We start from the raw sequence: 135,991 nt of genomic DNA on the forward strand, positions 1-135,991 counted from the left end.
TGTTGGTAAAATGACTATCAATAGGTGTTGGCATAACCTGCCATTTTGTAATATCCTCATATCCCACCATTGATTTTGTGTGTATTTATGTGACTACATATTTTTGAGTATTGTAGTCTTCGTGGCTCCTTTTTTGGTGAGATTATTTTAATACTGTTAAGCCTCACACTATCATCTACCATCAGAGACTTCTGAAACCCAGAGAAATGCATCCGTGGACTATAAGAATATATGAGAGTCTCGAGCCTAGTCCAGCGCTGCCCGTGCCCGGCTTCTCCCTGCTGATGTACACATGGAAGACACCTATCAATCAACTAGAACGATGCCGGTGAAGACGGCCAATGGTGACACCGGATTAGTCTCATCTACTTCTATAGTCCTTACTATGTTTTCTCTGAAGTGCTGCAGAATATACCTGGTTGCAATGGTGCATTCTGGTTTTGATTACTGCTGCCCGTGGTATGGACAGCATGGATCGACTGACAGGTTTACGTAAATGCACAGGTAGTCATCACATAATGCTCCAGGACAGTCCCAGGGGCTACAGCAGCCGACCGGAGGGTCAGACCCACGGGTATGCGGTACAGAAATGCAAAGACAAAACGTGGTCAGACGGTCCAAGGTCGGAGCAGGCAATACAGGTTCAAAACATGTAGCCGAGGTCAGGAGCAGAGTGGTCACACAGGCCGGGTCATAGCAAATGTGGTGCCAATATTCAAAAAGGGCTCTAAAAGTGAACCTGGAAATTATAGGCCAGTAAGTCTAACCTCTATTGTTGGTAAAATATTTGAAGGGTTTCTGAGGGATGTTATTCTGGATTATCTCAATGAGAATAACTGTGTAACTCCATATCAGCATGGGTTTATGAGAAATCGCTCCTGTCAAACCAATCTAATCAGTTTTTATGAAGAGGTAAGCTATAGGCTGGACCACGGTGAGTCATTGGACGTGGTATATCTCGATTTTTCCAAAGCGTTTGATACCGTGCCGCACAAGAGGTTGGTACACAAAATGAGAATGCTGGGTCTGGGGGAAAATGTGTGTAAATGGGTTAGTAACTGGCTTAGTGATAGAAAGCAGAGGGTGGTTATAAATGGTATAGTCTCTAACTGGGTCGCTGTGACCAGTGGGGTACCGCAGGGGTCAGTATTGGGACCTGTTCTCTTCAACATATTCATTAATGATCTGGTAGAAGGTTTACACAGTAAAATATCGATATTTGCAGACGATACAAAACTATGTAAAGCAGTTAATACAAGAGAAGATAGTATTCTGCTACAGATGGATCTGGATAAGTTGGAAACTTGGGCTGAAAGGTGGCAGATGAGGTTTAACAATGATAAATGTAAGGTTATACACATGGGAAGAAGGAATCAATATCACCATTACACACTGAATGGGAAACCACTGGGTAAATCTGACAGAGAGAAGGACTTGGGGATCCTAGTTAATGATAAACTTACCTGGAGCAGCCAGTGCCAGGCAGCAGCTGCCAAGGCAAACAGGATCATGGGGTGCATTAAAAGAGGTCTGGATACACATGATGAGAGCATTATACTGCCTCTGTACAAATCCCTAGTTAGACCGCACATGGAGTACTGTGTCCAGTTTTGGGCACCGGTGCTCAGGAAGGATATAATGGAACTAGAGAGAGTACAAAGGAGGGCAACAAAATTAATAAAGGGGATGGGAGAACTACAATACCCAGATAGATTAGCAAAATTAGGATTATTTAGTCTAGAAAAAAGACGACTGAGGGGCGATCTAATAACCATGTATAAGTATATAAGGGGACAATACAAATATCTCGCTGAGGATCTGTTTATACCAAGGAAGGTGACGGGCACAAGGGGGCATTCTTTGCGTCTGGAGGAGAGAAGGTTTTTCCACCAACATAGAAGAGGATTCTTTACTGTTAGGGCAGTGAGAATCTGGAATTGCTTGCCTGAGGAGGTGGTGATTGCGAACTCTGTCGAGGGGTTCAAGAGAGGCCTGGATGTCTTCCTGGAGCAGAACAATATTGTATCATACAATTATTAGGTTCTGTAGAAGGTCGTAGATCTGGGTATTTATTATGATGGAATATAGGCTGAACTGGATGGACAAATGTCTTTTTTCGGCCTTACTAACTATGTTACTATGTTATGTTACTATTAACGAGATACAGACAATGGGAGAAGGCATGAACGAGTGCTATAGTAATAGGAACCAACATTCACGTGGGAAGTGGTAGGGTGGAGCTGCCTAATAAAGGCCCTGCCAGGATGGGATAGGCCAAGGAACCTAATCTCTGCAGGAAGTGGTGGGCTAAATTCCTGCAGAGAACGTGAGGTTCAAGACCACCAGCTTCAGGAGCGAAACATGGAAGGCGTTTGGAATCTGTAGATTCGCAGGTAGTTGAAGAAGGTAGGTCACTGGATTAAGTTGCTTGCGAACTTTGGATGGACCAAGGCAACAGGGAGCAAATATGTACAAGGACACCTTCAGGCAAATATTTATTTATTATGATTATTATTCCAGGATGATACAGAGGCGGCTAACCTTCTCTTCTTGTCCACATGAGACTTCATCTGAGACATTGCCTTTAGGAGAGAAGCCCCTGTCTGCTGCCAAATCTGGAAGAAGTCCCCGTACGAGGCATTAGCTGCTGGACCCCAGAAGAAGCAGACACAGGAGAGGGTACTTGAGGGTACTAGGAGTATACCACAAAGAATGAAGATGCTCTGGAAGATGCCCCAATGTGGTTATTGTACGAAATTTCCACCCAGGGGGGTTGTTATACCTGGTCATCTTGATGGACAGAGATGAAGTGACGAAGGTAGCTTTTGCGGATTTGGTTTATCCGTTCCATTTGCCCACTGGTCTGCGGATGGTACTCGTCGGAGAAGTCTAGCTAGACATTCAACAGATTGCACTGGGCTCTCCAAAATTTAGACGTGAACTGTACTCCATGATCAGAGACTATGTGGAGAGTGAAACCGTGGAGATGAAATACATGTTGGAAGAACTGGGTGGCGAGCTTCGGAGAGGAGGGAAGGCCTGCCAGAGGTGTGAAATGAGCCATCCTAGAAAATTGATACATCACACGACCCATAAGGTGTTGCAACCACTGAGAGAGGCAGGTTCATAATGAAATCCATAGCAATATGTTGCCAGGGACCAGAACGAATCAGCATAGGCTGGAAGAAACCAGCAGGCTTATCTCTGGAAGACTTGTTTCTGACGCATGGTAAGCCACCAAAAGCGGCGAGCAATCCACTCGGTGGATTTACTAATGCCCATATGACCAGCAAATTGGGACTCCTGTCCCTGGGACAAAATTTTCTTCTTTTTAGCAGAAGGGAAAAGGTTTTGCCCAGAGGAATGTACTTTAAAAGGGCAGGGGCTGCCTCAATAATCCTCAACGGATCGATGATGTGCTGAGGCTCTTCCAAGGAATCGGTCACATCAAAGGATCAATACAGGACATCTGCCTTAACATTCTTCTCCGTAGGACGGGATTGCGATTCGAAGTTAAAACGAGCGAAGAAGAATGCCATCCTGGCTTGGTGGGGATTCAATCTCTGGGTGGACTGCAGGAAGGTCAGAATTCTATGGTCCGTGTAAATTATTGTCAGAGACTTGGCACCCTCCAGTAGATGTCTCCACTCCTCAAGCACCATCTTAATAGCTAGAAATTTGCGATCCCCAATAGTATAATTTCGCTCAATTGGCGAAAACAGTTTGGAAAAAAGTTCTCTGCAGAAGCACTGCCCTGGAACTGACAGATGATGCATCTACCTCCAAGAGAAACTGCTTGTTGGGATCGGGTGATGCAGCACTGGAGCACTCGCAAAGGCCTCTTTCAAATGCTGGAATGCCAACACTGCTGACTCAGGCCAGTCTGTGGCATTGGCACCCTTCTTGGTTAAGGTGGAAATAGGTGCCATATGGGATGAAAAGTGCTGGATAAATTGCCTGTAGAAGATGACGAAACCCATGAAGCGCTGGATGGCACAGAGACCCTGAGGACGGGGCCAGGATAAAACAGCAAAAATCTTCTCAGGCTCCACTTCAAGACCTTGGTTTGGGACAATGTAATCAAGGAAGGGCAAGGAGGTATTTTCACGGTGAGTGGGGGGGTGGATGCTGAGCAGACATGCAATTTGCTGCCGTGACATCAATGTAGGGACCTGCCACCAGGGGCTGGGGGGAATGTGCTGGGTGCCAGGTGAGATGCCACTAAGCCACACTGCCTGCAGCACCATCTACAGAAAAATAAGATTTTTATTTCCTAGGATCGTTTAACGGAGCTTGATTCATCTGCACAAGGGACTGGGTCCTAAAAATACAAAGAGCCCAATTCATTATAATGTTGGCACCTTTTTTGTCTATTTCTTTGTGTGTCTCATTTTCCTTGCACCTTATTCTTCCTTTAATTTCCACCTTTTTTGAAGTCTATTTTATGTGTTTTCCTATTTTGTATCATGTCTACGATTTCCAGATGTTTTTGTCAGTTTCACCATTTTCAACTTTTCAAAAAGTCCAAGATTTATAGCAAATGTACTCCAGTATCCCACACCTTCCCCTGGAGAGATTTTATGTATGCCTGATATTACCCCTTTCCCATATTTTTTGCAACATTTTTCAAAATGTGTGACTTTTTGCGCTAAAAATTCACAAAAAAGTTAAGACAAAATTAAAAATGAGTTTTGACTTTCCACAAAATTCATGAACTGCGGGAGCCATTTTGAAGAATTTGGTGTAGTAAACGGCATAGAATATGTCATAAGACAAAAAACAAACAAACTCCGCAAATGATGACTTGGGGCCAAAGTCTATGAAACTAAAAGCAATTCATGCCAATACCAGTAGCTTTATATGTACCATGAGTAGTAAATTATTACTTTTAGAGCACCATTGATTCCATGGTGCTGTACATGAGAAGGGGTTACATAGAAGTTACAAATATAAAATACGGTGAATAAACTAACAATGACAGACTGGTACAGAAAGGGGAGGCTTATAGTCCTCAAACGGTCACACAATAGATACATGGCTCTAATACAATTATCTGGCGAACGGTGTTTATGGGGTAAAGACACGGACAGACCCTGTCAGTTTCAAGAACATGATGGAATCAGCCATTTATTGTTTGGCATCAACTACTGGAGGCGATCTGTCTGTGGCACAGCTGAGGTGTTATGGAAGCCCAGGTTGCTTTGATGGCAGCCTTCAGCTCATCTGCATTGTTGGGTCTGGTGTCTCATCTTCCTCTTTACAATACCCCATAGATTCTCTATGGGGTTAAGGTCAGGCAAGTGTCACGGCTCCAGGCTACTCACTGCAGTAAGGGAGCACAGAGCAGAACAGTGGAGAACTCACTGGGTAGCAAGCAGGACCTGAACCATGTGACCGAGCAGGAGTGGCCAGGGGCGAAGCCAGGCGCCGGGGTGCAAGGAGGCGAACGGCGCCGGAGAGTAGTCAAACGTGTCGAGGTCAATAACCAGGGAATAAGCGAGGTACCTGAGGGTGAGACAGAAGGATAGTCAGGTAGAAGCCAGAGGTCAGAAGCCGAGTTAGGCTACTTTCACACTTCCGTCGGAACGGGGCGGTCGCCATGCGTCGGCCCGACGTACCGACGGACGTTGTGAAAGAAATGAACAACAGGGGCATCGGATGCAGTTTTTCAATGCATCCGCTGCCCCATTGTAATGTCCGGGGAGGAAGGGGCGGAGTTCCGGCCACGCATGTGCGGTCGGAAATGGCGGACACGTCGCACAAAAAAAACGTTACATAGAACGTTTTTTCTGCTGACGGTCCGCCAAAAACACGACGCATCCATCGCATGACGGATGCGACGTGTGGCCATACGTCACAATGTGTCGCTAATGCAAGTCTATGGAGAAAAAACGCATCCTGCAGGCAACTTTGCAGGATGCATTTTTTCTCCAAAATGACGCATTGCGACGTAGGCACTTTGACGGAAGTGTGAAAGTAGCCTAAAGGTACCGTCACACTTAGCGACGCTGCAGCGATACCGACAACGATCCGGATCGCTGCAGCGTCGCTGTTTGGTCGCTGGAGAGCTGTCACACAGACCGCTCTCCAGCGACCAACGATGCCGGTAACCAGGGTAAACATCGGGTAACTAAGCGCAGGGCCGCGCTTAGTAACCCGATGTTTACCCTGGTTACCATCCTAAAAGTAAAAAAAAACAAACAGTACATACTTACCTACAGCCGTCTGTCCTCCAGCGCTGTGCTCTGCACTCCTCCTGTACTGTCTGTGTGAGCACAGCGGCCGGAAAGCAGAGCGGTGACGTCACCGCTCTGCTTTCCGGCTGACCGACGCTCACAGCCAGTACAGGAGGAGTGCAGAGCACAGCGCTGGAGGACAGACGGCTGTAGGTAAGTATGTAGTGTTTGTTTTTTTACTTTTAGGATGGTAACCAGGGTAAACATCGGGTTACTAAGCGCGGCCCTGCGCTTTGTTACCCGATGTTTACCCTGGTTACCAGTGAAGACATCGCTGAATCGGTGTCACACACGCCGATTCAGCGATGTCTACGGGGAGTCCAGCGACCAAATAAAGTTCTGGACTTTCTTCCCCGACCAGCGATCTCCCAGCAGGGGCCTGATCGCTGCTGCCTGTCACACTGGACGATATCGCTAGCGAGGACGCTGCAACGTCACGGATCGCTAGCGATATCGTCTAGTGTGACGGTACCTTAAGGGAATGGATAGAAACTCAAAGCAGGGAAGCCAAGAGGATTAAACAGATCAGATAAGGCATGAAGAGCAAACAAACAACACAGAATTGACACGCACACCAGGGGGTCAGACTCACAGCCAGAACAAAGGTATAACTGACAGAGAATCCGAGTCCAGCCTGGGTATAAATATCCCTCCCAGATCCAAAAGGAGGCCATAACAATTAACCCTGAGAGGGCAGGGCATTAACCATGTCCAAACCATGACAGCGAGTTTGCTGGCCAATCAAGCACAATGATACTGTTGTTTTTAAACCAGCCATCTATCATGAAATTTTAGAGCACTTCATGCTTCCCTCTGCAGACAAGCTTTTTGGAGATGGAAATTTCATTCTCCAGCAGGACTTGGCACCTGTCCACACTGCCAAAAGTTCCAATACCTGGTTTAAAAACAACAGTATCACTGTACTTGACTGGCCAGCAAACTCGTCTGACTTTAACCCCACAGAGAATCTATGGGGTATTGTCAAGAGGAAGATGAGACACCAGACCCAACAATGCAGATGAGCTGAAGGCTGCTATTAAAGCAACCTGGTCTTCCATAACACCTCAGCAATGCCACAGGCTGATCACCTCCATGCCATGCTGCATTGATAGAGTAATTGATGCAAAAGGAGCCCCGTCCAAATATTGAGTGCATTTACAACATACATTTCAGTAGGCCAACATTTCGGATGTTAATATAATTTTTCAAGCTGGTGTTATAAAGTATTCTAATTTACTGAGATAATGACTTTTGGGTTTTCATTGGCTGTAAGCCATAATCATCAACATTAACAGAAATAAACACTTGAACTAGATCACTCTGTTTGTAATGACTCTATCTAATATATGAGTTTCATTTTTTGTATTGAGGAACTGAAATAAATTAACTTTTTGATGATATTCTAATTTTGTGAGATGCACCTGTACATGACAGAACGTGCTGGGGGCAAACACACCACAGAACGTGCTGGGGGCATGCACAGCACAGGAGGAGCTGGGGGCTTACACATCACAGAAAACATGGGGGCATACACATCACAGGAGACATGGGGGCATACACTGCATCGGAGGGGCTGGGGGCATAGATATATATCACTGGAAGGGCTGGGGGCATAAACATCACAGGAGAAATGAGTTTAAAAAAAAAAGAGGTTTGGTACCGTGTTAGCCAGTTGAAAAAATAATGCTCTCGGTATGAAAAACAAGATAATATTGTAGTTATGATACCTTTTATTGGCTAAGAAAAATAAAATAAATGATGTTACAAAGCAAGCTTTCGGGACTTCTTAGGTCCCTTCCTCAGGCATGGTATAACATAGTTTCTGAAGAAACACAAATTTATATACACAAACAAACAGCAAAAAAAGAGAGGCATGGTATAATAAATGAACCTTTGAATAAACTGAGCTCAGAGAAAGAATCCTTATTAGGCTAGATTAGTGCTGTGAAAGTTTTATAGTCCCAATATCCAAGTAAGATCAAAGGCCTGGTGCCCTCAACGTCTTTGGGGCAGATTTTTCAGATTCTGTAGTGAGTCATAAATCCTCCTGACAGATTTAGGCTAGTTTCACACTAGCATTCCACAGGGCTGCGCATGAAAGCCTTCTTCCTCCGTGAAGCCCCGCCCACTGCTGCGCCTCTTCCTTCAGCTCCGCATGCGTCCTGCGTACTCTACCTTTAACATTGGGTACGCAGGCCATACGGATGCCTCCGCATGCGTCGTCTTGACGCTGAGCTGACCTGCGTCAAACACAACATGTTAGATTTTGTTGAGGTCGACGCAGCTTTAAAACGACACATGCTGAGACATCCACATACATCCGCATGGCCCGCGTACCCAATGTTAAAGATTGGGTACGCAGGACGCATGCCGACGTAGGCGGAGCTGAAGGAAGAGGTGTGGCAGTGGGCGGGGCTTCATGGAGAAAGAAGGATCGCTAGTGTGAAATTAGCCTTAGTCCTGTGTGGATGGAATCAAAGACTCTAATACGTTTGTATTCCCAAACCCTGAGATGTTCTTGTGATTTAAAATTGCCTTTTAATATGACAACTTTCATATTGTTTATCTTGTGCCCCAGACTACAGAAATGTTTGGCCACAGGTAAATGTTTTCTTTTTGTGTCTGTAATTGTATGGCGATGAGACCACATCCTTGCTCTCAGTTTCTGTCCTGTTTCTCCCACATAGAGGCCCCCAATAAGACAATATAGTGCACAGAATAAAGTACACCACCGTTGGAAGAAGGATATGTGAATGTCCCGGGAATCTTACAGTCCTGCTGTGTGTTGGGTCTGTGTCCTGTCTTTGGTCTCTACATGAGTGCAGGTTTTGCGGCTCGTCATATTGCAATGATAAGTTTCTCTTTGTGTATCTGAGAGCACTGAACTTGGGATCAGAGGTTTCTTAAATTTGGAGGTTGACTGTAGCATAGCGAGGGAGGGTCTTTGAATTTTGTCATCCTTGTGTAGGATATGGTGAAGGTTTTAGCAGTTTTTCTGAGTACCTCAAGCTGTGGGTTGTAGGTCACAACCAGAGGTTTGCGATTATCACACCTCCTAACCGTCCAGTATTCCGTGGGGCAGTCCCGATTTTGACAGTCTGCCTCGCGGTCACAGGCGGGACCGTACTTGGCCAGCACTGCAGAGCTACGGATACCTCCACCGCAGAGATCCACACACCACATTTATGGCTGCCGCTGCTCTAGGCGCACAGGACCTGTGATGAGGTCATAGGAGGGGAGGAGTCAGGGATCACATGATCGGGACCTCCGTGTATGCATGCAGGACTCTGCTGTGCTGTCATGGTGCTTACTGCTGGATGAGGGTAAGCTTATGTGTGGGGTCATTAGGGCTTTACAGTGTGGATGTAGCAGAGCCGTGTGTGTATGAGGTGTATGGGGCGGAGCTGTGTGTGTACGAGGTGTACGGAGCGGAGCCGGGTGTGTATGAGGTGTACGGAGCGGAGCTGTGTGTGTACGAGGTGTACAGAGCAGAGCCGCTTGTGTTTGAGGGTATGAGGTGTACAGAGCGGAGCGTGTGTGTATGAGGGTATGAGGACACGGATAGGAGCCGTGTGTGTGCAAGGTGTACAGAGCGGAGCCGTGTGTGTGCGAGCTGTATGGAGCAGAGCCGTGTGTGTGCGAGGTGTACGGAGCCGTGTGTGTGCGGGGTGTACGGAGCGGAGCCGGGTGTGTACGAGGTGTGCGGAGCGGAGCCACATGTGTATGAGGTGTACAGAGAGGAGCCGTGTGTGAACGGTGTGTAAGGAGCGGAGCCGTGTGTGTATGAGGTGTACGGAGCGTAGCCGTGTGTGTGTGATGTGTACGGAGCGGAGCCGTGTGTGTGCGAGATGTACGGAGCGGAGCCGTATGTGTGTGAGATGTACAGAGTGGAGCTGCGCATGTACGAGGTGTACCGAGTGGAGCCACGTGTGTGTGAGTTGTACGGAGCGAAGCCGAGTGTGTACGAGGTGTATAGAGCGGAGCCGAGCCGTATGTGCAAGGTGTACGGAGCACAGCCACTTGTGTAGCAGTAACTATCTGTGGCCATATACTGTACGCAGTATCATGTGTGGCCATTATACAGTATGGAGCACTATGTGTGGCCATTATACAGTATGGAGCATCATGTGTGGCCATTATACAGTATTGAGCATCATGTGTGGCCATTATACAGTATTGAGCATCATGTGTGGCCATTATACAGTATGGAGCACTATGTGTGGCCATTATACAGTAGGGAGCATCATGTGTTGCCATTATACAGTATGGAGCATCATGTGTGGCCATTATACAGTATGGATCATCATGTGTGGCCATTATACAGTATGGAGCATCATGTGTGGCCATAATACAGTATTGAGCATCATGTGTGGCCATTATACAGTATGGAGCACTATGTGTGGCCATTATACAGTAGGGAGCATCATGTGTTGCCATTATACAGTATGGAGCATCATGTGTGGCCATTATACAGTATGGAGCATCATGTGTAGCCATTATGTAGTATTGAGCATCATGTGGGCCCATTATACAGTATGGAACACTGTGTGGCAATTATGCAGTATGAAGTGGTTAAAACATGCAAGGCAGGGGAGTCAAATGTGTAACTTGCTGGACGATAGCTATTTCGCGCAAATGCGCTTCTATGGGTCCTGCAGTAGGGAGGAAGGTCATGTACCTGTAACACCCCAGGTTCCTGGTTGTTATAGTAGCATTTCTTTCCTCACAGGGAGAGTGATGTCATGCTTGGAAGCGAGGAAGAATCTCTTTTATCAGGCAATCACAAACATGCAACATGTTCATACTCCAGGCCGGAAGGAGGAGCTCTGATCCAGCTTGTGGGTGGCTCCCCTATATACAGTGGGGCAAAAAAGTATTTAGTCAGTCAGCAATAGTGCAAGTCCCACCACTTAAAAAGATGAGAGGCGTCTGTAATTTACATCATAGGTAGACCTCAACTATGGGAGACAAACTGAGAAAAAAAAATCCCGAATATCACATTGTCTGTTTTTTTAACATTTTATTTGCATATTATGGTGGAAAATAAGTATTTGGTCAGAAACAAAATTTCATCTCAATACTTTGTAATATATCCTTTGTTGGCAATGACAGAGGTCAAACGTTTTCTCTAAGTCTTCACAAGGTTGCCACACACTGTTGTTGGTATGTTGGCCCATTCCTCCATGCAGATCTCCTCTAGAGCAGTGATGTTTTTGGCTTTTCGCTTGTCAACACGGACTTTCAACTCCCTCCAAAGGTTTTCTATAGGGTTGAGATCTGGAGACTGGCTAGGCCACTCCAGGACCTTGAAATGCTTCTTACGAAGCCACTCCTTCGTTGCCCTGGCGGTGTGCTTTGGATCAATGTCATGTTGAAAGACCCAGCCACGTTTCATCTTCAATGCCCTTGCTGATGGAAGGAGGTTTGCACTCAAAATCTCACGATACATGGCCCCATTCATTCTTTCATGTACCCGGATCAGTCGTCCTGGCCCCTTTGCAGAGAAACAGCCCCAAAGCATGATGTTTCCACCACCATGCTTTACAGTAGGTATGGTGTTTGATGGATGCAACTCAGTATTCTTTTTCCTCCAAACACGACAAGTTGTGTTTCTACCAAACAGTTCCAGTTTGGTTTCATCAGACCATAGGACATTCTCCCAAAACTCCTCTGGATCATCCAAATGCTCTCTAGCAAACTTCAGACGGGCCCGGACATGTACTGGCTTAAGCAGTGGGACACGTCTGGCACTGCAGGATCTGAGCCCATGGTGGCGTAGTGTGTTACTTATGGTAGGCCTTGTTACATTGGTCCCAGCTCTCTGCAGTTCATTCACTAGGTCCCCCCGCATGGTTCTGTGATTTTTGCTCACTGTTCTTGTGATCATTCTGACCCCACGGGGTGGGATTTTGCGTGGAGCCCCAGATCAAGGGAGATTATCAGTGGTCTTGTATGTCTTCCATTTTCTAATTATTGCTCCCACTGTTGATTTCTTCACTCCAAGCTGGTTGTCTATTGCAGATTCAGTCTTCCCAGCCTGGTGCAGGGCTACAATTTTGTTTCTGGTGTCCTTTGACAGCTCTTTGGTCTTCACCATAGTGGAGTTTGGAGTCAGACTGTTTGAGGGTGTGCACAGGTGTCTTTTTATACTGATAACAAGTTTAAACAGGTGCCATTACAACAGGTAATGAGTGGAGGAAAGAGGAGACTCTTAAAGAAGAAGTTACAGGTCTGTGAGAGCCAGAAATCTTGATTGTTTGTTTCTGACCAAATACTTATTTTCCACCATAATATGCAAATAAAATGTTAAAAAAAACAGACAATGTGATTTTCTGGATTTTTTTTTCTCAGTTTGTCTTCCATAGTTGAGGTCTACCTATGATGTAAATTACAGACGCCTCTCATCTTTTTAAGTGGTGGAACTTGCACTATTGCTGACTGACTAAATACTTTTTTGCCCCACTGTATATTCTGGTCTGGAGGGTGCCAGACAGCAGACTGGAGCAGTCTGAGGAAGAGAGGGAAGAGAGGCGCCGTGCAGCCAAGAAAGGTGCTGCAGCACCTGGAAAGAGCAAAAAGGGGGAAGCAGAACAGATTGTAGTGAGCTTGAAGGGGAAGTGAAACGCATGACATTGGTATTGTCGATACCCAGGTAATAAGCACCCTCCCATGGGTCTCTGACCCTCTCCCCAAACCCAAAATAACGACATGACTCCCAAATTGGATACAATTGGCCACAGCGGCCTTTATTATAAACAAGCGAAACATATAACAGTAAATAAGCTGGGAAGAAGTCCTTGAAGCTAAAAATCTGGTGTTAACCATAGTATAAACTAGTGGATAGAAAACCAACCATAGTTTACTCTCAGCCGTTACCCCACTGGCTCGAGAGCACCAAAAAATACCCCGGAGGGTTACCATTGTCCACTTCCAACTTAGGAATCTGGCCCACCGTTGCCAAGATTCCCCCAAATCACCAGACCCGAAACCAAAACTTATACCAACTGAAGAATCCATATCCCGATTAATCCCCCAGGCCAATTTAGCACCAACCCCTAGCACCCCTCCCACCGCCTACGGCCAGTATGACCCAAAGCATTGAATAAACCCGACTTTAGAACAACAACAGAAAAAGAGGGCGGGTGGGCAGGACTGCTTGACTGCCTCCTGAGCGGGAAGTGACAGGCTCCACCCTCCACCATCACTATAGCCCCCTTCTTCCAGTAATTCCCTCCCCCCTGTTGAATTAACCTCACCTATTCCTGGCTCCAAACCCCCTGTCATGATGGCTTCCTCGTACGCTGCCCATGGGAGGGGGTGGGGCGGCTCGTTCCAGCCTGCTCTGGAGAGTAAAGAGCTGGGGGATAGCTGCGACTGAGCTATCTCCCTACTGAACCCAGATACCGGTAGCCAGAAGACCGGGGTTATGAAGTACTGTACGTCTCACAGCAGAAACCGGCAGAACAGCTGGATTACAAGTCACCTATCCACCATTGAAGCCTGAGGACACAGTACTGCATAGTGATATAGAAAATGCAAAGCACAGCCGAGGGGGGAGGTGCACAGTCGATAGGTGCCCAAACCTTGATGTATAGAAAACAAGTGACTAGCACACTCCTAGGGATTGTGATGCAAAATGGAGGGGTTTATTTACATACAAAGTCACAAACGTTTCGGTCAACTCTAGACCTTCATCAGTGTGCTAAGTACACCTGTATGTAAGGTAGAGCCCCAAATGGAATGTAAATAAATGGCATCAAAAAATATAACTGGTAAACTCGAACCAGGGCAAACAAATTTGGAGATGTCTAATGGAAAGGGTTAAGCCAAGGGGAGGGGAGAAAACCCTTTTAGCTAAAGAGCTATGACGCAAATCAGTGCACAGGAGAGACCAAACTCCGCGGTGTCCACCGTGTTGCCTTCTTTGTTGTTTGTTTTGTTTGTTTTCTCTTTTGTTATTGGCGCTATCATATTGCACTTGATGTAATTTACCAAAGGATTTAACTAAATGACTCTTATGAAAAATAGATTTAGCTAGCAAAATGTTTAGTGGGAATGTGTTACAGAACATACTTTATGTTTTGGGCATTGACCACTCTCTGGTTCTTGTTAACCAATGTGTTTGTGAGATGATTAAAAGGCATTAAGCATAGCCTATATTTCTATTTTCCATTCATATTTGGTACCAAAATTCAATAAAGTCTGCATACGTTCCTTATTATTATTATTTATATAGCACCATTAATTCTAATAATGGTGATGTACATGTGAAAAGGGGTTACATACAGGGTTATAGATATCGTTAACAGTGAACAAATTTGCAATGACAGACTGGTACAGAGGGGAGAGGACCCTGTCCTTGTGGACTTACATTCTTTGGGTTAATGGGGAAGAGATAGGAGGTTGGTGTGCTGCAGCACTGGTGGTGGTGAGGCGGCAACTCTGGTGGTGGTGAGGCGGCAGCTCGGGTGGTTGGTGAGGCGGCAGCTCTGGCGGTGGCGACGTGGCAGCTCGGGTGGTTGGTGACGTGACAGCGGCTCAGGTGATTGGTGGGGCAGCAGCTCGGGTGGTTGGTGAGGTGGCAACTCGGGTGGTTGGTGAGGCAGCAGCTCGGGTGGTTGGTGAGGCGGCAGAATGGTTATTGCAGGCTGTAGGCTTTCCTGAAGAGATGGGTTTTCAGGTTCCTTCTGAAGGATCTGAGGATGGTGGATAATCGGACGTGTTGTGGCTGATAGACACTCCGGGATTCTGGACAGAAGAAAGACGACATCTCAGCCAGAGAGGTAAATCTGAGTGTCATCTGCATATAGGTGGTACTGGAAGCCATGGGACTTTATGAATTCTCCTAGGAAAAGGGTATAGATGGAAAAAAGTAGAGGCCCTAGGACAGAGCTTTGAGGGACTCCAACAGAGAGGGGGCAGGGTGAGGAGGTAGTGTGGGAGTGGGAAGCGCTAAATGTGCGGTCGGAAAGTATAAGGCAATCCAGGACAGGGCAAGGCCTGCTAAGGGAAGAAAGAATCTGTAACAGTAGGCAGTGGTCGACTGTGTCGAAAGCAGAGGACAGGTCGAGAAGGAGGAGGATTGAGAACTGTCTGTTAGCTTTGGCTGTGAGTAAGTTATTAGTCATTTTGGTCAGAGCAGTTTCGGTGGAGTGTTGGGGGCGGAAGCCAGATTGGAGGTTGTCAAGAAGAGAGATAGATGAGAGGTGGGAGGAAAGTTGACCATGGACATGCTGCTCAAGGAGCAAACTGGAGCAGTGATATGAGGCGATAGCTGGGCATAGCAGTTAGCTTGTTTGAGGATAGGTGTGGTGGTGGCATTTTTGAAGGCAGAGGGGAAGGTACCAGAAAATAGCGATAGGTTGAAGAGATGGGTTAGGGCTGGAATGAGCATGTTACTGTAGTGAGGTTGGGGAACAGGTGGGAAGGCATCGGATCAAGTGCACAGGTGGTGAGTTGTGATTTGGAAAGGAGGCCAGTAAGTTCTCTTTCAGTGATGTTGGAGAGGGAAGTTACTGGGGAAGGCAGAGGTCTGCTATATGGAGTAGTTGGGGTGGTGGAACAGTAAAGGTTTGCCTTGTTTGGTCGATCTTGTTTTGAAGTAGGTGGCAAAGTCCTCAGAAGAGATGAGGGGAGTTGGAGGTGGCAGTGGCAGGCGGAGGAGAGAGTTAAATGTGCTGAACAGTTGTTTTGGGTTGTAGGATAGTGAAGATACAAGGTTAGTGAAATAGGTCTGTTTAGCAGAAGTAAGGGCTAGTTTGAAGGCAAGTGTAGCTTGTTTGAAAGCGGTGAAGTCATCTGGCAGGTGTGATTTTTTTCCAACGCCACTCCGCGACCCTGGATGCTTGTTGTAGTTTTTTGGTGAGGTTGTTATGCCAGGGTTGCCTATTGGTTTATCACACTTTGCCATGCATGAGAGGGGCGACTGAGTCAATGGCTGATGTGAGGGTGGAGTTATAGAAAGCAGTGGCGCTATCCATGTTGTGGAGTGAAGATATGGAGGACAGGGGTAGAAGAGAGTCTGGGAGTCTGTGAATGTCTAGGTGGGCAAGGTTTCTGCGAGGATGTGGTACTGGCTGGACGTGGGGGGCGGGTGAGGAGGACAAGGAAGAGAAGGTGAGTAGATGGTGGTCAGATAGGGGGAAGGGAGAGGTGAGATTAGATAAGGAACAGAGGCGGGTGAAGATGAGGTCTAGTGTATGCCCGTCTGTGTGGGTGGCTGTGCAGGACCACTGAGTAAGTCCAAAGGATGAGGTAAGGGCCAGGAGCTTGGAGGCTGCTGGCTGGTGGGTGTCAGTAGGGATATTAAAGTCACTCATTATGATGGTGGGGATGTCAGCAGAGAGAAAGTGAAGAAGCCAGGTGGAGAATTGGTCAATGAAGGCAGTGGCTGAGCCCGGTGGTCAGTATATGACAGCCATTTGGAGATTAGAGGGAGAATAGATACGGACAGAGTGAACCTCAAAAGAAGGGAATATAAGGGAGGTTTGGGGTTGGATAGGGTTGAAGTAACAGTTTTTGGAAAGAAGGAAACCCACTCTCCCACCATGTACCGTATCATCTCAAACACATTCGTCAACAATAACCAAAAAATAGCCAATCCTTTTAACCCCTTTCTGACATTGATTGGGTGTAATAATACGCCCATGCCGGACTCCCCCTGTTTGGTGCGGGCTGATCTATATAGCAGACCTGTGCCCGCAACAATCTCTGACTCTCTGACAGTGGCATTTCACTCGTGCTTAATGGAAGAGCATTGCTAATCCCACCCATTGGTGACCCGACACATGATCGCAGATCACCGATGGGTCGGCATGACAACCAGAGGACTGCAGCAGACCTCTATGGTTGTCATTGCCAGAGTGATATGAGCGCCACTCCGTGGTTGACGCTCATAGAAAATAAGCATTTCTGCTACACACAGGCGATGATCATCGCCTATGTGTAGCAGAGGCGATCAAAGTACTGCATCTTCTAGTCTCCAATGCAGAGTATTGTAGCATGCAAAAACTTAATTAAAAATGTTTTTTTTTTTAATAAAAAAATATTAAAGTTCATATCACCCCCATTTTGCCTCATTCAAAATAAAACAATAAAAAAAATACACATAATTGGCATTGTCACGTTCAGAATCGCCTGATCTGTCAATATAGAAAAAACTTAACCCAATTGCTAAACTGCATAATGATAAAAAAATTAAAAACGTTAGAATTACGTTTTTTTTGTTGCCGCTACATTGCAATAAAATTCAATAACGGGCGATCAAAAGATCGTATCTACACCAAAATCCAAAATGGTATCAATAAAAACGTCAGCTTGGCGCACAAAAAATAAGCCCTCACCCAAACCAGATCACGAAAAATGGAGACGCTGTAGGTCTTGGGAAATGGCACTATTTTTTTAAGCTAACAAATTTTGGATTTTTTTTTGGCCACTTAAATAAAAAAATAACCTAGACATGTTTGGTGTCTATGAACTCGTAATGATCTGGAGAATCATGTTGGTCGGGTAGTTTTAGCATTCAGTGAGCATGGTAAAAAAATAAGCAAACAATTGTGGAATTGCAGTTTTTTTGCAATTTCATAGAATCATAGAATGATAGCGTTGGAAGAGACCTCCTGGGTATCTGGTCCAACCCCCTGCTCAAAGCAGGATTCACTAAATCATTCCAGACAGATGTCTGTCCAAAAACTTCCATGGAAGGAGAACTCACCACCTCTCGTGGCAGCCTGTTCCACTCATTGATCACTCTAACTGTCAAAAAGTTTTTTCTAATATCTAATCTGTGTCTCCTCCCATTCAGTTTCATCCCATTGCTTCTAGTCTTTCCTTGCTTCACTGCAGTTTAGCATTTTTTCCCAGTTTTTCAGTACATATGTTAAAACCAATGGCATCATTCAAAAGTACAACTTGTCCCACAAAAAATCAAGCTCTCACATGGCCATAGTGACAGAAAAATAAAAAAGTTATGGCTCCAGGAAAATGGGGAGCAAAAAACAGCAATTCAAAAACTGAAATACCCCTGGTCATTAAGAGGTTAATCATAGTTTAACGTTTTGGAAGAATTTACTTTAAAGATTGTGACACCCCTTATATCATAAAATCTATAATATAACGCTGGGAGCGTCACTCTGTCCGAAGCCTTTATAGACTGCGCAGGCGCAAGCGCCGGCGCAGTCTGGCCCCCACAGAGTGACGCTCCCAGGAGATCGCGGTATGCGTAAGCACTGAACGCATACCGCGATCTCCACCGGAGAGTCAGCGACCGTGGACGCGCCAGGAGGGAGGGTAAGTACATTCACCTGTCCTCCGTTCCAGCGCTGCGTGCGGCTCCGTCTTCCGGCTCCTCTGCTGTGACAGAGTCCAGTCACAGGCAGAGGAGCCGGAGTGTGTGTTCAAGAAAATGGCGCCGGAAAACGCGGACTGCGCAGGCGCTGATTCCTGCTGCCGGAATCGGCGCCTGTGCAGTCCGCGCTTTCTGGCGCCATTTTCTTGAACACACACTCCGGCTCCACTGCAGTTGTGTCTTCAAGAAAATGGCGCCGGAGAGAGCGGACTGCGCAGGCGCCGATTCCTGCTGCCGGAATCGGCGCCTGCGCAGTCCGCGCTTTCCGGCGCCATTTTCTTGAAGACACACCTGCAGTGGAGCCGGACGATAGGTGAGTATGGTATTTTTTTTTTTATATGGCAGCAGCATACGGGGGCATATAATACATTAGTGGTGCAGGATGGGAGCAGCACATGACAGAACGGGCGCAGGATGGCAGCAGCACATGACAGAACGGGCGCAGGATGGCAGCAACGCATGACAGAACGGGCGCAGGTTGGCAGCAGCACATGACAGAACGGGCGCAGGATGGCAGCAGCACATGACAGAACGGGTGCAGGATGGCAGCAGCACATGACAGAACGGGCGCAGGATGGCAGCAGCACATGACAGAACAGGCGCAGGATGGCAGCAGCGCATGACATAACGGGCGCAGGATGGCAGCAGGATGGGAGCAGCACATGACAGAACGGGCGCAGGATGGCAGCAGCACATGACAGAACGGGCGCAGGATGGCAGCAGCACATGACAGAACGGGCGCAGGATGGCAGCAGCACATGACAGAACGGGCGCAGGATGGCAGCAGCACATGACAGAACGGGCGCAGGATGGCAGCAGCGCATGACATAACGGGCGCAGGATGGCAGCAGGATGGGAGCAGCACATGACAGAACGGGCGCAGGATGGCAGCAGGATGGGAGCAGCACATGACAGAACGGGCGCAGGATGGCAGCAGCACATGACAGAACGGGCGCAGGATGCCAGCAGCACATGACAGAACGGGCGCAGGATGGCAGCAGCGCATGACATAACAGGCGCAGGATGGCAGCAGGATGGGAGCAGCACATGACAGAACGGGCGCAGGATGGGAGCAGCACATGACAGAACGGGCGCAGAATGGCAGCAACGCATGACAGAACGGGCGCAGGATGGCAGCAGCACATGACAGAACGGGCGCAGGATGGCAGCAGCACATGACAGAACGGGCGCAGGATGGCAGCAGCACATGACAGAACGGGCGCAGGATGGCACCAGCGCATGACATAACGGGCGCAGGATGGGAGCAGCACATGACAGAACGGGCGCAGGATGGCAGCAGCGCATGACAGAACGGGGGCGCAGGATGGCAGCAGCGCATGACAGAACGGGCGCAGGATGGCAGCAGCGCATGACAGAACGGGCGCAGGATGGCAGCAACGCATGACAGAACGGGCGCAGGATAGCAGCAGCACATGACAGAACGGGCGCAGGATGGCAGCAGCACATGACAGAACGGGCGCAGGATGGCAGCAGCACATGACAGAACAGGCGCAGGATGGCAGCAGCGCATGACATAACGGGCGCAGGATGGCTGCAGGATGGGAGCAGCACATGACAGAACGAGCGCAGGATGGCAGCAGGATGGGATCAGCACATGACAGAACGGGTGCAGGATGGCAGCAGCGCAAGACAGAACGGGCGCAGGATGGCAGCAGCACATGACAGAACGGGCGCAGGATGGCAGCAGCACATGACAGAACGGGCGCAGGATGGCAGCCGCACATGACAGAACGGGCGCAGGATGGCAGCAGCACATGACAGAACGGGCGCAGGATGGCAGCAGCGCATGACATAACGGGCGCAGGATGGCAGCAGGATGGGAGCAGCACATGACAGAACGGGCGCAGGATGGGAGCAGCACATGACAGAACGGGCGCAGGATGGCAGCAGCGCATGACAGAACGAGCGCAGGATGGCAGCAGCGCATGACAGAACGGGCGCAGGATGGCAGCAGCACATGACAGAACGGGCGCAGGATGGCAGCAGCACATGACAGAACAGGCGCAGGATGGCAGCAGCACATGGCAGAACGGGCGCAGGATGGCAGCAGCACATGATGGAGACCATATACCAATATAAATGCTCGCCACCCGGGCGTAGAACGGGTTCAATAGCTAGTCTACTTTATAATTGTCTAAGGGTCACTTCCGTCTGATTGGTCTCACCAGCTGCCTGTCATGGCTGCCGCGACCAATTAGCGACGGGCACAGTCCGGAAGAAAATGGCCGCTCCTTACTCCCTGCAGTCAGTGCCTGTCGCCCGCATACTCCCCTCTGGTCACCGCTAACACAGGCTTAATGCCGGCCGTAACGGACCGCGTTATGCCGCGGGTAACGCACTCCATTACCGCTGCTATTAACCCTGTGTGTTTCCAACTTTTTACTATTGACGCTGTCTATGCGGCATCAATAGTAAAAAATGTAATGCTAAAAATAATTTAAAAAAAAAAACCTGCTATACTCACCCTCCGTTGCAGCTCGCGCCGGCCGCCATCTTCCGTTGCAGGTTCCAGTGGCAGAAGGACCTGCCATGACGTCACGGTCATGTGACCACGACGTCATCACAGGTCCTGCGCTAATACCAACCCTGGGACCGGAAGCTGCCGTGGACTACAAGGGGCCCTCGGAAAGGTTAGTATATGTTTATTTTTTATTTTTTCACCTGTGACAAACCTGGCAGGGCAATATACTACGTGACTGGCCAATATACTACGTGGCTCTGTGCTGTATATTACTTCGCTGGGCAATATACTACGTGGCTCTGTGCTGTATACTACGTCACTGGGCAATATACTACGTGGCTGCGCAATATACTACGTCACTGGGCAATATACTATGTGGCTGTGCAATATACTACGTCACTGGGCAATATACTACGTGGCTGCGCAATATACTACGTTACTGGGCAATATACTACGTGGCTGTGCAATATACTACGTCACTGGGCAATATACTACGTGTCTCTGTGCTGTATACTACATCACTGGGCAATATACTACGTGGCTGCACAATATACTACGTGGCTGTGCAATATACTACGTCACTGGGCAATATACTACATGGCTGTGCAATATACTACGTGGCTCTGTGCTGTATACTACGTCACTGGGCAATATACTACGTGGCTGTGCAATATACTACGTCACTGGGCAATATACTACGTGGCTGCACAATTTACTACGTGACTGGCCAATATACTACGTGGCTGGGCAATATACTACGTAACTGCGCAATATGCTACGTGGCTGTGCAATATGCTACGTCACTTGGCAATATACTACGTGGCTGCGCAATATACTACGTAACTGGGCAATTTACTACGTGGCTGTGAAATATCGTACGTCACTGGGCAATATACTACGTAGCTGCGCAATATACTACGTAACTGGGCAATATACTACGTGACTGCGCAATATACTACGTGACTGGTCAATATACTACGCGGCTGCGCAATATACTACGTCACTAGGCAATATACTACTTAACTGGGCAATATACTACGTAGCTGAGCAATATACTACGTGGCTGCGCAATATACTACGTCACTAGGCAATATACTAAGTAACTGGGCAATATACTATGTGGCTGCGCAATATACTACGTCACTAGGCAATATACTACGTCACTAGGCAATATACTACGTGGCTGGGCAATATACTACGTCACTAGGCAATATACTACGTGGCTGGGCAATATACTACGTAGCTCGGCAATATACTACGTAACTGGGAAATATACTATGTGGCTGAGCAATATACTACGTGGCTGGGCAATACACTACGTCACTGGGCAATATACTATGTGGCTGGGCAATATACTACATTGCTGGGCAATATACTACGTGGCTGGGCAATATACTACGTGGCTGGGAAACATACTATGTGGCTGAGCAATATACTACGTGGCTGCGCAATATACTACGTCACTGGGCAATATACTACGTGGCTGGGCAATATACTACGTCACTGGGCAATATACTACGTGGCTGGGCAATATACTACGTGGCTGGGCAATATACTACGTGGCTGGGCAATATACTACATAACTGAGCAATATACTACGTGGCTGGGCAATATACTACGTCACTGGGCAATATACTACGTGGCTGGGCAATATACTACGTGGCTTGGCAATATACTACGTGGCTGGGCAATATACTACGTGGCTGGGCAATATACTACGTGGCTGGGCATTATACTACATGGCTGGGCAATATACTGGGTAGTACACAGCACAGAGCCACGTAGTATATTGCCCAGCCACGTAGTATATTGCCCATCCACGTAGTATATTGGCCAGCCATGTAGTATATTGCCCAGCCACGTAGTATATTGCCCAGTCACCTAGTATATTGCCCAGCTACGTAGTATATTGGCCAATCATGTAGTATATTACCCAGTCAAGTAGTATATTGCACAGCGACGTAGTATACAGCACAGACACGTAGTATATTGCACAGCCCACATAGTATATTGCCCAGCCACATAGTACAAACAAGAGAGCAGCTTCCATAAATGTCCAGAAAGCAGAATATATATATATATATATATATATATATATACAGTGGGGCAAAAAAGTATTTAGTCAGTCAGCAATAGTGCAAGTTCCACCACTTAAAAAGATGAGAGGCGTCTGTAATTTACATCATAGGTAGACCTCAACTATGGGAGACAAACTGAGAAAAAAAATCCAGAAAATCACATTGTCTGTTTTTTTAACATTATATTTGCATATTATGGTGGAAAATAAGTATTTGGTCAGAAACAAAATTTCATCTCAATACTTTGTAATATATCCTTTGTTGGCAATGACAGAGGTCAAACGTTCAGAGCTGTGAAAATAAAAAATCCTTTTTCCACAAAAATGATTTTTAGCCCCCAGTTTTGTATTTTCCCATTGGTAACAGGAGAAATTGGACCCCAAAAGTTGTTGTCCAATTTGTCCTGAGTATGCTGATACCCCATATTTGGGGATAAACCACTGTTTGGGCGCACGGCAGATCTCGGAAGGGAAGAAGCACCATTTTACTTTTTCAACGCAGAATTGTATGGATTGAGATAGGACATCATGTTGCATTTGCAGAGCCCCTGGTGTGCCTAAACATTGGAAACCTCCCAATTCTAACTCCAACCCTAACCCCAACACACTCCTAAGCTTAATGCCAACCCTAACCACACCCCTAACCCCAACACACCCCTAACCCCCAACACACCCCTAACCCTAATCCCAACCTTAACCATACTCCTAACCCTGACACCCCCCTAACCCAACCATAAACATAATCCAAACCCCAACTCTAACCCCAACCCTAACTTTAGCCCCAATCCTAACTTTAGCCCCAACCCTAACCCTAACTTTAGCCCCAACCCTAACTTTAGCCACAACACTAACCCTAACCTTAGCCCCAAACTTAACCCTAACCCTAATGGGAACATGGAAATACATTTTTTTAATTTACTATTTTTCCCTAGCTAAGGCGGTGATAATGGGGGGTTTTATTTACTATTTATAGCGGGTTTTTATAGCAGGTTTTTGTTTGGCAGCTGTCACACACTAAAAGACACTTTTTATTACAAAAAAATATTTTTGCGTCACCACGTTGTGAGAGCTATAATTTTTCCATAGTTTGGTCCACAGAGTCATGTGAGGTCTTGTTTTTCGCGGGACATGTTGAAGTTTTTATTGATATCATTTTTGGGCACATGACATTTTTTGATTGCTTTTTATTCTGAATTTTGTTAGGCAGAATGAACAAAAACCAGCAATTCGTGAAATTCTTTTTTTTTGGGGGGGGTTTATACCGTTCCGCGTTCGGTAAAATTGATAAAGCAGTTTTATTCTTTGGGTCAGTACGATTACTGCGATACCTCATTTATATCTTTTTTTATATTTTGGCACTTTTATACAATAAAAACTATTTTATAGAAAAAATAATTATTTTTGCATCGCTTTATTCTGAGGGCTATAACTTTTTTATTTTTTTGCTGATGATGCTGTATGGGGGTTCTTTTCTTGCGGGACAAGATGATGTTTTCGGCGATACAATGTTCATTTATATCTGTCTTTTTGATCGCGCATCATTCCACTTTTTGTTCGGCGGTATGATGATAAAGCATTTTTTTTTGCCTAGTTTTTTTCTTTTTACGATGTTCACTGAAGGGGTTAACTAGTGGGACAGTTTTATAGGTCGGGTCGTTACGAATGAAGCAATACTAAATATGTGTACTTTTATTGTTTTTTTTATTATTTACATAAAGAAATGCATTTATTGGAACAATTTTTTTTAATTAGTTTATTTGTTTAGGTTTTTTTTTTTTACACATGTAAATATTTTTTTTTAAACTTTTTTACTTTGTCCCAGTGTGGGACATCATGGTAAAGTGTCAGATCGCTGTTCCCGACACTTTGTAATGCACTGTGTTAGATCAGCGATCTGACAGGCACTGCAGGAGGCTTTCCGGCGCCTTCTCCAAGCTGGCGCTTGCAAGCCACCTCCCTGCAGGACCCGGAAGGAGCCCCACGGCCATCTTGGATCTGGGGCCTGCAGGGAGGAGGACGGAGGAGACGCTTGGATCACATCGCGTTGCTCAGAGGGTCTCAGGGAAGCACGCAGGGAGCCCTGTTATGATCTGGTGATTAAGGAGCGACATGCGACTAGCTCTGAGCAGGTGGTAACTATACTGACCGCAGTCCCTAAGCTCGACACAACACTAGAAGTAGCCGTGGAATGCTCCTAACTCTGCCTAGGCATCTCGTCACAGCCTAAGAGCTAACTACCCCTAAAGATAGAAGCAGGAAAACTATCTTGCCTCAGAGAAAATCCCCAAAGGATAGATTAGCCCCCCACAAGTAATGACTGTGAGAGGAGAAGGAAATGACATACGTAGTATGAAACAAGATTAAGCACATGAGGCCACTTCTAGCTAGATAGAAATAGTACAGGACAGAACGCTGTGCGGTCAGTAATAAAAACTAGAAAAAGTCCACCGCAGAGGAATGCAAAAATCTCCACACCTGACTAAAGGTGTGGAGGGCAAACTCTGCTGCCCAGAGCTTCCAGCCTAGCTGAATAGATCCATACTGATAAGCTGGACAAATGAACAAAACATAGAAAGTGCTGAACAACAAAGTCCACAACAAGTGAACTGCAAAAGGACAAGCAAGGACTTAGCTTTTGCTGAACTGGTCAGAGTGTCAGGAAAATCCTAAGAGCAATGACTCCAGGCAGGAAAAATTGACAACTGGCATTGAATGAGGGATAAGGCCAGACTAATATAGCTGAGCCAGAAAGACGATCAGTGAAAACAGCTGCTGAAGCTAAACCCAAGAAGCAGCCATACCACTCAAAACCACAGGAGGGAGCCCAAGAGCAGAACTCACAAAAATGCTACTTACAACCACCGGAGGGAGCCCAAGAGCGGAATTCACAACAGAGCCCCCTCCCTACGCGATGCTTCCCTATGCCGCCGGAACGCTGCGATCATGTTAATGTTCCCGGAGCCACATAATGCCGGATGTCAGCTGTGATAGTCAGCTGACATCTGGCCGCGATCGGCCACGCTCCCCCTGTGAGCACGGCTGATCGCGTTAGACGTACTATCCCGTCGGTGGTCATATGGGCCCATACCACCTCAACAGAATACTACGTCTAATGTCAAAAAGGGGATAAAAGGGTAACTTTAGTGGTTTTGTGTCTCAGCACATCCAAATCCATTACAGCATCGCCATTACAGCATTCCACACAGTTTGCATCCTTCACTTTCCCTGTGGTCTCCCTCATGTCCTTCAGCACGTTCCTGGATCATACCATCTTTTCCGGTACCACAGTGTCCTCCTGTGGCACCCCAGGAGTGCTGCCTTCCTCTCGGGGAGGAATTTTGAGCTTAGCAAAGATCTGTTGCACAGTCCTTTAATCCACATCTGGCAAGGATTTTACCTCTCTTAGGGCCGCACCAATCAGTTGACCAGTCAAAATGTTATTTTTTTGATGCGCTGTCAAAGGATAAGCTTCAAACAGGCTGCAGAGCCTTTCTTTAAAGTCATTTTACGTATGTGACTCTCCGGAATACTGTGGGAGCCATGCTGCTCCAGGTATATACGGCATGGAGCGGGGCATGATGGGCGTCGTAGCTATGGCGGTGTCTGGCCGGCTTACTGGAGTTGCTGGCTCTGCGGGGCTTGGTAGCGGTACGGGCCCTGCGGCTGCTTCCACCGCGGGGCCTGGGGGCATCACTGGGCCTGCGGGTGCATCCGCTGAGGGGCCTGGGGGTGCTATGGGGCCTGCAGCTGCGTCTGCCGCCAATGGGTGACAGGCCACAGTCCAGGGCACCGGCAACAGGTGGTTTGAAGACCAGGTAGTCCCCCTATTGACAGAACTCCACAGGTGGCATCACGAGTAACTTTGAATATTTAACCCCCTTTAACGTTAATGCCCAGGGCCGCGTACCGAGTACCCCACTGCCCTGTGGGCGCGTCACTCCCTGTCCAGCTTCACTACTTTTAGGTGTTCCCCTGTCCGTTTGACCCGAGACAAAAGGGCATCTGCCCACGTAGTATGCTGCCACATAATGGAGCCACCTGCAATTCCTAGCTTCCTGGCCTTGGATGACTGGCTTCTCACTTTCAACGTTACGAGGCCCACTATGTTGCCTGGGCTCTAAGGCCCTGCTGAGCTGTGTGGGTTCTCTGGCCCTACTGACTACTTTCAGAAAATGCTCCTGTCTTACCCACATATGGCTCCTCCGAATTTAACTATTTACTGTACTACCACTATCTGGTCCTAATGTGCCCCATCTAGTGGGCTAACTTTAATACTGCACTTTCCCTACATGAATATAATATAGGTACATACAATAGTACATTTAGCAGCATAAAGAAACATACAGTGAAATACAGTCAACATTTACCAACGTTCGAACGGGACGTGCTTGGAGCATACGACATTCTCTGCGACCTCTTACATGGCCTGCCTTCCTTTTGAGTTGGGCATTATTGATGTGGTCTCTCTTGGCTATGTGTCCACTAGTTGGGCTCATTCCGTCTCAGCCCTTATCTACATGCATGTCACTTGTCAAACGGTAATGTTTTTAATATTAGAGTTAGGACTGTCCCAGATATGTTCACTGTGACAAGGCGGGATGGTAGCCCTGTATACATCACAGGAGGGGCTGGGGTCATACACATCACTGTAAACACAGGGGCATAGACATCACAGGAGGAAGTGGCAACATACGCGTCACAGTGACAACATACGCGTCATGGGAGGGGTTGGGGGCATACACATCACAGGATACATGGGGGCATATACATGCCAGGAGGGGCTGGGGGCATATACAGTACATTACAGGAGACAGGGGGGCATCATAGGAAGGGCTGGGGGCAAACAAGTCACAGGAGGTGCTGGGTGCATAGACATCACAGGTGGGGCTGGGGCTGGGGCTGGTCATGAGCCATACGCATTACAGGAGACGTCAGTACAGAACGCGATGACTCCGCCCACAAATTAATCATTATTGTATGTGCCGTATAAACTCGCGCGAGTCTCTCGCATCAATACCCTGCACTGTCGCCGGCATAGAAATACATGCAGCTGCATATTCCGGTCCCGAGTGCTGGCGGCAGTGCCGGGTATTGATGCCTGAGAACAAGAAACGCAAGGAAAACAAAAAACGCACTGTGTGATTGAGATTTTAGAAATACTGTACTTTCCATCCCCAAAAAACAAGAAAGAAAGAATGTATAAAAACTTAAAACTGTAACATGTGAGCAAGCCTTTAACCCCTTCACGACCTTGGGATTTTCTGTTTTTGCTCCCCTTCTTCCCAGAGCCATAACTTTTTTATTTTTCCGTCAATATGGCCATGTGAGGGCTTTTTTTTTGCGGAACGAGTTGTACTTTTGTATATCTTTATTTAGCTTACAAAACACATACAAATCCGCATGAAAAAAACCGCATCAAAAAAATGCAGGTGACCTGCCAGTGACCTCAGATTTTACCTGCGTCAAATCCTGAGCAAATGCTGAGCCATTCCTGACCGTGGAAGCATAATCTTACAAGTCTTCCCCTTGACTGCTAGTATGAGGTATGGAGCGTTTTCAGAATAGATAACACCTAAAAATTGCCAAGCTCAATTCTTTTAACCACTTAGTGTCTTTACAAACCTGAAGCAGTGAAAATACCCAAAACATGCGGGCAGCAAGTCGTTTTAAGGTTAAGTTCCTATGATCATTTTTTGACAAACCGAAGCAAGATGAATAGGAAAACAAAACGCAAATATAGCCGTGCAAAAACACTACATCATTACCACCATGGTACAATGAGCTAAAGGCTTCGCCTGCAGCACAGGTGAGTCTTTGGTGTGCTCACTAGAGACTGGATGGTCTGCAATATTGGCACTAGGGGGCAGCAGGTGCAGACTACAGCTAGGAACTCAGGGAGGCACACAGGGAGTCAAATGGGAACTGACAGGCGGAGGGCTGGGTGTGCTCGCTTTCCTCTGCAGTCTGCTTTTATCATTACTTTTCTTTTTCTTTGCCAGACTGGTGCCTTTCCCTCAGATTCTCTATATACTTTCCACTTATGCTCTTTAATTTTTGTCAGCAGTTTTGAGTCTATATAGGGTCCAAAATATGGGAGAAGCTCCAGGCTTATCCAATGTCCCAGCTGACATTCTCCTCTGTGACACCTTCACCCAGGTGCCCGAAGATGGCAATGCCCTGTCTTTGCTTTTGACCAGAACTCAGCTATGCATCCAGAGCCTGTCCGCTGCTTCCGCCGGGTCCATGCAGACCACCTTTCTTCTTTCTGACTGCATTAGTTGTCGTGCTTTTAGGGGTAAAGACCCCAAAGACATAGGAGGCTACTGTAAAGTCATATTTTATCCTCTTCGAGGGATGTTGGGGGCCACCACCTACCGGCAGCGAATATCCAGGACATTCCGGACAGAGGCATCAAGGGATAGAGAACAGAACCTGAACCTGGCAAAGACCTGGGCACAGAAGATATGCCAGCTGTCTTATGAGCATGGTAAGTCTAACTTACATAGGGCGCCAGGTATGTAGCAAACGAGTCACCTGTTTTTGGAGTTGACTCATTAGCCAAATGTACTAAATAGCAAGAAAATATAAGGGACCAATGGTCTATACCGTAATTAAAATGCCTCTCGGAGGAAATGGACAGATCTGAAATTTAAGATAATGATTTTTTTTAATAATTGTCATTTATGAACAGTATGGTAATGGAAAAGTGATGGAGTCGCCGAAAGCAACCAATAAGATTCTATCTCTAAATTCTCCGATGCCTTTTTGGAAAATTTAGACTGAAATCTTATTGGTTGTTAGAAGCAACCACTCCACTTTTTATTTTCCCCAGTTTTGATACATCTGTCACATGCTGCCAGCTATATCACGATGCCACTATGTCTCCTGTAAATACATGGAATGGTAACCAAAGTACCTTCAAGTCTAAATCATTTATCTGCTAATACCAATGTATATCGTCACAAATGTAATATTGACTGAGAAGTAGAGCTGTCCTTATTACATTATTGGTCTGTTTTCATTAATAATCCATGTTATATCATATTCCAGTGTAAAAATAAGGAAAGTTGTAAAGTGTTTGGTTGCTATGACTCCTGTATGGGAGTAGGCCGCCTTATCAGAGGCCACCTCATGGCCCCATGTGTAGATTAGGATTGTGAAAAAGTGTCACCAAACACTTCTTCTGTGCCAAAAGTTGCATAAACACAAGTGAAATAGTGGAGTTTAAAGGGGTTGTCCGGTGAAACGAAGCTATCGCTTATGCACAGGAGAGGTGATAACTTGTTGATTGGGGGGGGAAGTGAATTCTGGAAGCTGCACAAATCTGCCGAAAGGGGGACTTTTATCCCAATTATAATGGTAGAATGGAGCAGTAATGTGTGAATGACACTCTATTCATTCTCTATTGTGCTTCCTAGATTGCAATCGTTTGTTTAGAATGAATGGAGAATGAATGGAGCAGCGTTCTTGTCCTGAACTGCCAACCTAATGATGAGGATAAAAAATATACCTCCATTATGCCGATCAATGTGGATCTCAGCAGTGGGACACACACCGATCAGCAGGTTATCACCTATCCTGCAGATTGAAGGACGCGTCTAAGAATTCTGATGTATTTATATATGGCTTATTTTAACCAGAATTTCCATTAAAGTGAGAAAATTAAAATAAATCTGAATCGATGAGCTTTTATAGAGTTAAATATTTGGGGTCCGATATTTTTTACTAGATGTTTATACGAGAACTCATAGACAAACTCGTGTTTTTATTTTTTAATGTATTATAATGTGCAGCTTCCAATCAAAAGCCGCCTGAAGAATGGATGTTATATAAACAGTACAGACCAAAAGTTTGGACACACCTTGTCATTTAAAGATTTTTCTGTATTTTCATGACTATGAAAATTGTAAATTCACACTGAAGCCATCAAAACTATATATTAACACATGTGGAATTATATACTTAACAAAAAGGTGTGAAACAACTGAAATTATGTCTTATTTTCTAGGTTCTTCAAAGTAGCCACCTTTTGCTTTGATGACTGCTTTGCACACTGTTGGCATTCTCTTGATGAGCTTCAAGAGGAAGTCACCGGAAATGGTCTTCCAACAATCTTGAAGGAGTTCCCAGAGATGCTTAGCACTTGTTGGCCCTTTTGCCTTCACTCTGCGGTCCAGCTCACCCCAAACCATCTCGATTGGGTTCAGTTCTGGCGACTGTGGAGGCCAGGTCATCTGGCGTAGCACCCCATCACTCTCCTTCTTGGTCAAATAGCCCTTACACAGACTGGAGGTGTGTTTGGGGTCATTGTCCTGTTGAAAAATAAATGATGGTCCAACTAAACGCAAACCGGATGGAATAGCATGCTGCTGCAAGATGCTGTGGTAGCCATGCTGGTTCAGTATGCCTTCAATTTTGAATAAATCCCCAACAGTGTCACCAGCAAAGCACCATCACACTTCCTCCTTCATGCTTCACGGTGGGAACCAGACATTTAGAGTCCATTTGTTCACCTTTTCTGCGTCGCATAAAGACACGGTGGTTGGAACCAAAGATGTCAAATGACCAAAGCACAGATTTCCACTGGTCTAATGTCCATTCCTTGTGTTCTTTAGCCCAAACAAGTCTCTTCTGCTTGTTGCCTGTCCTTAGCAGTAATTTCCTAGCAGCTATTTTACCATGAAGGCCTGCTGCACAAAGTCTCCTCTTAACAGTTGATGTAGAGATGTGTCTGCTGCTAGAACTCTGTGTGGCATTTACCTGTTCTCTAATCTGAGCTGCTGTTAACCTGCGATTTCTGAGGCTGGTGACTCGGATAAACTTATCCTCAGAAGCAGAGGTGACTCTTGGTCTAACTTTCCGGGGGCGGTCGTCATGTGAGCCAGTTTCTTTGTAGCGTTTGATGGTTTTTGCAACTGCACTTGGGGACACTTTCAAAGTTTTCCCAATTTTTCGGACTGACTGACCTTCATTTCCTAAAGTAATGATGGTCACTTAGCTGCTTTTTTCTTGCCATAATACAAATTCTAACAGTCTATTCAGTAGGACGATCAGCTGTGTATCCACCAGACTTCTGCACAACACAACTGATGGTCCCAACCCCATTTATAAGGCAAGAAATCCCACTTATTAAACCTGACATGGCACACCTGTGAAGTGAAAACCATTCCCGGTGACTACCTCTTGAAGCTCATCAAGAGAATACCAAGAGTGTGCAAAGCAGTCATCAAAGCAAAAGGTGGCTGGTCTGAAGAACCTAGAATATAAGACATAATTTCAGTTGTTTCACACTTTTTTGTTAAGTATATAATTCCACATGTGTTAATTCATAGTTTTGATGCCTTCAGTGTGAATGTACAATTTTCATAGTCATGAAAATACAGAAAAATCTTTAACTGAGAAGGTGTTTCCAAACTTTTGGTCTGTACTGTATATCTTTTTTTTAAATGCTTCATGGTTCTCTAAGTCTGAAGTTAAAGGAAGGTCGAACAAGTCGTTTTCACATTGCAGTGTATAAGTTCATTATTTTTAGCAGTTCCTATATGCTTTTTTAGGCGTTTTTTGGAGCGGATACATCTCTAAAGAAACATCGTAAGCACATGCCCTAAAGGGCTGCACCATAAATGGAAGCTAGAAGGAATACTTTAAAGCAGGGGTGGGGAATCTTTTTTTCTGCCAAGGACCATTTGGATATGTATACCATCCTTCGGGGGCCGTACAAACTCCACCCACAAAGTACATCCTGGCTCTGGCACTGGTTTCAGGACGTAATCTTTCATTGCATGCCCTTCAGTGTTCAGTAGTGAACACTGCATGTGTGTGCTCACAGGGCAAGAAGAAATTAATGAGCTGGTGGCAATCAAAATACACCTCCCTGCCCAAGAATGCGGTCCCTGAGAATCTGCTCGAGGGCCTGATAAAAGGTCATCGAGGGCCGTAAATGGCCCTGGGGCCTGAAGTTCCCCACCCCTGCTTTAAGAGAACAATATCTCCATTATTGGATCACATGGATAATGATTTGATTTATTTTTTCCATTATATGGCGGGATTCGCTTATGTAATGCAAAAAAAGAGGTAGACAGGCACATTCAATAATAAAAAGTCTTCAAGCTTTATGCCAAATACATATCTTTAAAAATCCATACAAGGATGATGTGGTGCAGGAACCACTCGGACGCCTACTGTGCCCTTAGTCATAGAGCTCTATGTATTTATGTATGTCTATGGATTTGGAATAAAGCTTGAAGATTTCTTATTATTGGATGTGCCTGTCCATCACTTTTTTGCATTGGATATTTCTGGTCGGTCATCAGCTTTGGAATGGCACTCTGGAAAATAAAGACAGGTGTTTCCTAAAATGTGAATACGATGGGATTTTTTTCTTATGGAATACGCTTATGTGCACAAGGTCTCTTATTGACTTTTCCTGGGTATATTATCTATCATTTGGATGCATTTTTGCAATGCTGAACTGTTGTTTTCCACGTAATATTAAACAATGACGCATCTGCACTAGCTTGTCATATGTTGTGTCCCACCGCCACAGAGAGCTTTGTTTGCACACCGATGTCTCAGTGACCTGCTTCCAGATCATTGCCCTGTGCGCTGCTAACAAACACCAGGTGGACAACAGTCAGACAGGTGTGACAGGTTCGCACACATTCCAAGCACAACGAAATTTCATTGTACAGTCGGACCCTTAGGATTCGCACACACTGCAGAGACGTTATGGCACCTGTAAAACAAAGATATCTAGCCTTTATGCACTGCCATGAGGTCTCTGATGGACTGTGTACAAAGATCATCTCCCCTAGGGGCAATGCTTCCTACTTGCACACACTGAGTCTGATAGAACATGCCATGTTTTTTTTCTGTTCAGAATTGTACAGAAATCAGTCAGAACCTCCATGTGTCTCTTTCTGAAATCTGAGACCTTTGAAGGCACAGTGGGATTAGAAAGGTGGGTTATGCACCTGTATGGCAGCACAATTGTGGCCTTGCATAAAACAAAAACCATAATACAGCCTAAACTGATAAGTTCTTCGGTATACACATGCATAGGGAGAGACTGGTTAATCATTAGAAGCGGACTGGGAGCAATCGCCAGCGACAAGCCACTTGGATTTGACATCCCAGACACACGGTCCCTGACATTTTTTTTAAAGGACCTCTGTCGGCAAAGAATGACTGTTAAACCAAGTACAGATGCTCAGTGCACCCACGGTGGGGCCAAACATTTAACTACACCTTCTCACATGCTTGGTATCCCTCTGTCTCCACCCACCATTCTTTAATTGCCAGCTCTGGTTTCATGGAGCCTGAGAAGTATGGAGATAGAAGGAAGGTTTATTTAAAAGATTGGCCATGCCATGATGCAACAAGTGGCAGGACTTGGTTTGCACAGTCATTCTATGCTGACAGTCCCTTTAATAGCATTATCTGATGTGACACGTGACCAGTTCCCTTTAAAGAAAGATAAACTCCTCTATGTATTCTACGGGACCTGTTTTGCTATTCAGTAAAATCAGCCAATAAATTACTACGTTAAGCATTCCTCCAAACTTTTGAGGAAGGGAAAGAGAGACAAAGGTAGGGGCGCGCAAAGCGCGCCGGGGTGAATTTTAGGTCACGCCTCTGACCACACCCATTTCACAACTAGTCACGCCCCAACCACACCCATTTAGCACTGTTGATCACAATGTTTCATAAACAATAATTATAAACAAAAAAAAATATGGTAACAGTGCTCCATATATGTATAATGACCACACATGATGCTCCATACTCTATAATGGCCCCACATGATGCTGCATACTGTATAATGGTGACACATGATGCTCCATACTGTATAATGGCCACACATGATGCTCCATACTGTATAATGGCCACACATAGTGCTCCATACTGTATAATGGCCCCAAATGATGCTCCATACTGTATAATGACCCCACATGATGCTGCATACTGTATAATGGCCACACATGATGCTCCATACTGTATAATGGCCACACATAGTGCTCCATACTGTATAATGGCCACACATAGTGCTCCATACTGTATAATGGCCCCAAATGATGCTCCATACTGTATAATGGCTCCACATGATGCTCCATACTGTATAATGGCCACACATGATGTTCCATACTGTATAATGGCCACACATGATGCTCCATACTTTATAGTGGCCACACATGACGCTCCATACTGTATAATGGCTCCACATGATGCTCCATACTGCATAATGGCCACATTATGCTCCATATTGTATAATGGCCCCCATGATGCTGCGTACAGTATACTGGCCCCACGTGATGGTCCATACAGTATAATGGGCTCACATCATGCTTTGTACAGTATAATGGCCCCACACGATGTTGGGTACAGTATAATGGCCACACATGGTTACCCCACCCCAATCATTGCCTTCTCCATCACTACACACACACACCTTTCACCACACTCCCTCGCAGCAGCTGGCAGCTTCCACCCCGTGGCGCTGAATGATGTCATCCAGCTGCGCCGCTGACTGCTCACGTCACTGCAGCTGTGATACGCCACTGATAAAGACCTCTCCGTGTCTCCTGTGCCAGTCAGTGTCAGAGCGAGGAGCAATATCTGCTCCGATCCGACACAGCTAGCGTCCACTCCGTACACCTCGTATACACATGGCTCTGCTCCATACACCTCGTACACACACACGACTCCACTCCGTACACCTCGTACACACATGGCTCCACTCCGTACACACTAACGACTCCGCTCCATACATATTGCACACTCTGCTCCACTCTGTATACCTTGTGCACACACGGCTCCGCTCCATACACGTGGCTCTGCTCCATACACACGCAGCTTTGCTCTGTACACCTCTTACACACACAGCTCCGCTCAGTACAGCTCATACACACACGGCTCCGCTCCATACACCTTTCACACACTGCTCTGATCCGTAGACCTCGTACACATGCAGCTGCACTCCATACATCTCATACACACAGCTCCGTACACCTCTTACACACACGACTCCGCTCCATACACCTTTCACACGCTGCTCTGATCCATACACCTCGTACACATGGCTCTGCTACATCCACGCTGTAAACACCTCCTGACTTCACACATACGCTTACCCTCGTCCAACGCCATGATCACCAGCAGAGTCCTGTACACGGAGGTCCTCCCGATCATGTGACCCCTGACTCCTCCAATCCTGTGACCTCATCACAGGTCCTGTGCGCACAGAGCAGCCAATATTTGGTGTGCTGCTCTGCGGGTGCAGGGACTCAGGGAGCTGACCGGGTGATATTACACACCTCCCAACCAGTGGGGTTGACTGTCAAAATCGGGACAGTCCCGCTGGATCCAGGACGGTTGGAAGGTGTGCGTTAAGGTTTAAGTAAAGTGTATTGTACGTATGAGTGATGTCCTTGTTAGAATCAGATGGCACGTAGACGGCACAGGCCAATGTTGTTTAATTGGGCTGTTCAGATGGCAGGTTTTTTTTTCCACCCAGATCTAGTGTCTGTGTGAAAAAAAAAATAAATAATAATCAGAGCATGCACTAGTCTTTTCTGTATTATGGATGAGACTAACCTATTCAAGTCTATCAGTTCACAAAGAAAACCTGTATTCCATATGTATCATCCATATAGCATCTGATTTTTCCGGGTACATTGGAATTATTAACATAGGAAACAGTATGTGATATTTTTTTTAAAAAATATATATATACAGTACAGAACAAAAGTTTGGACACACCTTCTCATTTAACCCCTTTCTGACCTCGGACGGGATAGTACGTCTGAGGTCAGAAGCCCCGCTTTGATGCGGGCTCCGGCGGTGAGCCCGCATCAAAGCTGGGACATGTCAGCTATTTTGAACAGCTGACATGTGCCCGTAATAGGCGCGGGCAGAATCGCGATCTGCCTGCGCCTATTAACTAGTTAAATGCCGCTGTCAAACGCAGACAGTGGCATTTAAGTACCGCATCCGGCCGGGCGGCCGGAAATGACGGCATCGCCGACCCCCGTCACATGATCGGAGGTCGGCGATGCTTCAGTATTGTAACCATAGAAGTCCTTGAGACCTCTATGGTTACAGATCCACGGTAGGTATGAGCGCCACCCTGTGGTCGGCGCTCACAGCACATCTGATTTTCTGCTACATAGCAGCGAACAGCAGATCGCTGCTATGTAGCAGAGCCAATCATGCTGTGCCTGCTTCTAGCCTCCCATGGAAGCATGGCAAAAGTTAAAAAAAAGTTAAAAAAAAGTTAAAAAAATAAAAAAAATATAAAAGTTTAAATCACCCCCCTTTCGCCCCAATCAAAATAAATCAATTAAAAAAAAATCAAATCTACACATATTTGGTATCGCCGTGTTCAGAATCGCCCAATCTATCAATTAAAAAAAAGCATTAACCTGATCGCTAAACGGCGTAGTGAGAAAAAATTCGAAACGCCAGAATTACGTTTTTTTGGTCGCCGCGACATTGCATTAAAATGCAATAATGGGCGATCAAAAGAACATATCTGCACCAAAATGCTATAATTAAAAACATCATCTCGGCACACAAAAAATAAGCCCTCAACCGACCCCAGATCATGAAAAATGGAGACGCTACGAGTAAATGGCGCCATTTTTTTTTTTTTTTTTTTTTTTTTTTTTTTAGCAAAGTTTGGAATTTTTTTTCACCACTTAGGTAAAAAATAACCTAGTCATGTTAGGTGTCTATGAACTCGTACTGACCTGGAGAATCATAATGTCAGGTCAGTTTTAGCATTTAGTGAACCTAGCAAAAAAGCCAAACAAAAAACAAGTGTGGGACTGCACTTTTTTTGCAATTTCACCGCACTTGGAATTTTTTTCCCGTTTTCTAGTACACGACATGCTAAAACCAATGATGTCGTTCAAAAGCACAACTTGTCCCGCAAAAAATAAGCCCTCACATGGCCAAATTGACCGAAAAATAAAAAAGTTATGGCTCTGGGAAGGAGGGAAGTGAAAAACGAACACGGAAAAACGAAAAATCCCAAGGTCATGAAGGTATTAAAGATTTTTCTGTATTTTCATGACTATGAAAATTGTACATTCACACTGAAGGAATCAAAACTATGAATTAACACGTGGAATTGTATACTTAACAAAAAAGTGTGAAACAGCTGAAATTATGTCTTATATTCTAGGTTCTTCAAAGTAGCCACCTTTTGCTTTGATGACTGCTTTGCACATTCTTGGCATTCTCTTGATGATCTTCAAGATTTAGTCACCGGGAATGGGCTTCCAACAATCTTGAAGGAGTTCCCAGAGATGCTTAGCACTTGTTGGCCCTTTGGCCTTCACTCTGCGGTCCAGCTCACCCCAAACCATCTCGATTGGGTTCAGGTCTGGTGACTGTGGATGCTGGGTCATCTGGCGTAGCACCCCATCACTCTCCTTCTTGGTCAAATAGCCCTTACACAGCCTGGAGGTGTGTTTGGGGTCATTGTCCTGTTGAAAAATAAATGATGGTCCAACTAAACGCAAACCGGATGGAATAGCATGCTGCTGCAAGATGCTGTGGTAGCCATGCTGGTTCAGTATGCCTTCAATTTTGAATAAATTCCCAACAGTGTCACCAGCAAAGCACCCCCACACCATTACACCTGCTCCTCCAAGCTTTACGGTGGGAACCTGGCATGTAGAGTCCATCCGTTCACCTTTTCTGCATCGCACAAAAACACGGTGGTTGGAACCAAAGATCTCAAATTTGGACTCATCAGACCAAAGTAAAGATTTCCACTGGCTAATGTCCATTCCTTGTGTTCTTTAGGCCAAAACAAGTCTGTTCTGCTTGTTGCCTGTCCTTAGCAGTGGTTTCCTAGCAGCTATTTTACCATGAAGGCCTGCTGCACAAAGTCTCCTCTTAACAGTTGTTGTAGAGATGTGTCTGCTGCTAGAACTCTGTGTGGCATTGACCTGGTCTCTAATCTGAGCTACTGTTAACCTGCGATTTCTGAGGCTGGTGACTCGGATAAACTTATCCTCAGAAGCAGAGGTGACTCTTGATCTTCCTTTTCTGGGGCGGTCCTCATGTGAGACAGTTTCTTTGTAGCGTTTGATGGTTTTTGCCACTGCACTTGGGGACACTTTCAAAGTTTTCCCAATTTTTCAAACTGACTGACCTTCATTTCTTAAAGTTATGATGGCCACTCGTTTTTCTTTACTTAGCTGCTTTTTTCTTGCCATAATACAAATTCTAACAGTCTATTCAGTAGGACTATCAGCTGTGTATCCACCAGACTTCTGCACAACACAACTGATGGTCCCAACCCCACTTATAAGGCAAGAAATACCACTTATTAAACCTGACAGGGCACACCTGTGAATTGAAAACCATTCCCGGTGACTACCTCTTGAAGCTCATCAAGAGAATGACAAGAGTGTGCAAAGCAGTCATCAAAGCAAAAGGTGGCTACTTTGAAGAACCTAGAATATAAGACATATTTTCAGTTGTTTCACACTTTTTTCTTAAGTATACAATTCCACATATGTTAATTCATAGTTTTGATGCCTTCAGTGTGAATGTACAATTTTCATAGTCATGAAAGTACAGAAAAATCTTTAAATGAGATGGTGTGTTTCCTTTTTTGTCTGTACTGTATATACATTATAATAATAATAATATATAACATGTAACATGTATACATTCTAAAAATGAATGCTATATGGATGAAAAAGACAGGCACATGGATGGCAATAAGATAATCTTTCATACACTTGTCTAATCCTGGGATAAACCTGATCATACAGTTTTTGTGTTGTTTCTCTCAGTATAGGCACTTTGTTCTAAGCATCTGCCTCTTCTCAGCAACATAATGCTGCCTAATAGTACAGGCATTGCTTTTCCGCAACACTGCTCCTCATTGTTGACATTTTAATTAGTTTTAGGAAGTAGTCCAATTCTGTACCTCGATGAAGAATTCGCCCATTTAGATATTTTGGTCATGTCCTTATATCTTCAATGCAAAAGGAAATTGGGAGCTGGGGCTGTTGTGCAGATCTAGATGATGGTTTACAACGGTGGGAGAAAACTTCTAAGCAGGACAGGACACCCTGTGGAAACGTGTATGTAAAGATAACTTGGGTTGAAGTGCTCTTTCTGAGGGAATAGAAAGGGCTTTAGGTTTGCAGGGGCTGTTTTGATAATGGCAAGAACCAAGCTGTGCACAGCTGATGAGGAAAAGTAGAATTTGGAGATCCCCCAAACCTTACTTAAGATTTTCAATGCATAATATTTGTGTACCTTAGAAATATTTGTATCCACCAGCTTGTGGACACCAACACATTGGTATTATTTACTGCACATGTTTAGAACATGACGAGATATAAATTTCACATGTCCAGTAATCATCCGCAGCAATCATTGAGCAGCAATGGAGTATCTTAGGACAAAGAAGTTGTGCAGATGTAAAGTCCCCGAGGGTGATAGTCGTGGCCGAGTTGCTTTTCTATAACGCCCAGGTACTTTACAGGAAAATCATGTCCCAGTCCCAATGTGCTACCAGATGTGGGGTGCATCACACTCATTTGAAGGCCGCAGGCCTCCATCTTCAGGAACCGCCGCAGAAAATTCAGGGCCACACAGTTTGTTTTAGCAAGCAAACTTTTGTTGGACACTTCAAGTTCATCAGATTGTATCACGCAGTATTTGGGCACAATGCTTCTTTTTCCTTGTTTCCTTAATATAGCGTACCTCCAGCATTACTAACCGTTCCTCCTGGACTATACCTATATTTACTGTTCCTGTCAGCCCCAGGGATTTCCTGTCTAATCCTGCAATGCACTCGTGATCCGTTACTTCACATGGGTCCACATCTATCGTACCTTGTACGTCAGAGGATCAGGCACTCTTCGTAGTACCTGTACATAGACTTGAGCTCTGGATGTTGCAGAGCACACAGGCTGAAACGTGCGTAGGGCTGTGGCACCGCAGGTCTGAGGTAACATTCTACTATTAACATTTTCTTTCTACTCCTTCATCCTATTCACCCTTTTTAGTGCTGTTTACCTATGGTACTATTTGATTCTTACATTGATATAGTGCCCACTCTTGATATATTTATACTAGATGGTGGCCCGATTCTAACGCATCGGGTATTCTAGAATATGCATGTCCACGTAGTATATTGCCCAGCCCACGTAGTATATTGGCCAGTCACGTAGTATATTGCCCAGTCACGTAGTATATTGCCCAGTCACGTAGTATATTGCCCAGTCACGTAGTATATTGCCCAGCCACATAGTATATTGCCCAGTCACGTAGTATATTGCCCAGTCACGTAGTATATTGCCCAGTCACGTAGTATATTGCCCAGTCACGTAGTATATTGCTCAGCCACGTAGTATATTGCCCAGCCACGTAGTATATTGCCCAGCCACATAGTATATTGCCCAGTCACGTAGTATATTGCCCAGTCACGTAGTATATTGCCCAGTCACGTAGTATATTGCCCAGTCACGTAGTATATTGCCCAGTCACGTAGTATATTGCCCAGTCACATAGTATATTGCCCAGTGACGTAGTATACAGCACAGAGCCACGTAGTATACAGCACAGAGCCACGTAGTATACAGCACAGAGCCACGTAGTATACAGCACAGAGCCACGTAGTATACAGCACAGAGCCATGTAGTATATTGCCCAGCTACGTAGTATATTGCCCAGCAACTTAGTGTACAGCACAGAGCCACATAGTATACAGCACAGAGCCACATAGTATATAGCACAGAGCCACATAGTATACAGCACAGAGCCACGTAGTATACAGCACAGAGCCACATAGTATACAGCATAGACACGTAGTATATTGCCTAGCTACGTAGTATACAGCACAGAGCCACATAGTATACAGCACAGAGCCACGTAGTATATTGCCCTGCCACGTAGTATATTGCCCAGTCACGTAGTATACAGCACAGAGACACGTAGTATATTGCCCAGTCACGTAGTATATAGCACAGCCCACGCAGTATTTAACAGTGGCCACGTAATATATAGCACAGACCACGGAGTATATAACACTGCCTATGTAGTATATAGCACAGCCCATGGAGTATATAACACAGCCCACGTAGTATACAGCAGTGTGGGCACCATATTCCTGTTAAAAAAATAAGTAAAATAAAAAAAAGTTATATACTCACCTCGTGGGGTCCAGCAGAGCTCCGGCGATAGGCGCGCGGCTGCCGCCATCTTCCGTTCCCAGGATGCATTGCGAAATTACCCAGATGACTTAGCGGTCTCGCGAGACCGCTAAGTCTTCTGGGTAATTTCGCAATGCATCACCGGGAACGGAAGATGGCGGCCGGCTCTGCTGACAACGGAGGGTGAGTATTATTTTTAACATTATATTTTTTACTATTGATGCCGCATAGGCAGCTTCAATAGTAAAAAGTTGGGGACACACAGGGTTAATAGCGGCGGTAACGGAGTGCGTTACCTGCGGCATAACACGATCCGTTACCGCCGGCATTAACCCTGTGTTAGTGCTTAGCGGTGACCGGAGGGGAGTATGCGGGCGCCGGGCAGTGACTGCGGGGAGTAAGAGGCGGCCATTTTCTTCCGGACTGTGCCCGTCGCTGATTGGTCGTGGCTGTTTTGTGGCGACCAATCAGCGACTTGGATTTCCATGATAGACAGAGGCCGCGACCAATGAATATCCGTGACAGACAGAAGAACAGACGGAAGTGACCCTTAGACAATTATATAGTAGAAGATTGATATTTGGAGTAGTCATATGGCATTTTTATGTACTTAATTGCCTCTCACCTGTGGTTCCACTATTGGTAGTTTTCACTATCAGAATATCCATTATTGCTATAGTTGTTTTTATCAGTTACATAATAAAGTACACCTTTTAATGTTACCATGTTCTTTTTTGTCCAATCTATATGGGCTACTTTTGTTTACATGCAGAGGCTGAAAAACACCGAGGCCCATTTTGACACGTTTTGAATTTGATTAGGCTTTAGGCACAGATTATCCTCATCAAATCTTAAACTCTCCTCAAATCCGCTTATGTTCTGTATCCAATGCAAGCAATTAAATAGGGGAATTCTTTACCCCATTCACATGCTCGGGAGAAAGAAATCTGTATAGATTTTTGTGTGTGCCGTGTGAAAAAAATCATCTAGGAGAATAAAATTCATATTAAATATTGTTGCAAAAACTGCCCAGAAAAGCCCCTGATTTAGCTCCAATGGATCACAATGGGGCAAATTGTCTTACAGAATCGGATGCATTTGCTGCATATTTTTTTACATCTGAACCTTCTGTAAATACATGTAAGATTTGGCATAGGAATATACTTTCCTCATTGACCTAGTCCTGCTCTTATCAGAGAAGTGGATCGAGTTATACCCAGTCTAGGTGGTCTGTGATCAAAACAGCCCCGAATGCAAAGCGGTGAGGAATTGAAATATAAAGTATATTAGAACGTTTGAACAGGAAATGTTAGGCTTTAAAGTCCAAAAACTGCAATCCTATTGTAGCTACAGGATAATGTTAAATATTAATAACTGATCATGTCCTTATTTCCTATCACAGATCACCCACCCCTATTACCCTCCCCAGCTCGCTTTTTAGTGCTGCTCAATCCCCATGGAGGAACTGGAAAAGCATTCAATCTCTTTGAGACCCACGTGATGCCAATGTTAACAGAAGCCAATGCCCACTTCACTCTGTTGGTGACAGGTAAGGTCTTTACAAGGCTGTGGTGGGTGACTCACACGTTAAATTATTGCACTTTTGGACATTGACCCCAAACAGGGTGAAAGACCTTGAGGTTAGTTTGTTACTCCTGTGCTGGGGGGTGTAGGTACCTTTTGTACAGACCTTGATGGTAAGGTCATCATGAAGATCGCTAATGTTACATTTCCACTTGTTATCAGTATCAAGCATGCTGCTCATTTGGGCATTTATCTTGGCCACATGCTGATGTGTGTGACAGCGGGATGTTTATAACTTGATCAGGAGAAATTGCACAGGAATGTCAAATTTGAACAAGCATTCTATGGTCTCCAAGCTAAGCATCCTAGTAGAAATATGCAGATTCCCTCATAAGTGGTGAAAAGTACCAATGCCTTCTAGATGCCCATCCACCTAACATAGCTTTTGATTGATAGCTGTTTCTCTCCTATACACATGCATGCTAAATTTGGCTGAGCATGCACGTGTTGTCAATTTGGAAACGTGGAGAAAGCAGTTGCCATACACCTCTGTAGGTATCTTGTGAGAGGCAAAAATGAAATCCTCCCCCCCCCCCCAATAGGCTGTTAAATACTTTAAAATATATACAGGTGCTTCTCACAAAATTAGAATATCATCAAATAGCTAATTTATTTCAGTTCTTCAATATAAAAAGTGAAACTCATATATATAGTCATTACAAGCAGAGTGATCTATTTCAAGTGTTTATTTCTGTTAATATTGATGATTGTGGCTTACAGCCAATGAAAACCCAAAAGTCATTATCTCAGTAAATTAGAACATGGTAGTTCACAACATCCGCTTGAAAAATTATTTTAAAATACAAAATGTTAGCCTACTGAAATGTATGTTCAGTAAATTACTGCATCAATGCGGCATGGCATGAAGGCGATCAGCCTGTGGCACTGCTGAGGTGTTATGGAAGCCCAGGTTACTTTAATGGCAGCCTTCAGCTCGTCTGCATTGTTGGGTCTGGTGTCTCATCTTCCTCTTGACAATAGCCCATAGATTCTCTATGGGGTTAAGGTCAGGCGAGTTTGCTGGCCAATAAAGCACAGTGATACATTTGTTTTTAAACCAGGAATTGGTACTTTTTGCAGTGTGGAAAGATGCCAAGTACTCATGGAGAATTAAATTTCCATCTTCAAAAATCTTGTCAGCAGAGGGAAGCATGAAAAAGTGCTCTAAAATTTCCTGGTAGATGGCTGCGCTGACTTTGGTCTTGATAAAACACAGTGGACCTACACCAGCAGATGACATGGCTCCCCAAACCATCACTGATTGTGGAAACTTCACACTAGACCTCAAACAGCTTGGATTGTGTGCCTCTCCACGCTTTCCTCTAGATTCTGGGACCTTGATTTCCAAATGAAATGCAAAATTTACTTTCATATGAAAACACTTTGGACCACTGAGCAACAGTCCAGTACTTTTTCTCCTTGGCCCAGGTAAAACGCTTTTGGCGTTGTCTATTGGTCATGAGTGGCTTGACCAGTGGCGTAACTACCGCAGTCGCAGGTTTTAGAGGGCCCCGGGCAAAAGAGTCTCAGTGGGCCCCCCCTTTAACACATAGCACGATTCATGATGCACAGATACAGCAGAGAAATATAGCATAGCCACATAGCATATAACACAGCCCACGTAGCATATAACACAGCCCACGTAGCATATAGCACAGCCACGTAGTGTATAACACAGCCCACGCAGTATATAATACAGCTCACGTAGCGTATAACACAGCCATGTAGTATATAACACAGCCACGTAGTATATAACACAGCCATGTAGTATGTTGCACAGCCCAAGTAGTATATTGGCCAGCCACGTAGTATATTGGCCAGCCACGTAGTATATTGCCCAGCTATGTAGTATATTGCCCAGTCACGTAGTACAGGGTGGATCGCGGTAATTCGCTTTTTTGCACTGCATGCTGTGGCGGCACTGTCGGTCGAAGAGAGGGGAGAGTGGGTGTGGCTTACAGTGGCTGATGGGAGATTTGTATTCCTCTGCCTTTCAGTTGCCATCATGCAGTGGACACGTGAGGAGAGGTCATTTTGTGTTGAAGCGTATTTTTCAAATGCCCACTTGATCATTGCAGTGCAGCGTGCTTTTCGTTTACAATTCGCTGTTCCTCCACGCGGACGTGTTCCTGGACGGCAATCAATTGTAAATTGGGTGAATGCATTCAGAACAGCAGGGAATGTGTCATGTGTACGAAGGGGACCTGAGAGAAGGATTACAACACCACAAAACATCAAGAGAGTTAGAGCAGCAGTACTGCAATCTCCGAAACGCTCTGCTCGGAAGCAATCATTTGCTCTTGGCATTTCAAGACGTTCTCTCCACCGGATTCTTCATGATGAACTGAATTTTCACCCGTATAAAATGTGCGTGGTCCAACATTTGTCAGCATGGGACTATTTGACACGGCGGACCTCTTGTGAAGACATGTTAGCAACGATACCCCGTGACGCAATTGTGTTTTTTTCTGATGAGGCACATTTTCACCTCAGTGGGTGTGTAAACAAACAAAATATGCGTTACTGGAGTGAAACAAACCCCAGAGAAGTTCACGAGAGACCTCTGCATTCGGACCGCGTCACTGTGTGGTGCGCCATATCACGAGTAGGCATCATTGGTCCTTACTTTTTTCAGGATAATGGTCGTGCCATAACTGTGAACTCCGAACGGTACTTGTCTATGATACAGGATTATTTTCAGCCGGCTCTTGAGGCAATGGAACTAGAGGATACATGGTTCCAACAGGATGGTGCCACTGCACACACAGCGAGGGTTACCATGAATTGTTTGAGGCAAATGTTTCCTGGACGGCTTATCTCTTTGAGGGGAGATGTGAACTGGCCAGCACGCTCACCAGATTTAGCCCCATGCGATTTTTTCCTTTGGGGTTACCTGAAGTCTAAGGTGTATATCAACCGTCCCAACACCTTGGAAGACCTAAGGAACAATATTGAAGCTGAAATTGGCAGAATACCAGTGGACATGCTTGTTAGAGTTCATGAAAACTTCAGAAAACGTATGCAGCAGTGTGTGGATAGCGAAGGTCGACATTTGCCAGATACACTATTTAAAACCATGTAATTTAAAAATTCCATTACTGTTCAGTATAATTAAAATATAAAATAAATTTTTCTAATGATCATAATTTTTTTATTTCATTCCCAAATCAGCAAATTACCGCGCTCCACCCTGTATATTGCCCAGCCACGTGGTATATTGCCCAGCCACGTAGTATATTGCCCAGCCACGTAGTATATTGCCCAGTCACGTAGTATATTGCCCAGCAACATAGTATATTGCCCAGACACGTAGTATATTGCACTGCCAAGTAATATATTGCCCAGCCACGTAGTATATTGCCCAGTGATGGAGTATACAGCACAGAGTCACGTAGTATACAGACTTAAAATAAAAAATAAACATATACTCACCCTCCGTTGAAGTTCTGGCCCTGTACCGCACGCGGCAGCTTCCGGTCCCAGGGCTGGTATGAGTGCAGGACCTGTGATGACGTTGCGGTCACATGACCGTGACGTCATGGCAGGTGCTTCTCGCATACCATCCTTGACACCGGAACCTGCCGCTTGCATGGAGCGGTCACCGGAGCGTTGCGAGGAGTGGGAAAGGCGACGGATGGTGAGTATAGCAGGTTTTTTGTTTTTTTATTAGTTTTAACATGACATATTTTTACTATTGATGCTGCATAGGCAGCATCAATAGTAAATAGTTTGAGACACACAGGGTTAATAGCAGCGGTAACGGAGTGCGTTACACCGCGGGCCGTTACCGCTGCCATTAACCCTGTGTGAGCGGTGACTGGAGGGGATTATGGAGCGGGCACTGATTCTGGGGATTATGGAGCAGGCGCCGGGCACTGACTGCAGGGGAGGGACTAATCAGACTGTGCCCGTCGCTGATTGGTCACGGCAGCCATGACAGGCAGCTGCCGAGACCAATCAGCAACGACAGACAGAGGCCGCGACCAATGAATATCCGTGACAGAAAGACAGAAGGACAGACAGAAAGACGGAAGTGTGACCCTTGGACAATTATATAGTATATATATATATATATATATATATATATATATATATATATATATATATATATATATACACATATATATATATATATATATATATATATAACTTCTCACCTGTGTCTTGCCTCTCTGTTGTGTTTTCTGTCTCTCTTCTTACATCTTTTCTCTCTCCCGCTCTGATTTTTATATTTCCTTTCTGGCTCTTCTCCCTGCTTGTCTGCGGCTCCACCCCCAACATTTAGCCCCACCCCTCCATGGCTCTTCACAGTGTGAGAGCTGTGACGCTGCTGGAGGGGAGGGATCCGATGCTTCTGCTGCTGACTGCAGGTGCGGTGAGTAGTGTCACAGCGTGTGTGACTGTGTGCCCCTGCTACACTGCAGCCAGCAATTCTCTGCACGGCCGCGTGCACTGCCAGCGCTCTGCTCCAGTCCTCACTATGCAGAGAGGAAGGAGCAGAGAATGATTGCGCGCAGCCGTGCTGATACCCGGTGTTCCAGCACGCCGGCTGTACCAGGAGAGCAGAAGTGAGCCTCGGGGCCCCTCTCTGCTCACCGGGCGGGCACCATACGCCAGTGCAGCCCTGCAGGGAGGGATGAAGTCCGGCTTCGGGGCCCCCCAGGAGCGCATGATGCGCATTAGTGTCGGCAGCAGTGTCTTAGGCCGGCTTCACACTCAGCGTATGAAAATACGGTCCGTATATTACGGCCGTAATACGCTGAAATGTCCCGAAAATAGTGGTCCGTAGCTCCTCCGTAGGCAGGGTGTGTCAGCGTTTTTTGCGCATGGCATCCTCCGTATGTAATCCGTATGGCATCCGTACTGCGTGGTTTTCTCGCAGGCTTGCAAAACCAACATACAGCTATAGAAATGATCCATGTGTCCCAAAAAGAAAAAAATATATATATATACTGTCTATATATATATATATATATATATATATATATATATATATATATATATATATATATGTCATTAGACACATATATGTATATATATTAATATTTATTCCAGCGCTATACAGCTTGAAAGCCGGTAATTCAATTACCGGCTTTTTCTTTCTCCTTCCTAAAACCCGACATGATTTGAGACATGGTTTACATACAGTAAACCATGTCTTCTCTCCATTTTTTTTGCAGATTCCACACTACTAATGTCAGTAGAGTGTATCTGCAAAATTTGGCCGTTCTAGCTCTTAAAATAAAGGGTTAAATGGCGGAAAAAATTGGCGTGGGCTCCCGCGCAATTTTCTCCGCCAGAGTAGTAAAGCCAGTGACTGAGGGCAGATATTAATAGCCTGGAGAGGGTCCATGGTTATTGGCCCCCCCCCCTGGCTAAAAACATCTGCCCCCAGCCACCCCAGAAAAGGCACATCTGGAAGATGCGCCTATTCTGGCACTTGGCCACTCTCTTCCCATTCCCGTGTAGCTGTGGGATATGGGGTAATGAAGGGTTAATGCCACCTTGCTATTGTAAGGTGACATTAAGCCTAATTAATACTGGAGAGGCGTCAATTATGACACCTATCCATTATTAATCCAATTGTAGTAAAGGGTTAAATAAAACACAAACACATTATTTAAAATTATTTTAATGAAATAAAAACAATGGTTGTTGGAGTATTTTATTAAAGCCTGGGAGCTTTCTAGGAAATTTCCCACGATCTATGAACATCCAGCAGAGGGCGCCTCACCGCAAATGAAGCTAAATATAGCTCATTGATCTATATTTAGACTCATTCCCCAGGGTTTTGCAGCGAGGAGCAGCCTACATTAGCAAAGCTCCTTGCTGCAAAATGTTTTAACCCCTTCAGAAGGATTTACATCGTTGGACGTTACAGATCTGCGGAGGGTAAGTATATTGTTGGATTATTATGTTTTTTCTTTCACAGAACGAGGGTCTTCAGTGACTGGATTGGGCGTAGAATAAAATACTCCAACAACCATTGTTTTTATTTCATTAAAATAATTTTTAATAATGTGTTTGTGTTTTATTTAACCCTTTACTACAATTGGATTAATAATGGATAGGTGTCATAATTGACGCCTCTCCATTATTAATTAGGCTTAATGTCACCTTACAATAGCAAGGTGGCATTAACCCTTCATTACCCCATATCCCACCGCTACACGGGAATGGGAAGAGAGTGGCCAAGTGCCAGAATAGGCGCATCTTCCAGATGTGCCTTTTCTGGGGTGGCTGGGGGCAGATATTTGTAGCCAGGGGGGGGCCAATAACCATGGACCCTCTCCAGGCTATTAATATCTGCCCTCAGTCACTGGCTTTACTACTCTGCGGAGAAAATTGCGCGGGAGCCCACGCCAATTTTTTCCGCCATTTAACCCTTTATTTTAAGAGCTAGAATGGCCAAATTTTGCAGATACACACTACTGACATTAGTAGTGTGGAATCTGCAAAAAAAATGGAGAGAAGACATGGTTTACTGTATGTAAACCATGTCTCAAATCATGTCGGGTTTTAGGAAGGAGAAAGAAAAAGCCGGTAATTGAATTACCGGCTTTCAAGCTGTATAGCGCTGGAATAAATATTAATATATATACATATATGTGTCTCACTGACATATATATATATATATATATATATATATACCTATTCTATGTGTCCACATTTATTCTACCTATTCTACTGTAAGCTGTCAGTGTGATTTTACTGTACACCGCACTGAATTGCCGGCTTTTCTCTCTAACAGCGCTGCGTATTTCTCGCAAGTCACACTGCTTGTCCGTGTGTAATCCGTATTTTTCACGCTTCCATAGACTTTCATTGGCGTATTTCTTGCGCAGTACGGTGACAAACGCAGCATGCTGCGATTTTGTACGGCCGTAGAAAGCCGTATAATACTGATCAGTAAAATACGGCAGATAGGAGCAGGGGCATAGAGAATAATTGTGCCGTATTTTTTGCGAGTTTTACAGACGTAGTTTCTGCGCTCTTACGTCCGTAAAACTCGCAAGTGTGAAGCCGGCCTTACCATTATTGGCCCCCTCCGTCTCGTCAGGACCTCGGCACTTGCCCGGGTACGTCGGGTGCTGAAGCCGGCCCTGGTCGCAGCGGTCGCCACTGCGACGGGGCCCGGCAGGTCAGGGGCCTGCCGCCCAGCAGGTCAGAGGCACCCGACACCATGTTGAAGTGCAGGAGATCCCTCCTGCGCGGCAACAGTCCGAGGCGTATCTAGGGGGAGGGGGCAGCCAGGGTATGGGAGAGTTAGGAACTTGGAAGCAGCTCCAGTCAGCACTGTGAGACTGTGACAGCATCTCCTGCTCTGAGCCCCGGGACTGAAGGGGAGAGCGGGGGAGGTGCAGGACATGACAGCGGTGTGCAAGCAGGAGAAGCTGAGGAGCTGCAGGTTAATATCAGCCTCCCCTTTACCAGAGAGGAATGTAAGATGTGTGTATGAGCTGGTGTGTTTGTGTGTGATATCTATAGTGTGTGTGTGTGATATCTGTAGTGCGTGTGTTATATCTGTAGTGTGTGTGTGATATCTCTAGTGTGTGTGTGTGTGTGTGTGAAATCTGTAGTGTGTGTGTGATATCTGTAGTGTGTGTGTGTGATATCTGTAGTGTGTGTGTGTGATATCTGTAGTGTGTGTGTGTGTGTGATATCTGTAGTGTGTGTGTGTGATGTCTGTAGTGTGTGTGTGTGATATCTGTAGTGTGTGTGTGTGACATCTGTAGTGTGTGTGTGTGTGATATCTGTAGTGTGTGTGTGTGTGTGTGTGATATCTGTAGAGTGTGTGTGTGTGTGTGTGTGTGATATCTGTAGAGTGTGTGATATCTGTAGTGTGTATGTGATATCTGTAGTGTGTGTGATATCTGTAGAGTGTGTGTGTGTGATATCTGTAGAGTGTGTGTGTGTGTGATATCTGTAGAGTGTGTGTGTGATATCTGTAGAGTGTGTGTGTGTGATATCTGTAGAGTGTGTGTGTGATATCTGTAGAGTGTGTGAGTGATATCTGTAGAGTGTGTGTGTGATATCTGTAGAGTGTGTGTGATATCTGTAGTGTGTGATATCTGTAGTGTGTGTGTGTGTGTGATATCTGTAGTGTGTGTGTGATATCTGTAGTGTGTGTGTGTGATATCTGTTGTGTGTGTGTGTGATATCTGTAGAGTGTGTGTGTGTGATATCTGTAGAGTGTGTGTGATATCTGTAGTGTGTGATATCTGTAGTGTGTGTGTGTGTGTGATATCTGTAGTGTGTCTGTGATATCTGTTGTGTGTGTGTGTGTGATATCTGTAGTGTGTGTGTGTGTGTGTGTGTGTGATATCTGTAGTGTGTGTGTGTGTGTGTGATATCTGTAGTGTGTGTGAGGCAGGGGCGTAACTACCACAGTCTGGCAAGTCAGGGGCCCGACAGGTCAGAGGCACCCGACTCCCCCCATCGCAGCCGCCGCAGTGAATTATACTGGCATTTATGATGCCGGTACAGTTGAAAGCAATGATGGAGGAGAGAGCGTCAGCTGATGCTCCCTCTCCCATCATTCCCCTCTGCCTCTGACACTGCGGGTGCATGAAGACATCACTTCATCGCACTCCCACTGTGTGCGGGGCCCAGGCAGTGCAGCATCTGCACAGGTGATGGTGGCCGCCATATTGGCAAAGCCTGTGGCGGCTGCTGGGACCGAGAATAGGCGGTTCCAGAGCTATTGGGGGGCACATGGACCAAGCCGCCCAGGAGGGGGATGCCGCAGCGGCTCAGCCACATGGAGGATCCGGGGATGAACATGGAGGTGTACGGGACCAGCGGAAGTGAGGTGTGTCTGCTGCCTGTGTGTCGCCGTCTCGGCCCCCAGCGTCCCTGGCCCCCTGTGACACCAGCCCCGTTTCCTCCCTGCTGTCCCGTGCCCCATGTCCTAGTAGGTCCCCAGGTTCAGGTCATTTTGCTCCTCCGGGCCCCCCGTACACACCTTGTTCCTCCTCCCCTGGTCTCCCAATGCTCCCCATCTCCCATGCCCTGAGTCCTCCTGCACCCCCCATGCATTCCCTGCCCCTTGTCCCCGTATGACTCGTCTACCCTGCTCTCAAGTCTCCCCTGTCCCCTTTCTCACCGTGTGTTCTCCATCTACCCTGTCCTTGTAATCCCTGTGCCCCCTTGCGTCCCTATCTACTCTGCCCTCGGAGTCCCCTTGTGTCCCATTGTGCCTGTCTCCCTTGCACCCTAGTCCCCATGTGTCCCATTGTGCCCTTCTCCCCTTCCTCCTAGTCCCTATGAGTCCCCTTGTGCTTCTATCCCTTGTCCCCATGTGTAGCCTTGTGTCAGTGTCCCTTGCCCACTAGTCCCTGTGTGTCCCCTTGCACCTGTCTCCATTGTCCCCTTATGCTTGTGTCCCTTGTCCCCGTGTGCCAGTCTCCCTTGTCCATTAGTCCCTGTGTGTCCCCGTGTCAGTTTCCCTGGCCAACTAGTCCCCGTGTGCCCCTTGTGTCAGTCTGCCTTGTCCACTAGTCCCCGTGTGTCCCCTTGTCGGTCCCCCTGGCCAACTAGTCCCTGTGTGTCCCCTTGTGCCAGTCTCCCTTGTCCCCTTGTGTGAGTCTCCCTTGCCCACTAGTCCCCTTGTAACCTTCTCCCCTGCCTCCTAGCCCCCATGTGTCCCCTTGTGCCTGTCTTCCTTGCTCCCTAGCCCCCCTATGTTACCCTTGTGCCTGTCTCCCCTACCCCCCTTGTGTCCTTGTCCCCTGCCCCCTAGTCACCATTTGCTCATGTCTTTCTCACTGCCCCTGTATGGAGGGGCTGCATTACACTATGAGGGGGGCTGCATTATATTCTATGGGGGTTACATTGTATTATATGGCAGGGCTGCAGTATACTCTGTGGGGTGGCTGTATTATACTATATGTGGGCTGCATTATACTGAATCGAGGACTATGGGGAATGCATTATACTATATGAAGAACTATGGTGCATCATACTATGGGAAGTGAATTGTACAACATGGATGACGATGGCGGTACATTATACTATATGGGCCACTATGAGGAGTGTATTATACTATATGGAGGACTGAGCAGTGTATTTTAATATATGGAGGACTATGTGGAGTGTATAATACTAAATGGAGGACTGAGGAGTGTATTATACTATATGGAGGACTATGAGGGGTGTATTACCACTATATGGAGTACTGAGCAGTGTATTATACTATATGGAGCACTACGAAGAGTGTATTATGCTATATGGAGCACTATGAGGAGTGTATTTTAATATACGGAGGAGTGTATTATACTATATGGAGGACTGAGAAGCGTACAATACTATATGGGGGACTATGGGGAGTGTATTATACTATAAGGAGTACTATGAGGGGGCATTATACTTCTTATATGGATGACTTCTATGTTAGCCCCTGATGAGTATAATGGTTTATTTTCTTTTAAACATTACATAACAATGGCAGTACGTGGAACAAATATATGCCAGGATGGGGCACTGGATAGTTATGCAACTGAGGTCACACTATACAACTTTGCAATAAAGCTATAGTGTGCAAAATTAATAGGGAAAATGTGAATTTGGGTGGAAAATATTTTGGCATGGTGGGGGGTCCCCATTTGAAAGTTCGCACCGGGGCCCATAACTTTGTAGTTACGCCACTGGGCTTGACACAAGGAATACGACACTTGTAGCCCATGTCCTGAATACATCTGTGTGTGGTGGCTCTTGAAGCAATGACTCCAGCAGCAGTCCACTCCTTGTGAATCTCACCAAAATTTTTGAATGGCATTTTCTTAACAATCCTTTCAAGGCTGCGACTGTCCCAGTTGCTTGTGCAGCTTTTTCTACCACGCTTTTTCCTTCCACTCAACTTTCCATTAATATGCTTGGATACAGCACTCTGAACAGCCAGCTTCTTTAGCAATGACCATTTGTGGCTTACCCTCCTTGTGGAGTGTGTCAATGACTGCCCTCTGGACATCTGTCAAATCATCAGTCTTCCCCATGATTGTGAAGCCTACTAAAACAGACTAAGGCACCTTTCTAAACACTTAGGAAGCCTTTGCAGGTGCTTTATGTTAATCTAGTTTACTGAGATAATGACTTTTGGGTTTTCATTGGCTGTAAGTCATAATCCTCAATATTAACAGAGATAAACAATTGAAATAGATCACTCTGTTTGGCATGACTCCAGCTGCTGCGCTGGAAGTCAGCACCAGATGACGTCAGCAGGACTCGCAGGAACATGGTGGTACATTCCACTGTTGTCACGGGTGCAAGGCACACTGGGATTGGGTGTGCCCGAGTGATGATGAGGGAAGTGTACTCTGAATTCATGGCAGTGCGCTCCGCTGGCGCTGCGTAACAGAGCGCGCTGAGAGATGGCATGCCTGGTGTATTCTGGCAGAGGAGGATGCCAGAAGGGGTGTTGCAGGAGGAAGATGATGTGGTGGCCCCTCATTTAAAAATGAGGTCTGACCACAGGCAGGATGCTCCTGCTCCAGGCTCTCCTTCCTGACATATCATGTAAGATCAGCGGCCTCATCTGCGTGGACACAGTGGGGCAGCCGTATGAGCGGCAAGAGTGGTGGCCGTCCCAGTTTGAGGAGCAGAGTGACCCTGGACTTCTTGGGGTACAAAGAGGATATTTCATGCATCCCAGAACAGCGTCCGAATCAGGTACCCTTGATGTGACAGCGAGTGGTGAATAATCTTCATAAATTTCACCATTATAATAGGCCTCTTTCTTTGTTTTATCACCAGGGAAAAACTAGCGCCAAAAGGAACAACAAGGAAGGTGCGCTATGCAAAATCACGCTAACAGGTGACTGGCAGAAAAGACTCTGTTTATCCTGTATTCAGAGAATGATTAGTGAGGAGACCCCTGATTTTGCCTCTAAGCCTAAATCTATCATCCGAGCAGAGGTGGAGGGCTCCCTGAAGTCTCTAATAAAGAATGGGAAAATAAAAATAACTAAGAAAGTCTCTTCTGAATCTGATATTTCCCTGATATCAGAAGGAGAAAATAATTTTGAGTCTTCTTCATCTTCTTCCTCGGACAGTGACAAGGGGTAGATCATGTTTCCTGGTGGAGGACACAGACAAATTAGTTAAAGCCATTAGATCAATTATGGGCCTTAAAGAAGAGAAAATTGCTAAATCCCCAGATGTGATGTTTGGGGGGTTAGAGCAGAGGAAGAAACGTACCTTTCCTATTACCGTAATAATAAAATGTATACCCTTACTAACAAGGAATGGAAAATACCTGAAAAAAGGAGGCCTACTATCATCCTCCAAGAGGAGATATCCTTTCAAGGAGAAGGCTATAGAGATATGGGACAAGGTTCCCATAATAGATGTGGTGGTGTCAAAATCCTCAAAAAGGTCAGCTTTGCCATTTGAGGATTCTGGTGTTCTAAGAGACCTGCTGGACAAAAAAGCAGAAGGATACCTGAAGCACACGTGGAAAGCTGCAGCAGGGGGCTTAAAACCAGCAATTGCAGGGATCTGTACTGCTCATTCCGTAATGATTTGGCTGCAGCACTTAGAAGAACAGATGAAGGATAAGACCCCAAGGGACAGGATTCTGGCTAACCTGCCATTAATACAGGGAGTGGCAGCATTCTTAGCAGATGCTTCTGCATATTCTGTCCGGCTAGCAGCGAGGTCTTTGGGCTTGGTAAATGCCGCTAGGCCGGCCTTGTCACTTAAAACTGCCCAGGAGACTTTCAGTCAAAGAACAAGTTCTGCTGTATTTCGTGCGATGGCCAATTCTTATTTTGGAAGAGATTGGATGTAATTTTATAAAATGTTGGAGATAGAAAGAAGGGCTTTCCCAGTGTTTATTCGCAGCGGATCCAAAGAGAGGGTCTTTTCGGAGGAAGAAATATAATAGAGGATGTCGTCCAGGAGAACAAAGGAAATGGGAACAAAGAAACAGTAAGGATCCCGGTTTTCTGTTCACAGGACCTTCAGGGAGCAAAAAATCTTCCCAATGATACCAATCCACAGGTGGTGGGAAGGCTTTCCCTCTCCATCCTGACCTGGAAAAACATCTCTTCCATCAACTGGATTCTGAATATGATAGGCTTGAGAATAGATTTTTCTTGGATTCCTCGACAAACCTTCATACTGACACCCTCCCAGAAGGCCACCAGAAGAGCAATTAGCCTTAGAGATGGAGGTCTTGGGTCTGGTAAGGAAACAGGTTTGTGCAAAGCACAAGAAGAAGAAAAAGGAAGGGGATTTTATTCAGATGTTGCGTTCAGAACCATCATCAACTTGAAAAGCCTAAACAGATTCATAAAATACCAGGCCTTCAAGATGGAATCAATAAGCACGACCATAAATCTACTGTTTCAGGATTGCTACATGGTAGTCATAGATTTAAAAGATGCACACTATCATATCCCGATACATCCAGACAATCAAAAATAACTTAGTCGCTTTATTTATACAAGAGGAAATAAAGCATTCTCAATACTGAGCCCTTCTACTGTATTCTGTTTGTCTGGATCACCAAGAGTCTTCACCAAGGTATTAGCCGAGATTACAGCCTATGTCAGAATTCAGAATACTCTCATTATCCTATTACATAGAGTAGATGACTTCCTGATTGTGGGAAAATCAGAAAAGCACTGTGCAGAACAACTGAAAGAAGTAAAAGTCATCTTAAAATGGCTCGGCAGAACTATAAATTCACACAAGTCTAAACTAAAACCCATGAAAATACAGTCCTTTCTAGGTCTCATTTTATGTTCAATTTGTTTTTATTAATCAACAGTGACATTAAAAAAAAACACAACATTCAACCAAATATATTATGATCAAATAAGTCACCAGGACTTAACAAAGCTTGGAAAGATAACAGTATTCATGTGGAACTTTAAACTCATAATGACCAGCTGTACACTATAGCTGACAACTTGCTGCATCAGCCATAATCAGTGTTGGTGTGACACCCAAGGAATCCAGTTGTCACAGTGGTATTGCCTGCCTCTCGGGGAGGTTAATGCCATGCCTGGAAGCGATGAGGGATCCTCTTAACAGGTAACACTTAGATGCAACACTTTTCTGACTCCAGGCCAGAAGGGGGAGCTCTAGACCCGGTTTCAGGGTAGCTTCCCTATAAGTTCTGGTCTGGAGGAGGAGTTAGAGAGCAGTCTGTGTGAGACAGTAAAGGGAGAGGTAGCACATGAGGAGAGAGAACCTGGAGTGGAGCTGCGATTGGCTCACTCCTCCAGGTTTGAGTGCAAGAAACTGGGGTCCGAGGTTGTGTGGGAACTATATGGCCCACAGCAGAAACCGGAGGGCAGGAAAATTGCAGGTCCCCTGGCCACAACTACACTCAAAGGCGCAGCAGATTAGAGCCCGGAGTCACCACGAGAGAGGGACACCTGTAAAAAGGCTCGAGTTGCCTGCCATGCGGGTAGTGTTCCATCCAAGGGACAGATTGAGAGAGGGACTTGAGGAAAGCTAAAGCATAAAGTACCTAGAATTCAGTGCAGAAAGTAAGGCTTCCAACCCCACCTGGCTAGGGGGATTCTGAATCGCTTCCAGGCTGCCTGGCTTTCAAGATCACCTGTAACCTGTGCCTTGGACTTCAATGTCACCAGTAAAAGGTAAAGAGACTGCAAATTCCTGTGTCCTCCAATTATTTCCTGCACCCCACCATCTATCATCTCTTACCAAACCACCGGGAGCCCTGGGGACCAAGCTCTACCTGTGGGGAGGTTTACCAACTCTGCTGCAATACCAGCAGCCCCAGTGGATCCCATTAAGCAGTGTCAGCCAACTCTGGCTAAGTACCACAGGTGTCGTCACAAACATTAGACTTTATTTTCCCTTTTAATGGACTCCCAGGGCCACAGACCGGGTCACCGCTGCCGTGACACATCCCCTTTCATAACTGAGCCGTCCCGGTACCGAGTACCCCACAGCCCTATGGGGTGCTACATTAGCACCGTCCATATTTGTTTAGCCCTTTAGATGCTGTGTGAGATAGCAGGAACGTGGGATGCAGTGACGAGCATGAGGCAGAGCAAGTGTTAACAGTTTTTTTACAATGATTACTTCACACAGGGAGAGGAAGGGTTAACAGGGAAATAAACTCGGGTTTGTTATCAGGGTAGGAACAAATGGTTAGGAAACTGGTAAACTTATCAGTCCGATGGTTTCCAGACGGTGGAAGCTTGAAATCCCACAGTGGCGCCGTAGGCGACATGTTAAGTCTCGGGCCTGGTCCTGGAGGAAGGTGAAGCATTGTCTGCTGATGAAAGTGGCATATCCTGGCTCTCGCAGACGAGGTAGCGGGTTGCCGGGACAAAGTTCACTAAGTGTCGCAGGCTCTGCCTCCACTGGAACATGTTGATGAACAGCACTGGTGCCGGGGAAGTAGGTCCCAGGTTCTCAACGATCCACGTGGTCAGCTCCAGGCTGCACACTCACGGCCGGCAGTGGGTTGGTACGGGTCAAAACTCCGGTAGTCAGAGTGGACGGGCACACCACCTTAAGTCTCTCACGGTCAGTCTGGATAGGGTCTGAGGTAATGCAGCGCAGGCCTGATCATATTCTCGTAGATCTAACTTGGTTAAAATCATTTCTCCACCGACTCTGTTGGTTGAGAAATCAAATGCAAGGAGTGCTTGATCTTCTTCTTGTGATCTTGTTAAGACCCCAGTAGTCAATACAGGGATATAGAGAACATGCTTATGACAAAGAAGCCAGCATCGGCAGGAGAAGAGCACTTAAGGACGAATTTCTTGGCTGTTCTCTTGGATGTACACTTCTCTGGTAGATATTAGGGATACACTCAGCCCCAGGGTGGAGAGGTGCTAGACAGAAGATCAATGGGACAATCATAAGGTCAATTGGGTAACAAGAACAAGACCTTTGCTGCTGTGGCACCCCTGAAGGTCCAGTCGCTACAGAGGTACTGCACCTCAGCCAGATGTGTGGTACTCCGCTCTTGGGTAAGGAGACCCACACTTTAGCATCCAACACTACACTCCAGGCCAGGGGATTTGGCGGACCCTATTGAGGGAGGGCCCCATCTCAGGCTGGAGGGGGAACTAGGTAGAGGGTGTGGGAGGTGTTAGTGAGTCAGTTGTGAGGAGTTGGTGAGAAGTGGATGAGCACAGACGTGGAGAGAAGAGATCCTGAGAGAGGGAGAAGGGTTTCTAGGGGCCAGGGAAGTGAGGAATCCACCCTAGGTGCCCGAATCCATGCCGACCGTATCGGGTGGAAAGACCAGGTCGCAGTGGGGGAATAGGCCCCCAGATGTTGTGAATTCCGCTCTTGGGCTCCCTCCGGTGTTTGTAAGTGGCACTTTTGTGAGTTCTGCTCTTGGGCTCCCTCTTGTGGTTTCTAGTGGTATGGCTGCTCCTTGGAGTTAGCTGTCATCAGCTGCCTCCACTTATCATCTCTTCTGCTCTGCTATTTAGGCCTGGCTTTTCCTTCAGCCAGTGCCACTTGTAAATGGTTCCTGGTTGGATTCACATCTCTTTGGATTTCCCTGTTATCCTGACCAGTTCAGCAAAGCTAAGTTTTTGCTTGCTCTTTTCTGTCCATAGATTGTGGACTTATCCGTTCTGTGCTTTCTATGTTTGTCCAGCTTACCAGTATGAATTAATTCTGTCTTGCTGGAAGCTCTGGGAAGCAGATTTACCCTCCACACCTTTAGTCAGGTGTGGAGATTATTGTAAACTCTGCGTGGATTTTTTGTAGTGTTTTATACTGACCGCACAGTATTCCATCCTGTCCTATCTATTTAGCTAGACTGGCCTCCTGTGCTCATCCTGGTTTCATTCTGTGTATGTCTTCTCCCTCTCCACTCACAGTCATTATTTGTGGGGGGCTAATCTATCCTTTGGGGATTTTCTCTGAGGCAAGATAGCTTTCCTGCTTCTATCTTTAGGGGTAGTTAGCTCTTAGGCTGTGACGAGATGCCTAGGGAGAGTTAGGAGCATTCCACGGCTACTTCTAGTGTTGTGTTTAGCTTTGGGACTGCGGTCAGTACAGTTACCACGTCCTTTAGAGCTCGTTCCATGTTGCTCCTAAACCACCAGATCATAACACCCAGACTAGTGGAGAACTACAAGACTCAGCTAGCAAGCCAGAGGCTGTGGTAACTGTAGGTGCTACAGCCACATCCACACATATTCGGCAGCTACATAGGATCAAGGGGACCAGGAGGATGTCACCCAACAGGATCCGAGGCTGCTGGATCGGGACACTGTGTGTGAGGCACAGGACAGGAGGGTAAAGCCAGTGCAGAGAGATGGCCAAGGAAGGAACATAAGAAAGGGAGTCTCGGGAAAGTGAACCCCAAATTACCTGAGAGCTGGCTGGACCACAGACTCAGAGGACACAGCACCCGGCTGGGGATTGCATCTAAGAACTGTGAGTAAAGTGTGGAAACTGCACCCTGCTGTGTCCTCAGAATTATTTACTGCGTCACCTGCCCTGCACTACAACATTCACCATCATTGACTCTAACACTTTAACTGCCCTGGAGCCTAGCTCTACCCTTGAAGAGCTGTAACATCTCTGCTGCGTCACCAACTGCCTCAGTGGTCCTGAACCGCAGCGCCAGCCATTTTCCTTATTGCCGAACACCAAGGGTGGCGTCACGAACTAATCCCCTATAAACTTTATTCCCATTTAATTCACTTTTATTGGATGCCCAGGGCCACGGACCGGGTAACTGCTGCCGTGACAACCCCCGAAGAATCGTCGGACCCGGCCCGAGTATCCCATGGCTCTGGCTGGCGCTCCACCACCTTCTCACAAAAGGTCGATAATCGGTAGGCATAGAAGAAAGGTTCAAATGCATAGAAGTCGGAGACTTGGGCAAGACCTTGGCAGGGCAGTTGGCAGCACACAGGGGTCCCCACTGAAAGACTTTGCCAGTAGAATAGTAAACAACCAGCGCGTGTAGACGCAACCATGGAAGGCACAGAAGAACAGAGGTTTTGGATTTAGGTAGAACAAAATCTTTTTGGAATGCAGAACTCAAACCTACAATGTGACTGGCAGAGCCATACATCGCATAGGTTCCGCCAGGTGTTGTCCGTCAATGGAGGAAATGAGGGGGGGATGATCAAGCTGTTGGGTTAGAAGCTGGAGTTGCTGAATCAGACCCTGATGAATGAAGTTTGCAGCAGAACTGGAGTCTAAATGAGCTTCCACGGAGATGGACTTATCTCCCCAGACCAGTGTAACCTCGTTCAATAGTTTTGGAGTGCAATCTTTCTCACCTAGTGTCTCTCCGACCAACCCTAGGTGCTGGAGTTCTGGGACTCACTGGTTACTGATGCATAAAATGTTCTTTGCCACCACAGTACATGCATTTGTTATCTCGATACCTTTGCTGTTGCACTTGTATAGAGCTTGACCAGCTCAACCTGCATTGGCTCAATAGCAGAAGGTGTGGCTTGTAGCAGCAAGGGGTACTGAAAGGTTGGAGCCAGCCTGGGTGGTGTTCTGATGCAATTTAGGTACTTGAGCTTGTTCCAGAGCCTGCTCGTGGAAATGGAGATCAATCCTAGCAGCCAGGTCTATAAGTGCATCCAGGGAAGATGGTAGATTTCTGCCAGCCAATTCATCCTTAATAAAACCGGACAGACCCTGCCAGAAGGTCGCTACCTTCTTTATTCCATGTCAGCTCTGCAGCCAGGATACGGAAGTGCAAGCCATACTGAGGCAGCTGAGATGCGGCCTGGTACCTCGAACACTACTTGGAACATTGCCAAGAACTTTCCTAAATCACTGGCCTCAGGTCTTCCACTTCCCAAATAGCTTGCCCAATCCAAGTCTTGACCAGACAGCAGAGAGACCATAAATGCAATCTTGGTCTGGTCCAAAGTGGAAAGATGGGAGTGGAATGTGAAGTGGATTTGTCACCGGTTTATAAAGCCACGACTCTTCTTGGGGTCTCCATCGTAACGAGACTGGACCCAAGCAGCAGCTGGAGCTTGGCTGCGCAAACTGAAACTAGAGTCTTAGGGTACCGTCACACAGTGCAATTTTGATCGCTACGACAGCACGATTCGTGACGTTCGAGCGATATAGTTACGATATCGCAGTGTCTGACACGCTCCTGCGATCAGGGACCCCGCTGAGAATCGTACGTCATAGCAGATCGTTTGAAACTTTCTTTCGTCGTCTAGTGTCCCGCTGTGGCGGCATGATCGCATGGTATAACATATATCGTATACGATGTGCGCATAGTAACCAACGGCTTCTACATCGCACATACGTCATGAAATTATCGCTCCAGCGTCGTAGATTGCAAAGTGTGACAGCAGTCTTTGACGCTGGAGTGATATTGTTACGATGCTGGAGCGTCACGGATCGTACCGTTATAGCGATGAAAATTGCACTGTGTGACGGTACCCTTAGGCGGTTCCCTGGGAGAAACTGTCAGACCTTTAGAAAGGATGGCCAGACATGGTAGAGACGTGGGATAGGGTGGATACTGAGGTGGACAAATCCTGCTGCTGAGTGGCCACCACTCGCATTGCCAGTATCAACTGATCTTGATGCTCATGCTGCAATGCACTTCCTCATACAAGACTTGACCATTTAGACACAGGGTCTCGAGGTCCATAACCTGAAATAACTGTGACTGTGCCACTGGCCAGGTGCACTCCAGGGCAGTCATCGGACCTGCAGCAGTTGACCAATGGTTCAAGGCAGGAATACAAGGTACGGAAAGCACAGGCAGAGACGTCGGACAGTCCAAGGTTGGGGCAGGCAGCATAGAATCAGAATACGTAGTCAGGTCAATAAGAGTCAATACAAACTTGCACTTAGACGTACTGCCGCTAGGAACCACCTAAATTCTGACACGATGTGGAGAGCAGAGCTTCCAAATATAACCCCTGCTGGCAAAGGATGAGCTAAGGAGTTAAACTCTGCAGGAGACATGGATTAAAATCTTGTAGGCTGCCTCCCTATAGCCAGGTGAAGATTAACAGCAAGAGAAGAATGCAGCAAAGCTGGAATTGCTGCAAAACTCTGTTCAGCGTGATGGCCTGAGACTGAAAGGGGCAGAGCGGTGAATAGAATGGTGCTAAGATGTGAGTTACTGGCGTGACATATGATGCAGGATGGGTTTTAGAGAATGTCATTCATGAACAGACTATTGCCCTGTAAATTAGCAGCCCAGTCATAGCTGTGGTCCAGCCATGTCTCCGTTATCCCCACCATATCATATTTTTTCTAACAGTATGAATTCTAATTCCCCAATATTGCTGGTCAGGCTTCTGACATTAGTGTACATGCACTTTATGTATTTCTCTGACATCTATTCCTGCTTAGTGTATTACCTGTCCTATCCTTTCCCCCATGAAACACCAATTTAATTAGTTATGCACAGTGGAGCGCCCGCTAGGGCCGTGGGGTACTCCGTACCGGGTCCGGTGGTCGTTAAAGGGGTGGTCACAGTGGCAGCGACCCGTAACAAAGAAGAAGACAGCGCCACACCGGTCAGTGAAAAATGACTTACAGATTTAATCTGCCATCTGCGGCGACGTTTCGGTACAATGACCTTTATCAAGCACAGTGTGCTTGATAAAGGTCATTGTACCGAAACGTCGCCGCAGATGGCAGATTAAATCTGTAAGTCATTTTTCACTGACCGGTGTGGCGCTGTCTTCTTCTTTGTTATGGATTGGACTTTGTAGCTGGGCTGACCCCCTGGCAGTGACGTGCGCCACTAAGCCTATTAAGGCCGTATGGGTGTAAGGTGCGGTTTAACGCATTTTTTTTTATTTTTACGTGTAGTGGCAGCGACCCGGTCCATGGCCCTGGGCATCCAAGATAAAGGGAAGGTCTTTAAACGGGTTGTTGTGAATAAAGAATAAAGCTTGTTCGTGACCCCACCTGTGGTATTCGGTCAGGGATGACCGATGCTGCTTAAAAGGGTCCACTGGGGATGATATTGCAGCAGGGATGGTATGGCTTCCCACAGGTGAAGCCTAGTCCCCAGGGCTCCTGTTGTAGTAGGCAAAGATGATAGACGGTGTAGTGCCGCAAAGAATTGGAGGACTCAAGGTTGCAGTCTCTTTACCTTTTACTGGTAGTAGGCAGCCATAATCCAGATCACAGGTGATGGTGAGGTCCGGCCAGCCTGGAAGCGATTCGGAATTCCCCTAGCCAGTTGGGGTTGGAAGCCTTGTTGTAGTCCCTTGCTGCCTAAGACTTCACACAAGGTCTTCACTTTCTCTGTCTGTCCTATTAATAGGACAATATCCAAATGGCAGGTAACTCAAGCCTTTTTACAGGTGTCCCTACTTTTGGTGACTCCGGGCTCTATATGCTGCTGTGCCATCGAATGTAATGGTGGCCAGAATATATATAGGGAATCTCCCCTGAAACTGGGTCTAGAGCTCCCCCTTTTGGCCTGGAGTCAGAACAGTGTTGTGTGTACATGTTACCTGTTAAAGGGATCCTCGTCGCTTCCAAGCATGGCATCACCCTCCCCGTGAGGAAAGCAATACCACTGTGACAACCGAACTCCTGGGGTGTCACACCCAGTTCACTATCTCCTCTATCTTACCCAGCTGTATAGTAAGTGCCCCTCACCTAGTCCCTACACTCCTCCAACCTTTTAGTTGTTTTCCACCTCCCCATTGAGGTGCAGCCCATCCCTAGGGTACAGACTGTACCCAACAGAGAAGTCTGACCCATGCTCCAGGAACCCAGATCCCTTGTTCCTGAACCCCTTATTCACCTCCCCACTCTCCCACTGACTCTCTGGCGTGGTATCGTCAGTATTTCGGAAAATACAGGGTTCTAGGTCCTTGCTTTAAGCTTACAGTCTATTTCCTGGAAATCATCTTTAAGAACTTTCCGCCTACAATTAACATTTTGTTTGGTGCGAATGTGCACTATGACTGCTGGGTCCTCACCATCCCTTCCCAGTAATCTGTCAACTAAGTCAGTGATGTGGTGCTGAACTCCGTCTTTTGTGACAGATTGCCCTATTAATGCAGTCCCCCACTGATGTGTGCCAAATCAGGACTTGCCTCCCTGCCACTCTTCCCTGCCTTCTATCATCCAGATAGAAGGTGAGCAGCAAACTCCTTTCCTTATTTTCTATGAATGTGTGTTGCTAACTGTTTATTTAGATCCAGTACCTGGGCTTCAAAATGTACAATGCCACCCATGTCGCACAGCAGTATGCCCCTTCAAATATCATGGATTATCTACATGCAGCAATATGTACATTGAATAGCATTGTCAATAACTAAGAAATATTAATAAGCAAATAAACAAGTAAATACAAACCGTGATTCAGTACAAATTACTCCCTTCTGAACTCCCTGAATCCAAAGTCACTGAATGACAAGTTATATGCTCAAAGTGATTTTCCGTTCTAAAATGATAAGTCTGCAGTCACTCTGTGTGACTGCAGACTTTTGAATTTTCCCAGTGCACTTCACTGTGCGCTGCCTGGACTCGCCGGTTTCTGAGCCGGGAACAGCTATGATGTATGTGATGTGCATACTCCCAAGTAGGAGCCGTCTAGTGGGCCTGGCCTCTCTGGCCAGTAGTCAGCAGTTCAATAAGAATAAATGGACCAGCAGTTTGCATGATTGGCTGCTACTTTATTCACCAAGTTCCCAGGATCGATGGTGCTTCCAGTGGTCGGACCCCTAGCAATCAAGAAGTTATCTACTATTGAATGGAATGGGGCATAAATTTCAAACTTCAAAATATCCCTTTTGAGACTTCCCAAAGTTACTCAACTCAAACTTTCATTCAACCTAAACACTCTAGATTTTGTTCTCTGCATGTAGTGCAGGGTGTCTGTACCCTCCCAATCCTGCAGCTGTTGGAAACGGGTGACAAGTCTCAGTGCCAATGTACCTCTCCTTAGATGCCAATTTTGGAATTGGGTAGTGCGACCTGAGAGGCACATCCCAGAACTGTCCCTCTTACGCTATCCTGTAACTGTGGTCTAGGATCACCACTAAGATTGGTCCTGTAATGATCAATATAGCCATGGTCTTATAGTGATGACATTGCAGTAAATCTGATAAATGAGTAACACCGGTGATAAGGCAAATTGTTGTATGATTTCTATGCATCATCTCATAAACTTGTGTGTGTTCTGAGATAGGACAGTTAGTGATTTGCAGGATTCATAGAAGAATTTGATGATAATTGAAGGTGATGGAGACATACAAGTCTTAGGAGTTCTGGATGAATTGAGACCTCATGTTAAGTCAATGACTTCTCCTGAGATGTGACTATTCCTCCAACATGAAATGACTGTGCCCTAAGTATTTGATGTCCTACAAGGTTTCCATACATTCTAGCTTATTTGTTGCCGACACTTGCAGAGAGACCCAATCAAGCCCGTGAACTGGTGCAGGAGCAAGATCTGGCAACCTGGGATGCCATAGTGGTGATGTCAGGAGATGGACTTGTGTTTGAGGTAAGTGGCTGAAAACTAGCTTCACTACTGCTTATTACCATTGTGTCTTCAAATTTGTATGTCTAAATGCTTGTTATTGATTGCAGGTGATTAACGGGTTAATGGAGCGATCAGATTGGGTTAAAGCCATTAAAAAACCTCTCTCTATCCTGCCAGGTGGCTCAGGGAACGGTCTGGCGGCATCGATCAATCACTATTCCGGGTAAGGCTTGTAAGAAGAATTGTAAAGGAGTTTTCCGAATGCCCTTGTGTCCATTTGATTAAAGGGAACCTGTCACCTGAATTTGGCGGGACTGGTTTTGGGTCATATGGGTGGAGTTTTTGGTTGTTTGATTCACCCTTTCCTTACCCGCTGGCTGCATGCTGGCCGCAATATTGGATTGAAGTTCAGCCAGCGGGTAAGGAAAGGGTGAATCAAACACCCGAAAACTACACCAATATGACCCAAAACCAGTCCCGCCAAATTCAGGTGACAGGTTCCCTTTAAGTGGCGGTGGGATTTCTCATTGTTTGCATCCATTGTCAGAGTTTTCATTTGGTCCGTATAATGCATTATTGTTTTCAGCAACCTACGGGTAGGTTTGTGGATGTCTAGGAACATACCCTCCATGCAGGTACGGACTGGGGATGAAATTCAGCCCTGGCATTTGAAAATCACAAAGGCCCATGGTGTCCCGGTCCCCAATAACCAGATGGGATATATTACTAATATTACCCTGGATGGAAGAAAGGAAGATTTACTACAAGACCAATATTTCTAATTATACCCACGGCATGCTGGGGAAAGTGAGGGAGTGACCGGCTTTGTGCTCCATCACAACTGTTAACAGTATGGATGCAGGGCCGGCTCCAGGTTTTAGAGGGCCCCGGGCAAAAGAGTCTCAGTGGGCCCCCCCTTTAACACATAGCACGATTCATGATGCACAGATACGGCAGAGAAATATAGCATAGCCACATAGCATATAACACAGCCCACGTAGCATATAACACAGCCCACGTAGCATATAGCACAGCCACGTAGTGTATAACACAGCCCACGCAGTATATAATACAGCCCACGTAGCGCATAACACAGCCATGTAGTATATAACACAGCCATGTAGTATATAACACAGCCATGTAGTATATAACACAGCCATGTAGTATATAACACAGCCATGTAGTATATAACACAGCCACGTAGTATATAACACAGCCACGTAGTATGTTGCACATCCCACGTAGCATATTGCCCAGCCACGTAGTATATTGACCAGCCACGTAGTATATTGGCCAGCCACGTAGTATATTGACCAGCCACGTAGTATATTGGCCAGCCACGTAGTATATTGGCCAGCCACGTAGTATATTGCACAGCCACGTAGTATATTGCCCAATCATGTAGTATATTGCCCAGCCACGTGGTATATTGCCCAGCCACGTAGTATATTGCCCAGCCACGTAGTATATTGCCCAGCCACGTAGTATATTGCCCAGTCACGTAGTATATTGCCCAGTAACATAGTATAATGCCCAGCCACGTAGTATATTGCACTGCCACGTAATATATTGCCCAGCCACGTAGTATATTGCCCAGTGACGGAGTATACAGCACAGAGTCACGTAGTATACAGACTTAAAATAAAAAATAAACATATACTCACCCTCCGTTGAAGTACTGGCCCTGCACCGCACGTGGCAGCTTCCGGTCCCAGGGCTGGTATGAGTGCAGGACCTGTGATTACGTTGCGGTCACATGACCGTGACGTCATGGCAGGTCCTTCTCGCATACCATCCTTGGCACCGGAACCTGCCGCTTGCATGGAGTGGTCACCGGAGCGTTGCGAGGAGCGGGAAAGGCAACGGATGGTGAGTATAGCAGGTTTTTTGTTTTTTTTATTATTTTTAACATGACATAGGCAGCATCAATAGTAAATAGTTGGGGACACACAGGGTTAATAGCAGCGGTAACGGAGTGCATTACACCGCGGGCCATTACCGCTGCCATTAACCCTGTGTGAGCTGGAGGGGATTATGGAGGAGCGGGCGCCGGGCAGTGAGTTAAGGGAAGGGACTAATTGACTAATTGGACTGTGCCCGTTGCTTATTGGTCACGACAGCCATGACAGGCAGCTGCCGAGACCAATCAGCAACGACAGACAGAGGCCGCGACCAATGAATATCCGTGACAGAAAGACAGAAGGACAGACAGAAAGACGGAAGTGTGACCCTTAGACAATTATATATATATATATATATATATACTTCTCACCTGTGTCTTGCCTCTCTGTTGTGTTTTCTGTCTCTCTTCTTACATCTTTTCTCTCTCCCGCTCTGATTTTTATATTTCCTTCTGCCTCTTCTCCCTGCTTGTCTGTGGCTCCACCCCTGACATTTAGCCCCACCCCTCCATGGCTCTTCACAGTGTGAGAGCTGTGACGCTGCTGGAGGGGAGGGATCCGATGCTTCTGCTGCTGACTGCAGGTGCGGTGAGTAGTGTCACAGCGTGTGTGACTGTGTGCCCCTGCTACACTGCAGTCAGCAATTGTCTGCACGGCCGCGTGCACTGCCAGCGCTCTGCTCCAGTCCTCACTGCAGAGAGGAAGGAGCAGAGAATTAGTGCGCGCAGCCGCGCTGATACCCGGTGTTCCAGCACGCCAGCTATACCAGGAGAGCAGAAGTGAGCCTCGGGGCCCCTCTCTGCTCACCGGGCGGGCACCATACGCCAGTGCAGCCCTGCAGGGAGGGATGAAAGGGATGAAGTCCGGCTTCGGGGCCCCCCAGGAGCGCATGATGCGCATTAGTGTCGGCAGCAGTGTCTTACCGTTATGGGCCCCCTCCATCTCGTCAGGACCCCGGCACTTGCCCGGGTACGCCGGGTGCTGAAGCCGGCCCTGTATGGATGTCTTGAGAACATTGATTCTGTTAACAACGTAGCACACAAGGCAGCCCACAACCAGACTGGCCCTTCTGGCATTTGCCAGAATTGCCAAATGGCCAGTCCGGCCCTGCCTCCATGCTACACTGGAGATATGTCTGTACCTCTCACTGTAGAGCAGAAAGTCCAGGGACAAGAATTGCTATGCGCATAAGCACCTTAAAGGGGAAATGGGTGCTAATACCCAACACATTAGTGTACATTATTGGTCTCCAACCTGTTGTTGTCATACACGAGCTGAACTTGTAGTTTTGCAAGGAATGCTTAGAGTTGTAGTTTTCCAACAGCTGGAGACCAAATGTCTTGGAACCACTTTTTTTTAGCTTTTTTTTTCTGGATTATTGCTGTAAATATTGGCTCATATGATCGAAGTATTTTTATCATCTTCATCTCTGCTTGTCATGAATTTCTATGATCCTGTTAACTGCTCGAGCCACATATACACATTCCACTTCTTTGTTTTAATAAAGCAAGTAAAAAATGTTCAATGAAAATATCTATTTATTTCTGTTACATACCTGTTCTGGTGCCCCTTTTTTGGTGTTCAGACATATAACGGCAATATCGCGTCATCGCAGCATTTTTTTTTTATTTGTTCAATCGATAGTTGTATTCCAAAAAAAGAAGCGTAATATTTAATTGTACAAGCTCTGATAATGACCAATGAATGAGTAGTGATGAGCGAACGTGCTGGGATAAGGTGTTATCTGAGCATGCTAACCCAGTGTGTGTGTCGTGCTTGAATACTATGTTCGAATCTTGCGGCTGCATGTCTCACGGCTTTTCGACAGCTGCAACATATGGAGGGATTGCCTAACAAACTGAAGTCTCAAACACAATGTTTTTCTCATGAAGTTTTTTAAAATCCCATTCACGTTGTGCAATTATACCCTGTACCCATTAGAGGTTGCTTTTGTGATATTGCTTGCCCATACAGATATTTAGTTTGTGGACAAGATATGCTCAGTTTGTGTTGTATAAATTCGGCTTCCTGTATTATTAGGCTTCAGAGAAAAAGTGACTTTATACTACATAGGCCTTAATGTCCGTTTTTGTTTTCTAGTATGGTTTAGTAAATTAAACTTTAAAGTGGATGTCCCCTCTTGACCATCCCTTCTTGTTGGAAAGATATTCCTTTTGGACCCCAAGAAATTGGCTGTAATTTTAGGGTGGACTCTCCAGTTTGTACTCAATTTCACGGCGGCACAACATTAAAGGGGTTGTTCAGGCACAATATATTGATGACCAATACATAGGATAGATCATCAATATCAGATCGTTGGGGTCCGACACCTGGAACCCCCACTGAACAGCTGTTATTTGCTCCAGCAGCTGCTGGATGTAAACCCCTTGAGAGGAACTGCAAATTGCATCTCCATTCAATGTGTAGCTGCCATGGCCAGGTACTGGTATTTTTCGATAGAGCTGCTCTACATTACTCTGCAGTGGCTGCTACAGATTGGATGAAGCTGCTCTTTGCACTTCAATTCAAAGTGTTAATATCCGGTGGCGATATTGTCCATGGAAAAACCCCTTAAATCAACAAGCATCTCACTAAAATCTATGGCTTTACTTCACAATGTATGGACATGCTGGGTCCCAGGAAGTACGAGATGCTCTTCGGAGCCACTTTGTTTACTGACTTCTAGATGAGTTTTATTTTTACCTCACAATAGGGTATCTTTAAGTGGAATTTCTACATCGAACTGCTTAACTGTAATCAGTTGCTATTAGCAACAATAAAAATATTTCTTCAAAGCAGACAGTCTATGTAGGAGGTTTATTACTGCAATTAGAACTGTATTCTCTGAAAGGGGATATTTCTATGGATTTCCAGTTTCACAAAGTGAGACTATATGGGATGGTTTGGTGGTGATGTGACCCTAAAAATTGAAGACTGTAGTGTGACTTGGCAGCACCATGGTTCCACACTCAGGTGTAAACACGCAGTTCAACAATGTTACATATTATTATTATTATTTATTGTTATAGCGCCATTTATTCCATGGCGCTTTACATGTGAGGAAGGGTATACATAATAAAAACAAGTACAATAATCTTAAACAATACAAGTCATAACTGGTACAGGAGGAATGAGGACCCTGCCCGCGAAGGCTCACAATCTACAAGGGATAGGTGAGGATACAGTAGGTGAGGGTAGAGATGGTCATACAGCGGTTTGGTCGATCGGTGGTTACTGCAGGTTGTAGGCTTGTCTGAAGAGGTGGGTCTTCAGGTTCTTTTTGAAGGTTTCGATGGTAGGCGAGAGTCTGATGTGTTGTGGTAGAGGGTTCCAGAGTAGGGTTGATACGCGAGAGAAATCTTGTATACGATTGTGGGAAGAGGAGATAAGAGGGGAGTAGAGTAGGAGATCTTGTGAGGATCGGAGGTTGCGGGTAGGTAAGTACCGGGAGACAAGGTCACAGATGTATGGAGGAGACAGGTTGTGGATGGCTTTGTACGTCATGGTTAGGGCTTTGTAGTGGAGTCTCTGGGTAATGGGGAGCCAGTGAAGGGATTGACAGAGGGGAGAGGCCGGGAAATAGCGGGGTGACAGGTGGATTAGTCGGGCAGCAGAGTTTAGAATAGATTGGAGGGGTGCGAGAGTGTTAGAGGGGAGGCCACAGAGCAGGAGGTTGCAGTAGTCAAGGCGAGAGATGATGAGGGCATGGACTAGGGTTTTTGCAGATTCATGGTTGAGGAATGAACGGATTCGTGAAATATTTTTGAGTTGAAGTCGGCAGGAAGTGGAAAGGGCTTGGATATGTGGTTTGAAGGACAGATCAGCGTCAAGGATTACCCCGAGGCAGCGAGCTTGTGGGACTGGGGAGAGTGGGCAGCCATTTACTGTAATGGATAGGTTCGTTGGGGGGGTCGCGTGAGATGGGGGAAAGATGATGAATTCTGTTTTGTCCATGTTAAGTTTCAGAAATCTAGCGGCGAAGAAGGATGAAATAGTGGACAGACATTGAGGGATTCTGGTTAGAAGGGAGGTGATATCTGGTCCAGAGATGTAGATCTGTGTGTCGTCAGCATAGAGGTGATACTGAAAGCCATGAGATTCTATGAGCTGTCCCAGGCCAAATGTGTAAATGGAGAAGAGCAAGGGCCCAAGGACTGAACCTTGTGGGACTCCGACAGAAAGAGGGCGAGGTGAGGAGGTGGTGTGTGAGTGGGAGACGCTGAATGTCCGGTCTGTTAGGTATGATGAGATCCAGGATAGGGCCAAGTCTGCGATGCCAAGGGATGAGAGGGTCTGTAATAATAGGGAATGGTCCACTGTGTCAAAGGCAGCCGACAGGTCGAGGAGGAGGAGGACAGAGTAATGTCGCTTGCTCTTGGCGGTTAAGAGGTAATTGGTGACTTTAGTTAGGGCAGTTTCGGTGGAATGGTGTGATCGGAAGCCAGATTGTAGGCGGTCAAAGAGGGAGCAAGAAGAGAGATGGGAGGACAGTTCAAGGTAAACATGTTGTTCCAGTAGTTTGGAGGCATAGGGGAGAAGTGATATAGGGCGATAGCTAGATACAGAGGATGGGTCAAGAGAGGGCTTTTTGAGGATAGGTGTGATTGAGGCATGTTTAAAGCTTGAGGGGAAAACACCAGTTGTTAGTGATAGGTTGAAGAGATTGGTTAGGGTTGGGATGAAGATTGTGGTGAGGTTTGGGATGAGGTGGGATGGGAGCGGGTCAAGTGCACAGGTGGTGAGATGTGATCTTGAGAGTAGAGTGGAGAGTTGATCTTCTGTAATGGTGGAGAAGTTGGTTTTGGAGGTGGTTGGCTGGGAAATCGGGAAGAAGGCCTCTGGGAGTTGTTGACCAAAACTGTCTCTAATGCTATCAATCTTCTGCTTGAAAAATGAGGCACATAGTGACCGAATACAATACTGATATCAATACTGATCATCAGAATAAACCCACAATACTAATAACACCATAAATGCCATTATACACAGGAGCGCTGTATATAGTGTCTGTGTACAGGTAATACAGTGATCACCAGTGACATTACGCACAGGAGCTCTGTATACAGTGTCACTGTACATTTAATATAGTGATCACTGGTGACATTGTACACAGAAGCTCTGTATAGTGTCAATGTACAGGTAATACAGCGATCACCAGTGACATTATACACAAGCTGTGTATACAGTGCCAGTGTACAGGTAATACAGTGATCACTGGTGACATTGTACACAGGAGCTCTGTATATAATATACAGTATATATTGTGCATGTACATATAATACACTTACTTGCCAGTGACATCTCTAGGGGAAGTCCTTCATCTTTGCTTTTCATCTTCATCCAGCACAGACCGCCATCACTTCTTCCAGCCAGGACTTGACTCTGCAGGAAATAAGTTATCTAGAGCTTGCAGAGCACATTACTTAATTTTTTTCCTAACTTCTACACTACACCAGATGAAGAATAAAAAGTGACAGTGTTACGCTACACAATAACAGGAACCCCCTTCCCCATTGAAAACAGTATCCTCCAAAAATAAAATACATCACTGCAGTAATAATATTCCTTAATTTGCACCTACAGTAATAATATCCCCCATCCTGGCCCCGGTGTGTCTCATTCCTGGCTCCAACCATATGTTCTCCCATCCTGCCCTCAGGAGTATCCATTCTGCCCCCATGAGATATCCCATCGTGCCCCATATGATTTCCCCATTCTTCCCCATCTGTCCCCATCCTGCAACATCTGTCCTATGATCCTGCCCCACATGATCTTCCCATTCATTGTGGCATCCTCCATATAATATTCATTATCAAGCAATAAGGAAGAACATAGAGCCCCTTCAGATTTCTAGGGCCGTTCCCAGATGAAGGCTACACCTCCCTCCTCTAATTCCCCAGACAGATCTTCAAATGTCTGACAACAGATGGGACAACTGAATCTTGATCACTGAGCAGTTTGTGAACTCTTCACCTTACCACTGTGTTCATAATGGCTGGAACCAGACACATAGGAAGTCATTATACACACGGCATATAATCGTAAAGTACTGAGGTTCACATGTGTGTCCAGATGACAAGCCGGTCACATCTACAGCATGTTCTTCATCTATACATTATATATGGTCCGTCTTCTAACCTTATAACAGATTTTCAAAATAAACTAATTCAAACAATAGTTAATGCTGCATGTATATTATTTAGTGAGTTGGTTTGACGATGGGCGGGTCTGAGGTCACTTAAACACAGTGTAACTCCAAGGCAATCAAATTTCTGTGAAATCAACCTGTCCAGTTATGAAGCACCCCTGATTGTGAACCAATTTCTCCCGTTGTTGTGTAAATGGAACAGACAACCTGTAGAAATGATAGCTAATTAGCAAGAAAATCCCTATAAGACTGGTTTCACACATCAGTGTCTTCGATACGTGTGGTGACAGTTTTTTCACATACCGGATACACTGACACACGTAGACCCATTCAAATGAATGGGTCTATGGATATGTCGGCGTGTTTTCACGGACCGTGTGTCCATGTGCAAAACAAGCAGATATGTCTTTTCACCCAGATACACGGCCCACAAAACGTGCCACACATGTGCACACGGAGAACAGTGCACACTGTCCTCTGTGTGCACAGACATCCGCCGGGGAAGTAGCGCTACTGTATGCGCTGTTCCCCTGCGTGTGGTGCTGAACGCGGCTGTCATCATTCTCCCCTGCTCTGCCGGCGAGCAGGGGAGAATGAATGAATGGAGAACCTGACGTGGGGTCCCCCTATGTTTTTAAACCCGGCAAAACTCACAGGTGCAGGCTGCTATTCTCAGGCTGGTAAGGGGCCATGGATATGGGCCCCCCAGTCTAAAAACAGCAGACCGCAGCTGCCCAGAAAAGGTGCATCTATTAGATGCGCCAATTCTGGAGCATTGCACGGTTCTTCCAACTTGCCCTGTAGCGGTGGCAAGTGGGGTAATTGGGGGTCAATGTCACCTTCCTATTGTAAGGTGACATTAAGCACGGCTTAGTAATAGAGAGGTGTCAACAAGATACCTCTCCATTTCTAATCTTATAGTTGGTAAAGGATTAAATAAACACACATGCAGAATAAAGTATTTTAATGAAATCATACACCACACAGTTTTGCCATCTTTATTATACTGGTAATCCATGCGACGCCCTCTGTTAAGTGTTACGGAACCACTCAGCACCCAGAATATGTTGTGCAGTTATATGTATGTATTTTCCATGTGAGATGCATGTCCCTAATGCATCAGCCCACAGGCTGCGCCCCTGGGCAGAGGGGACATGATATTCCCCTTTTGTCCGCCCCCCACCTTTGTAATTCCCACAGTAAATATCGGCAGGCTCCGGCCACCTGCGGCTATTGTAATGTATGTCTGGCCTGCCGCTTTTCTATTGGCCTGCCCTGCCGCTTTTCTATTGGTCTGCCCTCTGTATCTGTGTGATATATTCTGTGTCCTGTGAGTAAAGTGTTGTCAGACTGGAAATACGTGGAGAAGCAGTGATCTTTTATATGCGCCCATGTAACCAAGCAATTCCAGCCAGCGTCCTTCATTCAGACTCCAGCCAAAGCAGAGTGGACCTCCTGAAACACGGGGTGGTACTGAAAGAGGTACCCCAGCTTGGTAGACCCCGTTACACTGGTGGCAGACAGCGGGATATAGTAACATAGTAACACAGTTACAGTTAGGTCCATATATATTTGGACAGAGACAACATTTTTCTAATTTTGGTTATAGACATTACCACAATGAATTTTAAACAAAACAATTCAGATGCAGTTGAAGTTCAGACGTTCAGCTTTCATTTGAGGGTATCCACATTAAAATTGGATGAAGGGTTTAGGAGTATCAGCTCCTTAACACGTGCCATCCTGTTTTTAAAGGGACCAAAAGTAATTGGACAATTGACTCCAAGGCTATTTCATGAACACGTGTGGGCAATCCCTTCGTTATTTCATTCTCAATTAAGCAGATAAAAGGTTTGGAGTTGATTTGAGGTGTGGTGCTTGCATTTGGAAGGTTTTGCTGTGAAGTAAACATGAGGTCAAAGGAGCTCTCCATGCAGGTGAAACAAGCCATCCTTAAGCTGCGAAAACAGAAAAAACCCATCCGAGAATTTGCTACAATATTAGGAATGGCAAAATCTACAGTTTGATACATACTGAGAAAGAAAGAAAGCACTGGGGAACTCATCAATGCAAAAAGACCTGGGCGCCCACGGAAGGCAACAGTGGTGGATGATCGCAGAATAATCTCCATGGTGAAGAGAAATCCCTTCACAACAGCCAACCAAGTGAACAACACTCTCCAGGGGGTCGGCGTATCAATATCCAAATCTACCATAAAGAGAAGACTGCATGAAAGTAAATACAGAGGGTTCACTGAACGGTGCAAGCCACTCATAAGCATCAAGAATAAAAAGGCTAGACTGGACTTTGCTAAAAAACATCTAAAAAAGCCAGCACAGTTCTGGAAGAACATTCTTTGGACAGATGAAACCAAGATCAACCTCTACCAGAATGATGGAAAGAGAAAAGTATGGTGAAGGCGTGGTACAGCTCATGATCCAAAGCATACCTCATCAACTGTAAAACACGGTGGAGGCAGTGTGATGGCTTGGGCATGCATGGCTGCTGGTGGCACTGGGTCACTAGTGTTTATTGATGGCGTGACACAGGACAGAAGCAGCCGAATGAATTCTGAGGTATTCAGAGACATACTGTGTGCTCAGATCCAGCCAAATGCAGCCAAACTGATTGGTCGTCGTTTCATACTACAGATGGACAAAAACATAAAGCCAAAGCAACCCAGGAGTTTATTAAAGCAAAGAAGTGCAATATTCTTGATTGGCCAAGTCAGTCACCTGATCTCCACCCAATTGAGCATGCATTTCACTTGTTAAAGACTAAACTTCAGACAGAAAGGCCCACAGACAAACAGCAACTGAAAACCACCGCAGTGAAGGCCTGGCAGAGCGTCAAAAATGAGGAAACACAGCGTCTGGTGATGTCCTTGTGTTCAAGATTTCAGGCAGTCATTGCCAACAAAGGGTTTTCAACCAAGTACTAGAAATGAACATTTTATTTAAAATTATTGAATCTGTCCAATTACTTTTGGTCCCTTTAAAAACAGGGTGGCACATGTTAAGGAGCTGAAACTCATAAACCCTTCATTCAATTTTAATGTGGATACCCTCAAATGAAAGCTGAAAGTCTGAACTTCAACTGCATCTGAATTGTTTTGTTTAAAATTCATTGTGGTGATGTCTATAACCAAAATTAGAAAAATGTTGTCTCTGTCCAAATATATATGGACCTAACTGTAGTAAGGCCGAAAAAAGACATTTGTCCATCCAGTTCAGCCTATATTCCATCATAATAAATCCCCAGATCTACGTCCTTCTACAGAACCTAATTGTATGATATAGTAACATGATACATGATACCCCTTCTACAGGAGGAAAGGAATGAATGGAAAGCAACTACCAGAAGTTAAAGAGGACTACATTAAAAGATCTGGTGGAAGCCCAAGGGTTGATCGCCAGCAACAAAACAAAAGCGGATTTGATAGCAGCCATCATGGAACACGACAGTGCAGCGCCCCCAATGTGAACGTGGAGGAGACTGAATTCCAGAGGGAGGTAAAGAACAGACTGGCATTCTATGGCCCAAATCCTGCAGTAGAGATCATGCGAGAGGTGATGGCTGATGTGCGTACTTATCTGAAGGAAAAGATGGCCGAGCGGACCAGGATAGAGCTAGCCAAGATGGAGATGGCAGAGCGGACCAAAGTGGAGCAGGCCAAGATGGAGATGGCAGAGCAGAGAGAGGAGAGTCAGCGAGCAGGGGGAGCTCGGGCCTTCGACCAGGTACCTTTAACAGTAAGCCACAAAAAGATCTAGTATAATGCCTTCCGACAGTTGGGGGAGGCAGAGGAAGACATTGATGGCTTTCTGCAGGACTTTGAGCAGCAGTGTGCCCTTCATCAAGTGAAGCCGGAGGAACGGGTTCAGATTCTGGCCAGCAAGCTGACAGGCCGGGCAGAGGACGCCTGTCGCACGGTACCTGATGAGGACTGTATGGACTATGAGCGGATCAAAGAAGTGATCTTGGCCTGGTATGCGGACCCCAGAGGCATAACGCCAAAAGTTTCGTGGACTTATAAAACGCATAACCGATACCCACGGTGAATGGGCCTGTAAATTATGGCGGTCACTGCTACAGTGGGTACAAGGGAGCCAAGCAACCACTAAGGAGGACGTCCTCCAGCTCTTCTTGTTAGAACGATTCTTTAATGAACAAACCCCTGAGACACAGGAATGGCTTCGGGACAGGCGGCCAACGACTCTTGAGGAAGCCACTCGTCTGGCCGATGAACATCATGATGCCAGGAGGCCTCAGTTGTCCGGATCAAAGATGGTCACTAGGGATCCGCCCATGAACCTAGAGGGCCCCAAACCACTGAAGATTGTAGGGGGACCAGCTAGAAACCCGGCCTACCACAGTGCCTCTGGGGTGTGATGCCACACCTGCCGTCAGCTGGGCCACGTGCAAAGACAATGTCCCAACCGGACTCAGCATACCCAGTGGCCAAAGGTGAGAACAGCTACCTTCAGCCGGGCTGCTGTACACTACTACCAAGGCAAAGCTGACCCGGCATTGGGGGCTACGACTAAGCAAGGGGTGGAAGAGATGGAGGAAGTGCTGTATGAAGTAGACCCCGTGCAGGCAGCCCGGGCAGATAATCGACAACAGCATCGACAGGCCGTGTGGGTTAATGGGAAACGTATGCAGGGACTAAGAGATTCCGGGGCAACTTTGACCCTTGTGAAGCATCATCTCGTCCGGGACCAAGAGAAGACGGACTGGACAGTGGCAGTCCATGTAGCAGGGGGAGCTATACATCGACTGCCCACTGCCAGGATTCACCTGAACTGGGGAGTCGGGGATGGCCTTGTTGAGGTCGGCTTGATGGAGGATTTGCCTGCAGACGTCTTGCTGGGACCCATGTTGTCTGCCTTCTCGGTTGCCCCTCTGGCTGAGACATATCCTGTGACCACCCGGAGACAAGCTCGAGCTGCGGAGGCGGAATCACACTCAGAGGAGGCCCAGGTAAGACATCCCAGCCCTACACGTATTCCCATAGCCAGACACATTTCTTGGGCCACCCCAGATGAATTTAAGAGGCAGTTACTTGAGGATCCTTCATTGGAGGGATATCGTGGGAAGGCACAGGAGGGGAGAGGGGTACTGGAAGGGGAACAGTTTGTATGGAAGCAGCTGCTCTGTGATCTACCGGATCACAGAGCAGCACCACACAGGGACGAGCCCCACTATAAAATGACAGCTGATAGTTACCAATAAGTATGGGCAGGAGTTTCTGCGAATCCCTCATGACATACCCTTGGCCGGGCACTTCGGCGTCAGTCGCACCAGGCATCGTCTGACACAAAACTTCTTTTGGCCGGGAGTAACCTATCATGTTCGTCAGTACTGCCAGACCTGTGACAGTTGCCAGCGCATTGGCAAGAGGGGAGATCGATGCAAGGCCAAATTACGCCCCCTCCCCATTGTGGAGGAACCATTTAGCCGAGTAGCGGTCGATCTGATAGGGCCGTTAGCCAAACCCAGTCCGTCAGGGAAAAGGTATATATTGACAGTGGTAGATTATGCCACACGTTATCCAGAGGCGGTTGCGTTACCTAACATACTGGCAGAGACGGTGGCGGCTGCCCTGCTCCAGGTTTTCTCACGGGTTGGATTTCCCCGGGAGCTTATCTCGGACCAGGGTAGCCAGTTTACAGCAGAGATGACCAACCAACTGTGGAAGCTGTGCGGCGTAAAGTCCATTAGAAGCGCTCCGTACCACCCGCAAAGCAATAGGTTGTGTGAACTCTTTAACGGGACGTTAAAACAACTCATTGGGACTTTTACCAGGACCTACAGTGACTGGGAGAAATTCTTGCCACACCTCCTGTTTGCCTATCGGGAGGTGCCCCAAGAATCGACGGGGTTCTCCCCGTTCGAGCTGGTATACGGGAGATGGGTAAGGGGACCCCTAGACTTAGTGCTAGAACACTGGGAAGGGGAGGGCCTCATAGAAGGGGTACCTATTGTACCCTATGTGCTGGAATTCCGGGACCACCTACAGGAGCTGACCCAGGCTGTACGTGAGAACATTTATAGAACCAGAAACACATGGGCTACTTGCACATTGAACAAGTCTGTAGGAACCTGTTCACACACCACCAAGAAACTTGAAGACACAAAAGAGCACAGTAAGGTCAAAAATACTGTTGTAAAAAAAAATCACAGTAATAAGCAAGTGCTAGTCAAAAGATGGAAAAAAACAGGGTATTTAGTTGATACGTTTTTTTTGCAAAAAAATTTATACTAAGCTGCTCCACCAATCGTCAAGGTATACCCATATAGAGCAGTCCTACCTAATGTAAATAATCCGTATCTGATGTATTTGAAAACCTGATCATCTGTATAGTACCTGTATAAGCAGGCTTCAGAGAGGGAATATCCGTGGTGACATGCTGGATGGAACAGCTTTGATGCAAATGACCCATTAGGAGTGGTGGACTCCCTAGTCTTGTTCAATGTGCAAGTAGCCCATGTGTTTCTGGTTCTATAATTGTTCTCTTGTTTCTACAAGACTAGGGAGTCCACCACTCCTTATGGGTCATTTGTATCAAAGCTGCTCCATCCAGCATGTCCACATGGATATTCCCTCTCTGAACCCTGCTTATACAGGTACTATACAGATTATCAAGTTTTTAAATACATCAGATAGGGATTATATACATTAGGTAGGACTGCTCTATATGGGTATACCTTGACGATTGGTGGAGCAGCTTAGTATACATTTTTTTGCAAAAAAACGTATCAACTAAATACCCTGTTTTTTCCATCTTTTGACTAGCACTTGCTTATTACTGTGATTTTTTTTTTACAACAGAGTATTTTTGACCTCACTGTGCTCTTTTGTGTCTTCTGTACGTGAGAACATGCAGGCGACCCAGCAGCGCCAGCGCGTATGGTACGATCGGAGGCCCAGAGAGCGCACCTTGGAAAATAGGACAGAAGGTCCTGGTGTTAGAGCCCACTAGGCAGAACAAGTTCCAAGCTGCATGGCAGGGGCCTTACCAGGTAGTGGGGAAAATAGCCGACACAACCTATAATGTCGCCGATTGTGACGACCCCAGGGTTATCCGCATGTTCCACGTGAATATGCTGAAGCCCTACCGGGAGCGCCCTGAAGAGGTAGTGGCCATCTGTGCACCTGAAGCAGAGGATTTAGCCGGACTTCCCTTGCCGGATGTTTTAGGGGAAAGGACTGTCTAAAACATGGGTCCAGGTACACTTGGGTGAAGACCTAGGCCCCCGGGAGAGACAGCAGGCGGAGGAGTTGTTGAGGCAGCGACAGAGGAGAGGATGTTTTCGGGGAGACCAGGGTACACTCGCCTGGCACAACACAAGGTTGAGACCCAGGATCAGACACCCCCTGCGACAAAACCCCTTCGGCGTCCCCGTGTCTGTACGAGAGGGGATGCAACAAGAGATACAAGAGATGTTGCGTTTAGGGGTCATTGAAGAGTCAGTCCCTGGGCATCCTCCGTAGTGTTAGTGCCCAAGAAGGATGGGACTACACGGTTTTGTGTAGACTATCGTAAGCTCAATGAGAAAACAGTGACATATCCCATGCCGCGTGTGGATGAGTTGTTAGACCGGCTGTCGGGGGCAAAGTATTTGACCACCATCGATCTATGCAAAGGCTACTGGCAGATTCCTCTTAGTCCTGACTCTATTCCCAAGTCGGCATTTGTCACCCCGTTCGGCTTATTCCAGTTTCGAGTTATGCCATTCGGGATGAAGAATGCCCCGGCGACCTTCCAGAGGCTGGCTGACCGGCTTCAGGATGGTCTCCAGGACTATGCTTGTGCCTACCTGGACGACATCGCCTTCTACAGTGCGACATGGGAAGAGCATCTAAATCACCTAGAGACAGTATTGGACAGGATCTACAAGGCCGGAATCACCCTGTACCCAAACAAGTGTCACGTGGGCAAAGCAGAGGTTCAGTATTTAGTGCATTGGGTGGGAAGTGGGAAACAGCGACCAGAACCAGCCAAGATTGAGGCCATAGCCAAATGGCTCACCCCACGCACTAAAACCCAGGTCATTGTGTTTCTAGGTACAGCGGGGTATTACAGGAAATTCGTTCCCAATTACAGCAGCGTAGCCAAGCCCCTCACTGATCTGACCCGTGAGAGCCAACCCCGCCAAGTAACCTGGACCCCAGAGTGTGAGGAAGCCTTCCGCCAACTAAAGGACGCCCTCACCAATACCCCTGTATTGGCCGCACCCGATCCAACTAAACGTTTCCTTGTTCACACAGACGCTTCTATATTTGGATTGGGGGCAGTACTGAGCCAAGTCAGGCCGGACGGCCAAGAACACCTGGTAGCTTAACTGAGTCGGAAACTACTGCCCCGTGAAGCTATGCGGCCATCGAGAAGGAGTGCCTGGCGGTAGTATGGGCACTCAAAAAGTTGCAACCATATTTGTATGGATGACAGTTTTCCCTCCTAACAGACCATAATCCCCTAGTCTGGCTTAATCGGGTCTCCGGAGACAACGCCAGATTGCTGCGGTGGAGTTTAGCCCTACAACCTCTGGACTTCACCATCCACTACAGACCCGGCAAACAAAACGGTAACGCCGATGGACTAAGTTGACAAACGGAACTTGTACCAACCCCATAAACTTCGGTCATCCCCAAACCGATCTGTTAAGGATCAGACTGTGTATGCCAATTGCGTCGCTGAAAAGGGGAGCCGTGTTACGGAACCAATCAGCACACAGAATATGTTGTGCAGTTATATGTATGTATAATAGGTTCCATGTGAGATGCATGTCCCTAATGAATCAGCCCACAGGCTGTGCCTCTGGGCAGAGTGGACACGATATTTCCCTTTTGTCCGCCCCCCACCTTTGTAATTCCCACAGTAAATATCGGCAGGCTCTGGCCACCTGTGGCTATTGTAATGTATGTCTGGCCTGCCACTTTTCTATTGGCCTGCCCTCTGTATCTGTGTGATATATTCTGTGTCCTGTGAGTAAAGTGTTGTCAGACAGGAAATACGTGGAGAAGCAGTGATCTTTTATATGCGCTCAGGTAACCAAGCAATTCCAGCCAGCGTCCTTCATTCAGTCTCCAGCCAAACCAGAGTGGACCTCCTGAAACACAGGGTGGCACTGAAAGAGGTATCCCAGCTTGGTAGACCCCGTTACACCCTCAATCTCCTGTAAAAAATAAAAAAAATAACAAACCAACAATCTATATATATAATTGCCTAAGGGTTTTTCCGTCTGTCTGTCTGTCTGTCTGTCTGTCTGTCCTGGAAATCCCGGCTCTCTGATTGGTCGAGGCCGCCAGGCCTCGACCAATCAGAGACCGGCACAGCATCGACGTAGAAATCCCGCGTCTCTGATTGGTCGAGGCCGCCAGGCCTCGACCAATCAGCAACGGGCACAGCGACGATGATGTCATAATGGTTGCCATGGCGACGATGATGTCATAAAGGTTGCCATGGCGACGATGATGTCAAAGGTTGCCATGGCGACGATGATGTCATAATGGTTGCCATGGCGACGATGATGTCATAATGGTTGCCATGGCGACGATGATGTCATAAAGGTTGCCTCGAGCAATCAGCGACGGGCACAGTCTGCCGCGAATTCTGGAATCATCATTGTCCATATACTACGGGGACATGCATATTCTAGAATACCCGATGCGTTAGAATCGGGCCACAATCTAGTATACTATAACTGTCCAGCGTTCAGTCAGTCCCATGCCGTAATCCATATCTGGGGGATAGACAGTTTACAACCAGGATCAATGCTAATGCGACGGCTCCGGCTGTAAACTATCGGGGAATGAATGATATGCAGCGAGCGCAGGCTCAGTAACTAGCGGTGACGTCACCGAGTCTGTGCTTGCTGCCGGCATGAACTCCTGTAACCTCAGGACCGTGGGAGAATGCAAGGGATGAGGTCACTGTGACAGAGCTTGAACTGCCGTGACCTCATCACTTGCATTCTCCCACGGTCCTGAGGTCACAGGAGTTCATGCCGGCAGCGAGCACCGACTCAGTGACGTCATTCATTCATTCTCCGCTGCTCGCCGGCACAGCAGGGGAGAACGGATGACAGCTGGCTTCAGCACCACACGCAGGGGAACAGTGCTTACATTAGCGTTACTTCCCCGGCGGCCGTCCGTGTGGTACTGATGCGGCACACGGTTGCCACATATTTACCACACGTAGTAACACACACGGACACTGATATCTCCAGTACTGCTTTTTCCGGTACCGGAAATATCAGGACGTGTGAAACCGGCCTAAAGGAGTTGTTTGGCAAGTGGTGACCGCAGACCATTTCTCTGTTCTCATCCTTTTTGGCTGTGTTGGTCACTTTTGCATTTTGTCATTGCTCTCACCCCTTGAGGTACAGTAGCATGAGGTGATGTCTACAACCCACAGAAGTTGATCAGGTAGTGCTGCTCATCCAGGATGGCACATCAATGAGAGCTCTGGCAAGAAGGGTAGCTTTGTCAGTGCAGTGTCCAGAGCATGGAGTAGATACCAGGAAACAGGCCAGTACACAAAAAGATGTGGAAGAGGATGTAGGAGGGTAACAACTCAGCAGCAGGACCGATACCTCCTCTTTTGTGCAAGGAGCAACGGGAGGAACGGTGCCAGAGCCCGGCAAAATTACCTGCAGAAAGGCCATGAACATCAATTTGTATGCGCAAACTATCAGAAACAGAATCGATGAGAGCCCGACATCCACAAGTGGGTGTTGTGGTTACAGCCCAACACCATGCAGGGCGATAGGCATTTTCCAGAGAACACTGAGATTAGCAGATTCGACATTGGCGCCCTGTGCTCTTCACAGAAGAGAGCAGGGTCACAAGGAGTCTGGAGATGCCGTGGAGAGCGTTCTGCTGCCTGCAACATCCTTCAGCAAGAATATATAATATATATAGCTCTGTAAAATATTAAGAGACCACTGCAAAATGTTCAGTTTTGTCTGATTTTTCTCTTTATAGGTATATTTTAGAGTAAAATGTAAATTGTTCATTTGTTCTATAAACTTCTGACATGTCTCCGAATTTCCAAGCAATACATTTAGTAATTTTTTTCTGGAAAAAAAAAATGGTCAAAATTAAAAAAAACAAAACAGTGCTTTCAGACCTCAAATAATGCAAAGAAAACAAGCTCATAATCATTTATAAACAACAATACTAATGTTTTAACTCAGGAAGGGTTCAGAAATCAATATTTTGTGGAATAACCATGATTTTTAATCACAGCTCTCATGCATCTTGGCATGCTTTCCACCAGTCTTTCACACTGCTTCTGGCGCAAAAATGTAAGCAGTTCTTCTTTGTTTGATGGCTTGTGACTATCCATCATTCTCTTGATTACATTTCAGAGGTTTTCAATGGGGTTCAGGTCTGGAGATTGGGCTGCCCATGACAGGGTTTTCATATGGTGGGCTCTTAATTTTTGCCATAGCTGTATACACACACAGACAAACAAACACACACACACACACACACACACATACACACACACACACACAATTAGTTTACTGGGTACAGCTTCATTCTTGATGGCTATATAAATCACCTTTAGGCTCTGTTCATACTGTTGTAATAGGCTTCGAGAGTCTCCACCCTGGCAGTCTGTTTTTTTAACCCCTTTCTGACATCGGACGTACTATCCCGTCGAGGTGGGGTAGGCCCCCATGACCATGGACGGGATAGTACGTCCAGCGCGACCGGGTGTCAGCTGCCTATCGCAGCTGACATCCGGCACTATGTGCCAGGAGCGGTCACGGACCGCCCCCGGCACATTAACCCCTGGCACACCACGATCAAAGATGATCGTGATGTGCCGGCGGTGCAGGGAAGCATCGCGCAGGGAGGGGGCTCCCTGCGGGCTTCCCTGAGCCCCCCGCAGCAACGCGATGTGATCGCGTTGCTGCGAGGGTCTTACCTCCCTCGTTGCCAGCTCGAGCCCCGGATCCAAGATGGCCGCGGATCCGGGTCCTGCAGGGAGGGAGGTGGCTTCACAGAAGCCTGCTCAGAGCAGGCACTGTGAAGCAGCCTGCACTCCTATCAGATCGGTGATCTGACAGAGTGCTGTGCAAACTGTCAGATCACCGATCTGTGATGTCCCCCCCTGGGACAAAGTAAAAAAGTAAAAAAAATTTTTTTCAAATGTGTAAAAAAAAATAAAAAAAAAATATTCCAAAATAATGAAAAAAAAAAAAAATATTCCCATAAATACATTTCTTTATCTAAATAAAAAAAACAAAACAGTTTTAAGTACACATATTTAGTATCGCCGCGTCCGTAACGGCCCGACCTATAAAACTGGCCCACTAGTTAACCCCTTCAGTAAACACCGTAAGAAAAAAAAAAAAAAAACGAGGCAAAAAACATCGCTTTATTATCTTACTGCTGAACAAAAAGTGGAATAACACGCGATCAAAAAGACAGATATAAATAACCATGGTACCGCTGAAAACGTCATCTTGTCCCGCAAAAAATGAGCCATGATACAGCATCATCAGCAAAAAAATAAAAAAGTTATAGTCCTGAGAATAAAGCGATGCAAAAATAATTATTTTTTCTATAAAATAGTTTTTATCGTATAAAAGCGCCAAAACACAAAAAAAATGATGTAAATGAGGTGTCGCTGTAATCGTACTGACCCGAAGAATAAAACTGCTTTATCAATTTTACCAAACGCGGAACGGTATAAACTCCTCCCCCAAAAGAAATTCATGAATAGCTGGTTTTTGGTCATTCTGCCTCACAAAAATCGGAATAAAAAGCGATCAAAAAATGTCACGTGCCCGAAAATGTTACCAATAAAAACGTTAACTCGTCCCGCAAAAAACAAGACCTCACATGACTCTGTGGACCAAAATATGGAAAAATTATAGCTCTCAAAATGTGGTAACGCAAAAAATATTTTTTGCAATAAAAAGCGTCTTTCAGTGTGTGACGGCTGCCAATCATAAAAATCCGCTAAAAAACCTACTATAAAAGTAAATTAAACCCCCCTTCATCACCCCCTTAGTTAGGGAAAAATTAAAAAAAATGTATTTATTTCCATTTTCCCATTAGGGTTAGGGCTAGGGTTAGGGCTAGGGCTAGGGCTAGGGTTAGGGCTAGGGTTAGGGTTAGGGCTAGGGTTAGGGCTAGGGTTAGGGTTAGGGCTAGGGTTAGGGCTAGGGTTAGGGCTAGGGTTAATGCTACAGTTAGGGTTGGGGCTAAAGTTACAGTTAGGGTTTAGATTACATTTACAGTTGGGAATAGGGTTGGGATTAGGGTTAGGGGTGTGTCAGGGTTAGAGGTGTGGTTAGGGTTACTGTTGGGATTAGGGTTAGGGGTGTGTTTGGATTAGGGTTTCAGTTATAATTGTGGGGTTTCCACTGTTTAGGCACATCAGGGGCTCTCCAAACGCGACATGGTGTCCGATCTCAATTCCAGCCAATTCTGCGTTGAAAAAGTAAAACAGTGCTTCTTCCCTTCCGAGCTCTCCCGTGTGCCCAAACAGGGGTTTACCCCAACATATGGGGTATCAGCGTACTCAGGACAAATTGGACAACAACTTTTGGGGTCCAATTTCTCCTGTTACACTTGGGAAAATACAAAAAAAAAGATTTTTTATTTTCACGGCTCTGCGTTATAAACTGTAGTGAAACACTTGGGGGTTCAAAGTTCTCACAACACATCTAGATTAGTTCCCTGGGGGGTCTAGTTTCCAATATGGGGTCACTTGTGGGGGGTTTCTACTGTTTAGGTACATTGGGGGTTCTGCAAACGCAATGTGACGCCTGCAGACCATTCCATCTAAGTCTGCATTCCAAATGGCGCTCCTTCCCTTCCGAGCTCTGCCATGCGCTCAAACAGTGGTTCCCCCCAACATACAGGGTATCAGCGTACTCAGGACAAATTGGACAACAACTTTTGGGGTCGAATTTCTCCTCTTACCCTCGGGAAAATACAAAACTGGGGGCTAAAAAATAATTTTGGGGGGAAAGTTTTTTTTTTAAATTTTCACGGCTCTGCGTTACAAACTGTAGTGAAACACTTGGGGGTTCAAAGCTATCACAACACATCTAGATGAGTTCCTTAGGGGGTTTAGTTTCCAAAATGGTGTCACTTGTGGGAGGTTTCTACTGTTTAGGTACATTAGGGGCTCTGCAAACGCAATGTGACACCTGCAGACCATTCCATCTAAGTCTGCATTCAAATGGCACTCCTTCCCTTCCGAGCCCTCCCATGTGCCCAAACAGTGGTTCCCCCCACATATGGTGTATCATCACACTCAGGACAAATTGGGTAACACATTTTGGGGTCCAATTTCTCCTGTTACCCTCGGGAAAATACAAAACTGGGGGCTAAAAAAATAATTTTTGTGGGAAAAAAATTTTGTTTTATTTTTACGGCTCTGCATTATAAACTTCTGTGAAGCACTTGGTGGGTCAAAGTGCTCACCACACCTCTAGATAAGTTCCTTAGGGGGTCTACTTTCCAAAATGGTGTCACTTGTGGGGAGTTTCAATGTTTAGGCACATCAGTGGCTCTTCAAGCGCAACATGGCGTCCCATCTCAATTCCTGTCAATTTTGCATTGAAAAGTCAAACGGCGCTCCTTCCCTTCCGAGCTCTCCCATCCGCCCAAACAGTGGTTTACCCCCACATATGGGCTATCAGCGTACTCAGGACAAATTGTACAACAACTTTTGGGGTCCAATTTCTTCTCTTACCCTTGGGAAAATAAAAAATTGGGGGCGAAAAGATAATTTTTGTGAAAAAATATGATTTTTTATTTTTACGGTTCTACATTATAAACTTCTGTGAAGCACTTGGTGGGTCAAAGTGCTCACCACACCTCTAGATAAGTTCCTTAGGGGGTCTACTTTCCAAAATGGTGTCAATTGTGGGGGCTTTCAATGTTTAGGCACATCAGGGGCTCTCTGTTATGAAAGGCAATTCAGTATCACAATGGACATGGAGGTCAGAGCACATACAGTGATCTGACAATAACCCAAAATAATAGAACGAGCTCTGAGACGTGGGAACTCTGCAGACCGCAATCCCTGATCCTCTCCAAACAGAACTAGAGGCAGCCGTGGATTGCGCCTAACGCTACCTATGCAACTCGGCACAGCCTGAGAAACTAACTAGCCTGAAGATAGAAAAAATAAGCCTACCTTGCCTCAGAGAAATACCCCAAAGGAAAAGGCAGCCCCCCACATATAATGACTGTGAGTAAGATGAAAAGACAAACGTAGGGATGAAATAGATTCAGCAAAGTGAGGCCCGATATTCTAGACAGAACGAGGATAGGAAAGATAACTTTGCGGTCTACACAAAACCCTAAAGAAAACCACACAAAGGGGCAAAAAGACCCTCCGTACCGAACTAACGGCACGGAGGTACACCCTTTGCGTCCCAGAGCTTCCAGCAAAACAAATAGACAAGCTGGACAGAAAAAATAGCAACAAATAGCAAAGAAGCACTTAGCTATGCAGAGCAGCAGGCCACAGGAATGATCCAGAGAAACACAAGTCCAACACTGGAACATTGACAGGAAGCATGAATCAAAGCATTAGGTGGGGTTAAGTAGAGAAGCACCTAACGACCTCACCAGATCACCTGAGGGAGGAAACTCAGAAGCAGCAGTACCAGTTTCCTCCACAAACGGAAGCTCCCAGAGAGAATCAGCCGAAGTACCACTTGTGACCACAGGAGGGAGCTCTGCCACAGAATTCACAACAGCTCTCCAAACGAAACATGGCGTCCCATCTCAATTCCAGTCAATTTTGCATTGAAAAGTCAAATGGCGCTCCTTCGCTTCCGAGCTCTGCCATGCGCCCAAACAGTGGTTTACCCCCATATGTGGGGTATTGGCGTACTCAGGACAAATTGTACAACAATGTTTGGGGTCCATTTTCTCCTGTTACCCTTGGTAAAATAAAACAAATTGGAGCTGAATTAAATTTTTTGTGAAAAAAAGTTAAATGTTCATTTTTATTTAAACATTCAAAAAATTCCTGTGAAGCACCAGAAGGGTTAATAAACTTCTTGAATATGGTTTTGAGCACCTTGAGGGGTGTAGTTTTTAGAATGGTGTCACACTTGGGTATTTTCTATCATATAGACCCCTCAAAATGACTTCAAATGAGATGTGGTCCCTAAAAAAAAATGGTGTTGTAGAAATGAGAAATTGCTGGTCAACTTTTAACCCTTATAACTCCCTAACAAAAAAAAATTTTGGTTCCAAAATTGTGCTGATGTAAAGTAGACATGTGGGAAATGTTACTTATTAAGTATTTTGTGTGACATATCTCTGTGATTTAATTGCATAAAAATTCAAAGTTGGAAAATTGCGAAATTTTCATAATTTTCGCCAAATTACCGTTTTTCTCACAAATAAACGCAGGTAATATCAAAGAATTTTTACCATTGTCATGAAGTACAATATGTCACGAGAAAACAATGTCAGAATCACTGGGATCCGTTGAAGCGTTCCAGAGTTATAACCTCATAAAGGGACAGTGGTCAGAATTGTAAAAATTGGCCCGGTCATTAACGTGCAAACCACCCTTGGGGGTAAAGGGGTTAAAGTTATTTACATGTTGGCATAGCCTCATTCTTGGACACAGTGGTGGCCCTTGCACTCAGACCACCAGCAAGTTATCACCTATCCCATTGCATTTAACCAAAGAATAGCACTTCACATTGTGTTTCTTCTACTTAAAATGATGGGCTGCCTTATAAGTCAGTGTAGGCCATCATACCAAGGATCAAGCAGAGTACAATTGCCTTGTCATAAACTGAAGCCTCAATGGTTGACACAGCTTCAGTAACTTAGTGGGGTTACATGGATGACATTTCTAGTTTACATGTTGCATGTAGTAGTTGGTTAGTTGTATTCCATTATGTTAAAGTGAACGTGACAGCTGATACATGCTGCCTGATCCATGTGCAGCATGTATCAGGCACTGGCTGTATAATTTCAGCTATAGTATGTTTAACTCTAGAATGCTGCAGCATTTCAGAAAAAAACATAGATGAAAATCCATCGGGGACCGAGCTACATGGGAGACTGGTCGGATAGGTGGGTCCCTGGTGGACTTTTTTTATTTTCAACCCACAGTTTTGAAAAGTGCCACATAAAGTAGTGTTGAATGGTGCAAATTTTAGTGCAAATCTGCAGCAGCTCATAACAACCATAGATTTTGTCCCCAATTCATCAAGATTTCCATTTTGCAAATCACTCTTTAGGAAAAGTGCACCTCTTTAAGATTTTAGTGTGTTTTTTGCTTGTCTTTCTTTCAACTGATTTGCACCACTGCAAGAAATGTACTCAGGTTTGGTACAAAGTATATATTTCTGACGTAATTTACACCATTTTTGTGGTGTGAATTTTGATGAACTTGTTGTCCTTCTGTCCTTGTTAAAGATGCAATGATGTTAACCAGCACCAGTAGGGGGTCTTATTTCCTGTAGGTGATCCCAGCTTGTTATACTGGAGAAATAAAGATCGGTAGGCACACTATTGCGCCCTCTAAATTATTTGTCTATTGAGGCAGAAGGTACGGTGGGGGCCTTGACCAACCATTGGTACAATGCAGGGGGGTGGGGGCGTCATATATAAATTTAAAGCCAATGCCTGGTCTCTGTTAATATTGACTATTAATTTATGTTCTAGCATTTGCAACCCAGTTCAAATATAGGTTGGCTCAATTAATATTTCCTTCATTTTTTTTTTTTTTTGTGTTGCAGGCACCAGCAAGTAACGGGAACCAAACTTCTGACCAATTGTGCCTTCATATTATGTAAGGGTCATCCCACACCCCTGGACATTGTCTCTATTACCACTGCCTCCCAGCAGAGGATCTTCTCTTTTCTTAGCTTGGCATGGGGTTTTATTTCAGATGTTGACATAGAAAGTGAGAAGTATAGGTTTATGGGTTACGCACGCTTCTCTGTTGGCACTTTTGTCCGTCTGACAGCACTGAGAACGTACAGAGGACGACTTTCATACCTTGTTTCAGAAGAGAAGGACTCTGCCTCTAACATTCCTGAGGCTAGTAACTTTGGAAATAGACCTTCATCAGATGGTGTAGAGCCACAGGTACTGGAAGACTCGTTATTGGTACCACTGGACCAACCTGTTCCAAGTCACTGGCACACAATTGAAGACCAATTTGTTCTTGTTCTTGCTCTCTATCAATCTCATCTAGGGGCCGAGTACTTTACAGCCCCTATGGTCAAAGGTCCAGCAGGAGGTAACATTCACTTGTTCTATGCCACCTCCAGAATATCACGGACATCTCTTATCAAACTATTCATGGCAATGGAGAAAGGAACTCATCTAGACCAAGAGATACCTCACCTGACCCATATACCTGTGGCTTCATTTAGGATAGAGCCATCAGAAAACGCTGGAATTATGACAGTAGATGGTGAAGTCATTGAATGTAGTCCAGTACAAGGGCAAATTCATCGGGGGCTGGGGAATGTGATATCCATAGGACAAAATGCATAACGTATAGATTCAACAACTATTACACACAACTTTCCCCCCCCCCCCCCAGAGATGTGCTAGTAAAAAGGGAATAAGGTTATGAAAAGGAAGAGGTTTTGTTCTATTGCCATGTTCACCCACAAAGTAGTAATCGTAGGCAGGATGATACACAAAATAGCTGTGAGTGGGCGATAATTTGTACTTTGAGTAGACAATGTAAGTGCTCGTCTAGTTTACTGCCATTTACTGACTTTTATAGGGAAATTTCAGAACATCTGTAATTAATAACTAAAGAGACAAGGAGAAGCATTATCAAAACTGGTGCAATGGACACACAATGATGTATTACTTAAAACAGCCAATCAGCATTCATGTACCGTAAGTGCCCCTGAAAATGAGAAGTAGAACCTCCATGCCAACTTCTCTACTTTTCTTTTGCAGATATCTGGTCACAGTCTAGATTTCAGAAATTTCTCATGAACGGGAATGTTTTTTCCAGATATAGGGCAGAATTCTAATTTTGGAAAGTCATTCCTACTTTACTTTTAGCAGTGGCCATTCTAATTTAGGGCTTTTAAATACAATCTTTTGTTAACACCTTGGTCACCGGGCCAATTTTTTAAAATCTTACCAGTGTCACTTTATGTGGTAAGAACTCTGGAGATTGTTTTTTTCGCGACACATTGTACTTTATGATAGTGGTAAATTCAGGTTGATATGTTTTGTGTTTTTTTTTTTAGTTATAAAAATAAAAATCAGGAATTTGCCATTTTCAAACTTTGAATGTTTATCCCTTTAATCCAGAAAGTCATACCATAGCAAAACATTAATAAATAACATATCTCACATGCCTGCTTTACATCAGCACCATTTGTAAAATGTTTTATTTTGCTAGCATTTTAGGAAGTTTAAAAATGTAGCAGCAAGTTTTCCACTTTCCAATGAAATTTACAACATTTTTTTTAGTGACTTATCCAGGTTTGAAGTGACGTTGGGAGTCCTATATATTGTAAACTCCCCCAAAAGTGATACCATTTTTAAAACAGCACCCCCTTGACATATTGAAAGCTGCAGTCAGGTAGTATTTACCCTTCAGGTAATTTTCAGGAATTAATGCAAAGTGACATAACAGGAATGAAAAAATGTGAATTTTTTACCATCTAAATATCTCTAACGTCTGAACATGTTACTATAGCCAGCAGACTCGTTAATCTGGGGTTACGAAACAAAAGTAATTTCCGGCCCCCCTATGGCTCTCACGCTGTTGAAACATTTATTAGTCTTAGGCCATGTTCACACAGTGCGTTTTTTACTGCGGAACCACAGCATTTTTGCCGCTGCGGTTCCGCAGCTGTTTTCCATGCAGGGTACAGTACAATGTACCCTATGGAAAACAGGAACCGCTGTGCACATGATCCTGAATTTAAAAAAAAAATACCGCGCTAAATAGCTGCGGGAAAAAAGAAGGAGCATGTCACTTCTTTTTTCGGAGCCGCAGCGGTTCTGCACCCATAGACCTCCATTGTGAGGTCAAACCCGCAGATCAAAAATATATCTGCGGGTTTTATTGCGGTTTGTGGTGCCGAACCGCTGCAGCAGGAAGTGCGGGGAAGCGGGCGGAAGTGTGTGGGCGGAGTGTGGCTGCCCCGATCCCACCCCCCCATGCTCCGATGCCCCCCCCGTGCTCCGATGCCCCCCCCCCCCCCCCCGTGCCCTAATCTCCCCCCCTTATACTTACCTGGCCTCCCGGTGTCCGTCCGGCCGTCTTCTCCCTGGGCGCCGCCATCTTGCAAAATGGCGGGCGCATGCGCAGTGCGCCCGCCGAATCTGCCGGCCGGCAGATTCGTTCCAAAGTGCATTTTGATCACTGAGATATAACCTATCTCAGTGATCAAAATAAAATAATAGTAAATGACACCCCCCCCCTTTGTCACCCCCATAGGTAGGGACAATAAAAAAATTAAGATTTTTTTTTTTTTCCACTAAGGTTAGGGGTAGGGTTAGGGGTAGGGTTAGGGTTAGGGGTAGGGTTAGGGTTAGGGGTAGGGTTAGGGTATTTTCAGCCATTTTAACCCTAAAAAACTTCCTAGAAAACACACAGACTTTGCATAGAAAACTGCATAAAAAAAAGGATCAAAAAACGCATCAAAAAACGCACCAAAAAAGCACAAAAAAAGTACCAAAAAAAGGACCTGCGTTTTCTGCCAAGAGCTGCGGTTTCAGTCCTGAAAAAAAAAGGATGGAAATCAGGAACGTGTGAACATACCCTTATACAGAATTCTTTCCATACAATACGAGAGGATATAGAAAGGGGGAGACTCTTTTTTCCCCCTAATTTACCTGCTGTTGAACTTATGTCATGTCCTCTCTTCCCTTCTGCCTTATTTGAACAATACCCTCACTCATTTTAACAGCTATTCATACCACAAACTACCTGTTAGTGACAAGACTCATACCTCCAGTAATCACTTTATGGTACGTATTCCATGTCATAGCCTTTATCCTTTTTCCTGACTGTGCCACGATGTGTTTATATTTGTTTCCCTGGACTTAATGAATTGACTTTCTGTCGTGCCATGCCAATGAATGTTATTTTTTTGTATATACTTTATTTTTTACCGAATATATATTATTTTTGATATGTAATTTACAGCAACTGATGAAGGTCAGACATTTATGACCGAAACGTTTTGTTATTGCAGTCACTATATCTCCGCTTGGAATTATTAAAAAGCATCTTCATGCAAGTTGAGTGCCAGGTTTTTCTTATATGTACCGCTCTGCTTTACGGCCGGCGCTTACACAGTGCAGGGAAGCTGACGCCGGGGGACGTGACAGACATCAGAATGTGAGTATGTACTGTTTTTTTGTTTTTTTTTACTTTTACAATGGTAACCAGGGTAAATATCGGGTTACTAAGCGCGACCCTGCACTTAGTAACCCGATGTTTACCCTGGTTACCCGGGGACTTCGGCATCGTTGAAGACAGTTTCAACGATGCCGAAGTCGTTCCCCTGATCGTTGGTCGCTGGAGAGAGCTGTCTGTGTAACAGCTCCCCAGCGACCACACAACGACTTACCAACGATCACGGCCAGGTCGTATCGCTGGTCGTGATCGTTGGTAAATCGTTTAGTGTAATGGTACCCTAAGGGGTTAAACAGATAAGGACGGTGCCAACACTGATCGTGGCTGATGCAGCAAGTTGTCAGCTATAGTGTACAGCCGGCAGCTACAGTATTGTCACCTGTGTGGGGAAGCTAATCTCTTACATCTCACGTCAGTAAAATGACATATTGGCGGTCATTAAGAAGTTAAAATTAAAATGACTGCTCTCTATTTTAATGGAGTGGTGGTTAGGCATGTGCACTACTACTGCATTGTCTATAGGACTGACAAAAATGGCCAACCCTGTACTCTGCCCTCTTCCTTAGCCCTCTAGACAATACGTAATTTTGTAGTGCTCGTGTGACTACCACTTGATTGAAACATAAGCCACATCTTGTTTGTGGGCAAACTCCTTTAAATGATGCACTTCTCTCTGTTTGCAGCTACCGCTTATGACAACTAGTGTTTTTTTTTTTATATAAATTACATTCAATATGTAAATGTAATATAAGGAGCTCCATCTATTGGTGGCTGCAGAAAATATAATTTTATAATTTAAAGAACCACTTTGGCACTCTTTTATTGTCCTTTGTGTTAGCAAGCCGTAATGTGTGTGTGTAGAGAATGTATAGTAATTACTGGTCACCATCTTGTGCCATTTTCAGTGACATTCCAGGGTCATATGACCATATTTGTGACTTGCTGACTCAGTTTTTTCGCTGGGCACCTGAGGTCACTTTCTCAGTGTATGTCTATGAAGCTCTAAGTTTTAAGTCTTGTAAACTTCTTTTGATGAAGTGAACTCCAGTCCACATAGAAGATTTGGCAGGTCACAAAGGAGGTCATATGATCTTGAAGTGGCATTGGAAACGGCAAAAGACAGTAACCAGTAAGTATTTGTCATGATACAGGCTGAGTTTTTGTTTTTCCTTTCTCTGCCTGATCATGTCAGGGGTTAACTTTCCCTGACTCGTTCCCGTGTCCGGTCTGCTGTATCTTGGTGCTGCTACCTGTGTGCAGTGCCAGTTATATTGCTTGCCTTCATTGTGCTAGCTGGCCCTGGTGAGTTCCTGATATGTCCTTTCCCGACCCAACCCGTTTGTGTTGACCTTCCACCTACCCATTCCTGCTCCATTTTCCCTTGTGTGTTTTTGGATTCCCCAGTATGGCCTTTAGCTTGGCTCTGATCTGATTCTGTCTCTCGTTTCTGGTGTTTCTGCTACTGACCGGCCCTGCTCTTTTGCTCTCGTCTGATTCTGCTCCTTGGTTTTGCCTTGATACTGCGTTATCTCCTGGTATTGACTCTACTCTCTGACTATCCCGCTGCCACCTAGTGGTTGCTTCACTGTATTACTATGGGTCTGCTTCATAACAGGATATTCAGCTCACTCTCAACTCTGTTGTTGTTTCTACTGTTTAGGTACATTAGGGGCTCTGCAAATGCAACGTGATGCCCGCAGACCATTCCATCAAAGCCTGCTTTCCAAATGGCGCTCCTTCCCTTCCGAGCTCTGCCATGCGCTCAAACGGTGGTTCCCCCCCACATATGGGGTATCAGCATACTTGGGACAACAACTTTTGGGGTCCAATTTCTCCTGTTACCCTTGGGAAAATAAAAAATGTTGTGGTTAAAAAATCATTTTTGTGGGAAAAAAAAAGATTTTTTATTTTCACGGCTCTGCGTTATAAATTTCTGTGAAGCACTTGGGGGTTCAAAATTCTCACAACACATCTAGATAAGTTCCTTTGGGGGTCTAGTTTCCAATATGGGGGTCACTTGTGGAGGGTTTCTACCAGGGCTGGACTGGGATAAAAAAGCAGCCGTGCCACACAAACCCCACCAGCCCACAAACTATAACACTCTTCACCCTGATCAGTGCTTTACTTTACTTTTTCGTGCCCCTCACTCTCCTAAAAGCAGATATTTGAAGACCCACATGTGAAAGCCGCCACGGTGCATATGATCGACCACAGCTGCATTTACATGGTGCTCTACAGAGCTCCAATTTTCAGGATCATGGGGGTCCCAACAGTCGGATCTCCAGCAATTCGAAAGAGGGGATTACTTGGAATAATCCATTTAAACAGCTTTTCCAATATTTTATTTTTATTTGGCCAGAGTAATATTGAAAATACTAAACCAACATCGATCCTCCAAAAGTCCAATGTCTCCTCTTCGACAACAACACAGAAGAAGTGGTACTGTGCAGTGCATACACGGCTGGATCCAGGTTTTTCTGGGCCCCGGGTGAAAGTCTGTGGGCCCCTTTAACACATACCACAATTCATAATGCACAGATACAGCAGAGAAATATAGGGATAGCACAATGTCAAAAATGTCACTTCTTACATTACATGAGTGATATCTATTGTACATTCTACAATAGATCATAAATAAGACAGTATAGTCCTCCATACAGTATTATGGGCAACACATTGTCCTCCATACAGTATTATGGGCAACACATTGTCCTCCATACAGTATTATGGGCACAACATAGTGGTCCATATAGAATGAGCCCCATATATTGCTCCATTCAGTATTATGGACACCACATAGTCCTCCATACAGTATTATTGGTGCCACATAGTCCTCCATACAGTATTATGGGCACCACATAGTCCTCCATACAGTATTATGGGCACCACATAGTCCTCCATACAGTATTATGGGCACCACATAGTCCTCCATACAGTATTATGGGCACTAGATAGTCCTCCATACAGTATTATGGGCACTACATAGTCCTCCATACAGTATAATGAGGCCCATATATTGCTCCATACAGAAAAATGAGCCCCATATATTATTCCATACAGAATAAGCCCCATATAATGCTCCATAGAGTATTATGGGTACCACATAGTGCTCCATACAGTATAATGGGCCCCATATATTGCTCCATGCAGTATAATGAGCCCCATATAATGCTCCAAGTGGCATAATGAGCCCCATACAGAATGAGCCCTACATAATGCTCCATACAGACTAGGTCACATATAATGCTCCATACAGAATATGATGGGCCCCATATAATGCTCCAATATATGATGTTCCCCGTAAATTGCTCCAAACTCCAAACAGAATGGGCCCCATATAATGCTCCATATAGTATATGATGGGCCGTATATATTGCTCCAAACAGAATGGGCCCCGCATAATGCTCCATATACAATGGGCCCCATATGATGCTCCATATATAATGGGCCCCATATTATTATTATTATTATTATACATTTTTATAGCGCCATTTATTCCATGGAGCTTTACATGTGAATACGAGGCAAATATAGACAAATACATTAAACATGAGCAGATAACAAGGCACACACGATGCTCCATTATAGGATATGTTCCTTATATAATGGGCCCCATATTATGCTTCAGTATAATGGGCCCCATATGATGCTCCATACAGAATAATGAGCCCCAAATAATGTTCCAAGCAGTATGAGCCCCATATAATGCTCTATACAGAATAGGTTCCATATAATGCTCCATATAGAATATGATGGGCACAATATAATGCTCCAGTATATGATAAGCCCCGTATATTGCCGCAAACTCCAAACAGAATGGACACCATATAATGCTCCATACAGTATATGATGGGTCCTATATATTGCTCCAAACAGAATGGGCCCCATATGATGCTCTATTATATGATGGGCCCCACAGGAGTGGAGGGGTTGCATGCGGCGCAGCGCATGGGAAGGGTGCAAGGGGCCCTGCGAACAGGAAAGGAGGGGTGCAAGGGGCCCTGCACACAGGAGAGGAGGGGGTGCAGGGGCCCTGCGCACAAGAGAGGAAGGGTGCATGAGACCCTGCGCACAAGAGAGGAAGGGTGCATGGGACCCTGCGCACAGGAAGGGATGGGGTGAACAGGGTTCTGTGCACAGGAGAGGAGGGGGTGCACGGGGTCCTGGGCACAGGAGAGGAGGGGGTGCAAGGGGTCCTGCCCATAGGAGGGGAGGGGGTGCACGGGGCCCTGCACACAGGAGAGGAGAGGGTGCAAGGGGCCCTGCGCACAGCAGGGGAGGGGGTGCACTGTGTACATATATACTGTATTAAGTGAATGATGAGGATGAGGGGATGACGGGGCACAGTGGTATCTGTGGAGCACACATGCAGCATTAATGGGGCCGAGCAGGTATATTAGGGGTCCGGGCAGAGTTTCGGGCCCCTTACCCCCCCTATTAATCCGGCTCCGCCCTCCAGGGGTCCTATACTCACAATGTGTGTCTGTAGGGCGGCCCCAGCCCCGGAAAGCAGTGCAATTCTCTTGGTGCCGGTCCTCCGGGGAAAGTCTCACTGCCCATCATCCTGCCTACACAGCAGCAGAGGAAACAAAAAAAAAAAAAGCTGCTATGACGCTGGTATCAGCCAGCGTCAGACAGAAGAGCCCTTTGTACATCGCCGCGGCCCTAAACTTGTTTTGCTGAAGGCCCTGTGTGCGCGCACTCTCATGCTTGCACACACTGAAAGGGCCTCAGCCGCGCGCACATACGCACTGACAAGGGTCGCCGTGGCGAGTACATACTGTCAAGTGCCACTTGTGAGCAAGTGCAAGCAAGAGAGAGCGCACACACCAGGCCTTTAGTAAGATGTTTTAAAAGGGCCAGCGGCCCACTTTGTATTACAGAGCCGCCAGCCCACCGGGCATCTGCCCGGTCTGGCAGATTAGCAATCTGAGCCTGGTTTCTACTGTTTAGGCACATCAGTGGCTCTGCAAACACAACATGACGCCCGCAGACCATTCTATCAAAGTCTGCATTCCAAAACGCCACTACTTCCCTTCCGAGCCCCAAACAGTAGTTTTCTCCCACATATGGGGTATAAGCGTACTCCGCACAAATTGTACAACAACTTTTGGGGTCCAATTTCTCCTGTTACAATTGGAAAAATACAAAACTGAGGGCTAAAAAATAATTTTGTGGGAAAAAAATGATTTTTTTTTATTTTCAAGGCTCTGCGTTATAAACTTCAGCGAAACACTTGGGGGTTCAAAGTTCTCACAACACATCTAGATAAGTTCCTTGGTGGGTCTAGTTTCCAATATGGGGTCACTTGTGGGGGTTTCTACTGTTTAGGTACATCAGGGGCTCTCCAAATGCAACGCGATGCCCGCAGACCAATCCATCTAAGTCTGCATTCCAATACGGAGCTCCTTAGTTGTCCCCCCCCCCACATATGGGGTATCAGCGTACTCAGGACAAATTGCCCAACTTTTGGGCTCCAATTTCTCCTGTTACCTTTGGGAAAATAAAAATTGGGGGCGAAAAGATCATTTTTGTGAAAAAAAATGATTTATTATTATTTTTTTTTTACGGCTCTACATTATAAACTTCTGTGAAGCACTTGGGGGTTCAAAGTGCTCACCACACATCTAGATAAGTTCCTTAGGGGGTCTACTTTCCAAAATGGTGTCACTTGTGGGCAGTTTCCACTGTTTAAGCACATCGGGGACTCTCCAAACGCGACATGGTGTCCGATCTCAATTCCAGCCAATTTTGCATTGAAAAGTCAAACGGCGCTCCTTCTCTTCCAAGCTCTGCCATGCGCCCAAACAGTGGTTTACCCCCACATATGGGGTATCTGCATATTCAGGACAAATTGTACAACAACTTTTGGGGTCCAATTTCTCCTGTTACCCTTGGGAAAATAAAACAAATTGGATTTGTGAAAAAAAGTTAAATGTTCACTTTTTGTTTTTTATACATTCCAAAAATTCCTGTGAAGCACCCGAAGGGTTAATAAACTTATTGAATGTGGTTTTGAGCACCTGGAGGGGTAAAGTGTTTTAGAATGGTGTCACTTTTGGGAATTTTCTATCATATAGACCCCTCAAAGTGACCTCAAATGTGATGTGGTCCCTAAAAGAAAAATGGTGTTGTAAAAATTAGAAATCACTGGTCAACTTTTAACCCTTATAACTTCCTAACAAAAAAAATGTTGGTTCCAAAATTGTGCTGATGTAAAGTAGACATGTGGGAAATGTTACTTATTAAGTATTTTGTGTGACATATCTCTGTGATTTAAGGGCATAAAAATTCAAAGTTGGAAAATTGCGAAAAGTTCAAATTTTTTGCCAAATTTCAGTTTTTATTTTCACAAATAAACCAAGTCATATCAAAGAAATTTTACCACAAACGTGAAGTAAAATGTCATGAGAAAACAAAACAATGTCAGAATCACCGGGATCCATGGAACGTTCCACAGTTATTACCTCACAAAGGGACAGTGGTCAGAATTGTATAAATTGGCCCGGTCATTAACATGCAAACCACCGTTGGGGGTTGATTTCTATTCAGGGCTACATACTGTCCTTTTCTAGTAAGACGGCTGTTAGTGGCATTTATTGTAGGGATAGCTAGTGAAGAAGGGATAGATTTGGATTAGAGTTATACAATAATAATAATAATCTTTATGTATATAGCGCCAACATATTCTGCAGCGCTTTGCAAATCAGAGGTTCATATACAACAGTCATAAGTAACAGCGTTAAAGATAATACAATAATTAAAGCAAAAATAATGACGACCCTGCTCGTAAGAGCTTTCAATCTACATTGAGGTAGGGGTGACACAAAGTACAAGTGCTTATTTACAACGATGGTCCAGCCATTTTGAGGGAATGGGGGATAGATAAAGGCTGCATGAAGTAGTCACCAGTCAGTATGTGTCGTGCTTTTGGGTACGGTGGAGTTTGATAGAGAATTTTGTTCAGAGAAATAGTGAATGGGCTCTATATTAAAAGGACTTTGATTAGGGAATGTGATAGGCCGCTCTAAACAGATGTTTTTAGGGAGCACCTAAAACTGTGTAAGTTGCGGATAGTCCTAATTTCTTGGGGTAAAGCATTCCAAAGAATTTGTGCAATTCAGGAGTGGGAGGTATGGATTAGTGCGAATGTTGTTTGAAAGTCGATTGCGGCGCCTAGAGAACAGGTAAGATGATAAAAATGAGGGCGGAAATGTAGGGGGGTGCCACACTGTGGAGAGCTTTGTGGGTGAGAACAAGCACTTTAAATTGGATCCTGTAATGTATGGGCTGACAGTGCAATGAATGACAGAGCGGAAGCATCCGAATAACGATTGGCCAGATAGATGTCCCTGGTTGTTGCATTATGGATAGATTAGAGTGTGGAAAGTCGAGTGAGGAGGGGCAGCCAATTAATAGAGAATACAGTAGTCAAGGTGGGTCTCTGGGAGGAGCTTTACTACTCTGGCGGAGAAAATTGCGCGGGAGCCCACGCCAATTTTTTCCGCCATTTAACCCTTTAATTTAATAGCTAGAACGGCCAAATTTTGCATATACACACTACTAACATTAGTAGTGTGGAATATGCAAAAAAAAAAGGTGATATGACATGGTTTACTGTATGTAAACCATGTCTCATTTCATGTCGGGTTTAGGAAGGAGATGGCAAAAGCCAGTAATTGAATTACCGGCTTTAAAGCTATCTAGCGCTGTATGAAGTAATAATATATATACATATATGTGTCTCACTGACATATATATATATATATATATATATATATATATACCTATTCTATGTGTACACATTTATTCTACCTATTCTACTGTAAGCTGTCAGTGTGATTTTACTGTACACCGCACTGAATTGCCGGCTTTTCTCTCTAACACCGCTGCGTATTTCTCGCAAGTCACACTGCTGGTCCATGTGTAATCCGTATTTTTCTGGCTTCCATAGACTTTCATTGGCGTTTTTTTGCGCAATACGGTGACAAACGCAGCATGCTGCGATTTTCTATGGCCGTAGAAAGCCGTATAATACTGATCAGTAAAATACGGCAGATAGGAGCAGGGGCATAGAGAATAATTGTAACGTTTGTTAGGCGTGTTTTACGGACGTATTTTCTGCACTCATACGTCCGTAAAACTCGCTAGTGTGACTCCAGCCTAAGAGTAAGAGAAATCTGACGCTGCAGTCTATTGGCTCATCTCTGTCATGGTAAACCCATGACACCATTGTTATGTAGAGCAACAATTCTTTTTTTCAGATCCTCAGAGAGGTCTTTGACATGAAGAGCCAAGTTGAACTTCCAGTGAGAGCGATAACACCAAATTTAACACACCTGCTATCCATTCACATCTGAGACCTTGCAACACTATTGATTATAATTTTTGTTATGGTCACAGTGTGGTGGTATTTGTTCCTTGTATGTGGTATTATTCAGTCACTATGTACTGGTAATATCTGGTCTGGTCACAGTGTGAACGTATTTCTCCCTTGCATGTGGTATTCTTGGTCTTGTAATAGTGGATTGTGTTGTGTATGGTGGTCAATTGTTCTCTCTGATATTAATTAGGAGAAGATTATTTCCAATAGTGGTAAATACTTGGCACTTACAGGGTTTTCTCTGGTGAAACCAAGTAATCAACTTTTCACAGAATAAGTTATTGATTGGTGGGGGTCTGACTGCAAGGACCTGAAACAATCAACAGAATGTGAAGCTTTTATCCCCATTAGACGTAGCGGCATGTGTGCAATGACCACTGATCCATGCATTCCCACAATAGCTGTGAGCGCTGCGCTTGTTTTTTTCTGGAAGTCCCAAAGAAAACGAATGGAGCCGCAGTCAGACATCCCACCTGTCACTTTAAAATGGGGAGAAAACGACATGTGTGATCAGTTTTTTAAGATTTGAAGTTCATGGATGGATTTGGAATCTAACACACATATGGACCAGATTTTACGTTTCACCATAGCATATTTGGACTGGAAAAATGGAGATCTAGATCTAGAACCTTATTACATAATCAATCTGTGTTTATCCTTGTTTCGTGGTTCGGATGAGAATTTGACTGAAATTATCATTGTAACTAAGGTTTTGAAAAGGTAATTTTGCTATAATGTTCATTGTGGATTTATTATTCCCCTTCCATATTGTTTTACCCTCTTGCTGTCATTGTATTGTCTTTCCCCTTGTTAGTTATAAGTTTTTATATTAAGCCATAAATTCCCCTGCGAGGAAATATATTTTCAATGTATATTGTTCTCTTTCTAGTTAAAAACTAATAAAAACTTTGTTGAAATTAAAATGGGGAGAAAAGTGTCCTCTTAAAGTGTTTTAACCAAAGAACACCTTTAATGCAAACTACCGTAACTGTACATCCCAGTTATAGTGTGCGCACAGTAGATGTTCAGGAGCCACCTGTTTTTTACAATTGATGCTTCAGTATGGTATAATGTCTAACAGGCATTTTCATATAGCTGTAGGCTGGGCCCCTAGGGTCAATTCCTCCTGTGGGCCCCAGACATCCCTTGTCTTTGTTCCGTGGCCCTTATGTTCGTGGTCCCCATGTCCCTGGTCCTTGCCCAGCATCATGCCGCGTCCACAGATGAAGGGGGGGGGGGGAGAAATTCTTCTTGCCTGCCTGTGCTTCCATCGTCCTCTCCCTTTAGTGCAGTCTTGTTAAAAAGGTCGGCGTTTGACATCAGGGCACCAGTCGAGGTCTCTTTCATGCAGAAGAGTCGGATTGGAGCACCAGGACACCGGACAATTCTCTGGTGGGCTCGAGTCCTCGGTGGGCTTCGAACAGGACGTAGAGTGTGCCCGCTGGTTTCAAATGAATGTGCGTCCACGCTGGCTCCTGCATCCCTGGTCTTGGCTCCATGTTCCTTGTGCTGGCCCCATGTCCCTGGTTCCATGTCCCTGGCTCCATGCCCCTGATCACATGTCCCTGGTCCCATAATCTGGCCTCCTGCCCCTGGTCCCTTGTCCAAAACAAAAGGCTGATAAAGAAAATGTTTGGTGTTTTTTTTTGTTTTGTTTTTTATAGTAGGTGATGTCATCCAAAAATATTAAACTTAAAGAACAATTTTTCGAAGTTCCGTCTGAAATTCATCGGACCCTATGAGATTCTGGAAGTGATCAATCTGGTGGCTTTTAGGATGAAGCTTCCTCCATCTCTTCACATCCCTAATGTCTTCCATAAATCCCTGTTAAAGGACTTTGTCCCATTGATTTTGTCTTCCTCATCCCCGCCTCCACCCGTTTCTGTCAATAACAGTTTAGAATATGAGGTACAAAAAATTGTGGATTTTCGGAAAGTCTTTAATTCCCTCCAGTATTTCATTCATTGAAAGGGATATGGAAGAGTGGAAAGATCCTGGGTTCTAGCCAAAGATATGAAGGCCAATATCATGGTCAAGGCCTTCCATTCTAGGTTTCCTGGAAAATCTTTGGGTCCAGAGGTTCCCCTTACAAGAGGGGGTACTTTAACTATTCTGTCACTCGCTGTGTCCTGGGGATGCTGTGAGTGACAGCTCAGCCGTCCTATGGATAGCAGGGGTGTGTCGGGCTGTCAATGTTTTGTTTGGGATTCCTGCAGGTGTTTTCGTTTCTGGATAATTGCCAGGCTATTTAGCTGGCTGACAATGTGAGATCATTGAATATTGTAGCTTCAAGTTCAATGATGTGTTGACTCTATGCTTGGAATTTTGTTATTCTCATTTGTTGTTGCAGGACCTAGGATTTGCCTTTGACTACCCATTTGTATAACCCCTTTGACGTATTCTGAATTTAATTAACAGACCCTGGGCTTTGCCCCTGATCATGTACCTCCCTGTCTTTTGACCTTGGACTTCTTGACCACTCTGCCTCATTGCTGGTCTGAGTAGTAACTAGCGTGACAGGAAGAATGAAGTGAAGTGCTGATGTGCCCTATCATTATTGGGGTTTCTGTTTTTTTTTTTTTTTGAGTAATGGGTTTATCATCTAGGCCTACAACTTCAATTAATACTGTGGCCTTCAAGGTAGGGGCTTCAGAGTTCTTTTGGACACTGCAGGCTGCTTCAGTGTCCAACAAACACTCTTTTGTGTTAATGGGCATATCAGAGAGGGTGAAGTGAACGGCATCACCCCCTAGTTTCAGAGATGACTGGTGGAACTGGAAGGCCGTCATGTCAATTGCTTTTCTGCCCTTTTTTCTTTGGGGCCTTAGTCTTGCTTCTAGAAGTGGCCCAGGTCATCACAACAATTGTAGCATGTCACCTTACTGCGGTCCGTCCTACCAGGGAACACCCTTTTTTGCCTGATCTTTACCCTTGTAGGTTTATAGGCATTTTAACCACCATTACCTTGTGGAATTTCTTTTCCTCCACCTCTTGAACATTCCTTTGAATTGAATGAGCCAAACTCTGTGCTGGGAGTGACTTCTCATGCCAATCAGCATGAGTGAAAACTAAAGAGTCTACTTATTCAATCCAGACACCAAGATGAACATTTTTCCCATTCCTTGGTCCTTCAGGCTCCCAACTGTCTCTTCGACTACCTGCCTAAAACTCTCAACGTAATTCTCAACTGGTTGCTTAGCCTTTTGTTGAATATTTGTCACCTTTACCCAGCACTGAGTAACAAAAACCTGTCCAATTTTGCTTACAATTTGGGTGACATATTTCAATGCTTTTGAGGGAAGTATTCTTGCTCAGTTTCTGAATGCAGATTATTGTATTCTGTTTTCTATACATTTACGAAAGCTGCTCTTGTGCCTGTTTAGAGATATGGACATTGGACAATATGCAAGCTATACATTTTTAAGCCCTTAAATCAGTGAGTTATGTCACACAAAACAGTTAATGAAGAACATTTCTCAAATGTCCACTTTACAACAGCAGTTTTTAAACATAAAAAAGGAAGTTATAAAGGTTAAAAACAGGATTTTTGGTTGCTTACTGTAAAATCTGTTTCTCGGAGCCCTCATTGGGGGACACAGGAAACCATGGGTGTATGCTGCTGCCACTAGGAGGCTGACACTATGCAAATAAAAAAGTTAGCTCCTCCTCCACAGTGTACACCCCACCGACAGGAAGTAGGATATTCAGTTAGTAAGAAAACAGTAGGAGAAGCAACATGTAAAAGAGAAAGAAAACTCCAATTTTAACAATATATCACAATAAACAGAGCTGTTCAACTTGGGAGGGTGCTGTGTCCCCCAATGAAGGCTCCTAGAAACAGATTTTACGGTAAGCAACCAAAAATCCTGTTTTCTCCATTGCTTCATTGGGGGACACAGGAAACCATGGGACTTCCCAAAGCAGTCCCTGGGGAGGGAACAGCAGTCAACTCCAATCAGATCGGATAAACTCACCACCGTCGCATGCAGGGACTTTCTACCTAAGCCGGCATTCGTCAAAACCAGGCATGGACTCTGAAATTTATTTTTTTTGTGAACATGTGGAGGACCAATCATCGCTCTGTAGAAGTGCAGAACAGAGGAAGAAGAAGTTCTGCTCTGACATGGTAAACCTAAAAATTGCTGACCGGATTTAGAGAGCATTCGTTGACCTGGAGGCTGGAGGTCCTGTCTACGCCGAGCCTGTATACCGAAAAGGGGGAGGGGCGGCCGTTGCTGGATAGACGCACGTCGAACTGGCCAGGTAGCCTGATGAGAGAACGTTAAGAAGGATGAGTCTGAGCCAGACGAAAGGAAGGGGATCAAGAATGATGGACAGAGCCATGGAGAGCCTCGGCAAGGTAAGGGAAGAGCACAACCTGTGATCCACAGAATGTGCAAAACTGCTTCCACAGACTCTGGGAATGGTTGAGAGGCCGAAAGGGAAAGCTATAAAATGAAAATAGACCCGCCCCTCGCAAAAAGCAGGAATCTCCGATGTCCTGAAAAAATGAGAGCCTGGATAAAGGCTTCCATAGTACAAAGGAAAACACCTGTGGTTCCCAGGAAGCAATTACTGAGTGAAGAGATTTCATCCTGAAAGACAAGGATGGACTCCCGTTAGATCCCGACAAGTCACATTGAGGAAAAAAACACCGGGAGGAAGAAGAGAGCTTGTCCCTCCGGTGACCTCCTTAATAATTTGGTTCAGCTTGGAGCCAAACCGACGGGAACCCTGGAAAGACAAGTTGGTTAGGGACTTCTATGAGGATAAGTTCGCCTGCCACACCTTAAGCGAAATAGTCCTTCAGATGGCCACGATATTGCTGGATGTCCAAGCAGCACCTGCAGCGGCATCCAGGGAGGCATATGCCATGTACTTCCCTGCAAGAGTAAATTGGTCCGCGAGGACAGCCTTTCCTACAATCGGGCTCCAGAAAAAAAGCCCAGATTGAGCCGCTTAGCCCATATGTCTATAAACTTAGCTGCCCAGGTGGAGACAAAGGCAGGGCACAATGTAATGGCAGACACTTCAAGGTTGACCTTGCCAAGGACTATTTGTCTGCTGTTGATATCCTTGAGGATGCTGTCTCTGAGAGAGGAGGACTGTATCGGTGGAAAATCTGGAAACCGGAGGGTCCATAGACGGAGAAGTGGTCCAGTTCGCAGTGAGCTCAGGAGAGAGGGGATATAGGAAACAGAGACGCTTCCCTCTTTGGAAACAGCTGGACTAAGGATTCTGAGAAAATGACAAGACCATTAAATTGAATTGACAAGGAAAGACTTGAGAGTAGGGTACTGTGAACCTGCTAGAGAGCAAAACGCTGAATATGTACTGAAGAGGACCTCTGGTGGAACCCTGGATCTCAACCCAGCGATGTAGGCCCTGTTACATCAAGAAAACAGCTCAGAAAAGGAAAACCGTTTGAAGAGACAACCTCTTGCCCATCTAAGCAAATAGAACCTAGACTACCGGACGACTCCGCAGACTCAGATCTATCAGGAAGCTAAATTTATGCGTACAAGGATGAAGATGGTTATAAGGAACTATGGAAAAAGTTGTCCAGTTGGGCATCCAGGCCTGGAGCAGCCTTCTACACTGGACAATGCATGCGCAGAGTAAGATCCAATTCCTGTCCAAGGTGGGAGAATTCGTTCCTGCCACAGTCGGAAATAAAATCCCGGAGCTGCTCAAAGCTTTATCCAGTGTCTGTAAGAAAGAAGAGGTAAGTACTGACAAATAAATAGGAAGCTCTGGTATTGAGGTAGCTCAAACGCCCCTAGGATAGTGCAGTGAACAATCATGAGAGCAGTGGCGTAGGAAGGGGGGTGCGGGGGGGGCGGTCCGCCCCGGGCGGCACAATGCGGGGGGCGGCCGGCGCTGCAGGAGAAGAAAAAAAAAAAAAAAAAGACGCCCCTTTAAATCTTCGGGCGGCGCCGTCCGCCGCCACGACCAGGGCCAGCTCCCCCCACCACCGGACCCCGCCCCCCGCTCTATACTCACCTCTCCTGGTTCCTGCGGCGCCGGCAGCTGCAGCGTCCTCTGACTCTGCGACGTCTCAGAGCAGAGGGCGCGATGACGTCACTACTGTGCGCGCCGCTCTGCCTCTCTGTCCTGAGCGTCGCAGAGCCGGAGAGACGCTGACTGCACCGGACCTGCGCTAGGAACGGGAGAGGTGAGGATTTTACTTTTTTTTTTTTTTCTTTATGTCTGACTGTCTGGGGCTGGGGCAATGCTGGACACACTGGGGCAATACTGGAGACCATGGGGCAGATTGCTGGACACACTGGGGCAATACTGGAGACCATGGGGCAGATTGCTGGACACACTGGGGCAATACATGAGACCATGGGGCAGATTGCTGGACACACTGGGGCAATACTGGAGACCATGGGGCAGAATGCTGGACACACTGGGGCAATACAGGAGACCATGTGGCAGAATGCTGGACACACTGGGGCAATACAGGAGACCATGGGGCAGATTGCTGGACACACTGGGGCAATACTGGAGACCATGGGGCAGAATGCTGGACACACTGGGGAAATACTGGAGACCATGGGGCAGAATGCTGGACACACTGGGGCAATACAGGAGACTATGGGGCAGATTGCTGGACACACTGGGGCAATACAGGAGACTATGGGGCAGATTGCTGGACACACTGGGGCAATACTGGAGACCATGGGGCAGATTGCTGGACACACTGGGGCAATACAGGAGACCATGTGGCAGAATGCTGGACACACTGGGGCAATACAGGAGACCATGGGGCAGATTGCTGGACACACTGGGGCAATACAGGAGACCATGGGGCAGATTGCTGGACACACTGGGGAAATACTGGAGACCATGGGGCAGAATGCTGGACACACTGGGGCAATACAGGAGACTATGGGGCAGATTGCTGGACACACTGAATACTGGAGACCATGGGGCAGATTTCAGGACACATTGAGGCAATGCTGGAGACCCTGGGCAGACTTCTGGACATACTGGGGCAATACTGGAGACCATGGGGCAGATTGCTGGACACACCGGGGCAATACTGGAGACCATGGGGCAGAATGCTGGACACACTGGGGCAATACAGGAGACCATGGGGCAGATTGCTGGATACACCGGGGCAATACTGGAGACCATGGGGCAGAATGCTGGACACACTGGGGCAATACAGGAGACCATGGGGCAGATTGCTGGAGACCCTGGGGCAGATTTCTGGACACATTGAGGCAATGCTGGAGACCCTGGGGCAGACTTCTGGACACACTGGGGCAATGCTGGACACTGGGGCAGATTGCTGGACACACTGGGGGTAATATGCTGGACACACTGGGGCAATGCTGGACACTGGGGGTAATATGCTGGACACACTGGGGCAGACTGCTGGACACACTGGGGAAAGGCTGGACACTGGGGCAGATTGCTGGACACACTGGGGGCAGTGCTGGACATACTGGGGCAGATTGCTGGACACACTGGGGGTAATATGCTGGACACACTGGGGCAGATTGCTGGACAACATGGGGGTAATATGCTGGACACACTGGGGCAGATTGCTGGACAACATGGGGGTAATATGCTGGACACACTGGGGCAGGACTTGAGGCATGGGCAGAATGTAGATACGGGGCATGATTGGAGACACGGGGCAGGATTGGATCATGGGGCAGGACGGATACGATGGAGGCTGGTGGGGCAGGATGTGGAGATCATATGGGGTAGAATGGATACTCATGAGGGCAGGATGCGAGAACATATGGCTGGAGCCAGGAATGAGAAACGGGGCCAGGGTGGGGAATATTATTACCATAGGGGCTAATTAAGGGATATTATTACTGCAGTGATGTATTTATTTTATTTTTTGAGTATACTGTTTTAAATGGGGGGGCGGTCCTGTTACTGTGCAGAGTGACACTATATCACCTTTTTTTCTTCATGTGATGTAATGTAGAAGTTGTGAAAAATTAAGTAATGTGTTCTGCAAGCGGAGCTCGAGATAACTGTGTTATTTCCTGCAGAAACGAGTCCTGGCTGGAAGGAATGATGGCGGTCTGTGCTGGATGAAAGATGAAGGACTTCACCTAGAGACGTCACTGGTGAGTCAGTGTTACCTATAGACTGACACTATACACTGTATACTATATAGAGGTCCTGTGTATAATGTCACCAGTGATCTCTGTATTACCTCTACACAGACACTGCATACTAAGTACAGATCTCCTGTGAATACTGGCACTTATGGTGATAGTATTGTGGTTTTTTTTTATTACTGATCAGTATTGTAGTATTCAGTCACTATGTGGTGGTAATATGTGGTCTGGAAATGGTGTTGTGGTATTTGTCCCTTGTATGTAGTATTATTTGGTCACTATGTGGCCTGGTCATGGTGTGGTGGTATTAAGTCACAGGTGTGGCATGTGGGGGTGACACCATTAGGCCCAGTTTAAGTTCTACAAAACAGGAAAACCGTTTTTGGTAACCTTTGTGTGTATTGAGCCGGGGGGGGGGCGCCAAACTCGGGAACAGCCCCGGGCGGCAAAAGCTCTAGCTACGCCTCTGCATGAGAGTCAAGGTATTATATAGGCTCTGACTCTGTAAGAGACAACCAGAAGATATAAACTGTAAATCATATATGATAGGAGTAACGCACTGGATAGTACCATTCGGTACTTGACACCAGCGTGTCCGACCTACAGTTAGGGCCAGAAATATTTGGACAGTGACACAAGTTTTGTTATTTTAGCTGTTTACAAAAACATGTTCAGAAATACAATTATATGTATAATATGGGCTGAAAGTGCACACTCCCAGCTGCAATATGATAGTTTCCACATCCAAATCGGAGAAAGGGTTTAGGAATCATAGCTCTGTAATGCATAGTGTCCTCTTTTTCAAGGGACCAAAAGTAATTGGACAATGGACTCTAAGGGCTGCAATTAACTCTGAAGGCGTCTCCCTCGTTAACCTGTAATCAATGAAGTAGTTAAAAGGTCAGGGGTGGATTCCAGGTGTGTGGTTTTGCATTTGGAAGCTGTTGCTGTGAGCAGACAACATGCGGTCAAAGGAACTCTCAATTGAGGTGAAGCAGAACATCCTGAGGCTGAAAAAATCCATCAGAGAGATAGCAGACATGCTTGGAGTAGCAAAATCAACAGTTGGGTACATTCTGAGAAAAAAGGAATTGACTGGTGAGCTTGGGAACTCAAAAAGGCCTGGGCGTCCACGGATGACAACAGTGGTGGATGATCGCCGCATACTTAATTTGGTGAAGAAGAACCCGTTCACAACATCAACTGAAGTCCAGAACACTCTCAGTGAAGTAGGTGTATCTGTCTCTAAGTCAACAGTAAAGAGAAGACTCCATGACAGTAAATACAAAGGGTTCACATCTAGATGCAAACCATTCATCAATACCAAAAATAGACAGGCCAGAGTTAAATTTGCAGAAAAACACCTCAAGAAGCCAGCTCAGTTCTGGAAAAGTATTCTATGGACAGATGAGACAAAGATCAACCTGTACCAGAATGATGGGAAGAAAAAAGTTTGGAGAAGAAAGGGAACGGCACATGATCCAAGGCACACCACATCCTCTGTAAAACATGGTGGAGGCAACGTGATGGCATGGGCATGCATGGCTTTCAATGGCACTGGGTCACTTGTGTTTATTGATGAGATAAGAGCAGACAAGAGTAGCCGGATGAATTCTGAAGTGTACCGGGATATACTTTCAGCCCAGATTCAGCCAAATGCTGCAAAGTTGATTGGACGGCACTTCATAGTACAGATGGACAATGACCTCAAGCATACAGCCAAAGCTACCCAGGAGTTCATGAGTGCCAAAAAGTGGAACATTCTGCAATGGCCAAGTCAATCTCCAGATCTAAACCCAATTGAGCATGCATTTCACTTGCTCAAATCCAGACTTAAGACGGAAAGACCCACAAACAAGCAAGACCTGAAGGCTGCGGCTGTAAAGGCCTGGCAAAGCATTAAGAAGGAGGAAACCCAGCGTTTGGTGATGTCCATGGGTTCCAGACTTAAGGCAGTGATTGCCTCCAAAGGATTTGCAACAAAATATTGAAAATAAAAATATTTTGTTTGGGTTATGTTTATTTGTCCAATTACTTTTGACCTCCTAAAATGTGGAGTGTTCGTAAAGAAATGTGTACAATTCCTACATTTTCTATCAGATATTTTTGTTCAACCCTTCAAATTAAACGTTACAATCTGCACTTGAATTCTGTTGTAGAGGTTTCATTTCAAATCCAATGTGGTGGCATGCAGAGCCCAACTCGCGAAAATTGTGTCACTGTCCAAATATTTCTGGCCCTAACTGTACCTGAAAGTGGACTGGCTACTTATGTTGCTGCTAAGATCCACCCTGTGGTACGGAGATCCACCCGTGGTAAGTGGTAGAATTTCTGTTTAGCTGTTAATAGACCACAGATGTTATTGACCATGAAACACGCATCAAAATGTGCACTTCTGACACACCTGAAAGCGGACTGTAACCACTGTGGCAGCCAACCAGAAGCGATGAATACCAGGCACCTCTCTCTGAGTGGTGACTAGAGGGTAGCCTAGGCAGATGCTGCATAAGACCCTGAAGAAAGTGATAGAGGGCGCTTCTGACTCGCCTAACTCTGGGGCAGAAGAGCAGCACTCGGGCACATCTAAACCACTGGAAAGACGGTAGGCATTGACTAAATGAGTCTGTAAGATGACACATCTAAAACCTGGATAGCGGATAGAGTACTACTGCAATTGATCACGAGGAACGTGAAGGAGAGTGCCTCTGACTTACCTGGATACAGTACAGAACGCCAGTACCACTACTGCAGTCAATCAAAGACACGTCTGATCCGCTGAAGATATGACAGTTTCAAAATACTCTACTGTACCTGGAAGGTGGTGCGTGTGAAACCAGATCGAGTACTGCTACGATCGGCTCTCAGTATCCTGTGACTGAATCAGCATGGAGAGAACCCTGGAGAAGGGTATCGGAGAGAGACGATTCTGTGTTGCGGTCTAGGTCTGGGTACCTGACGGCATTAGGCAGAATAACAATCTCATGTGTAGTAAGCCGCACCACGAAGTATGTCCTAATCGGTCTTCTCTCCTGAAGGTAGAACAGTAGGCATGGAATCAGAGGGACACTAAACTCTACTCTCTGTTGTGCACTTGGGTTCAGACCCCCTTGGGCTTGCAATTTGTGTTCAATTTCTTTGTCCACTGAGCCACAGCAGGCCATGCTGGAGAATACAGACTTTACCCAGCTGGAAGTTGTTCCCAACACTAAAGTAGTGAAGGGGAAAGAGCAGCTCCCCTCTCTGCTTAGCGCAGATTAATGCTAGAAACGGTAGAGGGGCTGCAGGGAGATGCAGGGTGAGTTCCTGTGAGCAGGAGATATAGAAGAGTATGATATGCCAGAGCTCTATAATCATTGTGTTTAGAGTAATGGCTGAGCCTTGCTCTGCTGAAACCAAGGTACAGAAATGTAATAGGAGAAAAACACAACAACAAACAGCGTACGGCAGTATTTTTAATGCCCATCTCCCTGTGGAGGGCGCAGAGCGGGCAGTGATGCAAATGACAGCAGCGTGGGGTGCACCGCAATACCCAATGCTGTTGACTGCACGGCTCAAGAGCGCCTATTACATCAGTGACTGCACTGCGCTAGAGCATTTATTACACCAGTCACTGCACGGCTGAAGAGCACCTAATACACCAGTAACTGCATGGCTGACGAGCACATAATACACCAGTGACTGCATGGCTGAAGAGCACATAATACACCAGTAACTGCAAGGCTCTAGAGCATTTATTACCCCAGTCACTGCACGGCCCTAGAGCATTTATTACACCAGTCACTGCACGGCTCTAGAGCAGTTATTACACCAGTCACTGTACTGATCTAGAGCAGATATTACGCCAGCACCGTTGGGAATGATGGCTACTCTCACCCTTGAGCCTGCAGATAGTGCTGTCCCTGAGCTTTATTTCGCTGTGCCTGGCTTGTGCACTAGCAGGTGCCAGAAGTATAGGGAAAGGAGAAGATGCAGAGGTCATTCTGCAGTGCAGCTACTCACAGTAGTTGTCCTGTTTTCAGCTTCCAGACTGTAGGACAGCTGAAAGAGGAAGGTCCCACAGAAAAGGCACTATTCGGTCCCAGGAGGCGGAAAATGGTGGCCGTGAGAGGATGCCCTGGCTCCGGAGAGTAAAAGCATGTGCTACAGGGATGCACGCTGAAAAAAACCCCACTCTGTACAAGGAGACTGACAGGCCAGGCAGAGGTAAGCGCTGGGTTCAGGAGGCTAAAGATGGCGCCGGCTCAGAGGCAGAGAGATGAAGCCGAGGGGGAGGGGCAATAACAGGCCAGGGTGTGCAAGCTACACAGGCCAGGAGGAATTGAGCGATGGGCGGGAAAAAAAGCCCACCCGAAGAACAGGAAGAAGGGGCGGAGCCAGCATCTATGCCCAAGTGAAGCCAGGACCTAGATTACTGTTGGTGACCGCCGCAGCATGGGGGAGCAGCGTGGAGGATCTAAAAACACCGCAAAAGAATGCTTGGAGCCCCCAAAATTTAACGGGGGAAGGTCTCTAATGCCCAACTCCGCAGCTAGGCCCGGGAGAAGCCAGGCCCTAGATTACTTCTGATGACCGCCGGAGCATGGGGGGGGGGGGAAGAGGTGTGGAGAGCCCTAAAACACCACAAAGGTAATGTGAATTAAGGGAAAAATTGATCTTATCTTCTTTCCTTCTTCGCCACACCTGGGGGGAGAAAGAAAGTACCTCCCCATCCAAGAAAGGTCGGACGTCCGATAATCCTGTGTTGTGGGACATCCACGTCTCCTCAAACAGACAGGCTTGGGTGGGAGACGGAGGCAGGACCGACAATCGGATCACCTCAACACGCTTCTATGTTAGGGCTGGGGTCCTGCCGACTAGACATATGATACGGGGTGGCAGTACATGCCGTACTCATAGTCTCTTTGTGGGAGTACAGGTGTGACTGTTCACACTGTATCCCTCCGGGTACCTGAAAAGAAACGACGCACACTGAGGTAGAAATGGGTCTAGTGAAAGACCTGTGTCCACCTCCTACTGACACTAAGCTAAACTGAATATCCAACTTCCTGTCGGTGGGGTGTACACTGCAAAGGAGGAGCTATTTTTTTTATTTGCATAGTGTCAGCCTCCTAGTGACAGCAGCATACACCCATGGTTTTCTGTGTCCTCCAATGAAGCGATAGAGAAAGTTGACCAGCAATTTCTCATTTTTCCAACAAAATTTACAAAACCATATGTTTTAGGGACCACACCATATTGGAAGTGACTTTGAGGTGCCTACATGAAAGAAAATACCCAAATGTGATACCATTCTAAAAACTGCACACCTGAAATTAAATTCAAGAAGTTTATTAAGCCTTAAGGTGCTTCACAGGAATTAATAGAATGTTTAAGGAATAAACGAAATTTACCTTTTTCCCCAAAATTTTATTTTAGACCTATTTTATTTTTGCAAGGGTAACCGGAATAAAGGGACCCCAAAATTTGTTGTGCAATTTATCCTGAGTAAGCCGATACCCAATATGTGGGAGAAAAAGATTGTTTGGGCACACGGCAGAACTCAAAAGGGAAAGCGTGCCATTTGACTTTTCGAATGTAAAATTTGACAGAATAATTAGCGGACACCATGTTACGTTTGGAGAGCCCCTGATAAGTCTAAACAGTGGAAACCACTCACAAGTAACACCATTTTGGAAACTAGACCCTCCACGGAACTTATCTAGATGTGTCATAAGCTTCATGAACGCCCAGGTGCTTCATAGAAATTTATAACATTGAGCAGTGAAAAAAAAAATAATCTAATTTTTCTTACAAAAAACGTTGTTTTAGCCCCCCCCCCTTTTTTTTTTTTAATTTCCACATGGATAAAAGGAGAAAATGCATCATAACATTCATTGTGCAGTCTCTCCTGCATATGTCGATACCCAATATGTGGAGGAAAACTACTGTTTGTGCGCACAGCAGGTCTCGGAAAGGAAGGAGCACCATTTGACTTTTTTAATGCAAAATTTGCTGGAACCATTAGCAGATGCCATGTCTAGTTTGGAGAGCCCTTAATGTGCCTAAACAGTGAAACCCCCCACAAGTGACATAGAAACTAGATCCCTCAAGGGACGTATCTAGATGTGTGGTGAGTACCTAGAAACCTCAGGTGCTTCATAAAAGGTTATAACGTTGAGATGTGAAAATAAAATAAAAATCACATTTTCCCCATAAAAATGTTTTGGTTTTTTTAGTCCCAATTTTTTTTTATTTGCAATTTCTCCTGAGTATGCAGATACCCCATATATGGGGGGAAATGACTGTTTAGGCTCATTGCAGGGCTCAGAAAGGATGGAGTGATGTTTTGGAATGCAGATTTTAATGGAATATTATGCAGGTGTCATGTCGTGTTTGAGAGCCCCTGATGTGCCTAAACAGTGGAACCCCCCACAAGTGACCCTGTTTTGGAAACAAGCCCCCTCAAGGAATTTATGTAGCTGTATGGTGAGTGGCTTGAAAACCCAGATGATTTACAGAAGTTAATAACATTGATCCATGAAAAAAAGAAAAATCAAATTTTTCCCACAAAAACTCTTTTAGCCCCAAACTTTTATTTTCACAAGGCTAACAGGGAACAATGGACCCCAAAATTTGTTGTGAAATTTCTCCCGAGTACACCAATACCCCATATGTGGCCAAACCTGCTTTTGAGGCAGAGTGCAAAGTTCAGAAGTGAGGAAGCAGCATATTGAAGTTCAGATTTTGCTTGACTGGTTTGAGCATGCCATGTCACATTGGTAAGAGCCGCTGAGGTGCCAGAATAGCAGAATCCCCCATAAGTGACCCATTTTACAAACTACACCTCTCAATGAATTCATCTAAGCAGTGATCACGCCACAGGTGTGTCACATAATTTTATACCATTGGGAAGTGAAGAAAAACAAATGACATTTGTACCATCAAAATGTTTTAGCCCCAGATTTTACATTTTTACACTGGGAAATGGGTAAAAATGGCACAAGAAATTTGTCCCACAATCTGTTTAGCCATACGGGGAGACTGAGGAGGAACAGAACACCATTTTTCATCTGGAGCACAGATTTTGCTATAATAGTTTGCAGACTCCATATACAGAGCCCCTAAGTGCTAGAAGAGCAGAATCCCACCTCAAGGGATCCTATTTTGGAAATTATATCCCTTTGGGGAATTTATCTACAGATTTAGTGACAATTTTGAATGCATGGGCGTGTTCCAGAAACAAGTTGTGCCTGTTGCTGAGCAAACATAGCAAATTGCAATGTACAGGCACCACAATGGCAGTCACCAATAGGCCGGGATCACACATACGCAAGATACGGCCGAGTCTCGCAGGTGAAAACCCAGCTCTGGCGCCGGCACTCCGGAGCGGAGCGTGCAGCTCCATGTATTGCTGTGCGGCTGCACGCTCCGCTCCGGAGCCTAACTCGTGCTTCTGGTGACACACACCTGTAAATTTAGGCGGGCTGTCATCGCTACATAATGACAAACATATGGATGCTAAATGTGGTTTAGGTACACTGGGGCTCAGAAGAGAATGGGCATTTGGATTTGGGAGCTCAGAATTTCTTTTGGGGATGAGAAGCTAAAGTGCTTTTCCAGAGCCTTACTACGATCTCAGGGAGGCAGAATAAACAAATCAACAGCAGGTGAAGAATTGGTTTTATTTTTTACACTGTTTCTCGTGTGGTATATGCGATTAGACAACTTTATTCTTCGGATCGGATTTCTATCTTTATGTTTAGCTGCTCTCACACACTAAAAGATGATTTTTATTGCAAAAAAATTTTGCCATATTTTGGGAGCTAGAATTTTTCCATACTTCTGCTGACAGTCATATGAGGGCTTGTTTTTTTGCGTGCCTATTTTTTATTGGTACCATTTTCGCGAACACTGACACTTTTTGATCACTTTCTATTCTGATTTTTGGGAGGCAGAATGAACCAAAACCAGCAATTCAGGGTATTCATTTATTTATTTTTTAATACTGCTCCATGTGTGGTAAAATTGATAAGGCAGCTTTACTCTTTGGGTCAGTACGATTGAAATGATACCACATTATCTATTTTTTAATGATTTGCCGCTTTTACACAATAAAAGCTTTTATAGAAAAAAAATTATTTTTGCATCGCTTTATTCTGAGAGCTATAACTTTTTATTTTTCCACTGATGCATCTGTATTGTGGCTTGCTATTTGCGACACAAGATGACTTTTCCTTACATGCCATTTTTATTTACATCCGTCTTTTTGATCGCGTTTTATTCCACTTTTGGTTCGGCAGTATGATGACAAAGCATCAGTTTTTGTCTTTTTTTTTTTAACGCTGTTTACTGAAGGGGTTAACTAGTGGGCCAGCTTTATAGGTCGGGTCTTGCCAGACACGGCAATATTAAATATATATATATATATATATATATATATATATATAAATTTATTTTTACATAAACAAGTGCATTTATTGGATTCATATTTTTTCTTTTTTTGTTCTTTATTTTGTGATTTAAAAAAATATTTTTACAATTTAAATTTTTTTTTAACTATTTGTTTTACACTGTCCCTGGATGGGGCATTAACGGTATATTGACAGATCACTGATCTAGTACTCTGCATTTCAAAGCATTAGATCAGCATCTGACATGTAGAGAGGAAGGGGTCGGCTCCTGCTATGAGCATTAGCTGACAGGCCACCGTCCCTAGGTGACCCCACAGCCATCCTTTGGACCGGGGTCACCATCGAGATAATACGATCGCATTGCGTTGTACCGATGGGAGCACAGAGGGAGCTCTCTCCCTCTGCGATGCCGTGCAATGTCGCTGTCACTACTGACAGTGGCACACAGAGGTTTCAAGCTTCGATGGGTGATAGCATATAGAGCCAATGTCCACATTTGATAGCGGTGATGCTCAGCGTGAGTCCACACGACTATGGCGCCGTGACCTACCTCCTTTTTAAAATTCAGCAACGTCACCATCATTGTGTGGGCAGAGCGTGCGCAGTGTGACTCTGCGTTCCGTGTGCAGTGTGCCTTTGCGTCCTGTGTGCAGGACTTCAATTAAATGGGGTTGAAGGCAGCGCATGTGCAGATTGAGATTTCAACTCAGTGGATCACTGCAAGAGATTTAGCATTAAATGTGCCGTGTTGTTATGCACCTGGTGTGCGGCCGCCGTGAACTGTTGCCCCTGGAGCCCGATGAGCAGAAACAAAGAAGGACCATACACTAGTAAGGTAAGTTATGCCCTGATGGCAGCCTTTGTACTTGGTGAATACCTGAGCACCATAGGCAAACTCGAGTAACAATCACTTGTGCTCATCATTGATCTGAGTAGAGGAGGCAGCAAGAGGAAAGTATCAGGTAGAGTGATTATACATGAGAAACTTATCGTCACATTTTTAAACTTAAGCAATCCCATATGACCTTATATTATGTCCATGCTGAAGTCTGGCTGCTAGGTTGAGATCTATCTACAGCCGAAATGTAAAGTCATAAGAAATTATTTTAGATCTGATATATTGTATATACAGGTGCTTCTCACAAATAATTTCAGTTCTTTAATACAAAAAGTGAAACTCATATAGAGTCATTACAGAGTGATCCATTTAAAGTGTTTATTTTTGTTAATGTTGATGATTATGGCTTACAGCCAATGAAAATCCAAAAGTCATTATCTCAGTAAGTTAGAATATGGTACTTTACATCAGTTTGAAAAATGATTTTAAAATCCAAAATGTTAGCCTACTGAAATGTATGTGCAGTAAATTACTGCATCAATGCGGCGTGGAATGGAGGTGATCAGTCTGTGGCACTGCTGAGGTGTTATGGAAGCCCAGGTTGCTTTGATAGCAGCCTTCAGCTCGTCTGCATTGTTGGGTCTGGTGTCTCTCATCTTCCTCTTGACAATACCCCATAGATTCTCTATGGGGTTAAGGTCAGGTGAGTTTGCTGGTTAATCAAGCATAGTGATACTGTTGTTTATAAACCAGGTATTGGTACTTTTGGCAGTGTGGACAGGTGCCAAGTCCTGCTGGAGAAAGAAATTTCCATCTTCAAAAAGATTGTTGATAGAGGGAAGCATGAAGTGCTCTAACATTTCCTGGTAGACGGATGCGGTGACTTTGGTCTTGATAAAACACAGTGGACCTACACCAGCAGATGACATGGCTCCCCAAACCATCATTGTGGAAACTTCACACTAGACCTCAAGCAGCTTGGATTGTGGCCTCTCCACTTTTCCACTCCAGACTCTGGGACCTTGATTTCCAAATGAAATGCAAAATTTACCTTCATTTGAAAACAGCACCTTGGACCACTGAGCAACAGTCCAGTTCTGTTTCTCCTTGGCCCAGGTAAGACGCTTCTGGCGTTGTCTATTGGTCATGAGTGGCTGACACAAGGAATGCGACACTTGCAGCCCATGTCCTGGATACGTCTGTGTGTGGGGGCTCTTGAAGCAATGACTCCAGCAGCAGTCCACTCCTTATGAGTCTCCCCCAAATTTTTGAATGACCTTTTCTTAACAATGCTTTCAAAGCTGCGGTTATCTCGGTTGCTTGTGCGCCTTTTTCTACCACCCCTTTTCCTTCCACTCAACTTTCCATGAATATGCTTGAATACAGCACTCTGAACAGCCAGTTTGTTTAGCAAGGACCTTTTGTGGCTTACCCTCCTTGTGGAGTGTGTCAATGACTGCCTTCTGGACATCTGTCAAGTCAGCAGTCTTCCCCATGATTGTGGAGCCCACTGAAACAGACTAAGGGACCTTTTTAAACACTTAGGAAGCCTTTGCAGATGTTTTTTGTTATTTTAATTTACTGAGATAATGACATTTGGGTTGTCATAGGCTGTAAGCCATAATCATCAACATTAACAGAAATAAATACTTGAAATAGATCACTCTGTTTGTAATGACTCTATATAACATGAGTTTCACTTTTTGTATTGAAGAACTGAAATAAATTAACTTTTTGATGATATTCTAATTTTGTGAGAAGCACCTGAACAAACAAAGTTGAAATTACAACACCAAGAAGGAAAAGTCGTGGCATTAGGGAAATCACAGGATGGATAGACATGTTACTGATATGGGCTGTATTTAGAGTTTCTGGTGCCCTAGGCACATTTAGTGCTGCCTCCCCCTTTGGTGAGTATGACACTATCAGCAGTGACTTTGGCAAGAATCGCTGATGTGAAAGTAGCCTTTTGCCATGGATTTGTAGCACTTGCCATGATCTGGCAAATGCGGTACCATACCTCCCAACTTTTTAAGCAGGGAAAGAGGTATAAAGTTTTCGGCGCGGCAAATTTTAGGCCACGCCTCTGACCACACCCATTTCACAACTAGTCACACACATATCCACGTCCCAACCACACCCATTTAGCACTGCTGATCACACTGTTTCATAAACAATTATAAAAAAAAAAAAATACGGCCACAGTGCTCCATACTGTATAACAACCCCACATGATGCTGCGTACAGTATAATGGTCACACAGTGCTCTATAGTGTATAATGGCCACACATGATGCTCCATACTGTATAATGGTCACACATGATGCTCCATACTGTATAATGGCCCACATGATGCTCCATACTGTATAATGACCCCACATGATGCTCAATACTGTATAATGCTCCCCTCCCATCCCATATGCATGGCTCATATACCCACCCCCCCTCCTGTATGCATGGCTCATCTCCCTCCCATCCCATATGCATGGCTCATCTCCCTCCTATCCCATCTGCATGGCTCATATCCCCCTCTCCTTTATGCATGGCTCATCTCCCTCCCATCCCATATGCATGGCTCATATACCCACCCCTTTCCTGTATGCATGGCCCATCTCCCTCCCATCCTCTATGCATGGCTCATATCTCACACCTTCCCCTCATATAGGCATGGCTCATATTCCCCCCCCCCTCCTGTATGCATGGCTCATATGCCCCCCCCCCCTCATGTATGCATGGCTCATCTCCCTCCCATCCCATATGAATGGCTTCCCCCCCCTCCTGTATGCATGGCTCATCTCTCAATCCCCCCGCTCCTGCTCCCATCTTGCATGGCTCGGCTCCACGTCCTCCTTCTCCCCCCCCCTTCCCCTCATACTCACTTTTCCACACCGCGCCGAACATCCGTCTAGCTGTCCTGACTCCGGGCGCAGCACCTTCTTCCTGCGTGAGCAGTCATGTGGTACCACTCATTAAGGTCATGTGCCCATACTCCTGACCTTAATGAGCGGTACCACTTGACCGCTCACTCAGGAAAAGCTGCAGGCGCTGAGACCAGGCATCGCTGGAGCAGGGTGAGTATGACGTCTTCAAGGAGGGTGGGAGACAGGCAGGCAGCCGGTCGATCGGGAGGTGACCCATGACAAAAAAAAAAAAAAAACTTGCTCAGGTGCTGCCCCCCGCATCGTCCCGCCCTAGGCACGTGCCCTCAAGTGCCTAGTGGCAAATACGGCCCTGCTGATATGATATAAATAATATATAACAAATGGAAACAAAATGTTAAAAATCTCGATTTATTCAGTATCAAGTATAAGCATCAGAGATCCTCGCACTCACACACTGTGGCTGCCATCAATGAGGATATTAACCCCTTTACGCCACAGCCTTTTTTGATTTTTGCGTTTCTGATTTTCGCTCCCCTTCTTCCCAGAGCCATAACTTTTTTATTTTTCCGTCAATATGGCCATGTAAGGGCTTGTTTTTTGCAGGATGAGTTTTTCTTTGTATGTCACCATTGGTTTTACCATATAGTATACAGGAAAACAATTCTGAGTGGTGAAATTGCAAAAAAAAAAAAAAAGTGCAATTCCCAAATTTTGGGGATTTTATTTTTCACCATATTCACCAAATGTTAAAACTGACCTGTCATTATGATTCTCCAGATGATTACGAGGTCATAGATAACAAACATGTATAGGTTCTTTATTTAAATGGTAAAAAAAAATCCTGAGTTTATTTGAAAAAAAAAAAAAAAGCATCAGTTTCCGAGACCAGTAGCATCTCCATTTTTCAAGATCTGGGGCTGGGTGGGGGCTTATTTTTCATGCGCTGAGCTGACGTTTTCATTGATATAATTTTGGGCTAGATATAGTCTTTTGATTGCCCATAATTGCATTTTAATGCAATGTTGCGGCGACCAAGAAAAAAAAACCGTGATTCTGGAGTTTTTACTTTTTTACTTTTTCTCGTGACACTGTTTACAAAAAGAATTAATCCATTGGTATATTGATAGATCGGGCGATTCTGAAAGCGACGATACCAACTCTGCACAGTTTTTATTTTATTTTGAACGGGGGGTGATTTTTCACTTCTCACTTGCTTCAATAATCTCCATGGGAGACTAGAAGCTGTGATCAACCGATCAAGTGTGCTTCAGATCTGCTATGTGTAGCAGAAATGCTCCCTTGTTATTCGTTCTGACCGCTGGGCGGCACTCATAGAAATCCGGCAATGACAGCCACAGAGGTCTGCTGCAGCCCCAGGGTTGTCATGCCAACCCATCCGCGACCCTCGGTTATGTGACACGGGCGGATTAGTGACGTGCTTCCTGTGCAATCGTGTTAAATGCCGCTGTCAGATTGACAGAGGCATTTAACAGCCGTCGATCGATCGCAATTCCACCTACGACTGTTAGGGGCACATGTCAGATATTCAAATCAGCTGACATGTGCCAGAAAAAGATGTTGGCTCCCCACCAGAGCCCACATCAAAAGGGGGAGAACCAACATGCGCCGCACATAGACGGCGCATGTCGTCAAGGGGTTAATGTTTGTCTGAGGAACGTTCTGCCATGCTGAATGCACTTGGGCAGCAAATCATCAAGATCCGCTGCTGGCAGCTTCTTTTGCAATTCTCAGCCAAAGACTTCCCAAATTGCTCAATGGGAGAAAAGTCCGGAGACGCTGTAGCCCATGGTAGAATGTGAAGGGCACACAGGCTACTCACATTTGCACAAGCAACATGCGGCCTGGTGTTTTTAAAAAACTGGCTCCTTGGACACAGCAATTTTTGTATCAACTGTTCCATCACCAAATCAACGTAATATCCATTGGTTAATGTACCTGGAATGAAGACTAGAGGAATCAGAATACAGTACATGATGCCACAACACACCATAATCCTGGAAGTAGGAACGGTGTGATGTTCTCTCTTAAACGTGTCCCAGTGACCTCATGCCACCGCTCTCCAAGTCTATGCTGGTGCAGAGCAAGACAGAGATGGATATCCATCTCACATTTGTTTTAGACACTGATAGCCGAAGAATGGCCTGGAAACCACGTGGTCACACATCATAAAGAGGCATTCACAAAGGAATTTCACACACGTCCTACTCCAGGGATTTTGGTGTGGGGTGGCATTATGTATGGTAGCCAGACCCTTCTAGTCTTCATTTCATATACACTAACAGCTTTACATTGATTTTGTCGTGGACTAGTGGTGTGACCATTTCTCCAAAGTGTCCCCCAGGAGCCATTTTTTAACATTACAATCCCAAGCCAAAATGTTACTCGTGCTACTGTAAGCAGTCTGTGTGACCTAAACATGCTACCATGCCCTGCAACGTCTCAGAACTAGTCTCCTATGGAGCACATGTGGGACGTCATTGGTCGAAAATTGTGCCCAAGTGCATTCAGTGTGGCAGAAGATTCCTTCGATAACCATTAGTAACCTAATTTATAGCCTGGCAGGTATTTGTACATACTGAACAAATAGATTTTTTTTTTTTAAATTTGCATATGAAAATCACAAGGTCATAGTAACATAGTTAGCAAGGCCAAAAAAAGACATTTGTCCATCCAGTTCAGCCTATATTCCATCAGAATAAATCCCCAGATCTACGTCCTTCTAAAGAACCTAATAACTGCAAGATACAATATTGTTCTGCTCCAGGAAGACATACAGGCCTCTCTTGAACCCCTCTAGACTGAGTTCGCCATCACCACCTCCTCAGGCAAGGAATTGCAGATTCTCACTGCCCTAACAGTAAAGAATCCTCTTCTCTCCTCCAGACGCAGAGAATGTCCCCTTGTGACCGTCACCTGCCTTGGTATAAACAGATCCTCGGAGACATATTTGTATTGTCCCCTTATATACTTATTGAAAGACATGATGATATTTCTAGGACTTTTCCTTCTTGGTGTTACCAATTCATTGTTGAAGAATGGTGATCAAGTTTTATTATGTTCTCTCTGCAGGCCGTCGGTTTTGCGTTTTCCATAAGTCCTCAAACTTTTCCTTTTTGGTGCTGCACTTTCAACGCTGAAGAGTGTATAAAACAACCAAGTGATTACATTGCAGAAGAGAACTGACAAATCTTTTTAGGGTTTGGCAGGTGACCGTATCATCAGTCAGAGTGCAATCCAATAAAACATGTTAACTTGTGCATGGCCCCATAAAATTTCTTGTACAAAGCTGGTCTGGGGAAAAAATAGGGATTTTTGTGTGTACTCACCGTAAAATCCATTTATCCGAGCCACTCATTGGGGGACACAGGACCATGGGTGTTATGCTGCTGTCACTAGGAGGCTGACACTAAGCGGAGACAAAAAAAGGTTAGCTCCTCCCCTGCAGTATACACCCTCATGCTGGCTTCCAGAGACCCAGTTCAGTGCAAAAGCAGTAGGATAATAACAAAATATCAAGTAACATTAGAGTATAACATGTCAACAAAAAACAGTCAAAACTAAAAAAAAAAAAAAAGGCAACGAGCCGTAAGGCTACCAGGGTGGGTGCTGTGTCCCCCAATGAGTGGCTCGGAGAAAAGGATTTTACGGTGAGTACACACAAAAATCCCTATTTCTCCTTCGCCACATTGGGGGGGGACAGGACCATGGGACGTCCCAAAGCAGTCCCTGGGAGGGAAACAATACAACCAAATAACTCCGTGTACCATCTGACTACTCCGAGTACCCTCTGACTACAAATGCGCAACGGCCGCTTGCAGAATACGTCTGCCAAGGGCCGCGTCCGCAGAGGAGTGAATGTGGACATTGTAGTGCTTTGTGAAAGTATGCAGGCTGGACCACGTTGCAGCCTTGCAAACCTGCTCCGCCGTTGCCTGGTGCCGGATGGCCCAGGAAGCACCCATCGACCGAGTGGAGTGTGCTCTAATCCCCGCCGGGATAGGACTGCCACTGACCCGATAGGATTCCTGGATGGCAGATCGAATCCATCTGGCTATCGTGGCTTTAGACGCAGCCAAACCCTTTCAGTGACCCTCCGGGAGCACGAAAAGGGCGTCCGATTTTCTGAAATGAGCCGTTCTGGAAATGTACCTCCTAAGAGCTCGTACCACGTCCAGGGTATGAAGGGCTTTTTCAACTCTGTGTTTTGGCTGCGGGCAAAAAGAGGGAAGAATGATGTCCTCGTTAAGGTGAAAAGATGAGACCACCTTAGGAAGAAAGGCCGGAGAAGGGCGTAGGACTACCTTGTCCTGATGGAAGGCAAGAAAAGGAGCCCGGCAGGATAAAGCGGCCAATTCTGAGACCCGTCTGATAGACGTCACGGCTACAAGGAAGGCAACCTTCCAGGAGAGGACAGAAAGCGGAACGTCCTGAAGGGGCTCAAATGGAGGTTCCTGGAGAACCCCCAGGACCAAGTTGAGATCCTAGGTCTCTAACGGCATTCTGTAGGGGGGTACCACATGGGAGACCCCCTGAATGAAAGTCTTGACTTGAAGGTTGGCAGCGATCCTGCGTTGAAACAACACGGATAACGCTGAGATCTGACCTTTGAGGGAACTCAGTGCCAAGCCCGAATCCAACCCGGACTGAAGGAAATCCAAGATGCAAGGGATTGAGAAGACTAGTGGAGGGTGACCTCGGAGCCTGCACCATGAGAAGGTCTTCCAAGCACGGTGGTAAATGGAAGCGGAAGACGCCTTGCGAGCGCTTAGCATGGTGGGAATGACCTGCTGAGAGAAACCAGCTCGAGTTAGAATCCAGGTTTCAACAGCCACGCCGTTAAACGTAGGGCCCCTGAGCTCTGGTGGCAGATCGGTCCTTGGCGAAGCAGGTCTGGTAACCGCCAGGGGACGTCGGCTACGAGCTGAACGAGCTCCGCGTACCAAGCGCGACGTGGCCAATCTGGGGTGGCCAGAATGACCGGAACACCCTCCGTCTTGATCTTTCGGATCACCTTCGGCAGTAAGGGAAGTGGAGGAAACACATATGGGAGCTGAAACTGATTCCAGGGGAATATCAGCGCGTCCACTCCGATGGCCTGGGGATCCCGAGAACGCGCAATGAAGAGGTGGACCTTGGCGTTCAATCTGGATGCCATCAGATCCACGTCCGGGGTCCCCCAGCGAAGGCAGATCTGTCGAAAAACCTCTGGATGGAGTTCCCACTCCCCCGAAGCAAGGCCCTGGCAGCTCAGAAAGTCCGCTGCCCAGTTTTCGACTCCCAGAATGTGCACCGCGGAGATGGTGGAATGGTTGGTTTCGGCCCAACGAAGAATGTGGGAGACTTCCTGCATCGCCGCCCTGCTGCGGGTACCCCCTTGGTGATTTATGTAAGCCACTGCTGTGACGTTGTCCGATTGGACTCGAATCGGGTGGCCCGCAAGCAGGGCGTGAAAGCGATTCAGAGCAAGCCTGATCGCACGAATCTCCAGAATGTTGATAGGGAGCCTCGACTCCCGAACAGTCCAACGGCCCTGGGCAGAGTGGTGAAGAAACACCGCACCCCAGCCGAGGAGACTGGCGTCGGTAGTAACCACTAACCAGCGGATCGGGAGAAAGGGCTTCCCCTGGAGAAGAGATGAACCCAGGGTCCACCAAGCGAGAGATTGTCTGATCCGCAGAGACAACGGGCAAGGATGGTCGAGAGATGAGAGACTCCTGTCCCAGAGGTCCAGCAGAGCCTGTTGCAAGGGGCGGAGATGGAGTTGAGAGAAAGGAACCACTTCGATTGCTGCAACCATCTTTCCCAGGATTTTCATGGCAAACCGAATGGGTCGCGGGCGAGGATGGCAGAGTGTTCGGGCTCCTTGCCGAAGCGCTTGGGCCTTGGACCGAGGAAGCAAGACCAGGCCCCTTGAAGTGTCCAGGATCATTCCCAGAAAGGAGATCCGACGGGCAGGGACGGGAGAGGACTTGTCCAAGTTGATCAACCAGCCCAGGCGCGAAAGAGAATCCACGGTAATGTGGACGCTTGCCTCACAGGCCTGATAAGACGGACCCTTTATGAGGTCGTCTAAGTAAGGCAACACGACGACTCCTCGAGAATGAAGAATGGCCATGACAGCCGCCATGACCTTCGTGAATACCCTGGGTGCCGTGGCAAGACCGAAGGGTAAGGCCGTGAACTGGAAATGGTCCTCTAGAACGGCAAAGCGGAGGAACCTTTGATGTGGCGGGAATATTGGAATGTGAAGATAGGCATCCTTGATATCTATCGATGCCAAGAATTCCCCTCTTTCCATCGAAGAGATGACCGACCTGAGCGATTAAATCCTGAAGTGTCGTACCTTTACGCACTTGTTCAGGAGCTTCAGATCCAAAATGGGGCGCACTTTCCCGTCCTTCTTTGGCACGACGAAGAGGTTTGAGTAGAAACCTTTGAACTTCTCGTGTTCCGGAAATGGAACAATGACCCCGCTCTGGCGGAGGGAATGAATGGCGCAAAGGAGGGCGCGAGACTGAGCTCCCGAACTGGGGAGACGAGAGGGAAAAAACCGAGTTGGAGGGGGAGCGGAGAACTCTATTTTGTAGCCAGACGACACCAGATCCCTGACCCATTCGTCGTGAACGACGGAGAGCCAGGCTTGCTGAAAAAGAAGTAGGCGTCCGACTACTCTGGTGGTATCGACTGGCGCCGTTCCCGAGTCATTGAGAAGGGAATCTGGGAGGTCTAGAACCTCTGGTCCTGGGCTGCCTAGGCTTTCCTCGCCAGGACGGATTCGGCCTGAAAGAGGGACGAACATCTCTGTCTGAGCGAGCGGATCGGTCCGATCTGGAAAAACCGGCAGGATTGGACCAGGCTGGGCTGGTACGAAAGGGCCGAAAACGAAAAAATGGCTGGCGCTGGAAGGCCGCCTTGGGCCTCTGTTGGGGAAGGAACTTGCTCTTTCCCCCTGTAGCGTCAGAAATAAGCTGGTCTAGCTTTTCACCAAAGAGACGCCCGCTCTGAAAAGGGAGAGAAATCAGAGATTTTTTAGAGGAGGAATCTGCGCACCACTCTCTGAGCCAAATAGCCCTTCTGATAGTGATGGCGTTTGAGGCCGCCGATGCTGCGCAATTCGCTGCATCGAGAGATGCGTACATCACGTAATCCCCGGCCATGGCTATCTGTTTAGCAAGGTCCGCCATCTCAGCCGGGAGATCCTGTTCATGAATGGATTTCGCTAGAGCGTCCGCCCAGGAAACCATTGCCTTGGCCACACAAGCCACGGCGAAGGAGGGAGATAGGGAAGAACCTGAGGCTTCGTACACTGAGCGAGCTAGGGAATCTAGCTGGCGTTCAGTGGGACTCTTAATCGACGCGCCTTCCGGAACGGATAGGAGCGTTTTGGAAGCAAGGCGCGAAACTGGGGGATCTACTAGTGGGGGATCCGTCCAGTCTTTCACGAGATCTGCTGAAAAGGGATACTTCGATACGAGGTCCTTTTTTCCCGTGAAACGTTTATCCGGACGCTCCCTGTGTCGCCTGACTATCTCCAGAAAATCTGGGTGAGAGGCGAAGGTCTTATGAGAACGCTTGGTTCTAGTAAAGGAGATTGCATGGTCCGGAGCAGAATTAGAGTCATCGTCCACTTTAAGTGTGTGATTGACTGCTACGATGAGGGAGTCAACCGTAGATCTAAACTCCGGCGCCTCCGGGTCTAAGGATACATCAGACTCATATTCGGAGTCGTGAATGCTGCGAGCCCCCAAAGAGGGTGAGCGAGAGGTGAAGCTGCCGGAAGCTGAGTGGCGAGATGAGCGCTCAGGAGAGGTAGTACGGATCCGTTTTTTGGATGACCGTGCCTCTTTCCGGAGAGAACGGCCCCTGCTGGCCGACGATTCCCCTGCTACGGAGGGATCTCTTAACACCTGTAACGGATTGTCCCGTTCCCCAGGAGGGTTCTGAATGGATTTGATGGCATTGGCTAAAAAATCCACGGACTGCAAGAGTGACGCGACCCACGCGGGGGGACTAGGTACGCCGGAGTCGGTGGAGGGCTCCTGGGCACATGGGGCATCGCAGGCTGAGCAGAGGGGGGAACTTTGAGGCCGAGGAAGTGGAGCCTGACAGGTGGTACACGCAGAAAAAAAAGGTCGTATGCACCTTAGAGGATTTTTTAGACCTTGACTGGGACATGGTGTACCTAATGTAAAATGGACCACAGGGTCTATAAACTACAGAAGTGAGGGCGGCACTGCAGAGGAGAGGCTGACGTAGTCTCCTTACCGAGGTCCTGTGTCCCGCAGAAGAAGTGTGGCGACAGCGGGCGATAACAGCGCTGCACGTGGGAAGCTGCGGCCAGAGAGCTGGAGCTGCAGCGTGCAGGGAGGAATCCAAGATGGCCGCCGAGATCAGGAAGAGAGATCTCGCAGGCGGCGAGAAGCGCCAGGACCGGGGGGGCGGCGCCGCAAGATGACGCGAAAGAGGGGGCGAGCCTCGGGATGCGGCCTGCGGCTAGGCCGAAGCCGGGAGCTAAATTTGCGGCCTCGGCCGCTGATGGTCGGATAAAAGGGGGCCAGAAAACACCGGATTACGTACCGGTAATGCTCTTTTATAGATCCACGACAGCACCCACTGAGAGAGGGGATCCGCCCCTAGAAACAGGAAACCCTACGGAGAGATAAAAGGGGCGGTCCCCCTCGCTCCCACAGTTTGGGTTACAGAGATTGCGAGGAACCGCCCACCAGTTTTAGTAGACAATTCTTTATCATCATTCATTATAATTTAACTATGTATAAGTACAAGAATCCACCACCCTTAACAGTGCTCATATGTACACTAATATATGTAAATGGAAGGGAAGTGAAGGGGTGCTGTCGTGGCTCTATAAAAGAGCATTACCGGTACGTAACCCGGTGTTTTCTCTTCGCCACAACAGCACCCACTGAGAGACTTTCAGAGACAGTTATTTGGGGGGGATTATCGTATTAAGGACTGATCTACCGAAACACAAGTCAGTGGAGGCAGATAGATCTAATCTATAGTGACTATAGAAGGTAGAAGGAGAGGACCAGGTTGCGGCCTTACATATGAGTTCTATAGGAACCTCTGCTCGTTTAGCCCAGGATGATGCTATCGCCCGGGTGGAATGTGCCTTCACAGTCTCCGGTGGATTCTCCCCTTTAGATGAATAGGCCAGGTATATCGCCTCCCGAATCCATCGGGATAGTGTGCCTTTTGTAACACCAGATCCTTTCCTTTGACCCTGGAAGGAAACAAAGAGAGCCCTGCTCTTCCTCCAGGCGCTAGTCCTATCCAGATAAGTTATTATAGCCCTTCTCACATCTAAAGTATGGTACTTCTCTTCTTCCTGGTCTGTAGGATTATTATAGAAAGAAGGAAGAAGGATCTCTTGAGACCTATGGAATTTTGTACACATTTTAGGTAGGTAGGAAGGGTCTGTTTTCAGGACAATTCTATCAGGAAATATTGACATAAAGGGAGGATCTACTGATAGCGCCTGTATGTCACCTACTCTTCTTGCCGATACTAACGCGACAAGAAGAACGGTCTTAAGTGAAATATATTTAATGTGAGCTAAGTCTAGAGGCTCAAATGGATGACCTGTTAAGGCTTCCAGGACCAAATTAATATCCCAAGGAGGCATCTGCGGAATCTGAACTGGCTCTGATCTCTGGCAAGCTGAAATAAATCTAGCTATCCATCTATTACCCGCAACATTGTGACTATACAAGGCCCCTAGAGCAGAAACTTGTACTTTCAGAGTATTAACTGAAAGACCTAGGTCACGTCCTTTTTGAAGAAATTCTAGAATAGTGGAGACGGGAATTTCACTAGATAACGCCGATGGATAGAGATTTAGAAATTTCTTCCACACTCTCACATATATGTCAGTAGTGGATCTTTTTCTACTTGTTAACAAGGTATTAATTACACTATCGGAGAAGCCTCTTAGTTTAAACAGCTGCCTCTCAAATTCCAGGCTGTCAACCTTAGTCCCTTCACATGAGGGTGGTTGGAGGGCCCCTGGGAAAGAAGATCCTGATCCTCCGGGAGGATCCACAGATCCGAGATGGACATGGCTCTGAGCAGGGAAAACCATGGTCTTTTTGGCCAAAATGGGGCAATCAGGATTATATTTGCCCGGTCCTCCCTTATCTTCCTGATTACTGTTGGTAGAAGAATCAGAGGAGGAAAAGCGTATGCTTTCTGAAATGTCCAAGGAGTCTGAAGGGCATCGAGAATGTCGGGATTGTCGGCCCGGAACATTGAAGCGAATCTTTTTAGTTGTCGGTTTTGTCTTGTGGCGAAGAGATCTATCTCGGGTGTACCCCATTTCATGGTTATCATTTTGAAAATTTGATGATTTAGGACCCACTCTCCTTGGTGGAGGGTATGACGACTGAGGAAGTCTGCTCTTGAGTTGTCCACTCCTCTGACATGTAGCGCTGACAGGGACAGAAGATGTTCTTCGGCTATGGTTAGAATGTCTTCGGTTATAGACATGAGCGTTCCTGATCTTGTTCCTCCTTGATGATTGATATAGGCGACTGAGGTCATGTTGTCGGACAGAATTCTGGTATGTGTCCCGTGTAGCTGCGGAAGGAATTCACATAGAGCATGATAGATAGCTTTTAGCTCTCTTA

General features: G+C 45.9%; 1 protein-coding gene across 1 annotated transcript; it reads left to right on the top strand.

The window, feature by feature from the left end:
• The first annotated feature begins 29,077 nt into the window (after nt 1-29,077).
• Nucleotides 29,078-95,521, top strand: SPHK1 (sphingosine kinase 1). Its single transcript, XM_069752085.1, has 5 exons — nt 29,078-29,628; nt 43,728-43,874; nt 67,249-67,343; nt 67,430-67,545; nt 93,129-95,521. The coding sequence occupies exons 1-5, from the start codon at nt 29,232-29,234 to the stop codon at nt 93,892-93,894; spliced, it is 1,521 nt and encodes a 506-aa protein (XP_069608186.1). The 5' UTR covers nt 29,078-29,231; the 3' UTR covers nt 93,895-95,521.
• Nucleotides 95,522-135,991: the final 40,470 nt, after the last annotated feature.

This window comes from Ranitomeya imitator, chromosome 2 (genome assembly GCF_032444005.1).
Source record: "Ranitomeya imitator isolate aRanImi1 chromosome 2, aRanImi1.pri, whole genome shotgun sequence".
Classification (NCBI taxonomy): Eukaryota; Metazoa; Chordata; class Amphibia; order Anura; family Dendrobatidae; genus Ranitomeya; species Ranitomeya imitator.

Excerpts from the sequence above, each read along its gene's own strand:
- SPHK1 (XM_069752085.1), top strand. The coding sequence starts at position 29,232 with ATGGGAGAAGCTCCAGGCTTATCCAATGTCCCAGCTGACATTCTCCTC. Across the intron at positions 29,629-43,727 it reads CCAGCTGTCTTATGAGCATG|ATCACCCACCCCTATTACCC; the intron begins GTAAGTCTAACT and ends TTCCTATCACAG. Across the intron at positions 67,344-67,429 it reads GAGATGGACTTGTGTTTGAG|GTGATTAACGGGTTAATGGA; the intron begins GTAAGTGGCTGA and ends TATTGATTGCAG.